The sequence below is a fragment of the Schistocerca americana genome, chromosome 11 (genome assembly GCF_021461395.2).
Source record: "Schistocerca americana isolate TAMUIC-IGC-003095 chromosome 11, iqSchAmer2.1, whole genome shotgun sequence".
Taxonomy (NCBI): domain Eukaryota; kingdom Metazoa; phylum Arthropoda; class Insecta; order Orthoptera; family Acrididae; genus Schistocerca; species Schistocerca americana.
In genome coordinates this window covers 75840726-75984904 of record NC_060129.1, presented here as the reverse complement: position 1 = coordinate 75984904, position 144179 = coordinate 75840726, and the positions used below count along the sequence as shown (strand labels likewise).

The 144179-nt window shown below is 40.5% G+C and overlaps 3 protein-coding genes across 5 annotated transcripts; 2 read left to right on the top strand and 1 right to left on the bottom strand.

Annotated features, from left to right (window-relative positions):
- The first annotated feature begins 16704 nt into the window (after window positions 1-16704).
- On the top strand, window positions 16705-65659 carry LOC124553808 (putative nuclease HARBI1). The gene is made up of 6 exons (XM_047127791.1): window positions 16705-16794; window positions 16889-16969; window positions 17072-17134; window positions 17242-18325; window positions 56499-56822; window positions 65021-65659. The coding sequence occupies exons 2-5, from the start codon at window positions 16898-16900 to the stop codon at window positions 56777-56779; spliced, it is 1500 nt and encodes a 499-aa protein (XP_046983747.1). The 5' UTR covers window positions 16705-16794; window positions 16889-16897; the 3' UTR covers window positions 56780-56822; window positions 65021-65659.
- A 31614-nt stretch (window positions 65660-97273) lies between these two features.
- Window positions 97274-98598, bottom strand: LOC124553983. Of its 2 annotated transcripts, none has more exons than XM_047128007.1 (2): window positions 98347-98598; window positions 97274-98263 (listed from the first exon to the last, which is right to left on the bottom strand). In XM_047128007.1, the coding sequence occupies exons 1-2, from the start codon at window positions 98395-98397 to the stop codon at window positions 97409-97411; spliced, it is 906 nt and encodes a 301-aa protein (XP_046983963.1). In that variant the 5' UTR covers window positions 98398-98598; the 3' UTR covers window positions 97274-97408. The 2 variants fall into 2 exon arrangements, with proteins under 2 accessions (XP_046983963.1, XP_046983964.1); XM_047128008.1 differs by having other exon boundaries at window positions 97291-98242.
- A 111-nt stretch (window positions 98599-98709) lies between these two features.
- Window positions 98710-134201, top strand: LOC124553891. 2 transcript variants are annotated; one of them, XM_047127908.1, is made up of 3 exons: window positions 98710-100025; window positions 112210-112385; window positions 133856-134201. In XM_047127908.1, the coding sequence occupies exon 1, from the start codon at window positions 98796-98798 to the stop codon at window positions 99777-99779; it is 984 nt and encodes a 327-aa protein (XP_046983864.1). In that variant the 5' UTR covers window positions 98710-98795; the 3' UTR covers window positions 99780-100025; window positions 112210-112385; window positions 133856-134201. The 2 variants fall into 2 exon arrangements, with proteins under 2 accessions (XP_046983864.1, XP_046983863.1); XM_047127907.1 differs by lacking the exon at window positions 112210-112385 and adding an exon at window positions 106687-106786.
- The last annotated feature ends 9978 nt before the right edge of the window (window positions 134202-144179 follow it).

The window sequence follows — 144179 nt, the reverse complement described above, 5'->3', positions numbered from 1 at the left end:
CAGTGCAGGCCAGTCCGTTACAGGAATGTTATTCAGAATGAGCTTTTCACTCTGCAGCGGAGCGTGCGCTGATATGAAACTTCCTGGCAGATTAAAACTGTATGCCGGACCGAGACTCGAACTCGGGACCTTTGCCTTTTTCGGGCAAGCGCTCTACCATCTGAGCTACCCAACCACGACTCACGCCCCTTCCTCACAGCTTTACTTCTGCCAGTACCTCGTCTCCTACCTTCCAACTTTGCAGAAGCTTTCCTGCTAAGCTTTTACAACTGGTACTCCTTTCTTTCAGGACTTTCTTTGGACTGTTGAAGACTGGAAACATGCTGATTGTCGGACGAGTCTCGTTTCAAGTTGTACCTAGCGAATGGAGATGTATTGGTATAGAGACAACGTCAGGAATCAATAGACCCTGCACATCAGCAGGGGACTGCTCAAGCTGGTGGAGGCCTGATACGTCTAGATACAACTCCAGCAGGTGACACATACGTAAACATCCTGTCTGATCAGCTGTATCCACTCATGTCCATTGTGCATTCTAACGGACTTCGGCAATTCCAGCAGGACAATGCGACGTCTCACACGTCCAGAATTGCTACAGAATGCCTCCAAGAACACTCCTGAGTTTAAGCAGTTCCGTTGGCCACCAAACTCTCCAGATACGAACATACTGACCATACCTGGGATGCCTCGCGACGTGCTGTTCAGAAGAGATCTCCAACTCCTCGTACTCTTAAGGATTTATGGACAGGCCTGCAGGGTTTATGGTGTCAGTTCCCTCCAGCACTACTTCAACCCTTAGTCGAGACCATGTCACGTCGTGTTGCAGCACTTTCGCTTGCTCACAGGCGCCCTACACGATATTAGGCTGTTTGTTTGACTCTTCATTGTAGAAATGTTAATGTCGGAACACTCCATCCAAAGTTTACTCTTGGAGGTAGTGAGGCGCGAAGCACTTGTGGCCCAGTAAACCGTGCGAAATGAAAAAAAAAAAGGAAACACCAAATTTTGTAGACGATCGGAGAAGCTGACAGAATAGATGTCGCATACAACTCGCTCGCTTACTTCAGAAAAAAAGAAAGAAATTAGGCGACCAAGTAGCGAATTGCAAAATGCATCATGAAGGGCAGTAAACAATTTCACAAGTGTATGTCACATGCATAGAACGGAAAAGATCATTACTGTTTTGCTTTGTATGTTGAGTCAGAAATCTACTGTAATACTTGACCATCCCACGGGAACAGAGATTTTTCAGAATATAAAGTAACCTAAGTGTTAATTCACAGTATGGGATACCTCCATTCCAAACTTCCTTCAACTCCGTTGAGCCACTCCTGCCTGAAGGAGTAACAAACATACTAACTCGACGAAGGAAGAAAATAAGCAATTTTGTAGTAAGGTGCCTCGCAGATTTTATGATACGAGGTGGTTATGATTAAACTTTCCCCATTTAACACGTTATAACACGGAATCTGATTACTTTAGGAGTGCCAGACTTGGTAGCACAAATGTCAAGGAAATGTGTACTGTTGTAACAGCATAATGACAAGAAAATTATTATTATTATTATTGTTATTATTATTATGTAATTCTTCTTAGTGGTAATATGCAAGAAAAGATTTCACAAGCAGCTGTAAAAAGTGTTGAAATTATTCCTTAAGTTTTCAAGAATCTGCATGTTAAATGGTCACATTTTTGTGTATTAGAAAGAAACATGTGCCTGTAAAAGAAATTGTGTCCAATTTTCAGATACAAATTCAACAACAAAAACACTGTATAACATTTCCTCTAACATTTCAGTGCTATAAAACAGAGTGTTTGAGATCACGCAAACTTGAAATCGTAGAAACTCAAATCTAAAAGGAAACAAAAGTCAGGCTTCCACAAGCATGAATAACCTACATGCGCAATCTTCCACTATTGCTCTCGCATGCAAGTTAGTTTTTCCACATGTCAGAGGTGGAAACACTGCTTATGGGACTCTCAAGATGGGAATCAGTGAAGTTATTCACATGCAAGTTCCACAGCTTTTAGCTGAAGAGCTTATACTAATGTTACAGAAAGAACAGAATCACAAATATAGGGCGTGGATATGAGTATCTCCTAGGAATCGTTTGGAAGCATCCAGTATACTAATTAAGGAGCTATATTCCTTCAAACATCATTTCCGAATGCTATTGTCGTTGCTGAATCAAATCTATTTTTATATTCCCTGTCTACAATACTATGGTATTTACAAGACACTGGAGGTACTTCAGAAGGAAAGACCCCGATCATCAGTTACGTTTTTTATCTTTAGAGTTAATCATGACTGTCACTGCCCATTTGCGGTATATATAACATTTCCTTTGCCAATAGGTACTTAATTTTGTAGCCAAACTTTGCAATACTATGCATAGCAATGATAGCACCATCACTGTTGTATGTACATAGATTTTAATATGGATTGAGAGTAGCTTTGAATCTCTAAAGCCACAAATAAACTTTCATCTCACGGTAATATTTACACTCAATGACTATAGCAAAAATTATTATCAATATACTGAAATAAAAAATTCATTTACAATATCGACTGTTCTGCAGTAATGTGAATTTCAGCAAGTCCACACTCAATTTCGTCACTTCAAGCAATGTTGTGTTACTTTATTATAAATAAGTGATTACAAGGAATATCTGAATGAGACTCGTATTGCATGCTTTAAGAATATTTTCCCATCCTACAAAGTATTTATTTACATAGTTGAAGACTAAGCCAATTATATGAGGGCTGTTCAACAAAGAATGTTCGTGATTTTTTTTACAACGTACCTTTACTCATCCTCATAATTTTTATGGTCCTTCTCAAAGTATTTTCCCATGAATGCTGTGCACTTGTCCCACCGTTTCTGCCAGTCTTCAAATACATGCTGGAAACCATTTCTCGAGAGCTCATTCAAAATCGCCCCTGCAGCCTTCATCAGTGTTTCTGATGATTGATAATGCCTCCCACGAAGGCGTTTCTTCATGTTATGGAATAGAAAAAAGTCACACGGCGTTAAATCCTGACTATAGGGAGAGTGAGGGATGCACTTCACGTTGATCTCTGCAAGATATTCAGCAACAACATGGGCAATATGCGGCCGCGCATTATCGTGGCGCAGCATCCAGTCTGCTTCACGAAATGTGGTCTATTGCACCTGATATGGACTTGCAATGTTTTCAGTACATCCCTGTAGTATTTTCCAGTTACTGATATGTGTGCAGGTACAACATGCAGATAAACCATTCCAACAATATCGAAGAATGAGATGACCATAACTTTCCCAGCAGAAGCAACCACTTTTGCTTTTTTGGGGGTAGATGATGAAGGAGATTTCCACACTGAGCTTTCTGTGTGCTCTCAGGATCAAAATGATGTAGCCAATTTTCATCAGCAGTGATTAAATTTGAAAGAAACTCCGGATCTTCCTCTAACATCAACTTTATCTGTCGACCTGCACGCGAATGTTTTTTGTTCAGGAATCGACAGTCTCGGAACCCATTGCACACGAACACCTGTCGTGTGTAATTTTTCTGTCACCGACGTGTCGGTGACACCCAATGAAGTTTTGAGTATTTCAGAAAGTGATCTTAAAGGCAATTCGTCGATCCTCTCTCACAATGACAGCAGCAGTATTGATGTTTTCTTCTGTAAGAGCAGTAACTGGAGCACCGGGTCCACCTTCCTTTGAAATTGATTGTCTCCCCTCTTTAAACATTTTAAACCACCCTCAAGCTGTGCTGTGGGGAAGACCAGACTCTCCATAGGCCTCCTGTAACATCGTATAGGCTTCAACTGGAGATTTGTTGAGACGAAAGCAAAATTTCATATCCACATATTGTTCCCCGCGTGGTACCTCCGTTGCAGCAGTAGGCGATACTGAACATGTCTGACCTTACCTGCCTGAAACCAGGAGCCCCAACAATGAAACTACTACGGCGTGTTTGTTGCACACTAAGCTGACAGAATACCATAAGATGAAATTTTAGTGCGGGAAATTATGACCATAAAAAATTTTGATCATTCTTTATTGAACAGCCCTCGTATTGGCATGATGCTAAAGTTTCAAGTACACCAACAGGTGACTCAAGATCTCTGCTGCCGAATGTATCACAACATAATTAAAGCAGATGCACCTAGCAGCAGTTACTGAAGCTTATGCGCGATGGTGGGGGAAGCGCCATCGTGTGAGAAAGTTAACTGCCTTGTAACTTACTGGTATGTGCAACAATCCATGACAGTGTGCAAGTAGATTACTTCTGCATGTAAACTGACATATTTCAGTAATGAAATTTCAGGTATACATTTGCAAAGGTAACATACAGGGTGGCACACGAAATGTGTTACTATTGTGTTTTTGAATATAAACTTTATTGTCAGTACAATCTGAAAGGAACATATACTACAATGAAGAGCCGTCCATGGAGGTTTGTTCTATCTAATCACATGCTCAATATGTCCACCATTTCATTCCCTAACTTCCTTCAAACGAACACTGAAGTTAGTGATTACCCTACAGCACATGTCTTCCGTAATTTCACTGCAAGCTTGAAGAATAAGTCTTCTGAGCTCCATTAAATCACGTGGACGTTTCGGGAAATTTTTTTCCTTTAGGTACCCCCAAAGAAAAAAGTCACATGGGTTGAGGTCTGGACTACTGGGGGACCAATTTTGTCCGTCATTGAAGCGACCTGGAAACCTGAGTGAAATGATCCGCATCTCGAAATGCTCGTGTAAAAACTCCAACACAGTGTTTGCAGTATGTGGCCTTGCATGAACCACTGCGCGTTGAGGGGCAAGGCAGTAGCAAGAAGCTGTGGAATGAAGCTATTGCGAAGCATGCTCAAATGACGCTCACTGTTCACAGTTTCTTCAAAGAAAAAGGGTCCAATAAGTCGATGACTGAAAATGCTGCCCACACTGTAATCCTCGGAGTATAATGTTGTCGTTCATGAAGCACTTCTGGGTTTTCAGTGGCCCAAAAGCGTGCATTTTGTTTGTTAACCACACCGTCTAAATGAAAATACGCCTCCTCTGAAAACCAAACGTTGTTGAGAGTTTCTTCCCTATCCTCCGCCCACTGAGCAAACAGCATCTCGTATGGATACATATGGAGGTCACTTTTAAGAATGCGTTGAACAGAGCGTCTGGATATCCTCAGTTGCACTGCTGCCTTTCTACACGATTTCCCGCGACTTCTCTGTACAGCAACTCTTACTGCTTCAATATTCTCCGGCGAACAAACAGGCTTAGGCCGAGGTCGCTTCGCTTCCAATACTGTTCCTTCCTGTACAAATTTATCGTACAACCTGTGGTGGTCTTCTTGCAAGGGACCCATCGTGTGTTAAACTGTTGTTGGAAACGCCTCTGAGTCACAACAAGGCTTTTCGTTTCATGAAAAAGTAACACAATTGCCGATCGTTGCTGTGTTGTCAGTCTTCCATTGTCAGCCATTGCTGCTTACTTGTCTCCTAGCGGCAGTATCGTGAATTACACGTCATTTCGTAACTCATTTGTTTTTCCAAGCTCTGCTGGTACTGCTGTAGAGATCCCAGCAGGATATCTAATGTGCGTCATAAATTGTGAAAGAAACAATTGGTAACACATTTCGTACGCCACCCTGTATTTAAATGATGAACATTGGAAGATTAGGGCTTCAAGTAAGCATGAGAAAAGCCATTCCAAATATGAAATGCTGGTAGATTAATAACTGGTGTAATCGCTAGAATATTGAATATAGGCATGCAAAAGTGCATGCAATGTGTTGAACAGGTGTCAGATGTCAGTGTGTGGGGATTTCAGCCCTGTTTCACTTGTTCAGTCAACACAGGGACTATTAATGTTGTCTGTGTATGACGTTAGAGTTGTGGTCTGATGCTGACCCATATGTGTTCGATTGGAGACAGATTTGGTGATCGAGGAGAGCATATTGGGTTACAACAATGGTTTGTAGGTGAGCATTATCATATTGGGAACAGCCCGAGAATACTGTTCATGAATGGCGGCACAACAGTCGAATTACGTTTGACGTACAAATTTGCAGTCACTGTGTGTGGGACAACCATGGCAGTACTCCTTCTGTCATAAGAAATCGCACCCCAGACCATGACCCTAGGTGTAGCTCCAGTGTGTCTAGCACACAAACAAGCTGGTTGTAGACCCTCAACTGACCTCCCCCTAAAAAAATACATGACCATCAATGGCACTGAGACAGAACCAGCTTTCATCAGAAAACACAACAGACCTCCACCGTGCCCTCCAATGAGCTGACACTGCTGAAGTCGCAAATGGCGGTGGTTTGGGGTCAGTGAAATGCACGCTACAGGGCGTCTCACTCTGAGCTGTCCTTGAAGTGACCGATTAGTAACTGTTGTTTGTGTTACTGTGGTGCCAACTGCTGCTCATACTATTGCTGCAAATGCAGTACGGTGCGCCACAGCCATACGCCGAACACAACAGTCTTCGCTCTCAATGGTGCCATGTGGCCATCTGGAGCTGTCTTCTTGCAACCGTACATTGCTGCCGGCTGCCATGTACAATGGCTACTTTTCTGCCAAGTGTTCCTGCAGTATTGCAGAAGTGGCATGGAGATTCTTGTAGCTCTATTACAGGACCCCATTCAAACTCAGCCAGGTGCTGATAACGGCGTCTTTATCGCCTTAAAGGCATTCTTGACTAACAACAACTCACCATGTCCAACCTCAAAGGTAAATAACAGCCTGTGTTTAAACCAAGTCTGCATTCGTCCTTATAGTGGTGCTACTAGCGTCACTCTTATGTAGAGTCTTTCAGATGTAGGAAGACGCCTACTATCTTAATGTCACACAACTCCTTCTTAGTGTTCCAACTTTTTTCTGTTAGTATATTAAAGAAGGCATCTACAAAAGATACTGTTTGCAAAACATTTGACTGTCCCAGTTTAGAATATTGCCTAAATGTGTGTGACCCATAGCAAATATTACTAACGTTATAAGGGGTTCACCACCCTGATGGAGCAAATCTAATCTCAATGTATTGCTCACTTGCTAGAACGACAATTGACAGGCGCTGCATGAGACATAAAATATCTTTGCCAACGTCAAAAGAGAGCTGCAATAGAGTCACAGGTCAGAGCAGTCTCTGCCGCAGTTGCAGTCACTCGCTGCTACAGTATAGTTGTAGTCTGTCGCTGGTACAGTGCAGTTTATAGTTACAAGTTGTTAAAGTCAGAGTGCACAACAAATTGTAAAATTTTATTATATGGGACACTAGTGTAACCTTCCTGTATAAATAAAAAATATAAAATAATGAAATTTGGATAATTAAGTTCTGATGTAAAGGACACAAAAGAAAAATTCGGAGTAGGAATTAAAATACATGGACAAGAAATAAAAACTTTGAGGTTCACTAATGACATTTTAATTCTGTCAGAGACAGCAAAGGACCTGGAAGAGCAGCTGAACGGAATGGACAGTGTCTTGTAAGGAGAATATAAGACAAACATCAACAAAAGCAAAACGAGGATAATGGAATGTAGTCGAATTAAATCGGGTGATGCTGAGGGAATTAGATTAGGAAATGAGATGCTTAAAGTAGTAAATGAGTTTTGCTATTTGGGGAGCAAAATAACTGATGATGGTCGAAGTAGAGAGGATATAAAATGTAGACTGGCAATGGCAAGGAAAGCGTTTCTGAAGAAGAGAAATTTGTTAACATCGAGTATAGATTTAAGTGTCAGGAAGTCGTTTCTGAAAGTATTTGTAAGGAATGTGGCCATGTATGGAAGTGAAACGTGGACGATAAATAGTTTGGACAAGAAGAGAATAGAAGCTTTCGAAATGTGGTGCTACAGAAGAATGCTGAAGATTAGATGGATAGATCACATAACTAATGAGGAGGTATTGAATAGAATTAGGAAGAGGAGAAACTTGTGGCACGCCTTGACTACAAGAAGGGATCAGTTGGTAGGACATATTCTGAGGCATCAAGGGATCACCAATTTAGTATTGGAAGGCAGCATGGAGGGTAAAAATCGTAGAGGGAGAGTAAGAGATGAATATACTAAGCAGATTCAAAAGCAAGTAGGTTGCAGTAGGTACTCGGAGATGAAGAAGCTTGCACAGGGTAGAGTAGCATGGAGAGCTGCATCAAAACAGTCTCTGGACTGAAGACCACAACAACAACAAGTTCTGATGTATGAAAACTGATAAATGTTAACACATGAAAAACTGATAAATTTTGATGTAAGCAGCGCTATGACATGGCATTGTGAAATCAATCTCAATCTGTCCATGAGAAATAAACTGAAAAATTCTTACCTCGTGATGGTGTCGCCAAATAATACTGTCTATATATCTGCTCGTAAATGGCGCAGCTTAATGCAATGCTGGCCTATCTACTAATACTGGATAACATATGTCTGAGATCTAAATTCCTAGACAAACTGACGTTAGTTAGTGACACAGCTGCACAGCAGGTCGTCTGATTACTAAAGAGCACATAACTATGATCTGACAAAAATTGTGGAATATTTTAAATTAGATGATTGACTGGATCGGAACTGGCAATGAGCTATGGGAAAATTATTATTTTATATTTGACTGGTAAAAACAATTGTATTCTGAAAAAATTTACGCTATTGATAAAGATCTACAATCCATTACATAGGAAAATTGAATATAGTACAAATCTGGGTCAACTGGTGCTGACAAATCACAAAATAAAAGATTGAAACAAATTCATATTAACATGTCGGACAAGTGACTTAACTACACGCATGCCAATAAAATTTACCTTACAATTTACCTTACAATAGATGGTTGACTTAATTAGACTGTTGATTTTTCATTATAGTAACAATTATTCATTTGTTCATCATCATCAATTGTTATTCAGTTCCATATAATAAAATTTTACAATTTGTTATGCACTGTGACTTTAACAACTACTAACTATAAACTACACTGTACCTGCAACAGGCTACAACTACACTGTAGCAGCGAGCGACTGCAACTGCGGCTCTATTGCAGCTCTCTTTTGACAGAGGCAAAGATATTTTATGTGTCAGGCAGCGCCTGTGAATTTTCATTCTAGCAACTGAGCAATACATAGATATTTCATTTCTTCCAGCAGGGTGGTGAACCTCTTACAACGTATACCTAGAACTGCCGTATGTGTGTTCGCAGGGTTTATGTGTTGTGGAAGAGCGTCACAAAAATGTTGAAAAACATGTATTATCAAGCGCTTGAAGAGAGACTCCAGTTATTCTGCGAAAGCCTATTTAGCTTCAAGAATCAGTATTAAGTGAAGAATCTAGCGATATTCTTCAGCCTTGCATTTATAACTCCCATGCAAACAACGAAGACACGATTAGACGAAGTACTACATGCGCAAGGGCATTTAAGGAGTCATTCTTCCCACTCCTTACATGAATGAAATGGAAAGAAATACGTGGAACCACAGGAAGTACCCTCTGCCAAGAAAATTAAAGTCATTAGCATCGACAAAAGATAATGTTATGCATCTGGTGGAATAGAGACGGTGAGGTGTGCTACGAATTGCTTCCCCGAGGTGGAACGATTACTGTAGACATTGTCAACAACTTAGTCGTCTTGCAGACACAGTCTGAGAACAACGACCAGAAAGGCAGCGTGAAGCGATGTTACTCTGTCATAACGCCTGTCCACAATCTGCTAGACTGACAAAAAACGCTCTACAGAAGTTGGTTTGGGAAGTCATTCCACACACACCTTATTCATCTGAACTAGCGCTCTCAGATTTTCACCTTTTCCGCTCACTATCGAACAGCCTTCAAGGAACTTCCTTTGCCGATGAAATTGCGCTCTGAACATGGCTCAACAAGTTCTTCACCTCAAAACCACGTATAGCAGACTGTTGTAAATAGTGAAGTAGTCTATATTATTGGTAAATAAAGTCTCTGTTAAGTGTATCTGTCCCGTTCATTAAACTTATGGTAAAAAGCTACGAACTTAAGCACCAACCCAACAGTTCGTTTCCTCATTAACTGTTATATTCATTCTTTCGCATAACATTTCACACATGCTTTTTCAAGTACAAATCAAAACATAAGCAGTGTAACTCTTATTATCGTATGTTTTCAAAGAGTTTCTCCCTGGATATTAACTCAAACCAAGTAGAAAACGGTATGGCACAAATGGCGCCCATCAAGACATCTAAGTGCTCTAAGACAGTCAGCAACGTACCATGACTCAAAATAACGTTATTATGATTTCCGTCTTTTAGATTACTTATCAAATTCAGCTTGTATAATATTTCCAGATGATGTATATTTGTGAAAAAAGTTTTAATAGTACTATCTGATAAGAAAGGTTACAAAATTTCCAAATATCAAAGTTGGAAACTTACTGTTATGTTGTAGTATCGATTATACATCGATAGAAAAATAAATAAAAATGCAGATAGAAATGTACACTTTGTCCACATTTAAAACATAAAAGTAAAAAAAAATTAAAAACTAATTTGGAATTGTTTGGAGAGCGTTTGGTGTTGATTATTTGCATTTAATTTTCGTAGTGTAAACTCAAAGTATCAGAGTATATCGATATGCAGACAGAAAATTAGATATGGAGAAAACGTCATGGAGATAAAAAAAAAAAGAAGATAGTCGTCATTATGCCACAAGGTTGAAGCCGACGTCCGCCATCTTACGTAACCCAAAAACATTGGTTTCAACGCATTTGTACTTCCATGGTTCACTGCAGTGATACTTCCCCTGTGACATCACTCTGATGTGTCCATGCCCAATTTCGATCATTTGGGACATTTCTGACTTTCGTGGTCATATCGAAAATACCATATGCTGCTTTGATTTTGTGGAGACGTAGTAGTTTCACCAAAAACACTAGCTTGCGTCGTTTACGCGTGTACTAATCGATCCTAGCGTGCTCTATAGTTCGCATTACGTTCGTAAGTTGAGCCAGCCAAGCAATATTTTCTTCTGTATACGTGAATTATACTTGCGCTGTTTACTTTTATTATAGTGGTTTTATCTCTGTCACTTGGCGTTAGATTTCCTATCGATTCCCACGCAGCTCTGTTTCGTTGACATGTCAATAACCGTTCACTTTGTTGACATGTGCAAGATACTACAGCATGCATTGCTTCTTTCCTTATTGCACATTTTATGGGCTAACAAAGAACGCGTAGGTAATTTTTTTGCAAATGTGAACATTAAAAATGTTGCTGATACGAGTTGAAAGCTGAAAAGGTGATGAACAAGAAGCAGTACCAGTAAGCCAACACATATTGGTTTCGGAGATCAGCTTCATTTGCTACCGATACAAATACAGCTGTTGTGCACGAGACAGAAATAATGAACAACAAGCAATCGTAAACAGTAGTCTGTTAATGTTTTGGGCTGTTTAAAATGACGGCAGGCCCTGCCCACTTAGGTTTCAAAATAATGTGTAGTGTACGTCTGTAGCGCCATAACCCTTCTTTTTTTTACCTCCATGCAAAACCTACACTCAGCAATTAGAAAACTCTATGAACGTCCACGGATATGAAACAATTCACATCTGGCCAGAATTTAAGTGGTATTGTATCATTCGTTAATTGAGCAGAAGTTCTGATAGGACTGGATTCATCGTAAGGCCACCGTAATAAACTAATATGCTGCCACCAGAATGGTCCTGCTACCTTTGATATGCCCTTTACATCTTCATCCGATCTTAGAACTAACTTATCGAGTGTAATGTGGACCATAGTGCAATTTGTTGTTTCTTACATAAATAAAAATAAAATCTAGTACCGTAATGAGTTTCAATACAGGGACCTCCAGGTTCGTAGGATTAGCACTTAATGGACAGAATCACAATGCACTGAAAAAGTACATCGAGTTAACATAATGAGACTTTTATTTATTATTAGGGATGGGTTATTGTAACTATTCGTAATACATTGGCAGGTTCTCACTTTCACAGAAAGAAAAAGCAGCATTCGCTTCCAAAATAGCAATGAACGTACCAGATGAAAACATAATAAGCTACTGCCTTAATACATCTGCAGTCTAATATCACTATACGTAGCGAGCCTACACAGGATCTCTAACGATGCCATATCAACAGAGAGCTCTATCGCTGCTTTCAGTAGTCCAGGATGCCCATTCCCACCGGAGCTGAACCTCATAAGGGGTCTGCACACATTCAATACTTATTGACAATATTACTTTGTCAAACCTTCAGTACACTGAAGCGGAATCACACCATCAATGTTACTGACGAAAATTTTCAGTTTGTAATATGGCTTTTGCAAGGTTAAAATTTCGAACACCCAAAAGAAAGAGTGTGCTGCAATTACAGTACATATAACTTGCAAGCAACAGAAAACAACGAAAAGGAGGAAGTGGGTCCAAGAGTGGCTGAAAAAAAAGGAGAGAATGGTCACATGTTAATTTAGGGAAATTCCATGTCAAACCGCTTCATTTCAGAATATTTTCCTGCTCGACTGTCAAGGATTTAAATTAAGTTTTATGTGAACATTCTCCCATGCCCCCAATGAACACTGGTAAAGTTTAACGTTCATCAAAGCAATCCTGGCCTAGATATAGTCACTTGTTTGACTCCATGCGCGACTTTGAAGTGAGAATTTCTGACAATCTTGTGCTGTTATATCTCGGGCAATATTTCGTTGAAAGAAGTTAAATTTGCCTATCTTGTACAGCTTCATGCGTTCTCTTAATAATAATAATGACGAGAATTTTCAACCCATATTCAGCCAGAAAATTTTAAGATAAAATCATCCAAAAAAATCGACTCAGTTTGGCTTCTTATATCTCGTCAATTACAGGCATGATAAACATGAAACTTTGGACACGATTTATAAACATGGATTTTCAGTATAACATATCATTTGTTTTCTACAAAGTCAGTGCAAACATTATTTTTTCGTAAAAATTACAACAATAGACCACATTAAATTTGCTTTTTGAAAATCTGTTTTCCATTATTGATTTCAAAATAATCACAGTTGGAAAGAGCATGTTTTAAGGCATTCAGAAAATCACATTCGATTTTCCAATGTTTGTCTTCAATAACTGAATATGACAGACGAATTTGAGGAAATGTACCACAGCAATAGGCTAAGTTACAGCAACCTGTTTGTGTTTCCTTGCATGAAATTTTTATTTTTTAAAACTAAGTTCCGTTCATCCATGGTGACATTGGCACTACCAGTCAAGAACATAAACTGTCAACCCCATTACCCATCACCTGAGCAATGCCAGCCATGGGTGGGTTTCTTCACTCAGGTTCACAAGCCTGTGGTTTGGTTTATTAATTTAACTTCCAAAGCCTTGTGGTGGTATCTGTCTGCTTACAAAGCCATTTGCAAAGTACCTGATCTCAAATCTATAACAGTATCTTGCATAGGCACCAAGCAAAAAGTAATATCAATTTTAATTTTCAACTTCTTAGCATTGCAACATTATTGTGACATCAATACAACAATAGCTTTGTAAGCATTTAGGGACTTGTAACCTAAATTAAGAAATCAATTTACAGGTTTGCTAACCTGGATGAAGTAACCCACCCATGGCCAGTATTGCACATCTAACAGGTGTGACCCCTATGGCGGTTCATGTTCTGCAACAGTAGTGTCAATGTCACCATGGAACAGTGCACTATAGTAAGATATTACTTGTCAGTTTAATAACAAAAAACAAATGCAACAAAACATAGACAGCAGGTTGTTGCAATGTAGTCTGCTGCAGTGGTACATTCTCTCAGATTTGCCTGTCATTTTCAGGTATTGTTAATGCAAGTTGGAAAATCAAATGTGATTTTATGAATGCATGAATAAGTGCCCTTTCCAACTGTGATTAGTTTGAAATCAATTATGGAAAACAGATTTTCTAAAAGGAAGTTGAAAGTAATCTATTTCTGTAAGTCTTATAAAAATAATTAACTTTCATATGATTTTTTAGCAGTTTAGAAAGCAATACATAAATGATATTTTATATTGGAAAACCTTATGTTCATAATTATTGTTTCCAAAGTTTCATGTTTATCATGCCTGACATCAACGAGATATACAAACCCATAGTTAAAACTTTGTAGATTATTGGAAAATAGTAGATGAATGAAAGTTTGTATTCCACATCCTTGAGCTACTGACCTATTGTGTACTAAGTTTCATGTTCAGCAAGCAGTTACTCTCCAATGTATAACAATCAAAAGTTTGCATTCATTTTGTACCGCGATTATCGCTCCCAATTTTGATTGAAATTATGTAGCATTGTTAACATGCGTTGGAAAATCAAATACAATTTTTTAGAGGTTAAAACCATGGCATTTCTAACGAGCCCCATTTGGAGAGTTTTGTAAAACATGGTTTTTTGCAAAATCAGGTCGAAAAACCTGCAGTTTTTATTTTTTTTACAAAATTTTCAATTTTGCACTTCATTTATTTAGTACTGGAAAATGGTACATAAATGAAACTTTGTGTCTGAATACTTGATGTCGTTAGGTTACTGCATGCCAACTTTCAAGTTCGTCATGCATTTAGTACCCAAGTTATAAGGAGAAAAACTCTGACATTTTTCCAGGTGAGAAGTTTTTCTGGCGATTTTGTCTACAATTTACTGGCTGAATATGGTTTGTAAAATTCTTTTCATTATTGTTCTTAAGAGAACGCATAAAGCTCTACAAGATGACCAAATTTAATTGTTTTCAACAAAATATCACCCGAGATCAACAGTCTCCAGAAATTCACACTCGCTTTGCGAGAAGTGCGCATGAAGTCAAACAAGTGACTACATCTCGGCCATTATTGCTTTGACGAATGTTGAACTTTACCAGTGTTCATTGGGGACATGGACAACTGTTCATATAAAATTTTATCACAATCCACTACATTCAAGCAGGGAGGACTAGGCAAGTTGATATGGAATGACTTTACTGATTGAAATCATAACCATGCACCTGAAAGATATCATAAATTTCCATTGAGTACAAGGCATAAATGTTGATATGGGATAAAACATTACATTAATGATAGAGACAGTCGCAGTCGGCGAGAGGCGGGTTGCAACTTTGAGGTTCCTGGCGACAGGCAGGTCATACAAATGCTCGAAGTTTAGCTCTGTAATATCACCGAACACAGTTAGTAAAATTCTATGGAAACCTGTGAAGTAAGAATATCTGCCTGCCAAGGACATGTTCAGGCAGTTATCGTAAAACTTATTTTGTGTTTGTGGTAATTTGGTGAAATTGACTACATTTCGCAGACCTCTTACTAGCCGTTGCAGATATATAACTTATTTTTCGAAGTGGAAACGTTTTCCTAACTGCTATGTGATTCACCAACCTGCACTATATTTTCAGATTTATAACGTAAGCAACGCCTTAGAGAATCCTCTGTTGGCCACCTTGAAGTGGTATGTACTCGTACAATGTTAACCATTTCATAGATCTATTAAAATTGTTTTGTATTAAAAGCCTGCTTGAAAAATTTAATCTGAGGTATGATATGCACAAAGGCGGATTGAAAACATAAACAGTGGACACTAGCAGCTTGTGGCTGGTTCATGAAGTTGTGTGAACATCTGAATGGAGTATAATGTCAAACTGCCAATACTTGACCTCACTCGTTCAGTATGTTTTGACAATACTGGGAGTGTTTTGAGGTTCATGAGTTCAGCTCGTCAGAATTTCCATATTTTTAGTGCTCTCAGACGGACAATATACCGCAGAAGTAAGGCTGTGAGGACAGGACTCAAGTCGTACTCGGGTAGGTCAGATGGTAGAGCACTTGCCCGCGAAAGGCAAAGGCGGGTTCGAGTCTCGGTCCATCACACAGTTTTAATCTGCCAGGAAATGTCATATCAGCGCACTCTCCGCTGCAGAGTGAAAACCTCATTCTGGAAATATACCGACGGTTTGACAATGTTGTTGAACAAGTGAGGGCCCCTTAACGTTTATTCCAGTAGAGATTCGGGGCGGTTTTACGATCTTGCACAGATCGGAAGTTGTTTTTGGGCAGCGAATTCTCCCCATGATCGTCCCAGTCGTTTCTGAGCGGCCGAAAGCTGTGCACATTTAATTCTACAGTATGGCAGTAACCAATTGTGGTTTCCAAGTGTCATATAGGTACCTCTTCAAGGAGCTAGGCATTTTAATCGCTCAGCACGACACCAGGAGATATATTCGCTAATGAAATTCGTCATAAATAATTCCTCACAATTTAAGAAAAACAGTGATGTCCATATATCCTACGCAAGAGGAAAAACGACCTTTATTAACCATAGCTAAAGGTGTTAGTGGCTCAGAAAGGATTTTGACCATTTGCCCAGTAACATAAAATGTCTGACAGGTAGCGAAGCAAGCTTTAAATATATGGGTAATTTAAAATAATTTCTCCTGGAGAACTACAATTATTCCATTGACGAATTTCTACTTAAAAGCTAGTAGCCAGTAAAGAAAAAAGGTATAGTTTCATGAACAGAACTGAAAATAATAATATGTTCACAAATGTTAACACTAATCATTTATAAATATCCTGTAAACTGTCTCGTTCCACATCATTTCGATAAAAGAATCGTTCAAATAATCTATGAAACACGGAAGAAAAATCTTCCAGTGTCTAAATAAATTTGTTCCAAAGATCAACGGCTGCGCATGTGCATAACTTTGTCGAACTTCGTTGGTTTGTTTACACTGTGCACTCTATCTGTTAGCCTTGTTGAAATTGGAAGCAACTTTGTTTTGGTTTCGGTTTTTTTCCTGTTTCTTGCTTTTTTTTGGTGCAAAATCAGTTGTAAGGTAAGCATCTTTGTGATACTATGAAATCACTTTTACTTGAAGTAGAGCAAAGCAACTTGAACTTTCAGTAATGTGAAATTTACGATTTTTCCAGCCCCTCAAAATGATGTTTGTTTGGGATTGGGATTGTAACTATCCTTCCAGTGACGATGATTTTGAAGAAAATTTGCTTCAGGTAAGCTAAGCGTTTCACTTATTCCCGTGAAATCACTTTTGATACTGCAAAGTAGCTGGACATTGTGTAATATACGATATTTACGGATGAAATTTATTCCAGATGCTCAGCGATTCTGATTACTCTGTTTCCAGTGATGACGAATTTGAAGAAACGCCAGTTCAGGTAACGTAAGCATTTTATACATGCGTATGAAATCATTTTTACTTGGAGTAGTGCAAAGTGACCGGAATTGTGTGTAAAATGCTATTTACGAATGCGATTCATTCCAGATGTCCAGTGGGTCGGGTTATATTCCTTCCAGTCATAATCAGTCTGAAGCAACATTAGTTCAGAGGACAGAGAGAGAGAAGGAAGACGATGATTTCAGTCAGTCTAAAGGAACATTAGCTCAGAATAGTAAGAGACAGAAGGAAGAAGATTTTCTCGTTCAGTCTGAAGCAACGTCAGTTCAGAGGAGTAAAAGACAGAAGAAAGATGATTATTTCGATCTCGTGGTGCCGCAGTATAGTGATGCCGTGTTTTTGGAACATTTCCGTGTGCGACGCCACATTGCAGAGTACATTGCAGAAAAGTACAGAAATTCTGCCTATTACAACCATCAAGCGGGTGGGAATGGAAAACTGATCCCCTTACAACAAATCCTAATTTTTTTATGGTTTGCTGGACATGAAACAGACACATTCAGAAATGTGTCAGAGAGATTCAGCATCTCTGCTAGTACTCTGTGCAACATTGTGAAAAGGGTGTCACACTTCATTAGCAATGAATACGTTGGTGTAATAAAGTGGCCGTCCGCTGCAGAAAAAGCAGGCATAGAATCGTACTTCCGGACTAACGGTTTGCCAGGTGTGATTGGCGCCATCGGCGGCACTCATATTAAGATTGATAAACCTCAAAGCGATCCCTATTCATATTTGAACACGAAACGTTTTTATTCTATTCAATTGCAGATCGTTTCCGACCACGAGCTACGTATAAGGGACATTTTCGTGGGTTATCCGGGGTCAGTCGATGACGAGACAGTGTTCAGAAAATCACCATTGTTTAAAAAGCTCGGAGAAATTTGCAGCGAGTTATGTATTGTGGGAGACGTCGCATACCCATGCCTTAAGCATTTGCTGACTCCGTACAGAAACACCGGGCATTTAACCAGACAGCAAAATGATTTCAATCTTGTACTTTCGAGAAGTACGAGTGTTGTTGAACATTGTTTCCGTGTATTAAAGGAGCGTTTTAAGCAGTTGTTTTATATTAAGTTAAGGAACATTGAAGACATAGTTCATTTTATTCGAGCTTGCTGCATACTGCACAATATCGCCTTGAAAGACACCTTTGTATTTGAAGGAAACGAAGGTAAATATAACAGTTTTATACTTGTAATATTGCTTGTATTTTAACATTTTTTCACAACAGGCTTTACCAAAAGTGTCACGTTTTGGAGATGTCTTTATTTATTTAATTGGGCAGCTTTGGATGTGATTAAGTGCATATTTGTGATGTCAGTTTTACAAAATAATAATCATATGCGCTGTTTAATTATCACAGATTTTTAAATACAAAAAAACCATACAAAAGTATACATTTGGGATGTACTGTATATTCTACCTATACATAGTTGATTCAGTTATACTATACATAGATACACACACATTGAATCTGCTAACATTCTGCCTATACACGTTTTAATTCTGTGACATTGTATACCTAATTCAATTCTTTGCATTTAGCATGAATTCATTGACTGAATAGAAGGGACTTTCTACAAGAAATATTTATATTGTTTTTGAGAGTTTGTCTTCCAAACTGATACTTCAATTGTCAAGCAGTAAACAGGTGAACAGTTTTTTTTATTTATTTTATTGCCAATTAAGCACTGCTTCTTTTGCACTTAACTGTGTTGTGTTGAACTTTATACAGTTTCTGGTACCAAAGATAAGTATGAAATGTTTGAAGAGATTTTTTCTTATTTTCCAAGCAGAGAGTTTTGTGTGTTCTATTTGTAGAAAGAATTTTAAATTTTTTGAGTAGTGGCTTCCACCTGTCTGTTCTTCTTGCATGAGCCATTGCTTTGATTGCTACTTTTTTGTAGTTCAAAGATTTTAATTGCATCACTCGATTGACTCTATATATCTATGCCAAGTGTCATAAGTGCATTAAAATATGAGAAGTACACTATTTGCATAGCATCATTTGCTACTAGTGGCAGAGAACAAACATGGCAGAACTTTGTTAGCAATGTGGTCTTCCCACAGTGAACAAGTTAACCTAGGGTAAAAGGTATTGAACCCCCTTGCATTTTTCTGTATGGTGTGGATGTAAACATTAGGCCTCACTACTGGTCAATTTGTTACCACAACCAGATTGTTTACTTTCACATTTGGTGGCTTTACCAACTCATAATTATATTATCACCTTACGACCTAACCTAGACCTCGGGCAGTGCTTCAGATCAAGCTGTCACCACAAAGCAAGATTTTAGGGAAGGGGGGGAGGTCTAATACATAGCTCTAACCATGGTGAGCCCTAAGAATTTTGTGTTTGGAACTGCAATTATATCCAATGCCTGCAATTGTGAAGATTCCTCTAATTTTCTTGTGTTATTGTTTTTCTTTAATTTTCTCATTATTGAGAATTAGCCTATTGGTTTCATCTACATCTAAATCGTACTCTGCCAACCACTTAATGTTGTGTGGTGGAGGGTACTTTCAGTACACCATCCAATACCTCCAACCCTGTTCCTTTCGCAAATAGTGTGTGGGAAGAATGATTATTGGAAAGCCTCTGTATTGACTCTAATTTTTCGAGTTTTCTCCTCATGGTCAATACGCGAGATGTATGTGGGGGTGCAGTAATATTTTGTCCGACTTCTCCTGAAAAGTACTGCCCCGAAATTTCAGTAGTAAATCTCTTCATGATGCACAATGCCTCTCTTGTAACGTCTGCCAGCGGAGTTTGTTTAGCGTCTCTGTAACGCTCTCTCGCTAGCTAAACGATCCTGTGACGAAACGTGCCACTCTTCGTTGGATCTCTTCTATCTCCTCTATCAGTCCTCCCTGATACGGATCCCAGATAGGTGAACAATACTCAAGAATCGGGTAAACAAGCACATTACAAGCCACTTCTTTCATGGATGAGTTACATTTCCTTAAGATTCTTCTGATGACTCTGGGTTTGGCGTTGGCTTTTCCCACTATCAGTTTTTACGGCAGACATTGTCTCCAGCTCTTTGTCATCAATAGTGTAGCTGTACAGTAATGGATTTCTTTTCCTGTGCATGCCCAATATGTTACATTTATTTGTGCTAAGGGTTAACTGCCAGGGCATACACCATTCATCAATTCTCTGCAGGTCATTCTGCAAATTCTTACTATCTTTTGGCGTTGCTACTTTGGTATAGACAACTACATCATCTGCGAATAGCCGTAAAGAGCATTCGACTCTTTCTAATAGATCATTTACATATACTGTAAACAGCAGCCCTGTCACACTTCCCTGTGGTACTCCAGATATTACCTTTACATCTGTCGATTTAGTTCCATTGAGAGTGATGGGTTGAGTTCTATCTGCAGGAAAGTCTTCAATCCAATTGCGAGTCTGCTCTGATATTCCATAAGCTCGTATTTTTTTCATTAAACGGCAATGCGGGACGGTATCAAATGCCTCAAAGAACACGGCATCAACCTGAGCACAGTTGTCCACTGCGCTGTGGATCTCATTTATGAACAGAGCAAGCTGAGTATCGCAGGATTTTCCAAAAGCATTATAATTCTTGAACATAAGCAACTGAGTCATATGCTGAATCATGAGTTTGCTTTTGTCGATGATCATACCAGTAGTATCATCTGCATAAAAGAATAATTTCAATTTGTGTTTAGACATGAGTCGTTTATGTATAACAGGACCAGCAGAGGTCCTAATAGGGTCAATCCAAATGAAGTGGTCCAATAAAAATTAAGTTGGTTGCTTGACCATTTTTAAATATTTTAATTTTTTTGTGTGATTGCCATATAATTGAGAAGTTAAAAACAGTTTTTAAAATAATTTATCTTGGACCTTTACTGGATGGTGGCCATTTTTATTAGTAGGCGCGTGACGATTTTTCAGTCTGGAGACATTAGTGAAAATTTGAATCTCTGCACTGGGTTAAGTTACAGCATTGCAATTGACATGATTGATTTTAGAAAAGTGTCCTCTACAACAGTGTCTATTACACAAAATACCCTACATTCAAAAGTAACCGGTCAAAATGACCTCCAAAGTTTGGTATCCAAGTTTTCAAAAATCCAGATTTTAGGTCCAAAAATAACAAAGAAGGGGTGATTTATGAGAGTCTATTTTATTCCTATAGTTAGATATCGTACACTACTAGCCCCAAATAGAGCAAGAGCACTTACAAATGTTTCCTTAATTTTTTATGAATTTGGTCTGTGGTTCATCTTTGTAGGCTGGCTTTACTTACTTCTTGTTTTGTTGTACCTCATACTCCATCACATGCATTTTTACCATGGCAAGATGCAAAAAAGTGTCATTCAGCCTCCGACCCAAAGTCTGCTTTGTGGTTGCACAGATTTGAAAAATTCTTTTTGTTCTTATACTGACTACCACTTCCATCTGAAAACTATATCAGCTTCTCAACCTTGGAAAAATTTTCTTTTATGTAATTTATTACATACTTTTGAAAAACATGTACAGCCAAAGTGCTGTGCTCCAAGTAGTCGCTTAGAATGCAAATTGAAGAACTGCAAACTTCATCTTTCTCATTTTTAAAGTAGAGAATAAATGTATGCACTGTTGCCTGGTCATTGACCCAGTGGTATCTTTGTATTGCATCCTGAATCACAAATGTAAAATTTTCTGCAAAATAAGCTAGCACTATGCATTCAATTTCTCTGAAGTTGTGCTTTTTGTCCTTCAAAAACTTACTTTGGATTTTCGAAACATAGTGGTGACTTTTGAGTTTTTGTAAGTTATCAGTTAAAGATTCCATGTACTCGAGATGAGATGTAACAACTGTTATCATTTCTGCCCAGTCAGTGTCACAGACCATTAAATCTAGTAACTCTTTGTAGATAAGATCACTGAGTTTTGCACCCGCAATCATTTGTTCAACATTTTGATGATATAAGCAAACACATACAGAGTGTGTCCCTGAGGATACAGCCAAAATACACCACTTAGGGTGGAGGTCACAAAATTTTGATCTTCCAATTTTGCATTCAGGATGAGAATTTTGGAAAGCTACATAAAGTTCATTTAAATCTGACGGCAGTAGTCATTTCCATTTATAACAACTCTTTTTCTATCTTTGCAACCTGGGCACATTCTATTGCTTTCATCATCTTCAAAAAACTACTGGATCTTTTTAATTGTCTTTTCATTTATACCTACTCCTTTCTTCTTTCATGAAACTGGAAGAATGCATTGCTCTTTCATTAATTTTTGGGTTAGTTTAACCAAATGATGAGAAATGTTGAAGTCATGAACTATTTTTTCTCAACCATGAGTCAGTGAGCAAACTTAAAATTTTAACTTTTCCCTTTAGATGTCACTGAATATTTAATTTTTAATTTCTTTATTAAGCTCAAATATTCAGTGTCAGATGATGCTGGTGATAGGTTTTCTTCTTCTTTAGAAGTAATGTTGGTCTCTGTATTATTAAAGCATGATTTTCAAATTTTGGCTGAAATTTGTTGTACTTTATTTTCAATAGCTGCTTTCCTTTTTCTGATAATTTTATTGCTTTCGAAGCGGGAGACACGTCTTAACTTAGAACAAGTAAAATCCAGTGTGCTAACAGCTTCCTCATTAGGAATATAAATGTCATTAACAAGGTTACATTATTCTGGTTCTGGATTCACAACAGGTATTTTTGAATAACAATTTGGGCACAGAGAATTTCCAGGAATCACATTAAATTTCACTTGGGAAGCTGTTTCACCCTTACATAACAAGGACAAATGTTCCAAATTTTATTTTCCTTACACCTTTAGTAATAGGCTTTTTATAAACTTTAAGTGGATAACAGCACTTTCTTCCAAAAATGTGGTTGTACTTCAGAGTATATTTCTTCTCATGAAACTCACACACTGATGTTACAGAAGAACTTACTCGAAATTTAAACAAAGTTTGGCTAACTTCATGAAAGTTATTGACATGTTTCAGGCTTTTTTTTTTAAAACTGTTTTGTGACATACTTCACTTGCTATCTGTCCAACAGAGAACTGTTCAGCCATGTTAGTGCATTCCAGTTAATCTCTCAAAATTACAAATTACACACAGAACAAAGCAAAAAAACACATTCTACACTCTCGATGAAGTATGTACATCCACTCTAACAGAATGCCATACCCAGCAATAATGTACTTCGTTATTGACAATAAACCTAAAATAGAAATGGGCATTTTTATTACCATAGAACAAAAGCGAAAGCTTCTATTGTTTAATATTGCATTATTAAAAATAAATAAACTAAATGAATATTGGGTGATAGTGTTAACTAAATATATGTCACAATTAAATTTTATTACAATGAAACAGTAAACCGTTTAAATAGGCAACAGCCATAAGATCAGTTGTAAAGTAATGTGAATTATTTCCTTATTTTCAAAAATTCATATCTTTGTTCACAGTCGGGTATCAGTGTTGAAATTTTTACAGTACATTGCTATCACATAGTTGTACAAACTGTGCAAAAATCATATTTTTATATTCAGTCTCACCTGAGATAACTAACCCCAAACTTTACAAAATATGAAAATTGGCAAATTTCAAAAATTTATAATAAAAGAATAAGGAAACATTTGTAAATGTTCTTGCTCTGTATGAGGCTAGTAGTGTATGATATCTAACCATAGGGAAAAAATAGACTCTGATAAATCACTCCTTGTTTGTTATTTTTGGGCCTAAAAAGTGGATTTTTGAAAATTTGGATACCAAACTTTGGAGGTAATTTTTACCGGTTCTTTTTGAATGTAGGGTATTTTGTGTAATAGTCAATGTTGTAGAGGATACTCTTCTAAAAACAATCATGTCAATTGCAATGTTGTAACTTAACCCAGTGCAGAGTGAGTCACATTTTCGCTAATGTCTCCAGACTGAAAAATCGTCAAGGACCTACAAATAAAAATGGCTACCGTCCAGTAAAGGTGCAAGATAAATAATTTTAAAAAAACTGTTTTGAACTTCTCAATTATAGGGCAATTGCACATAAAAAAATTAAAATATTTAAAAATGGTCAAGCAACCATCACTGGACCACTTTATATGGATTGACCCAATATGATAACCTGTGGTACACTGTGACTTACTTGTTGAAATTCCATTAAATATTGCTTTTGTGTTTGGTTGTATTTATAATGCTTGTTTTCTGTTTTGCAGGTATGATACAAAGAAAAATTCCTCTAATCTCATAGTAGTCAAGTTTCCTTGTACTGGGTGGCCCAAAAAGGATGGTCGGATTTGAACTGCGTAGTACCATTGAAAGGTGAGGAGGGGGGACCACTGCCGGCCGTCTGCAAGTCGGCCATTACACCCAGTTTGCCACGAGATGGCGCAGTGGACGGTCGAGCATCGTGTTTTTGCTGTGGAACAGTTTTTCAGAAATGATGAATCGTTTATTACTGTGCAACGATTTTTTCGACAACGTTTTGGTGTAGCGCGTGATGGACCCATTCCAGATCGCAGATCCATATCACGTTGGGTGACTGCATTCCGGACAACAGGGTCTGTCAAAAGTGGTAAATCTACAGGGTGTACACGTATGGCAGTTACTCCACAGAACATTGATGATGTTAGAGCGTCAGTGCTGCAAAGCCCGCGTCGTTCCACTAGGCGTCGTGCTCAAACTTTAGGCCTCAGCCGTAGTTCGTTGCAGCGTATTTTAAGCCGTGAGTTACAGTTTCACCCATACAAAATTATGATCACGCAAAAGCTGTATGATCGTGATTTTGAGCAGCGAAGACGATTTTGTGAATCAATGCTTGACATTTTGTACTCTAATAATGATGTTGTGCTTCTTATGTCAGATGAAGCCCATTTCCATTTAGACGGCTATGTCAATAAACAAAACTGCAGGTATTGGGCAGCAGATAATCCCAGAGAATTGCACCAAAAGCCTCTTCATAGTGCTAAGGTAACAGTCTGGTGTGGAATTTCAAGATTGGGGATTGTTGGTCCTTATTTTTTTGAGGAGAACAACGCTACAGTCACAGTGAACTCGAAACGTTACGTTAACATGCTACGTAGCTTTTTGGTGCCGAAACTGCGAGAGTTACATGTAAATCGAGATCGAATTTGGTTTCAACAGGACGGGGCCACGGCCCACACAGCCAATGACTCCATGTGTGTTTTAAGGCGGATTTTCCCCCACCACATCATCTCGCGTTTTGGAGATGTCCACTGGCCCGCGATATCACCTGACCTCTCAGCCTGTGATTTTTTTCTTTGGGGATACCTAAAGTCAAAAGTCTACGTAAAGAAGCCCCGAAACTTAATTGATCTGAAGGAGGCAATCAGTGCGGAAATTATGGCAATTCAAGAAGAAACAGTAGTGAAAGTGATGGAAAATTTCGAGGAAAGACTTGTGGAATGCATCACCGAGGAAGGACACCATCTTCCGGAAGTCATTTTCCGTACATGATTTTTTGTGGTTAGTTCTTGTAATTGGGTGCCTGGGAGCATGTAGTTACGTAATTGAATAAAATTAATTTGTAAAACTGATGGAGTTATAGTTATTTAAAATGTGACCATCCTTTTTGGGCCACCCTGTATTAAAATGTCTTGGTCAGCTTGATAGTAAGCTTTTATGTCCCAGAAAGTATTAAGAGGATTTTGGCCTCTATCTAATCCTACCGAAGTTATATTTGTACATTCAGATGCAGCTGAAACTGTTGATTTTCCTTTCTGGAATCCGAACTGTCTACCATTTATGATACCATTTCTTTCAATATATGACATAAACCTGATGTATATTAGTTTTTCAAGAACTTTTGAGAGAAGGGTAGCAGACTAACAGGTCTGTAGTTGAGAGAGAAAATTTGATTTTCATTTCTTATTATTTATTTGCACAGTGACAAGATTCTAGTTATTTTCATTTTTCGGGTATGGCCCAAGCACACATCTGATTCCAGGATCCAAGACATTCTGTGTGATGGCATGAATTTACATAGTAAATGATGTAAGAGGCATCTTATTAAATGTTAACCATGGTTGTCTTGGGTAACCTTTGAAGATCAGAAACTATGGTATTTCTTTTACCAAATCTGTCATGCTGTAAGAGGGTGTGGTTTGGGTGTAATCTGACACTCTGCTTAAATTGTCGATAGAGATAGTAGTAAAAAAATTATTCCGCTCCCCCGTCCAGATATTTGGCTGCTGCTTTATGTATTTTGCACGATTTCCAAGGTTAAGATTAGGCAGGATTTAAGAACACATGTTAAATTGTTGTTGTGAGTGAAACTATTAGTGATTATAATTTGTCATGTTATTTCTTAATATGATTTGGCTGTTTTTGTAATGTGGTAAGTTTCTTCAGGGTGAGATAAACCAGAAACCTAAATGCATAGTTCAAATGATTGTGAATGAAACAAGCAGTAATGTTATTTATAATTTGGGATTTTACAAAAATTTGACTGCTTTTCTTTTTTCCTTCTTACAATACCCTCTCTCCCCCTCCCCTCCACCCACCTCCCACCCCTCCCATGAATGTGACATCATGGAGGGTCTGCTGCAATCGATTGTTCTTACAAGGGTTGTGTTCTTGCTATGAGTGGCTCACTCTTATGGTAGATGTTTCTTTTTGTACAGTGGTTTTGTAGTAATAGCCCTGTTGAATGTGGTCGCGACTTTGCTATTCATTGGTTATTTATCAGGTTTCGGTTTTTGATGTGTTAATTTTCATTTATCATGTGATTCCAATTGTTTAAAGGTACATGTAGTAGGTTGGTGCATAAGTTCATGGTATTTTTCCATAAATTTAATAAGCACAGCACGTAACAGAGAATGTAGTCATTAATAGTATAGTATTCTCCTTCACTATGTACAACAGTCCAGCAATGCTAGGATAACTCTTCATTTCTGCAACTGTAGAAATCACATGGTTTTGTGGAGAAGAACTCGCCAAACCGTGTTCGGAAAGCATTCTCAATCAGAAAGGAAGCTCCTTGAAGGTTGTTCGATGGAAAGCGGAAAAGGTGAAAATCTGAGGACGCAAGATCAGGTGAATAAGGAGGGTGCAGAATGATGTCCTGTATAGTTTTTTTGTCAGTCTAGCAGAAAGTGGGCTGACATTATCGTGGAGTAGCATCACGTCATGCCGTCTTTCTGGTTGTTGTTGACAATAAATGTCATCAGCAGTGATGGTTAAACCTTGCAGAAGTAATTCTTTGTGAGTTAATTGATGATGAGTTAGCAGAGATGCACATATGACAATCCGCTGATTTTTGTGATTTTGGCTTAACAGCATGTGGTACCCATACACCCAATTGTTGAATCTTCCCCATTGCATGCAAATGTCGCGTGATGCTGGAATGATCACAGCTCACAATATTTGTCAGTTCTCGAGTACACTGACCATTCATTTTGCTACGTAGGTCAACCAAAATATATTACTCAAATTTTGTGGTTTTTTTTTTTCATGTGTGTCATTTCTCAGCCATACAGTTGTTGTTTGGGGGTTGTCTGGTATTCCTGTCTTCATTTTCAGAGCAGTATAGGCCCACTGTAAGGATGATTCCATTTGTGTGTTTTCTTACATTTTCTTGTAGTTCATTCTTGAGAAATTTTTGTGTGCTATTTTTCGATTGTCATTGTTTTGTGCAGGTGTGTCTTTATTGCTGTCTTCATTTGAACTGTATAGGTCCAGTGAAAAGTTCGATTCTAATTGCTTGTATTTTGCATTTTTTGTTAGGTATTCCGGAACAACCCCCTCAAGAACCAAGGACCTTGCTGTTGGTGGGGTGGTTTGCTTGTCTCAGCAATACCGATAGCCGTGCCATAGGGTCTCTGTTGACAGGCCACATGAAAGTGTGGTTCATGAAGAGGGACGACAGCCTTTACAGTAGTTGCAGGAGTAACAGTCTGGATGAGTGAAGGATCTGGCCTTGTAACATCAGCCAGAATGCCTGGTATTGTGAATGGCTGAAAGCTGGAGAAAACTACAGCCATAATTTTTTCCGAGGCATGCAACTCTATTGTATGGTTAAATGACGACGGCATCTTCTTGGGTAAAATAGTCCCCCATTTGGAACTCCGCGTGGGGCTACTCACAAGGATGTCGTCATCAGGAGAAAGAAAATTGACATTCTACGGACTGGAGTGTAGAATGTTAGATCTCTTACTCAGACAGGTAGGTTAGAAAATTTAAAAAGAGAAATGGATGAGTTGAATTTAGATGCAATAGCAATTAGTGAAGTTCAGTGGTAGGAGGAGGAACAGGACTTCTGGTCAGACGAATACAAGGTTGTAAATACAAAATCAGATAGGGTTAATGCAGGAGTAGGGCTAATAACAAATAAGAAAATAGGAATGCGTGTAAGATACTGTGAATAGCTAGTGAAAGCATTATTGTAGCCAAGATTGACACGAAGCCCACACCCACAACAATAGTTCAAGTTCATAAGCTAATTAGCTCTCCAGATGATGTAGAAATTGGAGAAATGTATGAAATAAAAGAAATTCTTCAGATACTTAAGAGAGAAAAATTTATTTGTGGTGGGCAATTGAAATTTGATAGTAAAAGGAAGAGAGAGAAAAATAGTAGGGAGACTGGAGGAAAGGAATGAAAGAGGAGGCCACGTGGCAGAATACTGCAGAGAGCATAATTTAATCATCCCTAGCACTTCGGTTAAGAATCATGAAAGAAGGTTGTATATGTGGAAGGGACCTGGAAGCTTTCAGGTGGATTATGTAACGGTAAGACAGGGGTTTTGAAACCAGATTTGGATAAGTTGAAAGAAGCAGAAGTTGTCGAGAGTTTCAGAGGGAGCATTATATGATGATTGACTTGAAGAGGGGAAAGGCATGCAGTAGAAGGTGAATGGGGTAGCTTTGAGAGATGAAATAGTGAAGGCAGCAGAGGCTCAAATCAATAGAAAACCTTGGATATCAAAGGAGAATTTGAATTTAATTGGTGAAATGAGAAAATATAAAAATAAAGCAGGTGGAAGGGAATATAATAAATAAGTTTATTGCAGCCAAATAGCCATACAGATTCAAAGTACAATGATGATGGTAAAAGAAATTAGAAATTTTACATATTGTGGTTTGCATAGTCATTGACCGTGTCCTTTTGGTACAGAGCTCTATATGGTAACCATTGCATATTTGATGACACAGTTTACACTCACACATTTCATTTGTTTCACGGTATGACGTGTTGTTGCAAATACGGTGGTGGAAACCATGGACTGCCATTCTGGTGATCACGTGTCTCATCTCGAAGTTTTCCTTTGTCCATGTTCAGTCAATCGTGGTGCCCGTGCTGTAAAATTCTGGAGGTATGGCTTCCCTTTTTTCCTTCAGAGTTTTAAATTGAGTTTCCAAAGCGCTGCTGTTGGGTAGCATCAGGTGTCCCCTTAGGTCTTTAGTGAGGAAGGGTTCCCTCGCCAGTAAGTATACGAGTCTGGATCGTGTTGTTTTGGGAGACTCCTGTTGCTTTCTTTATATAGGTAGCCTTCATTCTTTCTAGTGTTGTTAGGTTTTTCACTGTAAGATGTGGTCCAATAATTTCTGCGCCATATGTCAGTATTGGGAAGATTTTGGCTCTGGATAGTGCCATTGCTGTCTCTAGGCTAAGAAATCTAATGTATTGTATTTCATGGACTGCCGTTATTGCTTGCATTGCTTTCTCTGTGACATGCTTTGTGAAACATTTTGCAGTTGTTTATATTGTGACTCCTAAGACACTTGAAGTCCAGTACAATCTCCAGTTTTCTCTCCCGTATGAAGATCTCAACTGATGCAGGTGCTCTTCCTCCATTTATGCGTATTCCCATTTCTGTTTTCGCCACATTTATTTTGAACCTGTGCTCGACACGCCAATCTTCCATATCGTTTGTGGCTTCTTGTAACTTTGCATTGTCCTTTACGCCTATTGCAATATCGTCTGCACGTATGCATATGAGACTGCACTCTCCCTTTGGGGTATTCTTACAATTTCTTCCACTGCAAGGGTAAATAACAGAGGACTCAGTGGATCTCCATGTACTACTCTGTTTAATTGGAGAATCGGTTGTGACAGGGTGGTGATGTCCGATACTCTCATTTCATTCCATCACAGTATTGCACTTATGATTTGTATCCATATGTTGTTTTCTCCTGAGTTTTCCTCTAGTTTTTTGCTCATTTATTTTCTGTTAAGAAAGTCAAAGGCTTTTGTGAAATCTATGAAAACTACATAGAATTTTTCTCTGGCTTCTAGAGCTTCTTATACTCTCTTGAGCAGGAGTTCTATTGCATTCAGAGTTGACCTTCCCTTCCTGAACCCCATTTGGCTTTCAAGGTGGTGTTTGTTGATTGTATGCATTATTCTTTCTATTATTATTATTTTTGTGAACACTTTGAAAGATAAGTTTTCTAGGGCTGTACCTCTGTATTTGCTAGGGTCCTTGAGGTCTCCTTTTCCTTTGTAAAGCACTTTTACTATTGACTGTCTCCACTGTTCTGGAATGTAGGCTGTTTCTATGTACTTGTATAGTTTTGTACTTACTGGCATTAGTATTTGGGGCAGAGTCTTTTAAATATTCGCTATAAAGTCTGTCAGGGCCTGCAGCTGTTTTGTTCTTGGTGCTGTTAATGGGATCTCTGATCTCTTCTGTGGCCAATGAGATCCATTCCACAGTTGTTTGTGGCATTGTATCCTCCCTGACCACGTGGTCTAGTGGTAGCGTCTTTGATTCATAATCAAAACGTCTTCGGTCCCGGGTTCGATCCCCACCACTGCCTAAATTTTGATAAATAATCAGCATTGGCGCCCGAAGACTTCCGGCGTAAGAAGTCAGCCTCATTCTGCCAACGGCCTTGTCAAAGAGGGTAGAGGAGCGAATAGAGGTTCAGGGCACTCTCTTGTCCTAGGGGTGGGAAATTGCCCCTAAAGGTGGAAGAATCAGCAATGATCAACGACATGAGGATGCAGAAGGCAGTGGAAACCACTGTATTAAAGACACATAACGTGTATCCTCAGGACATGTGGCCTGTAATTGAAGAAGTGTCATGATGATCTCTCCATTGGCAAAAGATTCCAGAATAGTCCCCCATTCGGATCTCCGGGAGGGGACTGCCAAGGGGGAGGTTACCATGAGAAAAAGGTTGAATAACCAACGAAAGGATAACGTTCTACGTGTCGGGGCGTGGAATGTCAGAAGCTTGAACGTGGTAGGGAAACTAGAAAATCTGAAAAGGGAAATGCAAAGGCTCATTTTAGATATGGTAGGGATAAGTGAAGTGAAGTGGAAGGAAGACAAGGATTTCTGGTCAGATGAGTATCGGGTAATATCAACAGCAGCAGAAAATGGTATAACAGGTGTAGGATTCGTTACGAATAGGAAGGTAGGGCAGAGGGTGTGTTACTGTGAAAAGTTAGTGACCGGGTTGTTCTAATCAGAATCGACAACAGACCAACACCGACAACGATAGTTCAGGTATACATGCCGACGTCGCAGGCTGAAGATGAACAGATAGAGAAAGTGTATGAGGGTATTGAAAGGGTAATGGAGTATGTACAGGGGGACGAAAATCTAATAGTCATGGGCGACTGGAATGCAGTTGTAGGGGAAGGAGTAGAAGAAAAGGTTACAGAAGAATATGGGCTTGGGACAAGGAATGAAAGAGGAGAAAGACTAATTGAGTTCTGTAACAAGTTTCAGCTAGTAATAGCGAATTCCCTGTTCAAGAATCACAAGAGGAGGAGGTATACTTGGAAAAGGCCAGGAGATACGGGAAGATTTCAATTAGATTACATCATGGTCAGACAGAGATTCTGAAATCAGATACTGGACTGTAAGGCATACCCAGGAGCAGATATAGACTCAGATCACAATATAGTAGTGATGAAGAGTAGGCTGAAGTTCAAGACATTAGTCAGGAAGAATCAATACGCAAAGAAGTGGGATACGGAAGTACTAAGGAATGATGAGATACGTTTGAAGTTCTCTAACGCTATAGATACAGCAATAAGGAATAGCGCAGTAGGCAGTACAGTTGAACAGGAATGGACATCTCTAAAATGGGCCATCACAGAAGTTGGGAAGGAAAACATAGGTACAAAGAAGGTAGCTGTGAAGAAACCATGGGTAACAGAAGAAATACTTCAGTTGATTGATGAAAGGAGGAAGTACAAACATGTTCCGGGAAAATCAGGAATACAGAAATACAAGTCGCTGAGGAATGAAATAAATAGGTAGTGCAGGGAACCTAAGACGAAATGGCTGCAGGAAAAATGTGAAGACATGGAAAAAGATATGATTGTCGGAAGGACAGACTCGGCATACAGGAAAGTCAAAACAATGGTGGTAACATTAAGAATGCAACGTGAATTCTACTGTTAAATGCAGAGAAGAGAGCAGATAGGTGGAAAGAATACATTGAAAGCCTCTATGAGGGTGAAGATTTGTCTGATGTGATAGAAGAAGAAACAGGAGTCGATTTAGAAGAGATAGGGGATCCAGTATTAGAATCGGAATTTAAAAGAGCTTTGGAGGACTTATGGCCAAATAAGGCAGAAGGGATAGATAACATTCCATCAGAATTTCTAAAATCATTGGGGGAAGTGGCAACAAAACGACTATTCACGTTGGTGTGTAGAATATATGAGTCTGGCGACATACCATCTGACTTTCGGAAAAGCATCATCCACACAATTCCGAAGACGGCAAGAGCTGACAAGTGCGAGAATTATCGCACAATCAGCTTAACAGCTCATGCATTGAAGCTGCTTACAAGAATAATATACAGAAGAATGGAAAAGAAAATTGAGAATGCACTAGGTGACGATCAGTTTGGCTTTAGGAAAAGTAAAGGGACGAGAGAGGCAATTCTGACGTTACAGCTAATAATGGAAGCAAGGCTAAAGAAAAATCAAGACACTTTCGTAGGATTTGTTGAGCTGGAAAAAGTGTTCGACAATATAAAATCGTGCAAGCTATTCGAGATTCTGAAAAAAGTAGGGGTAAGCTATAGGGAGAGATGGGTCATATACAATATGTACAAGAACCAAGAGGGAATAATAAGAGTGGACGATCAAGAACGAAGTGCTCGTATTAAGAAGGGTGTAAGACAAGGCTGTAGCCTTTCGCCCCTACTCTTCAATCTGTACATTGAGGAAGCAGTGATGGAAATAAAAGAAAGGCTCAGGAGTGGAATTAAAATACAAGGTGATAGGATATCAATGATACGATTTGTTGATGACATTGCTATTCTGAGTGAAAGTGAAGAAGAATTAAATGATCTGCTGAACGGAATGAACAGTCTAATGAGTACACAGTATGGTTTGAGAGTAAATCGGGGAAAGACAAAGGTAATGAGAAGTAGTAGAAATGAGAACAGCGAGAATCTTAACATCAGGATTGATGGTCACGAAGTCAATGAAATTAAGTAATTCTGCTACCTAGGCAGTAAAATAACCAATGATGGACGGAGCAAGGAGGACATCAAAAGCAGACTCGCTATGGCAAAAAAGGCATTTCTGGCCAAGAGAAGTCTATTAATATCAAATACTGGCCTTAATTTGAGGAAGAAATTTCTGAGGATGTACGTCTGGAGTACAGCATTGTATGGTAGTGAAACAAGGACTGTGGGAAAACCGGAACAGAAGAGAATCGAAGCATTTGAGATGTGGTGCTATAGACGAATGTTGAAAATTAGGTAGACTGATAAGGTAAGGAATGAGGAGGTTCTATGCAGAATCGGAGAGGAAAGGAATATGTGGAAAACACTGATAAGGAGAAGGGACAGGATGATAGGACATCTGCTAAGACATGAGGGAATGACTTCCATGGTACTAGAGGGAGCTGTAGAGGGCAAAAACTGTAGAGGAAGACAGAGATTGGAATAGGTCAAGCAAATAATTGAGGACGTAGGTTGCAAGTGCTACTCAGAGATGAAGAGGTTAGCACAGGAACGGAATTCGTGGCGGGCCGCATCAAGCCATTCAGTAGACTGATATAAAAAAAAAAAAAATAAAATCGTTTCTGCCCTCTGGTCTCCCTTTTAGTCCTTCCTTGTTCAGTATGTTGTCGAAGTGCATCTCCCTTATTTTTGTATGGACGTAATGTGTTTCAGCTCATTTTCTGGTGGGGCGTGGCACAATATATGGGTCTTTTGAGGCTTCCTCCACTAGTTTCTTTCTTTCTCTTGCTTGTAATGTTCTCTTCTTTTGCTTTAGATTTTTCTAATAGATATTTAGTTTGTCGGCATAAGTCCTGAGGAGGATAGAGTTTTTTGCGCAGTGTTAGTTGATGTAGGCTTTCTAGTGCATCTTTTCCTAGACTGTAACACTCTGTGTCCAACCATTTTTTCACTCTTCTTTTGTACCTGGCATTGGCGGCTTGTGTTAGTTCTCCTATCGCTTCTGTGGCTTCCTCTAGTCACGAATTGTGTCATAGCACTTCGATTTGTTTTATATCATTGGATTTTGCTTCCATTTTCCCGAAGTCTATTGTTCTCGAAAGTGCTTCTTCATCTTTTTCTTGCACTTTTTGCCGTGCTCCTTGGATGTTTATTTCCAGAGGGATATGTTTCCGAAGTGGTGTGTAGGCTGCAGTTCAGGGAAGCGGCATATTACCTCTTATGAATGCAATGTCTATTGTACCTTCGCCATTGTGGCAAATACGAGGTTTGATTGGAAAGTTTTAAGAATGGGCTTGTAATTGTACAATGGTGGTACTTACATGCTACTTTGATTCGTCTCCTTCAAAATAGTCCTGTTCTGACGGAACACACCGACTCCAATGGTGTTTCCACTTTTGGAAACATTCCTGGAAATGCTTTCCCTGAAATGTGTTAAGGATGCTCTCCGTATTTGCCTGGGTGTCTTCAATCGAGTCAAATCGGTTCCCTTTCAGTGAAAATTTTAGTTTAGGAAACAGCTAGAAGTACGCAGGGGCCAAATCAGGGGAATATGGCGGTTGTGGAAGCACAGGAATTTTGAATTTGGTGAAAAATTCAATGATGGAGAAGCACGATGAGCTGAAGCATTGTCACGGTGTAGCACCCAACTCCCGTATTTCCACAATGCAGGCCTTTTCTTCCACACCTTTTCACCCAAATGCTCAAGGACACATTTGTACTATTCCTGCTTAATTTTCTGTCCACCAGGGGTAAATTCATGATGCACAATACCAGCAGAACAGGGGGGGAGGGGAGGGGGGAAAGGAAACACCTACATTGTCTTCACCTTTGACGTACTTTGCTGTGCTTTTTTCAGTTGTGGTGAACCTGTCGTCTTCCACTGTGAGAACTGCACTTTGGTTGGTGGATCATATCCATATACCCATGATTTGTCACCTGTAATTACCCTATTTAACAAATCTGGGTCATTTTTAGTCCCATTAATCAGTTCTTGGCACACTTCAAGTCGGTATTGTCTCTGGTAACTTGACAACACTTTTGGAAAGAATTTTGCGGACACTCAATGCATATTCAGGTCTTCAGTTAAAATTGACTGAACTGCATAGAAACTTAAATTAAGTTCATGAGCCATCTCCCTAATTGTAAGTCTATGATCAGAGCGTACTAAGTCACAAACTTTCACAACACTTTCATTCATTTTTGAGGTGGAAGGACAGCCGGACTGTGGCTCATGTTCAAATGATTCACGGCCATTTTTAAATGTGTTGAACCAGACAAAAACATTTGACTGGCTCATACAGTTACCTCCAAAAGCTGTTTTTAAGTCTCAGAAGCTGATTTCCCAGTTTTAGAACAAAATTTCACACAAAGTCATTGCTCTGTTTATACATCTATTTTCACGCAGACAGAATCCGGCAACAATCTCTAACAGACCCGCACTCAGCTAGCTGCCACAATGAACTGAATAAAGGAAACACAGTTTCCTGTCAGAGGACGTTCAAGGACAAGGCAATGACTTACTCCCCACCCTCCGTGTACGTGCCCGCCAAACCAGTAAGCAGTAGCGGATCCATTCATAAAACTTTCCAATTACACCTCATATAAATAGCTGTGTTGGGATTGTTTAATAGGATAAAGCCTTCTTCCTGTGACTTTTCTACTATTACTTTTGCTTTGTAGTTTTTTATATCCATTCTGCAGTTTAAGTCTCCAGCAATAATTAGTGGTTTATAATGTTTACTGTGAGTGATCAGCTGGCCTATTTCATGTATTATGTCAATGGCTGTTTTGTTCGGTTGGAAGTATCCTGATATTATTGTAATGTGTTTCATTTTTGTCAGAGGTTTATGTTCCTGTTGGATAGTTTCAATTATTGATGTTAATTCCGGTTTTATGAGGACTGTTTTTCCTCCACAGAGTCTTCCTCTGTCGCCTTGTTTTGCATGGAGATGAGTGCAGTATAATTCTGGGTTTTGCCAGGTGTTCGGTTAAAAATGTTTCTGTTAGGACTGCTGTGTCATACCCCTGTATAAAGTGTCTTGGAGCTGTGTTCATTGCTCTTTTTAGACCTTCTATTTTCCACAGGAGGATCTTTAAGGTACCTTCTGCTCCTGCTTCTTTGCATATTTTTTTTGGGTGGCTTTCTGCTGTCTTATAGAAGTGGCACCCCTCCATTTTCTCAAAAAAAAAATAAAATAAAATAAAAACAGGGAAAATGAAAGTGTCTGACAGTGATTCCTGTTGGCCAGAATATCTCACGAAATAAGTGTCAAACGAAAAAACTACAAAGAACGAAACTTGTCTAGCTTGAAGGGGGAAACCAGATGGCGCTATGGTTGGCCCACTAGATGGCGCTGCCATAGGTCAAACGGATATCAACTGCGTTTTTTAAATAGGAACGCCCATTTTTATTACATATTCATGTAGTACGTAAAGAAACATGAATGTTTTAGTTGGACCACTTTTTTCACTTTGTGATAGATGGCGCTGTAATAGTCACAAACGTATGGCTCACAATTTTAGACCGAGCGAAGTGGCGCAGTGGTCAGTACACTGGACTCGCATTCGAGAGGACGATGGTTCAATCACGTGTCCGGCCGTCCTGATTTAGGTTTTCCGTGATTTCCCTAAATCGCTTCAGACAAATGCTGGGATGGTTCCTTTGAAAGGGCACGGCTGACTTCCTTCCCCATCTTTCCCTAATCCGATGAGACCGATGACCTCGCTGTTTGGTCTCTTCCCCCAAATCAACCCAACCCCCTCACAATTTTAGATGAACAGTCGGTAACAGGTAGGTTTTTTAAATTAAAATACAGAACGTAGGTACGTTTGAACATTTTATTTCGGTTGTTCCAATGTGATACATGTGCCTTTGTGAACTTATCATTTCTGAGAATGCATATGTAACGATATTCCTCTCAACAGCGAGTAGTTTGCCTTCTGTAATGTTCACACATGCATTGTCAATGCACTGATGCATGTTGTCAGGCGTTGTCGGTGGATCACGATAGCAAATATCCTTCAGCTTTCCCCACAAAAAGAAATCCTGGGACTTCAGATACAGTGAACGTGCAGGCCAAGGTACGGTGCTTCGACAACCAATCCACCTGTCATAAAATATGCTATTCAATACTGCTTCAACCGCACGCGAGCTATGTGCCGGACAGCCATCATGTTGGAAGTACATCGCCAGTCTGTCGTGCAGTGAAACATCTTGTAGTAACATCGGTAGAACATTACGTAGGAAATCAGCATACATTGCACCATTTAGACTGCCATCGATAAAATGGGGCCCCATAATGCCGCACCATACATTAACCTGCCAAGGTCGCCGATGTTCCACTTGTCGCAGCCATCGTGGATTTTCTGTTGCCCAATGGTGCATATTATGCCGGTTTACATTACCGTTGTTGGTGAATGACGCTTCGTCGCTAAATAGAACGCGTGCAAAAAATCTGTCATCGTCCCGTAATTTCTCTTGTGCCCAGTGGCAGAACTGTACATGACGTTCAAAGTCGTCGCCATGCAATTCCTGGTGCATAGCAATATGGTATGGGTGCAATCGATGTTGATGTAGCATTCTCAACACCGATGTTTTTGAGATTCCCGATTCTCGCACAATTTGTCTGCTACCGTTGTGCGTATCAGCCGCCACAGCAGCTAAAACACCTACTTGGGCATCATCATTTGTTTCAGGTCTTGGTTGACGTTTCACACGTGGCTGAACACTTCCTGTTTCCTTAAATAACGTAACTATCCGGCGAACGGCCCGGACACTTGGATGATGTCGTCCAGGATACCGAGCAGCATACATATCACACGCCCATTGGGCATTTGGATCACAATAGCCATACATCAACACGATATCGACCTTTTCCGCAATTGGTAAACAGTCCATTTTAACACGGGTAATGCATCGCAAAGCAAATACCGTCCGCACTGGCGTAATGTTACGTGATACCACGTACTTACACGTTTGTGACTATTACAGCGCCATCTATCACAAAGCGAAAAAAGTGGTCCAATTAAAACATTCATATTTTTTTACGTACTACACAAATATGTAATAAAAAATGGATGTTCCTATTTAAAAGAAAACGCAGTTGATATCCGTTTGACCTATGGCAGTGCCATCTAGTGGGCCAACCATTGCGCCATCTGGTTCCTCCTTCAAGCTAGACAAGTTTTGTTCTTTGTAGTTTTTTCGCTTGATACTTATTTTGTGATATATATATATATATATATATATTGCTGCCAGTTACTATTATATATATATCTTTGATATACTAATATACTGTTCGCGTGTTAGGCAGCTGGGTCCCCGCGTGCTGCTCTAGATTTACAAGTGTCGCAGGGCGCTCATGATACTTATCAGTCTGAAAGCTAGCAAGTTTTCTTTCTTGTTGTGCGCCTATCGACAACTCGATGCGTCAGCTTTTCGATGAGTGGTCTCCTTTAATCCTAAAGGATTTACTCACTAGGGGAAAGCTAGATACCGACTACAGAAAAATTACTCCTTTGGAGAAAAGAGAAGCAGTTGTATGAATATCAAAAGCTCAGATGGAAAACCAGTCATAAACAAAGAAGGGAAAGGTGGAAGAAATATACATATGGAGGGTTTGTACAGATGTCCTTGAAGGCAATATTATAGAAGTGGAAGGGGACGTAGATGAAGATGAGATGGGAGATATGATACTGAGAGAAAAATTTGACAGAGCACTGTAAGCTCTAAGTCAAAACGAGGCCCCGAGAATAGACGACGTTTTATCAGAACTACTTATAGCTTTGGGAGAGCCAGTCATGACAAAACTCTTCCATATGGTGTGCGAGATGAATGAGACAGTTGAAATACCCTTAGGTTTCAAGGAGAACATAAGAATTCCAATTCCAAAGAACACAATTGCTGACAAGTATGAACATTACTGAACTATCAGTTTAACAAGTCACAGTTGCAAAGTGTTGCACAGATTCTTTACAGAAGAATGAAAAAACTGGTAAAAGACGAGCTTGGAGGAGATTGGTCCAGATTCTGGAGAAATGTAGGCACAGGTGAGGCAGTTTGGACCCTACGACTTCCTTAGAGCATAGGTTAAGGAAAGGCAAACCTACATTTACAGCATTTGTAGACTTGAAACTCTGAAGGTAGCAGGAGTAAAATACAGGGACCGGACAGCTGTTGACAACTTGTACAGAAATCAGATGGCAGTTATAAGAGTCAAGGGCCATGTAAGGGAAGCAGTGGTTGAGAGGGAGTGATACAGGTTTGTAGCCTATCCCTGATGTTTTCAGTCTGTGCATTGAGGAAGCAGTAAAGAATACCAAAGAAAAAATTGCCAGTGACATTGTTATCCCATCAGTGGCAGCAAAAGACTTGAAGAGCAATTGAAAAGAGCATGTTACAAGAACATCAACAGAAGGAATACAAGGACAACTGAATGTAGTTGAATTAAATAAGGTGATGCTGAGGAAATTAGATTAGGAAAAGACACACTTAAAGTAGTAGATGAGTATTGCTGGACTGTGAAATCACTGATGATGGTCGAAGTAGAGAGGATATAAAATGTAGACTGGCAGTGGGAAGAAACGCATTTCTGGAGAAGAGAAATGTACTGAATAGAGTTGTGAAGCAAAGAAATTTGTTGGACACCTGACTGGAAGAAGAGATCGATTGGTAGGACACATTCTGAGACTTCAGGGTACATCTACATCTACACCTGACAGTGTGTGGCAGAGGGTACCTTGAGTACATCTATCGGTTCTCCCTTCTATTCCTGTCTCGTATTGTTCATGGAAAAAAGATTTTCGGAATGCCTCTGTGTGGGCTCTAATCTCTCTCATTTTAGGCAGGAGCAATATACTGCTTGACTCCTTGGTGAAGATATGTTCTCGAAACTTCAAAAAAAGCCTGTACTGAGCTACTGAGCGTCTCTCTCGCAGAGTCTTACACTGGAGTTTATGTATCATCTCTGTGACGCTTTCGCGATTACTAAATGATCCTCTAATGAAGCGCACTGCTCTCCGTTGGATCTTCTCTATCTCTTCTATCAACCCTATCTGGTACGGATCCCACACCGGTGAGCAGTTTTCAAGCAGTGGACGAACAAGTGTACTGTAACCTACTTCCTTTGTTTTCGGACTGCATCTCCTTAGGTTTCTTCCAATGAATCTGTCTGCCATCTCCTTTAGCTACGATTAATTTTATATGGTCATTCCATTTTAAATCACTCCTAATGCCTACTTCCACATAATTTATGGAATTAAGTGCTTCCAGTTGCTGACCTGCTATATTGTAGCTAAATGATTAAGGATCTTTCTTTCTATGTATTTGCAGCACATTACACTTGTCCACATTGAGATTCAATTGCCATTCCTTGCACCATGCGTCATTTTGTTGCAGATCCTCCTGCATTTCAGTACAATTTTCCATTGTTACAACCTCTCGGTATGCTACAGCATCATCCGCAAAAAGCCTCAGTGAACTTCCGATGTTATACACAAGGCCATTTATATATATTGTGAATAGCAATGGTCTTTTTCTAAACCCGTGCTGATTGCTACAGAGTAAACTTCTAGTCTCCAGAAAAGTCATTATACTCGAACATAATACGTGTTCCAAAAGTCTACAACTGATTGACGTTAGAGATATAGGTCGACATCCCTTTTTGAAAATGGGGGTGACCTGAGCCCTTTTCCAATCCTTTGGAACGCTACGCTCTTCTAGAGACCTACGGTACACCGTTGCAAGAAGGGGGGCAAGTTCCTTCGCATACTCTGTGTAAAATCGAACTGGTATCCCATTGGGTCCAGCGGCCTTTCCTCTTTTGAGTATTTTAATGGTTTTTCTATCTCTCTGTCATCTATTTCGATATCTACCATTTTGTCATTTGTGCAACAATCTAGAGAAGGAACTACAGTGCAGTCTTCCTCTGTGAAACAGCTTTGGAAAAAGACATTTAGTATTTTGGCCTTTAGTCTGTCATCCTCTGTTTAAGAACCATTTTGGTCACAGTGTGTTTGGACATTTTGATTTGATCCACCTACTGCTTTGATATAAGACCAAAATTTCTTAGGATTTTCTGCCACGTCAGTAGACAGAAGTTTACTTTCGAATTCGTTGAACACCTCTCGCATAGCCCTCCTCACACTACATTTCGCTTTGTGTAATTTTTGTTTGTATGCAAGGCTTTGGCTATGTTTATGTTTGCTGTGAACTTCCCTTTGTTCCGTAGCAGTTTTCTAACTCTGTTGTTGTACCACGGTGGCTCTTTTCCATCTCTTATGATCTTGCTTGGCACATACTCATCTAACACATATTGTGCGATGGTTTTGAACCTTGTCCACTCATCCACAGCACTATCTGCACTTGAGATAAAACTTTTGTTTCGAGCCATCAAGTACACTGAAATCTGCTTTTTGTCACTTTTGCTAAACAGAAAAATTTTCCTACCTTTTTTAATATTTCTATTTGCGGCTGAAATAATCGATGCAGTAAACTCTTTATGATCCCTGGTTCCCTCTTCTGCATTAACTGTTTCAAATAGTTCGGGTCTGTTTGTCACCAGAAAGTCTAATATGTTATCGCCATGAGTCGGTTCTCTGTTTAACTGCTGAAGGTAGTTTTCAGATAATGCACTTAAAAAAATTTCATTGGAATCTTTGTCCCTGCCACTTGTTATAAACGTTGCTCCCAGTCTATATCTGGTAAATTAAAATCTCCACCCAAAACTATAACATGACCGGGAAATCTACTCGAAATATTTTCCAAATTTACCTTCTGGTGTTCTGCCACAATAGCTGCTGAGCGAGTGGGCCTATAGAGACAGCCAATTACCATGTCTGAGCCTGCTTTAACCGTGACCTTTACCCACATTATTTCACATTTCAGATCTCCATCAATTTCCTTCGATAATATCGCACTTTTTATTGCTTTAAACATGCCTCTTCCTTCACTGCCCAGCCTGTCTGAGGTATACATTCCAATGTGAGTTTAGAATTTCATTGCTGTTTACATCTGATTTCAGACAACTTTCCGTCCCTTGTTCTATGTAGGAATTGTGACCGTTTATTAATGAGAGCAGTTCTGGGGCCTTTCTGTAGACGCTCCTGCAGCTTACTATTACCACATTAATATTGTCATTATTCCCTGTTGTGTTTTGCCTACTACTACCTTGTCGTGTCTCAGGAGGCGTCTTGTCGGGTCTATGGAGGGAATTCTCTAACCTAAAAAACCCACATGTGCACTCCACATGTACTCCGCCACCCTTGTAGCCGCTTCTTGCGTGTAGTGCATTTCTGATCTATTCAGGGGGGACCCTACATTTCTCCACCTGATAGCAGAGGTCGAGAAATTTGCACCCCCAGATCTCCGCAGAATCGTGTGAGCCTCTGGTTTAAGCCTTCCACTCGGCGCCAAACCAGAGGAGCGCGATCGGTTTTGGGAACGACACTACAAATAGTTAGCTCAGATTCCACCCTGTGAGCGAGGCTTTCTGCCTGTACAAACTGAGGATGACCTCTGAACCCAGACGGCAGGAGACATTGGTGCCGACACGAGCAACAATTTGCAATCGGGTGCACCCAGTGCTCTCTATCGCCGCCGGCAGGGCCTCCTCCACATCTCGGATTAGACCCCCCTGCAAGCAGACAGAGTGAACACTTGCCTTCTCCCCCGACCTTTCCGCTATTTCCCTAAGGGGCTCCATCACCCGCCTAAAGTTGGAGCTCCTAATCACTAATAAACCCCTCCCCCCGTGTGCCTGCTCGGACCTGGCTGAAGGAGCGGCCTCATGTCCACTCACAGGCAGAGCGGGCGATGCCACACGGCCAGCCTCCACATTGACCCTCCCTCGTGAACGCCGCTGAACCCGCCACTCCCCTTGGGGAGAGGTTGGCCCAACCGCGCCCGGTACCCGTGAAGATATCTCGACAACTGGGACAGTGGGTGAAGCATGTAACACCTGGGGTGTACCATGTGACGCACCAGACTCCCCACTGCCACTACACTCCGAGGCAGCAGCCTGAAGACGGCTGACTGCCGCCATCAGCACGTTCGGTTGTTCGCGAACAGTGGCCAGCTCCTCCTGCGTCCGTACACAGCAGTCGCACATCCTATCCATCCTAAGAAATCAACAATTTACTGTAGAGATTTAAGTAATCAACTTTTAACTAGACTGCTAATTCACTAAAGGCAGCTGATAGCTGACTAAACTTTGGTTACTAGACACTTCTTGTTGGAAACAATGAAAATAAACACTAACTGTCTCTGGACTGTATTCAAAACAAACACGAAATCTATGAAACACTATTAGTAGCACTCGAAAATTAAAGCTTCCAAAGAACAAAAACATACGGAAAAAGAAGTGACAAGTAAGAAAAACACAGTTAATACTTAAATTTACGAAGCTTGCTGCACAGGAGATGTGAAGCAGACTGCAGTTACGATGAGACTGGCACTATCATTAATTTAGTACTGGAGGGAAGTGCTGGTGGGGGTAAAAATCATAGATGGAGATCAAGAGATAAATGCAGTAAGCAGATTCAGAAGGATGTGGGTTGCAGTAGTTATTCGGAGATGATGAGGCTCGTACCTACAGAAGCATGGAGAATTGCATTAAACCATTCGTCAGACTGAAGACCACAACAACAATATTCTGGAAGGATTTCTGACTGTTAGTTTTTCAGTGATTTTGTTGTATTGTAGGGGGATCTGGTTCCACAGTCTTTGTTTGGCCTACGTGGGTCAATGGAATTATTCAATTCCAATTTTGTATTTTTGTGATATTTTAATTTGGTTTATTTTAGAGCAATTAATGTGCGTGATTTTTTTAGGTCTTTTGGTTCCTCTAGAACGGTCTTAGCTTTATTAGCTTTTTTTTCCCTTTTTTTGTACATTGTATTCATCCACAGTTGTCGCATTAATTTCATTTTATTACTTGACTGAAATATTTCACATGTTTTCTATGTTTATTTTCGACTCCTAACAACCCTACCACAACAAAGGTCAAAATTTTAATAACGATTGTGGTGTTGCTCATGCTGCTAAATACTGCATTTTCGGGCAACAACAGTCATATTATGTGGCAGGTGTCATTAGAGCACAGTTAATAAAGTCATTTCATGTAATAATCAAAAAACTAGGCACTCATCTTTTTGTGTTTCCCACGCTGATCTCGTTGTAAAATCATGGCTCAATCGTTCAAAATCTAGGTGGTTATGATTCCAAGCTCGGATGCAAAGAGGCCTAGGTATTATCCTGCTATATTCAAGAGTTATGTAGTTGCGCTTCACAAACCATCCTTGAAGATTACACTTTTGCTGGACAATGGTGATGTAAAAAAATAATCAGCACTCCGAAATTAAGTTACACTTCCTTTTAATTGCTTTTATTGCAATATCACATAAACACAAAACATCACTTCACAATACAAAACATACTTGAAAACATCTCTCTCACAGTTTATAAGCCAACTATAATATGCGTCTTTCCAACATGACGTCCAAGACTTGACCTTTTTCGAGGTCCGACTCTCTAACAACTTAACTAACTAACTAACTAACTAACTAATAATCACTTACGCACCCAAAAATCAGAGCTACAAGTACGTCAAAGATCATAGTAGCAAAAGAAAGAATACACATAAGAATAATATTATTGCAATATAAACATATCAATGTATCACAAATGAAATCAAATCTGAATGTTGTCTCAGAAATATGTTAAGTAGTTAACAGAAACACAGTAGAATATTACTGGTATCGAGAGGTTCAGACGAGGTGCCGTAATGGTTACGTAATTCAAGTACCATTACAAACCGTAATGATCTATCTTGTGGCCTGTTATTAAATGTTACCTACGGTTGTCTTAGTAACCAGGTTTGCCACAAGTTCTGGAAATCAGGGAATATCAGAGAATTTCAAATGTGTCAGGGTAATTTGAAAAAACACTGGAAAAATCTTGTTTTTGTCTCAGTAGATGAAATGGTTTGTTTACTGAGGTGCCACGCATCGTCGCTGGCAGGGGGCAGCTGAGTACGCGCGCCGCTTCTGTACTCCCTCATTATTACTGCCCCTCCACTTCCTATCACTTCCCTCAGCTTGCAGGGCTGCCACCACATCTTGTCGCTAGTCGAGCAGCTGCCGACGAGAGGCAGTGAGGCGTGACAAGTGGTTTGTTTGGATTTGATTCTCGGATATTTTCGATGCAGTGGCTGGAGACGACGGTCACGGGGCCACAGGTTGTCTGAGTGATCGTATGAATGTGTGTGCTCTCAGTTTCTGACAAAGGCTAGGGCCGAAAATGTAGCTGTGAGAGTGTGATTATCTTTTCTACGTGCCTGTTCGTGGCCCAGCGATCATCTTTATGGTGCTACCTATCCACATTAGTATCGATTCTGAGAGTATTTGCGCAAGTTATCTGTTGCACGGATTGATCACCACGGTGTCATTTCATCGACATGCTGTCTGTAACACACGAATAGCTGGCCAGACGAGTGGAATCCTGTGATGGGTCAAAACAGCTGGCCATTTTTGCAGATATCTGTAAAGGATCGGGCCTGGCGACCTGAAGCCCGTCATTTCCCGCTAATGTGCAGGCCCTGCCCGCCGGATCTAGTCTCACTTGTCTGTTCACAGGCTGGATCTGTTTGTGTGTGGCATAATGTGGCGAATTTTCGTGTTTTATCCGTGGACCCGGGACCGAGGTGCTCCTCGGCAGGCCAGAATCCACGGGCGATGGATTTCAGGAATGTTGACTCTCTCACTGCAAGTACATTGTACAGTGCAGTGTTTCACAGACATTTTATTTATTGCATTACATTTTGGCACTCCAAAAGTAATTTATATATTAGAAAGTATGGACGATAAGAAGAAGAAAATTGTGGCAGTCACTGGCAGTTTGTATGCCATGTACTCATATACAGGGTGTCCCAACTATCTTGTCCTCCCAAAATATCTCTGGAACAATAACAGCTATTGGAAAACGACTTTCATCGGTATCAATGTAGGGCTGGGGCCCATGAATGCACATATTTGGAAACATTCTAAAACGAAAGCATATGTGTTTTTTAACACAAACTTGTTTTTTTTTTAATGGACCTCCTATATTTTTTCTTCAGCAATCCATAGCATGACAAAGCACATACACAATGGTGTTGGTTGCATTGCAATATTCCCATTACATCCCGAGATATTAAGACGTGAAGTTGACGCTTGAAGCACCCGTCATGCGCTGCTAGCGCGCATCCTGAGGCTCAGGCGTGAACCCCATGCTGCCCGTAATCGCGCAGCAGACCATATTATTCGTTTCGGACCTCTTGATAAGTATGGAAGTGTGATTACGCATGTCAATCACATCGCGATTACGGGCAGCATGGGGTTCGCGCCTGAGCCTCAGGACATGCGCTAGCAGCGCATGTCGGGTGTTTCAAGCGTCAACTTCGCGTCTTAATATCTCGGGATGTAATGGGAATATTGCGATGCAACCACCGCCATTGTGTATGTGCTTTGTCATGCTATGGATTGCTGAAGAAAAAATATAGGAGGTCCATTTTAAAAAAAACATAAGTTTGTGTTAAAAAACACATATGCTTTTGTTTTAGAATGTTTCCAAATATGTACATTCATGGGCCCCAGCCCTACATTGATACCGGTGAAAGTCATTTTCCAATAGCTGTTATTGTTCCAGAGATATTTTGGGTGGACAAGATAGCTGGGACACCCTGTATTTCTCGAAAGAAAAGCCACACAATACCTGTAAAATAATAGACTTAGCACAGTGGTAATAAACAACAATAACAAATATAGTAAAACAAACATTTTATTGGTGGTCACCTATAGTGGTGGTTTACGCAATTCTTCCCTGCCTTATACACTTCTTTCAAGAGGCCTACTTTTTTCTGAGGATGTTTCTGAAATCGGTGAAGGTATTTTAAATCTGTCTTGTGACTCCAAGAAAATATGCAATTTTGTTACCAGATGTGTTTCGTTTTATTGAAATAAAATAACAACAGTAGTCTCGTTCATTACAAAAGATTTTGATGTTAGTACTCACGATTTTTGCTCACGTGGGGGAGAAATGTAGAAGTTTTTTTGTCAACTTATGTCTTCACTTACCCTTGAGACCTCAAAATCTGTCAGGGAAAAATGCTAAAACTTGTCTGGAAATCATAGAAATATCTGGGAATTGCACTTTGGGAAACTTGTGGCAACCTGTTTACTCAATATATGACATGCTTAAGACCAGACGCATAGATTCGGACCTTGTTCTATTCCGTTAGGTTCGTTGGCCAACATCCTTTTGCCTTTTTTTTTCCTGTCGTTTCGCCAGCACAAATGGTGAAAATCAGAAAAATTGGCCGTAGAACTTGGGAATGAAGCCAACAGGCAAATTGTCATCAAGTGGCCACAAAAGCGTTAACAATTTTGTATCTTTGGAAATCTAGTTTCTTTTAGACACGGATTAACTATGTGGTGAAGCGGTTTGGCTCTATCATTGTCGTTAAAAAGTTTGTTTGAAATCCCGTTAGTGTCAGTGACAGTTTTATCATCTAATTTCCTTATCACTTTATTATCTCCTCCTCTGTTCATATATAAATAACACGAGTTGATGGAGGATTCTTGCTTAATTTTAGGCTGCCGTAGGGCTTGCAGAGGATCACTTTTGTTGTTTTGCGTAATTCTTCGGCATATGTATGTAAAGTATTTGTTGAAAGTGTTTCCAATAGCTACAGGATCTTTGATTACTCTATTGTTTACTTTGAGCTCTGGGCTTTTTCTAATATTGTGCGATGATTTCCTTGTTTCTCTGTTAATTATATTCCGTGTGTTCCTGACTTTGTTCAATGCCTGAGCAATGTTGTTTCGCTCAAACTGCCCCCCTCCGCCCCTGATTTTAGTTTCGTATTGTAAATATTCTTATAATATGTATAATATTCTTCAAAGTGGTCAAGCCTGTGTGGATCCTTGCTAATACTGTAAAGCTGTTTCAGATTTTTACAGGGTACAAGTAGACTCTCCATCAACTGTGGCTCATGTCGTCCCCCTTTCTGCCCCTTTTTCTCTTCACTGTCCTCATTTTAGTTGGTAGCCACTCTTCTGTAGCTAATCTTATATTTATTATTTATATTATCAGAAAGGTACAATTCTGTCCAGTGTTTTCCTTTTTTTAAAACTTTGTCTTAGATATGCTAATGTGTCTGTAAGAAAAATAGTAGCATAGTAGCATTGGTAACAAGTATTTACCTTCACAGCACTTTTGTAATTATAATTTGTGAGTTGTGATCTGATAGACTCATTTTGTTTGTCAGGCTTGTGTTCCTATTGGATTCAACATTTGTAATTATAAAATTAATGACAGGACAGTGTACTCTTGCTTATTCTCATAAAAAAACTTTGAACAATATTTTGAAAACCACATGTTGTAATTAATATGTCCAGCTCTTCTTTGAATATTGTGTGTGAGGATTTAAACGTCAAGTCCCTACATAAAATTAGTTTATTCTTCCAGAAGTATGATAGTTCACTGTCCACGATTTGTCCAGGGGTACAAGGAATGTCACCATTTTGTTTTTTAATAAACCCTTTACTGCCAAGACAAACTCAAAGCAACATACGCTACTGTGGAAAACTCAGTGGAGAATTTTTATAGGCCTAACTCAGTACATGCTCAACATGTCCACCATTTCAATTCCTAACTTCCTTCATACAAATACCAGTGTTAGCAATTACCCTACGGCACATCTTCCATGATTTCGATGTGACCTTGAAGAATAAGGTATCTGTGCTCCATTAGATGTGGACGTTTTGAGAAAATTATTTCCTTTAGGTATCCCCAAAGAAAGAAGTCACACAGGTTGAGGTCTGTACTGTTGAGGGCCAAAATTGTCTGTCATTGAAATGACCTGGAAATCTCAGCGAAATGACCCTCATCTCGAAATGCTCGTGTAAGAAATCTGACACAGTGTTTGCAGTATGTGGCTTGCTTCATCTTGCAAGAACCATTGTATGTTGAAGGGCAATGCAGTAACAAGAAGCTGTGGAAAGAAATTATTGCAGATCATGCTCAAATATCACGACTGGTTCACAGTTTCTTCAGAGAAAAAAGATCCAATAAGTCTGTGATTAGAAATTGCGACCACCCAAATCCCCGGAGCAGAATGTTGTCGTTCGCAAAGCATTTGTGCTTTTGCGAAGCATATGTGGATTTCTGGTAGCCCAAACACATACATTTTGTTTGTTAACCACACCGTCCAAATGAAAATGTGCCTCATTTGGAAACCAAATGTTCTTGAGAGTTTGTTCCCTATCATCCACCCACCAGGAAAACACTAGTTTCAACTGCCTGTGTTCTGCAGTGAGATTCGGAGCAGAGTTCATCTTCTTTGGGTACACCCAGAGGTCATTTTTAAAAATCTGTTGAACGGAGCGTCTAGAATTGCACTGGTGCCTTTCTGCACTATTTGCAGAGCAATTTGTACTACTTGAATATTCTCTGGTGAACAAACAGGATTTCTATATTGATCACTCCTTTACAAATTGATTGTGCAGCCTGTGAATGATTCTCGTGCAAGGGGCCCACCGTGTGTTAAATTTCTGTCGAAACCGTTTCCGAGTTACAACAGGACTTTTCATTTCGTCATAAAGGAACACAATCGCCAATTGCTGTGGCATTGTTAGTTGACTGTGTTGTAATCACTGGGCTCCTAGTGATGGTATCATGAATTTGACGTCATTTCGTAACGCTTACAAATCATGTATGAAACAAATGGTGACACATTTTGTGCCCCATCCTCTTTGATTCTACTGAAGTTACCACAAGGTGTCCTCTATACAGATGTTGAAACACAGTTAAATCTTGTGGCTCAATTTTCACACCACTGCATTCAGAGTGCATTCCTAGAGTATAACAGTCCATGGGAATTGCAGTTATTGGACATTTTATCTCATCCCTTACAAATATCAACTGCCTCCATTTTTTTCAACTGTTTTCTGCAAAAGTGTGATATTTATTTGTACTTATCAGTAGTAATACACTTAATTTCATATCTCCGAGCCAATGCTCTGTTATTCAGAGAACAGTAGGTCTTAATCCTGTTCTCATGTTTCCTATGGCTACCTGCAAGTACAAAAGTTCATTTTTTATGGACTGTCTGTTTTCATATATTAGTACAAGTGCATCTGATGAAGCTTTTATCCCCCCTTGTACTTATTTTACTGATTGTTTCCTATAACCCTTTAGTAAAAAAATCATGGAAGGGGGATGGAACTGTCATTTCTCTCGTCCCAAGTAGACAAACTTTTGATGAGGTTTCCAATGCCGACTGCTTCACTTTTTGCACACCATCAACTTGTACTGCAAGTTATCATGGTGTGAAGATATTTTCTGCAGTCTTGGTAATATTTTTGTTATCTAGGCGTTCGCTTGTGTCAACCTAAGTCACAAGATTAGCGGATGATGTAGTAGTCTACATCTACATTTATACTCCGCAAGCCACCCAACGGTGTGTGGCGGAGGGCACTTTACATGCCACTGTCATTACCTCCCATTTCTGTTCCAGTCGCGTATGGTTCGCGGGAAGAACAACTGTCTGAAAGCCTCCGTGCGCGCTTGAATCTCTCTAATTTTACATTCGTGATCTCCTCGGGAGGTATAAGTAGGGGGAAGCAATATATTCGATACCTCATCCAGAAATGCACCCTCTCGAAACCTGGCGAGCAAGCTACACCGCGATGCAGAGCGCCTCTCTTGCAGAGTCTGCCACTTGAGTTTGCTAAACATCTCCGTAACGCTATCACGGTTACCAAATAACCCTGTGACGAAATTAGTATAGGTCGAACAAATGTTCTGTAACCCACCTCCTTTGTTGATGGACTACATTTTTTAAGGACTCTCCCAATGAATCTCAACCTGGTACCCGCCTTACCAACAATTAATTTTATATGATCATTCCACTTCAAATTGTTCCGTACGCATACTCCCAGATATTTTACAGAAGTAACTGCTACCAGTGTTTGTTCCGTTATCATATAATCATACAATATAGGATCCTTCTTTCAGCTATCAGACATTTGCTCAGTTTGTTTATATGTGGTGTATTCAGTATGAAATCTGCAATCAATACTGTTTATGTCCGTAATTTCAGTGTTTCTGAAATGATAGCAAATGCTAGGTGAAATATTACTTGCAACTGTTACTTCCTTGTTTACACTGGACCGTGCTCGGAAATCGTACCTGTATGGCATAGCTGGGCAGTGTTAATCAAAGAGTTAACTCTGCTAATGATTAATCCATTACTAAAAAGCTCGGATTCATTAAATGTTAAAGCATTACTTCACAGGCGATTTATTGAAAGTTTAAATTAATCGTTAACTCATAATTATATACTTTGTTGTGGGTGTAGTAAAATGAGCAATCAATATTAAATCACAGGAGAATCAGATAGTATTTGATATAAGATGCGTATGTTAAAGTTTTCATCCATGGGGAGCTTAGTCTAGGAGGCAAAAATTAGTGTCTTTGCCCACAGAAAAAAATCGTTAGACTGAAGCACTAGAGGGTGCAGAGGTATTATATCTAATAAATAAATTTACTAAAACCTGTTCCCCAAGAAATATCGCACTGTTGTGCGAGTGTCTTGATCTTATGTCCAGACACATTTTGACTAAAAAAGATGTCTTACCACTAGATTAGATTGAGTGACAGATTTAAAGATGCTGTGACTTACCAAACGGGAAAGCGCTGGTCGATAGACACAATAAAAAACACACAAACATGCCCACAAATATCAAGCTTTCCCAACCCATGGTTGCTTCATCAGGAAAGAGGGAAAGATGAAAGGATGTGGGTTTTAAGGGAGAAGGTAAGGAGTCATTCCAATCCGGGGAGCGGAAAGACTTACCTTAGGGGGTTGGCAGGCCTGGGAAACCAAGAAATCTTCCTCTAAGCGACCCATAGATAGGTTGGTGTACGAGGGGGCCATCCTTGTGCCCATGGCTGTTCCCTTTAATTGTTGGTATGTCTGACCTTCAAAAGTGAAGAAGTTGTGAGTTAGGATGAAGCTGGCTAAGGTAATGAGGACAGAGGTTTTTAGGTAGGGTGGCAGGAGATCGGTGTGAAAGAAAGTGCTCCACCACAGCAAGGCCCTGGACGTGCGGGATATTTGTGTATAGGGAAGTGGCATCAATGGTTACAAGGATGGTTTACGGGGGTACCAGATTGGGTAAGGATTCCAGGCATTTGAGAAAGTGGTTGGTGTCTTTCTTGGTTACCCAGGCCTGCCAACCCAAAGTTTGGTACAGATTTATTGATGACATCTTCATGATCTGGACTCACAGTGAAGAACAACTCCAGAATTTCCTCTCCAACCTCCTTTGGTTCCATCAGATTCACCTGGTCCTACTCCAAATCCCATGCCACTTTCCTCAACGTTGACCTCCATCTGTCCAATGGCCAGCTTCACACATCCGTTCACATCAAACCCACCAACAAGTGACAGTACCTCCATTATGACAGCTGCCACCCATTCCATATCAAACGGCCCCTTCCCTACAGCTTAGGTCTTCGTGGCAAACGAATCTGCTCCAAACCCGAATCCCTGAACCATTACACCAACAACCTGAAAACAGCTTTTGCATCCTGCAACTACCCTCCCGACCTGGTACAGAAGGAAATAACCAGAGCCACTCCCTCATCCCCTCAAACCCAGAACCTCCCACAGAAGAACCCCAAAAGTGCCCCACTTGTGACAGGATACTTTTTGGGACTGGATCAGATTCTGAATGTGGCTCTCCAGCAGGGATACGACTTCATCAGATCCTGCCCTGAAATGAGATCCATCCTTCACGAAACCCTCCCCAATCCACCAAGAGTGTCTTTCCGCCGTCCACCTAACCTTCGTAACCTCTCTGTTTATCCCTATGAAATCTCCAAACCACCTTCCCTACCCTCTGGCTCCTACCCTTGTAACCGCCGCCGGTGTAAAACCTGTCCTGTGCACCCTCCCACCACCACCTACTCCAGTCCTGTAACCCGGAAGGTGTACACGATCAAAGGCAGAGCCACATGTGAAAGCACCCACGTGATTTACCAACTGACCTGCCTACACTGTGATGCATTCTATGTGGGAATGACCAGCAACAAACTGTCCATTCGCATGAACGAACACAGGCAGACAGTGTTTGTTGGTAATGAGGATCACCCTGTGGCTAAACATGCCTTGGTGCACGGCCAGCACATCTTGGCACTGTGTTACACCGTCCTGGTTATCTGGATACATCCCACTGACACCAACCTGTCAGAACTCCAGAGATGGGAACTTGCCCTTCAATATATCCTCTCTTCTCGTTACCCACCATGCCTCAACGCCCCTCGTACATCACATGTCACTCAACAACATCTTTGCCTCTGTACTTCCGCCTCGACTGACATCTCTGCCCAAACTCTTTGCCTTTACATCTGTCTGTTTGTGTCTGTATATGTGCGGATGGATATGTGTGTGTGTGCGCGCGCGAGTGTATACCTGTCCCTTTTTCCCCCTAAGGTAAGTCTTTCCGCTCCCGGGATTGGAATGACTCCTTACCCTCTCCCTTAAAACCCACATCCTTTCGTCTTTCCCTCTCCTTCCCTCTTTCCTGACGAAGCAACCTTGGGTTGCGAAAGCTTGAAACTTGTGTGTGTGTTTGTGTTTGTTATTGTCTCTATCAACATACCAAGCTTTCGTTTGGTAAGTTACAGCATCTTTGTTTTTAGATATATTTTTCCCACGTGGAATGTTTCCCTCTATTGTATTCATATCATTTTTATTTAAATTAATACAATCAGCAGATCTGCTAGTTTCTCTATTTCTGATAGAGGAGCACACAGCTCGACAGACCTGATTACTTTTAACCTTGGCAGCTGGTTTATTGGTTCAGCGAGTCCTCGTTCGTGGCTGTCTGGCAATATTGTTGTTTTGTTGTTGCTATTAACTGCTTTTATTCAGCATTGCTTCGACATTTCTTCACATCACCATTTTGTAGATTTACTTTCGTCTCTGCTCCATCCCAAAACTTGAAATCTGTAAGTTTGGATAACCAGTACAGTTCTTCAGCTTTTCCTGATAATCACTTTCCTGTGGACTTCACAGATTTTTCCACTACTTTTCTTTCACTGTGTCTAATATGTAGTACACACTTTCACTAATTTCAGTTTGCACAGTCTTGGTTACATATCAGAATTCGGTCGTATTTTATTTTTAAGTTTTCGTTTTGTTTTATAAGAACTGTAGTAATTTTGTCTTTCTTGTCTATACCTGACATACGCCCTTCAGCACATTCTTCGCATATCCAGCATTTAGTTTTTGGATGAAATTTCTCTTTAAATTTAGTGAAGTCACTCCTTTCGCCACTGCTTGCTTACAAAAACATAAATTGTCTATAGCTTCAGTATTCATATAAAAGTTGTTTGTAGAGATGTGCTTTCACCTGGATCGTAATTTATGTTTCTCATTTTGTTGTACATCCTCCTTTCTTCACGTGTTTTTCCCCACAGATGAGATGCAAGTTGACATAATAGATATCAAATTTGTTGGACATCTTATGCTTTTACATATTAATTTCACTATTATTTACAGAGCTTTCTCTAGTTTGGTATTTGTTTGGACTGCAAATTTTTAACAGATACTATAATATTTATTACATAATAGTTATTGTTAGAATTTCTTCTTCTTCCTCCTTTTTTTCCGTTCTTGTTGTTTATGAATGACCTTGTACAATATTAATAGTAAACACAGAATTTTCGCAAACAATGCAGTTATCCACAACAAATTACATTCTGAATGAAGCTGTACAAATATTTAGTCAGACTTTGATAAGATTTCAAAGTGGTGCGATGATTGCAACTTGCTTTAGATGTTCAAAAATGTAAAATTGTGCACTTAATGAAACAAAACACATGGTATTCTGTGAATATAATATTATTAAGTCACAGTTGGAATCTGTAAACTTGTACAAATACTTGTGTGCAACACTTATTAGGAACATGAAGTGGAACAATCACATAGGCAGAGTTGTAGGTAAGGCAGGTAGCAGACTTTGTATTATTAGTAAAATACTAGGGAAATGCCATCAGTCTACAAAGAAGATTGTTAACAAATCAGTCGGGTGACTCATCCTAGAATATTGCTCAAGGGTGTGGGCCTCGCACCAAATAGGACAGATGGGGGATATTGAAAGTATATAGAGAAGAGCAGCACAAATGGTGACAGGTTTGTTTTGACGCGCAGGAGAGTGTCACAGGTGTTGAAAGAATTGACTTGACAGACAGAAACTGTCCTGAGAAAGTCTGCTAACAGAGTTTCAAGAACTGGTTTTAAATTATGACTCCAGGAATATACTACTACCCCCCCCCCCCCCCCCCCACACACACACACACACATATATCACTTCCGTAAGGATTGTGAGTGTTACAGTAGATTAATTATAGCTTGCACAAAAGCATTTAAACTACCATTTTTCTCACGCTCCTTATGTGAATGGAATGAGGAAAAGCCCAAATTACCAATACAGTGGCATGTACCCTCTGCTATGCACTTCACAGTGGTTTGCAGAGTACAGATGTAGGCGTAGATCATCGTTTCGATCTCTTACTATAGTGCAGAATTTGTCGGAAATTGTTCTGACATCTGTGTGGACATGTCACCTGTGTTGTGGTTGGCTGACAGTCATCATATAGATTTAAGTGTTTCTGAAACTCATGCCTAATTTGTAGTTTTCATATTTATACCTGCATATTATGAAAATAGGCATACATTAAAGATCACTCCAAAATGTTAAATGTTTAGCATGTTTTGCTGTTTTAAGTGTTGGGAAAGGACAAGTCAGCATCTAAACACAATACCTATTATTCATTTATAGAGTTCACTTATATAAGCTTAATATACAAATGCTTTTGGAAATCTTTAGTAATGTTTAATTATCTCTCTCACACATAGGTGAACACGATAAAGACGCTACAGGAGAAGAAGAATCGGCTGACCTCGATATCCGACACGACGAATTAGGGGCGGAAAAGAGGGACACGATTGCTGCACAGTTGCTAATATCGTACGAAGAAGAATCGGATGACCTCGACATCGGAGATGATAAACTGGGGCTGGAAAACAGGGACAGGATTGCCACGCAGTTGCTAATTCGAGCTGAAGGAGAGGCAGTTGTCCCTGATGATGGAGGGCTGGAAGAGAGAGATACGATTGCTGCACAATTGCTATTGTAAAAGCAGTCCCAGATACCCCATCACCACCCACACATTAGAAAATGTAAGTAAAACTGCTGTTGGACCAAATTACAAACATTCTGGTTGGTGGTAGCTATAGTTCGTACAACTTTTGAGACTATGCTATTTGTTCTTATGCTGTCTGTTTTTAATATTAAATAACAAGAATGATAAATGATACTTTGAATAGCAAAGCTGTCTGTATCCTCAAGACCCCTTTGAGTTGAGCTCTTCCTGCCGCTTATCTCCTCCTCACTACCTTTATCTCCTCTACTTGCTGTCTGTCCATCTCCTACTTCCCCTCTGTCTGTCCACCTCCCCCATCTTTGCTACCCATCTGCTCTTCCCTTTCTCCGTTCATTTCTTCCTCACCGTCTCTCCATCCACCTCCTCTCTCCATCCACCTCCTCATCCTCCTCCACTCTCCCCCAGTCCATCTCCTCCTTCTCCTCCCTCCACCTCTGTTGATCTCTTCCCTTTTCTCATCCATTTCCCCCCCCCTCCTCACTCATTTCTGTGTCTGTGTCCTCATTCCCGTCACTGTCTGTCCATCTCTCCCATCCCCCTGCCTGTCTCCAAGTTATCACTCCTCCCCGGTCTGTCTCCAAGTTATCACTCCCACCCCAATTGGAGGATGCTGGTTCTTGTTGTTGTTGTTGTTGTTGTTGTGGTCTTCAGTCCTGAGACTGGTTTGATGCAGCTCTCCATGCTACTCTATCCTGTGCAAGCTTCTTCATCTCCCAGTACATACTGCAGCCTACATCCTTCTGAATTTGCTTGGTGTATTCATCTCTTGGTGTATTCATCTCTTGGTCTAACTCGACGATTTTTACCCTCCACGCTGCACTCTAATACTAAATTGGTGATCCCTTGATGTCTCAGAACATGTCCTACCAACCGATCCCTTCTTCTAGTCTAGTTGTGCCACAAACTTCTCTTCTCCCCAATCCTATTCAATACCTCATTAGTTATATGATCTACCTATCTAATCTTCAGCATTCTTCTCTAGCACCACATTTCGAAAGCTTCTATTCTCTTCTTATCCAAACCATTTATCGTCTAAGTTTCACCTCCATACATGGCTAAACTCCATACAAATACTTTCAGAACCGACTTCCTGACGCTTAAATCTATACTCGATGTTAACAAATTCCTCTTCTTCAAAAACGCTTTCCTTGCCATTGACAGTCTACATTTTATATCCTCTCTACTTCGACCATCATCAGTTATTTTGCTCCCCAAATAGCAAAACTCCTTTACTAGTTTAAGCGTCTCATTTCCTAATCTAATTCCCTCAGCACCACTCGACTTAATTCGACTACATTCCATTATCCTCGTTTTGCTTTTGTTGATGTTCATCTTATATCCTCCTTTCAGGATACTATCCATTCCATTCGACTGCTATTCCAAGTCCTTTGCTGTCTCTGACAGAATTACAATGTCATCGGCAAACCTCAAAGTTTTTATTTCTTCTCCATGGATTTGAATACCTGCTCCAAATTTTTCTTTTATTTCCTTCACTGCTTGCTCAATATACAGATTGAATAACATCGGGGAGAGGCTACAACCCTGTCTCACTCCCTTCCCAACCACTACTTCCCTTTCGTGTCCCTCGACTCTTATAACTGCCATCTGGTTTCTGTACAAATTGTAAATAGCCTTTTGCTCCCAGTATTTTACCCCTGTCACCTTTAGAATTTGAAAGAGAGTATTCCAGTCAACATTGTCAAAAGCTTTCTCCAAGTCTACAAATGCTAGAAACCTAGGTTTGCCTTTCTGTAGCCTATCTTCTAAGGTAAGTCATAGCGTCAGTATTGCCTCAGGTGTTCAATATTTCTACGGAATCCAAACTGATCTTCCCCGGGGTCGGCTTCTACTAGTTTTTCCATTCGTCTGTAAAGAATTCGCGTTAGTATTTTGTAGCCGTGACTTATTAAACTGATAGTTTGGTAATTTTCACATCTGTCAACATCTTTGACAGTGTTGACTGGAATACTTTCTTTCAAATTCTAAAGGTGGCTGGTTCTTATCCCCATGTTATTTCAGTCTAGATCCAAGTTTGGTTGATATCGATCCAAGGGTTTAGGAGGAGTTTTTTTACCCTTGACTTGGCTAGAGTATGCACATGTCAAAATATATTTTAACATATTTGGCACACGTTTCATTTATATCCTTAGTGAATTACATCCTACAGTTTCATTTTCTCACATCTCAATCTCTGTGACAGCATGTCTCCTGGACTGTGTGCCACATTATGATATAATTTTGTTTTTGCATTCAGTGTCGTACAATTTTTTACAAGTAGAGTTAACAGCAGAGATGTAATACATATGAACTCGTGCATTTCAGTGTATTTTCGACATTGTATCTCCTGAAATATGTGCCGCGAAATGATATAATTTTGCATGTACGTTGTGTAAGTGTGGTAAGTGTGAATACTGCTTGCAAAATGGATCATTGACACAGTTAATAGAAAAAAAGTAATAAACTAAAAAATCACACCTGGTGCAGCAGCTGAGGTGCCGTAGTTGGCGGTTATGTGTGCAGGAGGTCTGCTTGCTTGTGTGAATGATTGGTGTGCGTTTCTCTTTTTTCAATGAAGTCTGAGGCCGAAAGCTTATCTGTAAGACTCTTGTAATTGTGCCCATCTGCAACTTAGTGTGTTATCTTTACGGTAAATAGTAATCTATCTTCTCGCGGTATCGTATATTCCAATCTCATCTTCGTTTATTTCCTCACAACTTTCTATAATGTTACTTTCAAGTTCATTTCTCTTATATAGCGCTTCTATACAGGGTGTTTGCTTTAACTTGGAACAACTAAGTATCTTAAAAATATCCATTGTATGAAAAAAGTTGGAGAAGAAAAGTTAATATTTTCAAAGGGGACACCTGTTTGTACTAAAGCTGGCCATCCCCTACCCACCACCGATCCTACCCCCTTGGGGGGGGGGGGGGGTCATCTTTTTATTTTCAGATTTGAATCCCCCATTTCTACTGTAGATTGGGATTATACACCAAAACATATCTGGGATTTACCAAAGACATTTTTTCCGTTCATGGTAGTTGGCACTGTAATTGACAAAATTTTCTCTCTCTCTCTCTCTCTCTCTCTCTCTCTCTCTCTCCCCCTCCCCCCCTCTCCCTCTCCCCCCTCTCTCCCTCTCTCCATCCCTCTCCCCCAACCCCCTCTCTCTTCTCCCCCCCTCCTCCCCTGATTAGTACTGACTTGTTTGATTGTCAAGAAAAGATTTTGTCCTAAATAGCTGTTGTTATTGTTATGAATATAATAGAGGGAAACATTCCACGCGGGAAAAATATATTTAAAAACAAAGATGATGTGACTTACCATGCGAAAGCGCTGGCAGGTCGATAGAAACACATAACAATTGTCTGACGAAGAAATAATGACGTTAAAACCTGTGGGAAGTGGCTAAAAATGATCAATGATGTGTAAAAAAACGGAAATGGAAATAAAGCGAAAGTTATTAGAATTAGCCGAAATGGTTGTTTAATAGGTGAAAGAAACTTGTTTGTGAACTAGAAACGGTGGATTTTATAGCGGCGGTAGTGTTGAAAGCGGGGAAAAAATTTTTTTTTTTTTTGTTATGGTTTCTGCATTTCGAAATCTTTTCTGTCGTCTTATTTTCTCTTTCTGTTTTTGCCAGTAGGTTCACTTTGTATTCACCTTCTCCTTTTTACCGTAATTTACTATACAATTTTATCCCGCCTATATATACTCAATAATACGTAACCCACTTCCAAACCATAACCAAAAAAAAATTTTTTTTTTCCGCTTTCAACACTACCGCTGCTAAAAAATCCACCATTTCTAGTTCACAAACAGTTCCTTTCAACTATTAAACAACCATTTCGGCTAGTTCTAATAACTTTCGCTTTATTTCCATTTCTGTTTTTTTACACATCATTGATCATTTTTAGCCACTTCCCACAGGTTTTAACGTCATTATTTCTTCGTCAGACAATTGTTTGTGTTTCTATCGACCTGCCAGCGCTTTCGTATGGTAAGTCACATCATCTTTGTTTTTAAATATGTTATTGTTAAATATTTAATTTAGTTTTGCAAATTTGGTTGTACAGTAAAACTTTTCCATCCAGACATTTAAGTCTGGCATATAAGCTACATTTAATATAATGTAGCTCTCTGTTTCCTTCAGTGCCCCCACACCATCACAAGACTTGATTTTAGTGAGTCCCCCTTGAATCTCACCATTAAGGTGACTGTTTACAGCCCATTCTTACTTCCAACCGTCATAAATCTCACACCAATTACAGCACCATCTACCACGAATAGAAAAAATTGTTTCAGATAAACCTAAGGTCTTTTTTGATGCATTCCCTCAGGTTTGAGGCAGCTAGCTGAATTGCTGATTCAGAGGCTCAAACAGTTCTGTTACTGTGTAGGCTGCAGATTCCTTGACTTGTGCTGTTGGGTGGTGGGGTATTGGGTTCAACTCAGGAACTCAGGGGTTCCCTACACACAATAAGTGGCTACACAGATAGCAGGGGCTGTGTGGAATGGACCAGGTTAGAGGGTCTTAGGAAAGAACAAAAAGGGTTTCAGTATCAAAGAGTCCAGGTCAAACACAATATGCAGGTTGATTTAGGGACCATAGGTACTATAGTAGTAAATTGTCATAGCTGTGTTGGGAAACACAGAAGCACAAATTGTTATATGTACTGAAAGCTGGCAAAACCAAAGATAAGTTCAGGCAAAATTTTTAAAAAAGAACCTGATTGTGTTCGGAAAGGTCAGATTAAATACAGTTTGTGGTAGTGTGTTTGTTGCTGTTAGAAGTAGTTTGTCTTGTATCAAAATTGAAGTAGATAATACCTGTGTGTTAATAAGGGTAGAGGTTATACTTGACAACTAGTATAAATTAATAGTTAGTTCCTTTTACTGACCTCCCGGCTCGCATCGTACAGTTGCTGAACAGTTAAAAGAAGACTTCAGTTTCCTTTCAAATTGGCACCACACTCATACAATTACACTTGGTGAAAATACATGTTTAAATTTGGTGGTGAGCATAAAACATCACCTGAAATTGTACCAAGTGCTTCTCCAAAAATCAGTTTGAACAGTTATCTCAGGTGCCCATACAGTGTAAATGGTTGCAAAAACATACTGGACCTCTTAGCAACAAATAAACCTGAGCAAATAGGGAGCATTATGATATATAGGGGGATTAGTGACCAGAAGAATGTTGTAGCTAGACTGAATACCACAGTCCCCAAGCCCACCAAAAATAAATACAGAATATAAAATGACAAAATATGTCTATTTACAAAAAAAGCAGATAAAAATTTGCTTGACACGTCCCTACTACCTAAGTGTAGACCAGATGTGGCACAAATTCAAAGAGATAGTATTGACAACAGTCGAAAGATTTATACCAAGTAAATTTATAATAGATGGAACTGACCTCCCACAGTACACAAAACAGGTCAGAACATCATTGCAGAAGCAATGAAGAAAGCGTGCGTAATTTAAAAGAGCACAAAATCCCCAAGATAGGCATAGTTTTACAGAAGCTCAAAATTTAGTGTGAACTTCAATGAAAGATGTGTGTAATAAGGTTCACAATGAGACTTTGTCTTAAAATGTGACTGAAAGTCCAAAGCGATTTTGGTTGTGTGTGAAGTACACCAGTGGCAAGAGACAATCGATACCTTCAACAGTGAAATAGCAAAGGTAATGTTACAGGTGACAGTGCCAAAAAAGTGGAGTTGTTAAATACAGTTTTCTGACATTCCTTCAGTAAAGACAACACATTAGGTATTCCAGAATTTCAATCAAGAACTGCTACCATCGTGAATAACTTAGAAGTAGATATCTTTGGTGTAGCAAAGCACCTTAAATCATTTAATAAAGGCAAGTCCTCTGGTCCAGATTGTAGACCAGTTAGAATATTTTCAGAGTATGCTGATATAATATCCATGTTCTTTAGTGAAGGAATGTCAGAAAACTGTATTTAACAACTCCACTTTTGTGGCAGTGTCATTGGTAACATTACCTTTGCTATTTCATTGGTGAAGGTATCAATTGTCTCTTGCCGCTGATGCACTTCACATACGACCAAAATCACTTTGGACTTCCTGTCACATGTTGAGACAAGATCTCATTGTGGACCCTATTAAAAGCATCTTTCATTGAAGTTCACGCTAAATATCGAGCTTCTGTAAAACTGTGCCTATATATAACCTCGCACCCAACAATACACCCGTACCTAAAGACTAGAGGTTTGCAACGGTCACACCAATACTCGAGAAAGGAAGTGTTAGTATACCACTGAAATTAATTTGAGGTAGGATTTTGGGACATAAACTGTGTTCAAACTTTGTGAATTACCTCAAGGAAAATGATGTGTTGACACACAGCCAACATGGATTCAGAAAATATCATTCTTGTGAAATCCAACTACGTCTTTATTCTCATGAAGTAATGATTGCTATCAACAGGGGATGTCAAATTGATTCCATATGTTTATATTTCCCAAAGGCTTTGGATACTGTTCCTCACAAATGGCTCATCATCAAGTTGCGTACCTATGGAGCATCGTCTCAGTTGTGCGACTGGATTCACGGTTTCCTGTTCGAATGATCACAGTTTGTAGTAATAGACGGAAAGTTATCGAGTGGAACAGAAGTAATAGCTGGCATTTCTCAAGGAAATTTGATTGCCCTTCTGCAGTTCCTAATTTATATAAAAGATTTATCATAAAATCTGAGCAGCCATGTTAAATTGTTTGCAGATGATTAAAGGCATCAGAAGATCAAAACCAATTACAAAATTATTTAGACATGGTACTCTATGGTGTGAAAAGAGGTGATTGACCATAAATAATGAAAAGTGTGAGTTCATCCACATGAGTGTGAAAACGAACCCATTAAGTTTCAGTAACATGACAAATTACACAAATCTAAAGGCTGTCAATTCAACTAATATGTAGGAATTACAATTACAAACAACTTAAATTGGAATGATTACATAAATAATGTTGCTGGGAGGGCAAATCAAAGCGTGGCAGCTCATTTTGTATTAGTGTGGAATCAGGGAAAGTGTGTCCAAAACCTACATAGGAAGAAATAATCATTGTAATAAAATAAGAAAAATCAGGGCTTACACAGGAATATTTAAATGCTCGTTTCTTCCATACACTGTTAGTATGTGTAATGGTAGAGAAATACTGTGAAAGTTTTTCGATGAACCATCTGCCAGGCTCTTTAAATGTGAATTGCAGAGTGGTCATGTGGATGTAGATGTAGATGAAGGATCTGAATCTGCAACAAAAAGGTGACTTCCATTTGAAAATAAAAAGTTGATCTCCCACCCCCGTGTAGGAGGTGGCCAGTTTTATCACACAAACATTTGAAAATATTAACTATCACCAAGAACATTTTTTTTTTTTCATATTATGTGTATTTTTCAAGATATTTAGTTGTTTAAAGTTAAAAACCACCCTTTATATTCCTTCCATCTTCTGGTTTTCCCTGCTGCCATTGTAAGTAAAATTGAAAGGGTAAATAGGGAATTGAAAAATAAAAACTCCACTGGTATTGGTGAAATACCTGTCAAAATTCTTGAGTGTCCTATAAATGTAATATGGGTCATGTATCGCTGCAACTCCAACTGTTCCAGATAGAGTTCAGTATGCCGTCATTAAACATCAGTAGATAAGGGGTGATAAAGTGAAAGTAGCTAATTATGATCTAATTTCTCATCTGAAATGAGTCTCAAAAATTCTAGAAAACTTTTTCTTGGATTGCTAGTGAAACTGCCTTAACAACCACAATTCACTGAACAAAAACTAATTTCAATATTTCCTTAAAAATGGGTTTTATTTAAAATATTTATACTACTGTTATCGGACAAATCTAGGTCACACTTGTACAGTAAGGATTATGAAAACAGAAGTTGTAAAAGAATTTTGCTATTTCATGTGCCTACTGTGTGGTGTCTGAATTAGGTAATTAAAAGGAGAAGGAAGAAAAGAAAAGAAATACTAGTTGTTTTAGGAGTGTTGTCAGAACAAGTGAAGGTAATCCATCTAACTGTGTTTGATAATAACTTGTGGTCAGTAATATATGCCTGCATTTTTTTATTTTTCGTTGTCCTTATCTGTATATAAATGAATTTCAATTTTCTTCTGCACTTGTAATTATATTGTATGACAGATGTTCCTTTTTCTGTTTGTAATGATGGGTTTTTCTTGATTTCCAGGCCCAGAAAGATTATACTCCGATAACGGTATCTCTCTCCAGAATGCATTTAGTTACATCAGCTGCCCTGTATAAGTTTGATAAAATGGAACTGAACTGTGATATGTAAAACTACAAGTTTGCAGGACATTTTTCGTGTTGCCACTAGGTCTGTGGTTTAAAAAAATATTCACAAAGACGAGTGTTTAGCTCCTTGGTGTCAAGCTCTGCAAAGTTGTGACATCATATTATTTAGACACTGAATATTGTCAGTGCCAAACTTAAAAGTATTACTGAAGAAGCGAGGAAGTAGTATCCTGTGTACCTGTTTGTGACCAGAAAAGTGTCTGTGTCTAAAACTAAGTACCTGCATATCTAGTCTTTCATCTGTTAGGACTGAAACAAAAATTTTGTTTTTTGCTTTCAGTTAGAGGAACTAATTACAACTTTAATTTGCTGCTCTTAATTTCTGAGCAGTCATGTCAGTGTTAAAAATGTATTGCAGTTACGAAGGAGAAGTGTTTTAAACTTTTCGTTTGTAGTAGAAACTGTTCAAGACTGATACTGTAGCTTTTTATGAACTTCATAGTGTTCATATTGAAAGAAGGATGTACCTTATTACAGTTCTTTTTTTCTGTAAACACCTGCATTTATGAGCAGTGTAGTGTGTCTAAAACTAAGTACGTGTGTATGTAGTTTTTCACCTGTTAGAAGTGAAATTAAAAGTTTTTCTTTTACATTGAGGTACAGGAACTCATTACAAACTTGATTTGTTGTTGTTAATTTCTGAGCATTCCTCTCCCTTTCTCCCCCCCCCCCCCCCAAATTACTAAACAGAACTGTTTGTAAACTGTTCACATGTGGAAGAAGCTGCAAGACTGATAATGAAGCTTTTAATGATGGGAAATGAAATTCATTGTCTCTGCTTCAGTTGCCACTTTTATACACTGTTAGATCTGTGCTCTGGACAAATGTTTGCAAAGGTTGGAGTATTTAGCTTGTTAGTGTAAAGCTCTGCAAAGTTGTAAAATTATGTCATTTAGACTCTGAGTTAATTTAAAGGTATTACAGAAAAAGCATGGAAGCACTAACCTGCTTGTATGCAATAAAGTATGTATCCAGAACAAGGTACCTGTATATCTAGTCTTTTCTCTGTTAGAAGTGACATGAAAATTTTAATTTTTTACATTGAGTTACAGGAACTCATTACAGCCTTGACTAGCTGCTCTTAATTTCAGAGCAGTGATGTCAATGTTAAAAATGTTTTGATATAACTAAACAGAAGTATTTGTAAATCCTTCATTTGTAGAAGAAGCTGTAAGATGGAGAATTAAGTTTTTTTTATTAGAAATAAAATGTTGTGTCTCTGTTTTGTATGATTCAGATTTAAAGAATGATTTACTTTATTGTAAAGCTATTTTTTCTGTAAACAGTTTAAAATACTAGCCTCAGTTGTTATAGAACCACTGGAAAGTAAAGAGCAAATAACATAGCTTCTTATATTTAGCCGAGGTACATTAATGATGATTTTTTCTTTGTGCAAATTATGCTGGCTAAAGAATACTCTGCTGCAAGCATCATGATAAAAAACAAAACCCCAGAATACCTGATTTTTGTGTGATATTTGTATCTGTTGTACAGTTTTTCCCCTATTTTATAAGGAATGTGTTACGACTACTTAGTTATCACTGTTATATCTAAGCAGAAATAATTTCAAGATTTATAAGTTACAAGTCCTGCACATTGCCATCATATGACATGTCACGTGTGTAGGGGCTACATATTACTTACCAAGAGAGATAGCACAGTGGTTAGCACTGTGTTTGGCCATCCAGATATAGCTCTCCTGTTGATTTCCCTAAATGGCTGCAGCCAAATGCCAGGATGGTTCCTTTGAAGGGACACGGCTGATTTCCTTCCCCATCCTTGACACCGTCTGACTGAGCTTGTGCTCCGTCTCTAGTGACCTCAATGTCAGCGGGACGTTACAGTCAATCTTCCTTCCTGCCTACATTTTACTTAGGATCCAGTTTGAGAAGTTGTCTACACATTTAATGCTTCATAAAAGTATGTTACTTCATTTTTTTTATTTTTAAGAGGAAGCGAACGAATGCTCAGTTACTGCATGAAGGCAATGGTGATATGATAGCAGCAGTTAGTGCATTCGATTAACGAGAACCTGTCTGTAGATTGGCTACACCACATCATCTCCTGTGCTTAGCCAACTGTTGCAGAACCAATTTTATGTATTTTAGACAATCATCAAAGTCACATTAGTCTTGCTTGCTATCTCTTTTGTCACCAGAATGGAATAATATTGTTATACCTTCCACCATATACATTGTACGCAATAATTGGACCTGACATATTTTGGACCTCTCAAGGCTTCATACAATGGAGGATACGACTCGTAAATGGCTTCGAATGTAGACCGTCGAATTACACAGTACGAAGTTGTTGAACTTATCATGGAAGCCTGCAGTGACATCAGCAATATAGAGAAAGCAGCAAACGGTTTCCGGGCAGCTAGTATTTAGCCAGTGGATAACAACTAAATTTGAGGAACATTTCACAGATGTGACGTCACTGACACACGATGCACTGGTAACATTGACATGAAATGAGCAAAGAGCAGTGACACGCGACACGCTGAGAGGCCTAGTGTTGACAGAGGCCAGTAACCCGTGTAGCTGTTTCGGGCAGATCAGTTCCTCATGAAGATATTGTTAAGCCTAATATTCCCAAACTACTACATGTGTAATATAAAGAAAATGCCAGAAAACAACATTCAGTTATAATAACCAGTTCTCCTTCGAAAGATATTTTCAAAGAGAAAGGGGAAAGAAAAAACAAAGAAGATAGAAGAAAGTGAAAAGGACTTATGTTCCACTAAATGTAGGAAAGGTGTGAATAACCTTTCATTACAATGAAGGTTGAAGAAAAGGACATACCAAGCAAGAAGAAAAAGGTCGGGAATGATCTGAAGTGGAGAATGAGTGTTATTGCCTAATTTGTGGAGAAAAGTGTGAAGATAGTCCCACAGAAGACTGTATAAAATGCTACTAATGTAATTTATAGTCCAATGAAAACTGCACGAGTGGTGAAAGTACATCGAGAGGATTTATCTGTGACTTGTGTGACAATTAGACTGTGTCTTCTTCTTGTTCTTCCTCTTTTTTTAAAAAAATATTTGATTTAGTACTGAAAATTTATCTACATTGATTATGCAGAGATTGATTTGTTTAAGAAAAGTTTCAGCAAGAAGTAGTATTTGTTAACTTTTATCAGGTTTTATTTTATTTCAGCTCTCTCTTAAATGTTCACAATTACCCAACTCTCCCCTAACTTAACTTGTGCAATCCCGAGTGGGAAGGCACAACCAGTTAGACTGTATGTCACCTGTACTGCTATTTATGGACCCGTGGCCAATCCGATAAACTTTTACGGTTTTTTGGTTCCACGAGGACAGAAATTCAGCTAACTTTACAGCTGACATTCAGTTTACAATAAAAACGAATTTTCTTTTGCAGCCTACTGCACTCTGCTGAAAGAAACCAAGTTTAATGTAATTAGCAGGCATGCCAAACACTATAATATCTAAAGAGGTGGCAGAGCAGAACTTTATCGAACACTTTCTGGAAGTCGAGGATCATAGCATCGGTCTGGGATGTGAAATGACATGTGTCATTGCTAGCCGTTATGTAAACATTGTCCTGTCTTTTACATTGGAATTACTAACACCGAGTTGTCTGTATACTGGCAACGCATAATATTCTGTTGTAGACCATGCTCTACAACATGATAGTTGTGATCTTGGTTCTTGTTTCACCACAGGTACCATCTGGGTTCTACACTGACACCATATTCTTAGAACTCCGCAGGTGGGAAATCCTTAGTTCTCGTCATCCGCCTGGCCTTAATTTATGTGGTCTGACCATTTCTTCTCAGTAGCTACTCATTTCTTCACTACCTTTTTCGTTTTCTATATCTTTTATTTTCTGACCTGCCTATTTCTCCCCCCACCTCACCTGTCTGCACATACAATCCACTTAGCTTCCTGGTCTTAATTAACTGATGATAATTGTGGTGATTATGTATTTAAAGGGATTAAACTACTGGGTCATCAGTCTCTCCGTTTTATGAGAGAAACATGTTTAAAAAAAAAAAAAAAGGAAGTGGGGACTTCACTGCTGCAACTACATAAGCAAATCAGTTTGTACCATGATAGGTAAAAGAAAATTGAGATAGCCAAGGCAGCATTGTGGACAAGATGGTCTAAAGGTTTGACAAGGTGGGGAGGGGGGAAGAAAGTATCCTGTAGTTATGGGGGTACCTGCCGCAGGGGGAGGCAGGCTCCCCCCCCCCCCCCCCCCCCCCCCCCCGCAAACAACCACCCCTAACACTGAATGCGGAGGAGTTAGTGTAAAATCTGATCTAATAATAAAAAATATATATAATTAAAAGGAAAAATTAGGATTGGTAATTGTCCTTTCGCTTGCAATGAAAAGAGAATATTGGTACAGCATATTATTATGAAATGTTCTGCATGTATGAAATTGTGCTATTGTTCATTCACTTTACCTTGCATCCTTTCATTTTCTGTGTTCATCACTATATATATACCGTCTGACAGGTATTTAGTTGCTCCTCCAATTTCTGCTCATTGTCTTCTCATGTCAATGATTTTCATATCATCTATAATCTGCAAACCACTGTGAAGTGCATGGCAGAAGGTACATCCCAGTGTACCAGTTATTAGAGATTTTCCACATTCCATACACTTCGGAGCACAGGAAAAATTATTGCTGAAGTGCCTCTGTGCATGCTCTAATTAATCAGTCTTATCCTCTTGATCCCTACGGGAGTGGTATGTAGAAGGTTGTGGTATGTTCCTGGAGTCATCATTTAAAGCTAGTTCTAGAAACACTGTCAGTAGACTTTATCAGGATAGGTTCCATCTATCTTCAAGAGTATGCCAGTTGAGTTGTTTCGACGTTGACACACTCCTGCAAGTCAAACGAACCTGTGATCATTCATGCTGCCCTTCTCTGTATATGTTCAATATTCTCTGCCAGTCCTATCTGCTGTGGTCCCACACACCACAGAAGTATTCTAGGGTGGGTTGCACTACTGATTTGTAACCTGCTGTTGACTGTTGGTGAACTTTCCTTACAATGTTGTCTGTGAATTTATTGAAGCACAATGCTGAACTATACTATCTATTCAAAACTATTTTTTTTTAATCTATTATAATACAATTCAGTCATTTGGTGTACATGTTTCTGATTCTGAGTTACATTGCTTTTGACAGTTCCAGTCTAATCAGACCTTGCCATGTCTCTTCCCTTCTAACAGTCATAAGCCTTTTGTATGTCTGTGAACACAAAATGTCATCATTCTCAAATTCCCATTTATTTTCTACTATCTGACTAGCTGTAAATATGGCAGCTATAGTTGCTGATCCAGGTCAAAAGCCTTGTTGTTTCCTTAATTGTGGTTCTATCTTGTTCCTGATACTATGTTTTCCAAAATTCTCATGCAGTGGCACTATCTCATTGTAGTTCTCACAGAGAACATTGTTACCCTTCTTAAAAATCGGTAAAATAATAGCCTATATCCAATTGCTAGGAATCTCTCCGAAGGGCAATACTATGCTCATTATTCTACACAGCCAACAAATACCAAAAGGTCTTGTGGCATTGATCATTTCGACTTTAATGTCATCTACTCCAGGAGCTTTACCATTCTTTCATTTCTAATACAGCCTTTTCTACATACAACATATGCACACCTTCACTTTCTATGAGAGTCATAAGAAAAGTCATGAGGAACCCCCTGCTAAAATTCAAATTCAAACACTGTAATAAAAATGACTGCAGGATTGTAATTTATAGACTTTGCACCACATGTTGCCATATTGTGACGTCATTAACATCTGTCATGCGACCACAGGCAGTACTTCCAAAATCGCGGACACAGATATTTTGTTTTGACAGCACACTGTCATTGAATTCCTTGTTAAAGAAAGCAAATCTGCTACAGAAATTCACCCCAGATTCCAATGTGCCTAGGGAGATGTCTGCATGGGTTTTAGGAGCATTAGGAGATGGGTGAAGCATTTCAAAGGTGTGGGAAAACAAGCATCTGAGATGAGCCTTGTTGCGGTCACTCGCCTCCACAGAATGCAACAAGGAAAGAGTGGGTGAGCTCATTAGAGAAGACAGGCATGTCACAGTGAATGAAATTGCTGCTAAATTTGCAGTAGGACATGGTGCAGTGGAAGAAATAATTCAAAACTTTTTATTGAAAACTTAGTGGCCATTGGGTCCCACATTTATTGACCAAAGACCACAAACTGCAGAGGACAACCATCAGGGAAAACCACCTTCAGAGATTTCAAAGTGAAGGTGGTGGTTTTCTGACGAGTATAGTCGCAGATGATGAAAGTTGTAAAGGAACAGATGCTGACATTACGAGAGTGTGGAGTCTCAATTTGCAGCATTGTCCCCCGAACGGAGTGTGGCCCTTTGGTTTCGAATCAAGTGGAAGGACTGAACCAGAGACTCAAAAGCTCTGTAACAATATACTGGGTGGTCCATTGATAGTGACCAGGCCAAATATCTCACGAAATAAGCATCAAACAAAAAACTATAAAGAACGAAACTCGTCTAGCTTGAAGGGGGAAACCAGATGGCGCTACGGTTTGTCCGCTAGATGGCGCTGCCATAAGTCAAACGGATATCGACTGCATTTTTTTAAAAAATAGGAACCCCCATTTTTCATTACATACTCGTGTAGTATGTCAATATGAATGTTTTAGTGGGATCACTTTTTTCGCTTTGTGACAGATGGCACTATAGTAGTCACAAACGTATAAGTATGTGGTATTATATATAAAAACAAAGATGAGGTGACTTACCGAACAAAAGCGCTGGCAGGTCGATAGACACACAAACAAACACAAACATACACACAAAATTCAAGCTTTCGCAACAAACTGTTGCCTCATCAGGAAAGAGGGAAGGAGAGGGGAAGACGAAAGGAAGTGGGTTTTAAGGGAGAGGGTAAGGAGTCATTCCAATCCCGGGGGCGGAAAGACTTACCTTAGGGGGAAAAAAGGACAGGTATACACACGCACATATCCATCCACACATACAGACACAAGCAGACATATTTAAAGACAAAGAGTTTGGGCAGAGATGTCAGTCGAGGCAGAAGTGTAGAGGCAAAGAAGTTGTTGAAAGACAGGTGAGGTATGAGTGGCGGCAACTTGAAATTAGCGGAGATTGAGGCCTGGCGGATGACGAGAAGAGAGGATATACTGAAGGGCAAGTTCCCATCTCCGGAGTTCGGATAGGTTGCTGTTGGTGGGAAGTATCCAGATAACCCGGACGGTGTAACACTGTGCCAAGATGTGCTGGCCGTGCACCAAGGCATGTTTAGCCACAGGGTGATCCTCATTACCAACAAACACTGTCTGCCTGTGTCCATTCATGCGAATGGACAGTTTGTTGCTGGTCATTCCCACATAGAATGCGTCACAGTGTAGACAGGTCAGTTGGTAAATCACGTGGGTGCTTTCACACGTGGCTCTGCCTTTGATCGTGTACACCTTCCGGGTTACAGGACTGGAGTAGGTAGTGGTAGGAGGGTGCATGGGACAGGTTTTGCATCGGGGGCGGTTACAAGGATAGGAGCCAGAGGGTAGGGAAGGTGGTTTGGGGATTTCATAGGGATGAACTAACAGGTTACGAAGGTTAAGTGGACGGCGGAAAGACACTCTTGGCGGAGTGGGGAGGATTTCATGAAGGATGGATCTCATTTCGGGGCAGGATTTGAGGAAGTCGTATCCCTGCTGGAGAGCCACATTCAGAGTCTGGTCCAGTCCCGGAAAGTATCCTGTCACAAGTGGGGCACTTTTGTGGTTCTTCTGTGGGGGATTCTGGGTTTGAGGGGACGAGGAAGTGGCTCTGGTTATTTGCTTCTGTACCAGGTCGGGAGGGTAGTTGCGGGATGCGAAAGCTGTTTTCAGGTTGTTGGTGTAATGATTCAGGGATTCCGGACTGGAGCAGATTCGTTTGCCACGAAGACCTAGGCTGTAGGGAAGGGACCGTTTGATGTGGAATGGGTGGCAGCTGTCATAATGGAGGTACTGTTGCTTGTTGGTGGGTTTGATGTGGACAGACGTGTGAAGTTGGCCATTGGACAGGTGGAGGTCAACGTCAAGGAAAGTGGCATGGGATTTGGAGTAGGACCAGGTGAAACTGATGGAGCCAAAGGAGTTGAGGTTGGAGAGGAAATTCTGGAGTTCTTCTTCACTGTGAGTCCAGATCATGAAGATGTCATCAATAAATCTGTACCAAACTTTGGGTTGGCAGACTTGGGTAACCAAGAAGGCTTCCTCTAAGCGACCCATGAATAGGTTGGCGTACGAGGGGGCCATCCTGGTACCCATGGCTGTTCCCTTTAATTGTTGGTATGTCTGGCCTTCAAAAGTGAAGAAGTTGTGGGTCAGGATGAAGCTGGCTAAGGTGATGAGGAAAGAGGTTTTAGGTAGGGTGGCAGGTGATCGGCGTGAAAGGAAATGCTCCATCGCAGCGAGGCCCTGGACGTGCGGAATATTTGTGTATAAGGACGTGGCATCAATGGTTACAAGGATGGTTTCCGGGGGTAACGTCAACCATGACCTGCAACAAATGATGATGCCCAAGTAGGTGTTTTAGCTGCTGTCGCAGCTAATCGGCACATCAGTTGCAGACAAATTGCACAAGAATTGGGAATCTCAAAAATGTCGGTGTTGAGAATGCTACATCAACATCGATTGCACCCCTACCATATTTCTGTGCACCAGGAATTGCATGACGACAAATTTGAATGTCCTGTACAGTTCTGCCACTGGGCACAAGAGAAATTACGAGACGACAGATTTTTTGCACTCATTCTATTTAGTGATGAAGCATCATTCACAAACAGCAGTAATGTAAACGGGCATAATATACACTATTGGGCAGCGGAAAATCCACGATGGCTACGACAAGTGGAACATTGGCAACCTTGGCGGGTTAATGTATGGTGCGGCATTATGGGAGGAAGGATAATCGGCCCCCATTTTATCGATGGCAATCTAAATGGTGCAATGTATGCTGATTTCCTACGTAATGTTCTACCGATGTTACTACAAGATGTTTCACTGCATGACAGAATGGCGATGTACTTCCAACGTGATGGATGTCCGGCACATAGCTCGCGTGTGGTTGAAGCGGTATTGAATAGCATATTTCATGACAGGTGGATTGCTTGTCGTAGCACCATACTATGGCCCGCACATGTCATTCATAGAGATTTTTTACAGTTTGTGCAGATCAGAGTTGTAACAGTCCTATGCTATTGGCAATGGGGGCCACAGATTTGTGCTTGTGCCTGCCGGGTGGAAGCATTTGCTCCGTGGGGCCACGAGTGAAGGGCACAGAGCACATGTGACATCCCTGACGTCAAAGAAATCATCATCAAAAAAAATAAAAAAATCTGATGTTCAGATTTTATTGGAAAAATTGTTCAGAGACGCTTGTGAGATGCATTCATGCAAACATCTAGGCAGAATTTTATTTATGCATAGTTGATCAGTTAGAAGAAGTTGGGATTGTATATTAGAGGAAATACTCTGAGTTCAACTTCTCTGGGAGTGTTATTCCACTAGACAAAACAAAAACAAAAAAAAAAATCTCTTTCAGCATCATCGACACTGCACGGGGAAGAAGCCGATTCACAGTTTGAGGGCACTGCATAGCAGGACCCTCGCAACATCGATATTGTATGGCAACCGACAGAAAATGTAAGAGAATTGTAAAACCCAGTAAAATACGAGAGCATGGAGAACACAGACAGGGACTGCAGATAGGTGGCACTAGGTGGGAGTGTTGAGTAGAGTGCCGAGATAGTGTGTGTACTTAGTGACAAACACTGTCTGGGTGGCACAGTGGTTAACTCAACTGCCAAGTAACCAGGAGACCCTGGGCTCAAATCTCAGATGCCATTTTATGTGTGGTGACTGGCATAGAATATTTCAAAAATTGAATTCTGAACGAACCACTGCTTAACAGTTGTCACAAATTTAAACACACTTCATCTCTGTCACTCCTTAACAACGTCCATTACAAACAAAGTATAAAATTTTATGTAAACTGAAGGTGGAAGGGGAAGAAAAAAAAGGAAAAAGAAGAAATTACTGATCTCAGCTGCATTGGGAGATTACGCGGAATTAGAGGCGGATACGAGTAATTGAATAAATATGTCTGCCTGTGTCTGTATGTGTGGATGGATATGTGTGTGTGTGTGTGTGTGAGTGTATACCTGTCCTTTTTTCCCCCTAAGGTAAGTCTTTCCGCTCCCGGGATTGGAATGACTCCTTACCCTCTCCCTTAAAACCCACATCCTTTCATCTTTCCCTCTCCTTCCCTCTTTCCTGATGAGGCAACCGTTGGTTGCGAAAGCTAGAATTTTGTGTGTATGTTTGTGTTTGTTTGTGTGTCTATCGACCTGCCAGCGCTTTCGTTCGGTAAGTCACCTCATCTTTATTTTTATATGAATAAATATATCTATATAAATAAAAATCAATTGCCACATGTATGAAAGATCATCACTTGAGAACGGCTCAACTGATTCGGCTGATTTTGTTATTGTTTTGTCAGGACAATGCTTGTGTGAAAGAAAATTTTTTGCAAAATGCACTGGAAAACTCAGACATTTAGATGATATTTTTGCATGAAAAACTGAATGAAAGAAATGTGATGGTCAGTTTGACAGTTCTGCTGGCCAACATTTTTATTAAAAAAATTTTGATACACAGTTTGACAGTTTTGTTGTTGCATGATGACATGTTTTCATAGCAACAATAAATTCCACATCGAATATTGATATTTTGTGAAAAAGACTACAATTGAAGGCGATATTTCAGTAGTGATCATATCTGTGGCGTGTTGTAAAGATTGAATTGATGTCAGTTTGTGGTAATTTGGTGTGTTACAAACATTCAGCTAATTTCAGTTCTTGGTTTACTTCTTTGGAAAAAATGCCACCAGTCAGGTGTCAAAATTGTTTTGTTTCAATTCACATGAATTCAAGAAAGGACTGAGTTGGATGAATCCCTTTGTGCCTAACTAGCTGACTGATGGACAATGCACAGCCTAAATCATTGGAGATATAGATGTGTTGGCTGAAGAGCCAACACAGTGTTACTATTGGAGGCAAAAATGCACACGTTTAGCTCACGCAGGCTGGCGTGAGGAGTGAAGGACTATACTGACGTGAGGTCTGGAACATGACAAGGAATTAGAATTCAGAAAGCGAACGTAATTAGTTTGATACTTAACTTTAATCCATTAATGATGAACATCGCTTTTGATGGTACATGATTCACAGTATTATCTGTTCAGATTATAGTAACTGAATATGGCGCCTTGCTAGGTCGTAGCAAATGACGTAGCTGAAGGTTATGCTAAACTCGCCTCTGCAAATGAGAGCACATGTAGACAGTGAACCATCGCTAGCGAAGTCGGCTGTACAACTGGGGCGAGTGCTAGGGAGTCTCTCTCGACTAGACCTGCCGTGTGGCGGCACTCGGTCTGCAATCACTGATAGTGGCGACACGCGGGTCCGACGTATACTAACGGACCGCGGCCGATTTAAAGGCTACCACCTAGCAAGTGTGGTGTCTGGTGGTGACACCACAATAGACATGTTACACAATCAACACTTTCTGTTAAAATTGCTGCAAGAAAAAACACCTAAGAAAACAGGAAAGTCGTGTTTATGCCGAACGTCAATCCCATCTGTCCGTAGATTGTAACTATTCTCACTGGTCCGGCAGCTGGAAAGGTCTCCCTCATACACTGTGTGTTAATGATATCAGCTGAATTACCCATTTATTTTGATTTCTATTTCCAATCAAGGTTCAATTTGCAAGAACAATAAATTAGGTCAGAGAGAGGGGGGAGGAAAAGCTGGACTGAGAAGATGGGAGGAAGTGCGTGTGTGTGGACGGAGAGATGAGGGAGGAGCAGATGGGTAGAGGGAGTGTGGGATAACAGACGTATACAGGGATGGAACGCAGTCGAATTAAGTCAGGCGATGCTGAGGATATTACGAGGGCAATTTTTTTTTTCAACCTCTGATAGGCTATAATAAAAGACAAGTTCATAGAAAACAACTACTTTATTACCAAAATTTTTGTACACTTATGGTTACTTTTCAACATAATCACCAAAAAGATTGAGACATTTATCATACCTGTGGACAAGCTTTGCAATACCCTCTTCAAAAAATGTTGCTGCCAATGATTTTAAATGAGCACTGACGTTGTTTTGAACATCTTCATTGGTTTGGGAGTGCTGCCCTCCGAGCCACGTCTTCAGTTCGGGGAAAAGGTGAAAGTCGCTAGGTGCCAGGACAGGACAGTACGGCGGATGATCAAAAATGTCCCACCGAAATTGTTCGAGGAGCCTCGGGTTGCGCCAGCAGTGTGTGGATGAGCACTGTCATCGATCGACACAATTCCTGAAGTCAGCATTCCTCTTTGTTTTGTAATAGGATGACCGGAGTGGGTGACTTGGTCAAGGTTGTAGGGCGTGGCTGGATAGTAGAAGGTGGCCATTTTTAGCAGTCTTCCTCTTTATTGTTGGTTCTCCCAATACATTTTCCGGTAGCTCAGCCCCACCGCTCGTGTCGTGGTGGAGACGAGCTGATGCATGCAGTCCGGCGCCAGCCTTGCGCAGGTGGTAGGAGGTTAGCAGCACAAGGTGCGGCCCAGCTCGCAGACGCGGCAGCTGATGACGATGCCGGGAGTCACCGATGCAGCAGCGGGCAATGCCCCCCCGCCAACAGCGTCACTGATGACGATGACGATGACGTGACAGTGGCTGAACACCCAGTCGGTCGAACCGAATGCCGGCACCCACCTCTGATGCCCTTAAATAGTGCAGACTGCTGCTGAATCCGCTGGTTACGCGACTGCGTGTTTATTAGAAGGTTCTCGATGAGTTGGCTAACGCAACTGTTCCACATGCGGCCTGTGCCTGCGTAATTCTGCTAATGCTGCGTTCTGATGGCTGCCGCGCACGTACACACATACCAAAGCTCGTTGCAAAACTGTGTCACCTGCATAATGCGCCGGCCAGCCTTCGTCCGCTGTGAGGCTGGCGCATTGCGCACTGAAACACACTAAATCACAATTTCGCACCGTATTTCCTAAAAATAATCCCTTGTCCTCTACAATTCCTCCCTCGTACGAAAAGGCTTCGTCCCCGAATCTAACAAAAACTCAAAACAACTACAGTTCACTTCACAAACACCACAAAGTGCGATTGAATCACTATTTACACTGTGTTCAGTCACTTCTATCCTCAGTCTAATCTTTGTCTGTAAACATTACTCATTGTTCTGCTGCAGTGCCTCACAACTGTTCAGTGATTTTGTCTGGACCCTTAGGTTAAAGGTTGGAAGGGGCAGGTTTTGGGCTACCTTCCTCTTGAGCTGATAGTACACTAATCCTACGACAAAGATAAAAATACAGGAGGCGGCGGTTGATGATCCAATAACAAAGTAAGTGTTGCTTATGCTCATTACAGTACTCATGCACTCGTTGAAAAAGATGTTCCGTAGTTATACGTCTATCCTGAGCTGCTAGCATCCGGTCCAATGAGGCGAGCAAAGTCGGGTCTAATGTGCTATTCAAAAGAGTGAGATTTTCCTTCGTGACAATTTGCATCGGTTGGTCAGGTACATAGATCAATGTCCGTGTTATGTTCATGATCGTAGGTCCAGTAATCACGGCTGGTAAACGGAAAGGTGGAGCTGAAATGTCACACTGTGTGTCATTAATTAACAGTCCCTGCCCCTGCAATTCTATTCTTTGCGTAATGACTGTGTTTTCCATTACTGAAAATACCCAATGTGGGCCCACTTGCTGAAAGAACTGCACCGTGCCTACTATAATTTCCTTAGAGCACTCCGTGCCTGGTTCTCGAGAGCGTAATAGAGAATACTCACAAGATTTGCAAACAGTGTGTAACAATGTCGCAGGGCAGATAGTAACTGGACCTGTTCGACAATGCAGAAAGTCTTGTGCAGTGAGGAACGCATGAGCTTGTCAGTTATGTGCTACTAACAGTATTTCCCGTATGGTTAATTGTACGAATTTCTACAAAATTTCCCACTTCACTGGATACGTACGCATGGTGTAACATTCAAATTTACAATCCTTACATGTTAATGGTATTATGATATGAATTCTCAGCAGGGTACCCGTCCGCGTACTGGTAACAGTGGCCATTTTGTAGTACAGAGACAAGTGTTTGTCTGTTAATGTCGTCAGTAGCTCCAGGGATGCGGGTAGTTCCGATTGAACTTTCCGTAATCCTTCCCGAAGTTGTTCCGAAGGTGACATTACCGGCTTTAGGTGTCCGCGCATTGCATGCAAAAGCTGATCGTAGTAGCTGATATTCGCCATGTGTGTCATTAAACCTTGACTTCTTAGCCACCATGGAATGAAGTTCATTAAATGTATCCTCTAATTTACAGATTTCGTCTTCAACTGCCCAAATATTACAGTCCACGCTTAAGGTCCATTGATGTCCGGACATAATTACGACCTCTTGTTGTGAGAACAACACAACACTTGATATTGGGCGTACCTTCAACGCTTCAGTTAAGCTGCAACAGCAAAACAGAATAACTATGCTGAGAGATAGTGCACACTTTCCCTCTTCAGCGCAACCCATGATGCTGGAACCGCTGGTCTTACCAGAACATCACAATTTCGCACTGTATTTCCTAAAAATAACCCCTTGTCCTCTACAGTTTGTTTTGAATGACTCTCCGCAAATGTTGAAAGTTTCACAATAAGCAGCTGCATTGATAGTGGTTCTGGGCTGCATAAACTCTACAAGCAGCACACCTTTTTGGTCCCAAAACATGGCAGCCATAACCTCCTTTCTTTTGTTGAATGATGTTTTTTTTTTTTTTTTTTTTTTTTTTTTTTTTTTTTTTTTTTTTTTTTTTGGGGGGGGGGGGGGGGGGTGTTGGATGCATCCATTGCTATGATTGTTGCTTTGTTTCCTTTCCAAAGTGTCATATTGGATCCAAGTTTCATCTACAGTAATAATTGGTTTCAAAATGTTTTCTCCTTCATCGTGATAATGGTCAAGAAAATTCAAAGCTGATGCCATTTGGTGACTTGTCAGCATCCGTCAACAGTTTTGAAACCTGACAAGCACAAATTTTGTTGTAGCCTAAATGTTCAGTAATGATACACAGTACGACAGATATTGAAACTTCCAGAATTTCCATAGACAAAGCAGTTACAGTGAACCTACAATTTTCTCTAGCGATTCTGTCAACTTGTTCAACGATGTTGGCTGTAATGACAGACTTGCGTCGTCTGCTCCTTCATCGTGCACGTTATTTTGGCCACCTTTAAGCTTTTGGCACGGTTCACACACAACACTATCAGTCACAAAGTTATCACCGTACACTCGGCTCATTCTCCAATGAATTTCTGCTGCAGTATTCCTTTCTGCTTGCACAAACCGAATTACACTTTGTTATTCACACTTGGCAGGAGTAACAATGACAGCAGCAATTTTTACGTGGCTGTAGTGCAATGCAGACCGATCCGTCGAGGTCGGCAATGGCAGAATGTGTAGTGTGAGAGTTGCACAGTAGCCTACAGCACATATCCACTTTCCGCCACTCACATAGCTTCTATACTAAGATATCAGAGGTTAAAAGAAAAAAAAATTGAACTCATAGATTAGGAAATGAGACACAAAGTAGTAGAAGGGTTTTGCTATTTGGGAAGAAAAAAACTGATGATGGTCGAAGTAGAGAGGATATAAAATGTAGACTGGCAATGGCAAGGAAAGCGTTTCTGAAGGAGAGAAATTTGTTAACATCGAGTATAGGTTTAAGAGTCAGGAAGTCGTTTCTGAAAGTATTTGTATGGAGTGTAGCCATGTATGGAAGTGAAACATGGACGATAAATAGTTTTGACAAGAAGAGAATAGAAGCTTTCGAAATGTGGTGCTACAGAAGAATCCTGAAGATTAGATGGGTAGATCATATAACTAATGAGGAGGTGTTGAATAGGATTGGGGAGAAGAGACATTTGTGGCACAACTTGACTAGAAGAAGGGATCGGTTGGTAGGACATGTTCTGAGGCATGAAGGGATCACCAATTTAGTATTGGAAGGCAGCGTGGAGGGTAAAAATCGTAAGGGACACCAAGAGATGAATACACTAAACAGATTCAGAAGGATGTAGGTTGCAGTAGGTACTGGAAGATGAAGAAGCTTGCACAGGATAGAGTAGCATGGAGAGCTGTATCAAACCAGTCTCTGGAGTGAAGACCACAACAACTACAGGGAGCACAGGGAGGGTGATGGACAGATTGGGGGGGAGGGCAGGGGGAGGAAGGAGGATAAGATGGACAAAGAGAGGGGGAGGAGGAGAGGAATTGAGAGAGGCGGGGGGGGGGGGGGGTGGCAAGAAGGAGATTAAAACGTATATCCAATTCCAATACATATTTAACAACTTCAAAGCAATGATGGATTCACTAGTCTGTAATGTAAGTATTATAAGCATTAGGAGGCACTTACATGAACCATTTACAGGGTGGCGCACGAAATGCGTTACCAATTGTTTCTTTCACAATTTACGACACACATTAGATATCCCGCTGGGATCACTACAGCAGTATCAGCAGAGCTTGGAAAAACAAATGAGTTACGAAATGACGTGTAATTCACGATACTGCCACTAGGAGACTAGTAAGCAGCAATGGCTGACAATGGAAGACTGACGAAACAGCAACGATCGGCAATTGTGTTACTTTTCCATGAAACGAAAAGCCTTGTTTTGAGTCAGAAGCGTTTTTGACAACAGTTTAACACACGATGGGTCACTTGCAAGAAGACCATCCACAGATTGTACGATAAATTTGTACAGGAAGGAACAGTATTGGAAGCGAAGCGACCTCGGCCTAAGCTCGTTTGTTCGCTGGAGAATATTGAAGTGGTATGACTTGCTGTACAGAGAAGTCCCGGGAAATCGTGTAGAAAGGCAGCAGTGCAACTAGGAATATCCAGACGCTGCGTTCAACGCATTCTTAAAAGTGACCTCCATATGTACACATACAAGATGACCTGTGCACAGAAGCTCACTGAAGAACACAAGCAGCAGAGGCTGTTGTTTGCTCAGTGGGCGGAGGATAGGGAAGAAACTCTCAACAACGTATGGTTTTCAGATGAGGCGCATTTTCATTTAGACGGTGTGGTTAACAAACAAAATGTACGCTTTTGGGCCACTGAAAACCCACAAGTGCTTCATGAACGACAACATTATGCTCTGAGGACTACAGTGCAGGCAGCAATTTCCAGTCACGGACTTATTGGACCCTTTTTCTTTGAAGAAACTGTGATTAGCGAGCGTCATTTGAGCATGCTTTGCAATAGCTTCATTCCACAGCTTCTTGCTACTGCCTTGCCCTTCAACACGAAGTGGTCCGTGTAAGATGGAGCAAGGCCACTACTGCAAACACTGTGTTGGAGTTTTCACACGAGCATTTCGATATGTGGATCATTTCACTCAGTTTTCCAGGTCACTTCAATGAAGGACAAAATTGGCCCCCCAATAGTCCAGACCTCAATCCATGTGACTTTTTTCTTTGGGGGTACCTAAAGGAAAAAATTTTCCTGAAACGTCCACATGATTTAATGGAGCTCAGAAGACTTATTCTTCAAGCTTGCAGTGAAATTACGGAAGATGTGTGCCGTAGGGTAATCACTAACTTCAGTGTTCGTTTGAAGGAAGTTGGGAAATGAAATGGTGGACATATTGAGCATGTGCTGAGTTAGAACAAATCTCCATGGACAGCTCTTCATTGTAATATATGTTCCTTTCAGATTGTATTGACAATAAAGTTTATATTAAAAAACGAAATGGTAACACATTTCGTGCGCCACCCCGTAGTATTCATCTTGACAAGTATCTATAACATTGTCGAAAATATATAGTAGATTAAGAATATGGAGAGGATGAAAAAGAAGTTCAAATACATTGTTCAAAGAATAAGATAAACAAACATATTTCTATCAAAGCAGAGTAGGTGAAACAGTTATTGGCAGAAGGTATCACATGAAGTGAAGCGTTCAATAATGGTTAATAGTTCACACTTTAGGCACAATATCAGCACAGAACTGTTTAGAAGTGTGACTATTAATGTAAGACCCGACCTGAAGAAGGTGGGAATGTATACAAGGAAATGATTACCAGAGTCAAACATAGAAGGAGTAACACCTTCTACTGATGAGAATACACGCAGGGTAAGATACTTCTACAGGAACTGAAGTGTACCTGAAGGCAACATGCTAGGAAGATAAAGAGTAAGTGGACCTATGGAAGAATGACTTACACCTTAGGTCATGAGGATTGGTGAAAGGAAGAGTCCGTTTCACTTTCAAGAAGGGATACTTGTAAAGGGATACTGTCATCTCAGATGGAAATGTAGTTGAGAAGTATCTGCCCATAGAATGAGGTGTAAACGTGCACAGGAAGTGTGCTTTGTTAAAGAAGCATTCTCAGAAATAGAGTACTGTGGTATTGACCTGGCTGATTATACTTCATAAATTTGAGTATGTTTCTACCACAGTTTAAGGATGTGAGTATCTGAGATTGGGAATAGGTAAACAGAGTGTTGATACCAATGTCAGAAGTAATTCCTTGGGTAAATGAATTAAATGAAATAATTTAATATGCAAATAAGCATAACATAGGTACCTGTGCCAAGACCTGAAGTAAAGAGATTACGAGAGTAAACTGGTGTCACCTTTGTGCACCAAATAAAACAAGATATTTGGTTAAATGTAATGTTTTGAGAAACCTACAAAAATGTTTGTGTATAATGGAATATCCATAGTGAAGTGGAGACCATTGGTAATATGACCAGTAGATGAATGCTACAGTATAATTCCTGCATTAAAATGTCCAAATTACGGGGAAGAGTTGAAATTATCCCTGTGATAAACACAGACTACAGTGAAAGAAACTATATGCAATTCCCACAAAGTCCTGAACTAAAAATAGCTTTTGTGTTTAGCAAACTTATGACACGAAGTAGTTGGTGAAATACAAATTGAACTGAATGATACATTACACAAGTCCCAGAGGGACATGAACTGCAAAGAGTATTAGTATTTTGTAAAGTTATAACACTACATAATTGTTCAAAAAATGATGTTTATTGCAAGTGCATTATACCTTGAACAATTAAGTATGTGGGGGAATATGTGATGTAACATATTACCAGTAGAACGAGATGTTGCACATTCTCAATCTCCACTGGCCGACAAAAGATGTTCGTAGATTAAGGTACTTTGTAAGTAGGAAGCACCCCACTTTCTGGAGGTTTTTGATGGTCTACACAGATGACAGTTGTACCAATCCTTTGTTATCGATGATGACGACTGCAGACTAGGACTTCTACATGCCGTGTGGAGTCGTTTGCTCCACGGGGTTGCAAGTTAACACCATGGAGAGCACGTGACCTATCGCCGAAAAGACAATTGATGTTCAGATTTTATTGAAAAAATTGTTCAGTCTCTTCTGTGAGACACACTCGTGCAAAAATCTAGCTGGAATTTTATGCCTACATAGTCGATCAATCAGAAGAATTTAGGATTGTATGTTACAGGAAATACATTGAGTTCAACTTCTCTGGATGTATTATTCCACTAGACAGAACAAAATTCTCTTTCAGCACCATCGACACTGTGAATCGAAGTCCACAGGGAAGAAGCCTGTACATGGCTGAGGGCAATGCATAGCAGGACCTTCGCAGCATCGATATTGTATGATGTAAGAGAAATGAAAACCAGTAAAATATGAGAGCTGCAGATCGACTACTGGACTTTTTTAATGCCCCATTCCTATTACCTCCAGTAGGATAATTAAGGATGAAACATTCCAAAAGCTGATCAGGAATTATGCTATTAACCATTACTACATCTGCTCAGTTGTGCAATTCCCAATGGGTTCCCAGAAACAGTTAATAATTTTGAAGCCTTGAAATAAAGTTTTTAACTTGGCAATAACAATCTAATGGCTGGCACACAAGTGTACAGTTTGGCTTCTACTATGAAAGTCGGTTGACCCTTGTCATCTATAAACAGGCTATCATACACAACAAAGTTAGTTTGTCCATCCCAGGAACACAGTATCTGACAAAACTTGTTACCAGCAACATATGGTGTTAAAATTTTCTCATGATACTTTTGTAAACTGAATTCTTCTATTTCCCAGATTTGGAGCATCTGAAATACACATTTTTTAAAGTGTCAAAGAATGGAAAATCCAGGATGGAAGGTAACAATATTATGAAAAGGAAAGTTGCTACTTACCATACAGCGGAGATGCTGAGTCCCAGATAGGCACACACACACACACACACACACACACACACACACACACACACACACACACACACACACACACACACACACACAAAAAAAAAAAAAAAAATGTTACAAATAAAGCTTTGGTGTAGTAAGGTCTTCGTCAAAATTAGATAACAAACATTATATATAAAAACAAAGATGAGGTGACTTACCGAACAAAAGCGCTGGCAGGTCGATAGACACACAAACAAACACAAACATACACACAAAATTCAAGCTTTCGCAACAAACTGTTGCCTCATCAGGAAAGAGGGAAGGAGAGGGGAAGACGAAAGGAAGTGGGTTTTAAGGGAGAGGGTAAGGAGTCATTCCAATCCCGGGAGCGGAAAGACTTACCTTTTTTTCGTCTTCCCCTCTCCTTCCCTCTTTCCTGATGAGGCAACAGTTTGTTGCGAAAGCTTGAATTTTGTGTGTATGTTTGTGTTTGTTTGTGTGTCTATCGACCTGCCAGCGCTTTTGTTCGGTAAGTCACCTCATCTTTGTTTTTATATATAATTTTTCCCACGTGGAATGTTTCCTTCCATTATATTTAGATAACAAACACACGCACACACACTCTTGCAAGCAAAACTCACACGCACATGACTGCAGTCTCAGACAACTGAGGCCACACTGCAAGCAGCAGCACCAGTGCATGATGGGAGTGGAGAATGGGTGGGGGTAAGGAGGAGGCTGGGGCAGGGAGGGGGAGGGATAGTGGGTAGGGGTGGTGGAATATGACATGCTGCTTGGGAGCACACAGGGATAAGGTGGAGCTATGTGCCATCGGGAGGTTAGACGGATGGCAGCAGAGAGGTGGGAGGAGAGAATAATGGTAAAGGAGCGAAGTAAAAGGACTGGGTGCAATGGAAGTGTATTTTTGCAAATTCGGTGTATTTCTGCCAATTTTTTGGACGTAATTCTACTTTCATGGGAAGGATCCATATGGCACAAGCTGTGAAACAGTCTTTGAAATGAAGGGTGTCACATTTGGCAGCGTGCTCAGCAACAAGATGGTCCACTTTTTTCTTGGCCGCAGTTTGTCTTTGGCCATTTGTGCAGACATCAGCTTGTTGATTGTTATGCCTACATAGAATGCAGCACAGTGGTTGCAGCTTAGCTTGTAAATCACACGACTCGTTTCGCAAGTAGCCCTGCCTTTGATGGTATGATGATGTTTGTGACAGTACTGGAGTAGGTGGTGGTGGGAGGAGGTATGGAAGGGCTCTAAGCACTGTGGGACTTAACATCTGAGGTCATGAGTCCCCTTAACTCAGAACTACTTAAACCTAACTAACCTAAGGACATCACATACATCCATGCCCATGGCAGGATTCGAACCTGTGACTGTAGCAGCAGTGCAGTTCCTGACTGAAGTGCCTACAACTACTCTACCACAGTGGCTGGCATATGGAAGGGGCTTCTTGGTATGGAATGGGTGGCAGCTGTCAAAGTGGAGGTATTGCTGGTGGTTAGTAGGTTTGATATGGACAGAGATACTGATGCAGTCATCTTTGAGGTGGAGGTCAACATCTAGGAAGGTGGCTTAATGGGTTGAGTAGGACCAGGTGAAGAAAACGGGGGAGAAGTTCAGGTTCTGGAGGAATGTGGATACGGTGTCCTCATCCCTGATACAGACTGCAAAGATGTTATCATTGAGTCTGAACTGGGTGAGGGGTTCTGATTCTGGGTGTTTAGGAAGGATTCCTCTAGATCTTTGCGATCTGGATCGAGGGTGAGGACACCCTATCCACATTCCCCCAGAACCTCAACACCTTCTCCCCCATTTGCTTCACCCGGTCCTACTCAACAAGCCACCTTCCTAGATGTTGACCTCCACCTCAGAGATGCCTACATCAGTATCTCTGTCCATATCAAACCTACCAACCACCACCAATACCTCCACTTTGACGGCTGCCACCCATTCCATACCAAGAAGTACCTTCTGTACAGCCTAGCCACCCGTGGTCATCGCATCTCCAGTGATGAGTGGTCCCTCTCAAAATATACCGAGGGCCTCACTGAATCCCTCACAGGCCGCAATTATCCTTCCAACCTTGTACAACAACAAATCTCTCGTGCCTTATCTTTCCAGTCTCCCACCACCTCCCACAGGCCCACCATCCGGCCAAGGAGGAGCATTCCCCTCGTAACTAACTACCACCCAGGACTGGAGCAACCGAGTTACATTCTCCACGAGGGTTTCAACTACCTCCCATCATGCCCTGAAATTAGAAATGTCCCACCCCTCCCACAGTGGTATTCCACCGTCCACCAAACCTACACAATATACACAAGTGGCCATTAAAATTGCTACACCAAGAAGAAATGTAGATGATAAACGGGTATTCACTGGACATATATATTATACTGGAACTCACATGTGATTACATTTTCACGCAATTTGGGTGCATAGATCCTGAGAAATCAGTACCCGGAACCACCACCTCTGGCCGTAATAACGGCCTTGATACGCCTGGGCATTGAGTCAAACAGGGCTCGGATGGCATGTACAGGTACAGCTGCCCATGCAGCTTCAACATGATACCACAGTTCTTCACGAGTAGTGACTGGCGTATTGTGACGAGCCAGTTGCTCGGCCACCATAGACCACACATTTTCAACCGGTGGGAGATCTGGAGAGTGTGGTGGCCAAGGCAGCAGTCGAACATTTTCTGTATCCAGAAAGGCCCGTACAGGACCTGTAACATATGGTCGTGCATTATCCTGTTGAAATGTAAGGTTTCGCAAGAATCGAATTAAGGGTAGAGCCACGGGTCGTAACACATCTGAAATGTAAAGCCCACTGTTCAAAATGCCATCAATGCGAACAAGAGGTGACTGAGGCATGTAACTAATGGAATCCCATACCATAACACCGGGTGACACACCAGTATGGCGATGACAAATACACGCTTCCAATGTGCATTCACCACGATATCGCCAAACACGGATGTGACCATCATAATGCTGTAAACAGAACCTGGATTCATCCGAAAAAAAGACGTTTTGCAATTCGTGCACCCAGGTTCGTCGTCGACTACACCACCGCAGGCACTCCTGTCTGTGATGCAGCGTCAAGGGTAACCGCAGCCACGGTCTCCAAGATGATAGTCCGTGCTGCTGCAAACGTCGTCGGACTGTTCATGCAGATGGTCGTTGTCTTGCAGACGTCCCCCATCTGTTGATTCAGGGATCGAGAGGTGGCTGCATGATCCGTTACAGCCGTGCGGATAAGATGCCTGTCATCTCGACTGCTAGTGATACGAGGCCATTGGGATCCAGCACGGTATTTCGTATTACCCTCCTGAACCCACCAATTCCATATTCTGCTAAAAGTCATTGGATCTTGACCAACGCGAGCAGCAATGTCGCGATACGATAAACCGGAATCGCGCTAACCTACAATCCAACCTTTATCAAAGTCGGAAACGTGATGGTACGCATTTCTCCTCCTTACACGACGCATCACAACAATGTTTCACCAGGCAACACCGGTCAACTGCTGTTTGTGTATGAGAAATCGGTTGGAAACTTTCCTCGTGTCAGCACATTGTAGGTGCCGTCACCAGTGCCAACCTTGTGTGAATGCTCTGAAAAGCTAATCATTTGTATATCACAGCATCTTCTTCCTGTCGGTTAAATTTAGCGTGTGTAGCACATCATCTTCATGATGTAGCAATTTTAATGGCCAGTAATGTACTTGTCCATCCTACACAAACCCCGCTCCAAACCCCTTACCTCACGGCTCATACCCCTGTAATAGACCTGGATGCAAGACCTGTCCCATACATCCTCCCACCACCACCTACTCCACTCCGGTAACAAACCTCATCTGTCCCATCAAAGACAGGGCTACTTGTGAAACAAGTCATGTGATCTACAACAAGCTAAGCTGCAACCACTGTACCGCATTCTATGTGGGCACGACAACCAACTGTCTGTCTGCATGAATGGCCACCGACAAACTGCGACCGAGAAACTAGTGGACCACCCTGTTGCTGAGCACGCTGCCAGACATGACATCCTTCATTTCAATGACTGCTTTACAGCCTGTGGCATATGGATTGTTCCCACCATACCAGCTTTTCTGAACTACACAGGTGGGAACTTTCCCTAGAAGACATCCTATGTTCCCATGACCCTCCTGGCCTGTTCAATTTCCAGCTGGGCCGGAGATTTTCTCTGCTCAGGGACTGATTGTCGTGTTGTCCTTATCGTCATCATTTCATCCCCATCGACATGCAAGTCACCGAAGTGGTGTCAACTCGAAAGACTTGCACCAGGCGAACGGTCTCCCTGACGGGAGGCCCTAGCCACACCACATTTACATTTACCCTCCTGGTCTGAACCTTTGTTAGTCACAGTCTTCACCCATCCAGCCCCTCCCCTTTTCCCATTCCAGCACTACATAGCCCTCATTCCAGCATAACACCCAGTCTTTTTATTTATCTCCTTTTCCACTAATCCCCCCCCCCCTGCCCTCTGTCTAACCTGCAGCACTTCACTGCCAGCCACTCCTACCCTACTATCCCTCCCCCTCCTGCCCCAGCCTGCTCCTTACCCCCACCAAGTCACCACCCCCTTCATGCACTGGTGCTGCTGCTCGTAGTGTGGTTTCAGCTCTGAGACTGTAGACGTGTGTGTGAGAGTTGTGTGTGTCATCTATTTTCGACAAAGACCTTACTGGCTGAAAGCTTTATTTGTGACAGTCTTTTTGTGGTGCTTATCTGCGACTCAGCACCTCCGCTATATGGTGAGTAACATTGTTTAATGAGGTGGTTAAATCACTGATCTATTCTACACCCCAAGGATCATATTAATTATTAGTTTCATATAAGCAGAGGAAACATTTAGGCAACCATTTTTTATGCACTGTGACGGAGTATCATGCTGTGTAGAAATGCATTATTGTATGTACACTACCACATGCGAGAAGGATTAGTTCTTCTCCCGTATGCGATAACGTACATCAAATGCTCACCTTGTCAATAGTCTTGCTCAGAATTGTTTTCAAGTGTAAATACCGAATCACATTTATAGTATGTTTTTACTTGTCACAGAGTTTCATATCAAACATTGCTACTTGCCACGTAGCTAACAGAATTTTTCAATTCCTGAATCTAGATATTCAGACGATTTGTGGAAATGGTGACTAATGAGGCACTTATATAACATATTTTGAAGTGGCAGGGATTCCCAATTTCTTGCAGTATGTTAGATGAGAACTTGTCAACATCTCATTACCAGAGTCTATACCTCTTCTGAACTCTGGACAAGGAGGCAAAGTTTACATGAAAATTATTGTTGTGTCTTTTATTGTCTCTGTGTATATTACCGTTGATTATTTCAACATCTATAATGAGCTGCCCCCATATTGAGCTGCCCAGTATTTCCTTTATGCAGCCTGTGCCCATTTCTTCAGACACCCACGTTACATTGCACATTATCCTTAAATACTAATAATAATAATAATAATCTGCCTGTGTCACACAGTATACATAAATTAGTTTAGTGCACACTGCTTTGCTTGCATAGGCTATATGATCTGCACAGATTTTTTGTCTTTCTATACTCAATTGTTTTTGCTCATAAATCACATCATTAATTAAATTTTTCATGCTAATTAAGACCACAGAAGCATAGTATTTTCCAAATGTACTTCTGATCAAAAAGCAATTCTAGTAACTGGAGTCACAGGTTTTAGTTAATGCTGCCTTCTGAGTTCTTCTGGTTCCGTAGAAACTTTCATCCTCAAACACACGTTTCTTTAGAAGCCACATACAAATTTTTGTAGACTTAGCTTTAAAAATGTTTTTAAATAATGAAATATTTTCATAAAAATTTTCATCCTCATGTCACCCCCTTTGGGGTCAAATTTCCTTATACCATTAACATGTTATATCTGTTAAGGCAGTCTAAAACAGGTAAACAAGACGAACAACTAAGAATTTTTTATTTCTAACAGATAAGACAAGCACAAATGTTCATAGATTTGGCTGGAAAAATGATTTCATAATGAAATATTTTTATAAACAGTTCATCTCCTATTTCACCCATTAGGGGCTGAATCTGCAAAAACACTGAAACACGTATTTTTTATTTCTAACTGAGAAGACAAATACAAATTTTAATAGACATAGGTTTACAAACGTTTTAGTAGTTATTTAATAATGATTTATTAAAAAAAACTTTCACCCACCTAGGATTAAATTAACATAAATTCTGAAACACATATTTCTTTATTCCTGATTAAGAAGCCATACATCAATTTTTGTACTTCTAGCTTCAAAATTGCCTTAATAGTGACATTTCTTCACAAAGCCTTCCCTCCCCTATTTCACCCCCTCATGGACGAAATATCAAAGAATCCCTTCTTAAATGATGCCTGCAATATAAGATGAACCCCCTCTGCAAATTTCAAGTCTATATCCTTATTGGTTTGGGCTGGGCTATGATGAGTCAGTGAGTGAGTCAGTCAGTTGGGATACATGTACAAATACATACACAGGTGTTGGACAAAAATATAGAAACAACACAAGAATATAAAAGCAAATGCTAGCCAAGCCTGCAAGTTGCACTGTGGTATCTGACCATGTACGTCACCTGTGCAATGTCATCATCATGTTGCAAGTGCCAGTCGTGGTCAGAAAACATTTCTCTATAGTTGTGAGCACTTATGTCAGAGCTAAGTGAATTCAAATGTGCACAAATTGTGCGTATTCGTACGGTGGATGCTCCTGTAACTGAGGGGGCCAAAGCGTTTCGTGTTTCAAGAGGCACCGTATCGAGGATTTGTTCAGCATACGAGGTCTTTCAAAAAATTCTGGGACTTTGTCCACAAAATTTTTCTATGCTTGGCTTTTACCTATTGTGCATGACCTCCTTTGAAATACTCTCCTCCACAATTGATATACTGCTCCGAACTCTGTTTCCACTTCCGGAGGCAGTCTCGGTACACGTCTTGCTGGAGCGCACAAAGCACCGTCTGCAAATGTTCTTTTATCTCATCTACTGTCGCAAATCTTCATCATTTCAAACGAGTACTCAACTTTGGAAATAAAAAATAGTTCACAGGCGACAGGCCTTGAGAGTACAGAGGACAAGGCAGCACAGTGATTTCATTTTTTGTGCAATAGTCACGCACCAACAGGGGTGAATCTGTGTGAGTACTATCGTGATGCAAGAGCAGTGAATTGTCTCACCACATTTCAGGCCATTTCCTTCTCACAATTTCTCACAGGTGTTGCAACATATCCCAATAGTACTTCCTTGCAGTTTATCCCTGTGGCACTAATTCATGATGAACTGCTGCTTCAAAAAAACTATCAGCATCGCTTTGACATTTGACCTGACCTGAAGAGCTTTCTTTGGTCTCGGAGAATCTTTCCCGACCCATTGCTAAGACTGACCCTCTGCCTCAACATCGTAACTGTGGACACACATCTCATCACCAGTTACGATTCTCTTACGGAACATCTCATTCTCCTTTGCGTGATCCAAAAGCTCTTCACAGAATGCGAGGCAAAGGTCTTTCTGGTCTTCACTCATGAGAGCACCAAAACCAAAGATGCCAAAACAGCTTTCCAAAGGGCCCCAAAAAAGGCCTTTATCAAGACCATCACTAGTGACAACTTCCTGCAATATTGCAGGCTTATCTGTAAATAAAGAAATTTTATTATCTGACATGAGCAAACAAAACAACTGCGATATTTTAGTGTTACAAGAAACACACAGAGCACCAACTAGCCATAGACCAAAAATACAGGGCATGAAATTAGTTCTCGAGAGACCACACGAAAGGTACGGAAGTGCTATATTTGAGAAACTGAACTTAGACGTATGCTCCTGTGCTTTGACCTGCGAAGAAAATATTGAAATTTTGACTATTGAGCTACATTTTTTGCACTGTAACATCCTTGTACAAACCACCCAGTGCGAGGTTCAAATTTACGGAGCCTGGAAATTTCCATTCAAAAAACATTAAAGGTGTACTAGGAGATTTTAACTGTCACGGTCTTGCATGGGACTATAAAGAGACAAATGAGGATGGCGAAATGCTGGAGATCTGGGCAGAAAAGGTTAAACTGAAATTGATACATGACCCAAAGTTGCCTGCATCATTTAACAGCGGAAGATGGAAATGAGGATATAATCCAGATAACATCTTTGTCTCCGAGAAGGTATCCCTGCAAACTGTAAAGCAAATCGAGGACCCAATTCCGAGATCGCAACACAGAGCAATAACTTGCTGCATTATGGCAGTAATCAAATCAGATGTAATGCCTTTCAAGAGACGCTTCAAGTTCAAAAAAGCTCATTGGGAACTCTTCACAGAGGACCTTGATAAGGAGATCTTGGAAATTAAACCAGAAGTACAATCATATGAAACTTTTATAGACCTTGTCAAGAAAATCTCTCGACGGCGCATACCCGGAGGGTGCCGCACTCAGTATATTGGTGGACTCAATGGTAGCAGCATGGAAGCTCTGAAAAAGAACTTTACAATAAGGACCCCTTCTCAGAGGAAACGATCCAGGAAGGTGATGTACTGATGTCTGGTATCTCCGAAGCGAGAAAGGAAAAGTGGTGCAACCTCCTACAAGAGACAGACATGAAGCACAGCAGTAGGAAGGCATGGAAACTGGTCAAAAGTCTCAGCAACGACCCAACAGAACCATAACCAAATTACAGTGAAGTTACACCTGATCAGATAGTTCACCAACTGCTCAGGAACGGAAAAACTAAAAGGAAGATCAGGAATGGCAAAATAAAAAGAAAATTGAACGAGGAGATTAGCTTCCTAGCTTGCCTGTTCTTCATTCAGGAGCTACAAGACGCCATCAATGATTTGAAAAACAATAACGTCGCTGGCCTCGACGATCTGAGATCTGAGCAAATTAAACATTTTGGACTGAAAGTACAAGTATGGATCCTAGAACTAATGAATAACTGTATTATAACAATGCAAAGTCCTAAACTGTGGAGGAAAGCTCACGTTGTTGTGCTACTAAAACCAGGGAAAGACCCAGCTGAAGCTAAAAATTTCCAGCCTGTCTCCTGAGGATATAGCGGAGACCACGATAAACAGTACGAACCAAAAAAATGAAATAAAATAATCTTTAAGACTGACAAATCAACGAACTATTAATACAGTTCTCGCAGAGAGAGCATTTTGTTTCTGTTACACAAGAAAGAAATACTTCAGAAACAACAAAAATATGACATCGAATTAACGCTGTACAGAGACAGCATTCAAAATACGCAGTCAGAAGTAACGGGCAGCGACGAGCTAAAACTACACTCTGGGCTTTCGAATTTTTTTTTTTTTACTAACCTACGTTAATCCGCTCTCTCGGCTTTAAACCGATTTCTTACCAATAACCACAGTTGACTTGAGACACCGCCACTTAAGGCGACACTCATAACTTTATGCTGTAGTCCCAAGGTAACAACACGATCCCAATTCTCAGAGACACAACCAGGAGTACATATGATGCCATATCACGGTTTCTAGCGAAAAATATCTAACATGAATTGAACTTTACTAAAGAACTTAATTAACAAATTTTTAGCAATCAACTGTGTTTTGTTGTTTGATTACAATAATTTTGATCTGAAAACACGAATGTTTGCCCTAAACAGTATGTATGACGAAGGAAAAAAAAGTTACCTTGTTATGTGTGTCAGTGCATTTGTTTGTGATGGCTAAAAAGTTTGTAAGCTAGAAGCCAATAAAAATAAAAATAATAATAATAATAATTAAAAATAAAAGAAAGGACCAATGCCTGGAAAAACTTCAATAGTCACAAAACATCAGAAAAATGGCAACAATTTCTAGTAATCCGAAAACAAGCATCGAAAACTATTCGGAGGGAAAAAAGAAAGTATGACAAACGGCGACTAGATGAGATAGAACAAGAGTTTAAGAAGAACAACACCAGGAATTTTTATAAGACGTTTAAAGAACATATTGCAGGATACCAGCCACCCAATCTCTGCTTCAAGAAACCGGATGGTTCACTAGCAACTAACACGAAGAATAACTGCCAAATCATCGCAGACTATTTCAACAAACTTCTCAACTGCGAAATACCTACAGAGGATATTCACTACGAGATGTCTACACCAAATCCTGACACTAAACCGCCAACCATCAACGAAATAGTAGAAATTATCAAGACACTGAAAAACAATAGAGCCCCAGGAGAAGATGGAATTGTTGCAGAACTATGGAAACTAAATGATGAAAGATTAACAGGAAAAATTCACAAAATCATATTAAACATTTGGGAAACCGAACAGATCCCTTCTGAATGGAAATGCGCACTCATCCATCCACTCCACAAAAAAGGGGACAACCAAATAATTACAGGGGCATCTCACTCGTACCAGTCACATATAAAATCCTATCAAAAGTTCTCATGAATAGATTAGAAGAACAAGCTGACCCACAAATAGGAGAATACCAGGCTGGTTTTCGCAAGGGACGATCATGCATAGAGCAGATCTGGAATCTGAAAATGATTCTCCAGATGAGGAACACCCGAAACACAGTGGCCACTTTTGTAGATTTTAAAAAGGCCTACGACCCAATAGACAGAGTAGCGCTCTGCAAGACGCTGGAAGAATTCAGCATTGACAGAAAGACAAGAGCAATCATTCGGGAAACATTAACTGACACAGTCTCCAAGGTTAAATTTATGGGGGATATCTCGGAACCATTTGAAATCCAAACTGGAGTGCAACAGGGTGACGGACTTTCACCATTACTCTTTAATATCATTCTTGAAAAAGTCATCAGGACATGGGATAAAGAAGTCAAAGGAATCCAAATTGGCATTAGAAAAGATAATAGATTCAATGTGAAGTGTTTAGCTTTTGCGGATGACCTTGCAATCCTTACAAATAATATAAAAGAAGCCACTATCGCCATAGAGAAGTTACACGAAATTGCACAAAGAACTGGCTTGCAAATCTCATTTGAGAAAACCCAGTACATAGAAAGAGTGCCACAAGACAAATTGCCTATTGTGACAACCCATGGGAAAATCGTACAAGTACCACATTATAAGTACCTGGGAGAAATCATCCAGCCATCAGGGATCAACCTAAAGGCCAATGAGGAAAGAATAAAAAAAAACTACAGAAAGCATGTAAACTCACGTGGAACTATTATAACAATTATAACTATTATAACAAAAAGTCCATATCCATTAACGCAAAATTGAGGCACTACAACAGTCATACTTCCGGAGGCACTGAATGCATCTGAAACAACACAAATAGGTGGGCAAACTAAAATCAAAGAAATAGAGAAACAAGAAAGGAAAATTCCAAGGACAATTTTTGGCCCGATACAAGAGCGAGGAATATGGAAGAAGAGACCAACATCAGAATTATATAAATACACAGACAAGATTACAGATACAATAAGGAAAAGAAGAAAGCAGTTCTGCAGACATATCCACAGGATGAATGAAACAGAATTTCAAAGCGAATTCTTAAAGTCATCAACTAAGGCAGGGGAAAAACAAAATGGATAAAAGAAGTTGAAGAGGACCTCAGATAAGCACACATAACAGTAAACGATGCAGAAAATAAAACTGAATTCAGGAAAATCATCAAAAAACATAAATTTGACACCACAACACATAAGAGACCAGGATGCAAATGGACAGCGGAGCGAAAGAAACAACACAGTGAACACATCAAGAAAATTTGGGCTCAGAAAAAACATAAACAATCATCATAAAGGAATTCAAGTTCAAACGCTCTCTTAAATGGGAATAATAGAAAATAATAATAATAATTTAAAAAAGGTAACGACAGTCTTGCAAACAGTGACGAAAACATTGTACAAACAAATTGACAGGTATTGCTATAATTTAAGTAGTAATTAGAAACAACAGCATGGCACAAAACTTTATTCGGGGTTATAAACTCTACGGACTGCTTCCAAAAATTTTATAAATAAATCGTTTTCATCACTCCACCTCCTCCTCCACATGTACTCGAACATATGAGAATCAAAACCGTCCTTGCACTTATTCGTTCCACGAAAATAACGCTTGATCGAGGACCATGTCCCTTCAACATTCTTTGTGTCCTCTCTATCTTTGAAGTTCATTTTGTGTTTTACAGATAAGCTGATGAACAGTTCATCGGATAAGCAGTCATATGATCGGAAACAATCGGAAATGACAGTTGTTCCCGGCAGCACATATTTTTTAAGTACATTTAAAAACACACGTTTCGTTGTTTTCGGAACAACTTGGAAGAAACATTTGTTGCTTCCTCTCTCAATCCCGCCGTACACCCATCCGCCGGTAACAGGTTTAACCCTTCCAAACTTTCGAATCGCCAACTTTGCTTCGACAATTTCAACAACTGATCCCACTCCCCCAAGCACGTCACCATTATCTATACAATCCTTAACACAAACTTCACGGCAAAAACTGCGCCAGTCGACAACAGTGTGCTTCGACAAATGTAACTCTTCACCAATGAAAGCGCCACTACACTTCTTCACCCATAAATACGTTATTTTTAAAATGTCTCCTATCGTCAGCCTGCTTCCCGCAAACCAACTTTTCTGTCGTATGCTGTAGCGGCAAACATGGGATATTTCACTGCAACACCACTGGACACCATCATTTCGGTCACTTCTCTGTATCAGCCTCATGGGCCGAGAACATTTTTTACAAAGCCGTTCTTTGGCAATCAACCCTCGTTGTATACACCATCTTATAACACCATCCTGCAAATTAAAACAACTGGACTCGAGAATACGAAAGAACATAAAACACATATTTTCCTACAAACATACTATAAAACAAATCAGTGAGAAAATGAATAACCTACCACAAAATTCATAATAATAAGATTACTAAAAGTTATTCTGACGCCCTCCATCTCGAAAACAAACGTAAACAATACATAACCACCCTCACGAAATTGCCAAGATTAGCACGCAGACACCGTAAGTGCACTATAACGTTTTTTAGTACTTTTGTACAATTGTCACTACTTTTACGATTGTCTCCATGTGGTTGTCCTTTATTCTTAACTTCGTTTATAACATCTCACGTTCGAGTGTCGGTAGACGTCTGAAAGAAATACGTGTTATTAGGGGAGTAGGGGCGGGTAGTTGTTCAGAGTGTTTAGATTACAGAGGGTAGTGGGCGAGTTTCAGTTTCAGCTGAGTTTTAACGTCTTTGACTCTTTGGTATCCCGGTTAGCGTGAGAATTGTTGGGTTACGTAGTTTGCGTAAACACAGCAGAATATCATATTTTTGTGGCGTTTTGTTGTGATGGATGTTTTATGTGAAAGTGTTCCTAACGAGGACGACTGTGGTACAAGATACTCCTCGTCCTCTAGTGAAGATGACGAACGTATGGACCAAGGCGTTGCGATGACTTACATGACTCTTGATTCAATTTTAAATGATAATTCGCGAATGTTTGAATTTCTGAGAAGTTTTGGTGTGCTTGCGAACAAATACGTATGTGCTACGTGTCGGAAGCCTATGTCCTGTGTGAAGGTTGGAACGAATAGATGTGGCGATGGGCTTATGTGGCGTTGCGCGAAAGACAAAGTGTGGAGGTCAGTTCGTAAGGGTACTTGGTTCGAAAAGTCGAAGATTAAGCTTAAAAGTATAGTTCTGTTGACATACTGTTTTTGTATGCGTAAATCTGTGCAATCCACGTGTCGCATCACAGGCTTGAGTGACAAAACGGTTGTCGATTGGTTTTTGTCATGTAGAGAAATTTGTTCAGCTTTGATGAAGAAGAGGGGAAAAATCGGGGGGCCAGGTGTTGTGGTTGAATTTGGCGAGTCATCTTTTGGAAGTAACAAGTATGATAAGGGAAGGTGGGTGGCAGAAGTTTGGGTTTGGGGAGCAGTCGTTTGTGGGAAGGACCATGGTGAATTGGTTTTGAATGTGGTTGAGAAGAGGGATGCTAGGACTTTACAGTGGTTCATTGAAGAGCATGTTGAAAATGGTACTGTTATATATTCAGATAAATGGGACAGTTATGAGGATGCAGAGGAGTTTGACCTTCAGTCGTTTGCAGCAGATCACAACTACCAGTTCCGGAATAAAGTGACTGGTACAATGGAGAGATATTGGAAAGAAGTTAAGAGAGTTCTCAAGGGAGGCAAGAGACGGCGCAGTGGTTTGCAGAGTCATTTGGATGAGTACATTTGGAGGGAAAGTGTGTTTGTGCATGGGTGTGCATTTCATTCGTTCATGCAGAGTGTTGGAGCCCTATATGTTCCACGTGTAGAGGATTAAGATGTGGATTTGCTGTTTGGGTTTGGTTGCAGGAGAGGAGTGTGGGGGGAGGGGCTGGAGAGGGATATTTGGTTTTTGTGTACGTTGTTATTTATCAACCATGTGTGTGGAGCATCTGGCTGTAGAATTGTGAGTTGGTCGACCTGAAACCTTGTCATTGTGGAGACATTTTTATGATGCCTACTTTTCTTTCACTTTCTCAGTTTACCATGCGACACACAAATGAAGCTTGCTGTTATCTTTGTGGTGAGTAATATTCTGGTGTTTTCCCTTCAGTTTATATTAGTTTTATGTTATTATATATCCAGCTTTCTTGTTGCACTGCATTATGTAACAAGTATAGACAGTTTCACTGTACACACTGCCAATAATCATGAATCAACTGGTTTCTGGAAAAGAGGGCTGCTCTTCTGTTTTAGAGTGCTGCTGTTTATAAATATAAGTATATATAAGTATATCTAAAAACAAAGATGATGTGACTTACCAAACGAAAGCGCTGGCAGGTTGATAACACACAAACAAACACAAACATACACACAAAATTCAAGCTTTCGCAACCGACGGTTGCTTCGTCAGGAAAGAGGGAAGGAGAGGGAAAGACTAAAGGATATATATATATATATATATATATATATATATATAATAGAGGGAAACATTCCACGTGGGAAAAATATATCTAAAAAGAAAGATGATGAAACTTACCAAACAAAAGCGCTGGCAGGTCGATAGACACACAAGCAAACACAAACATACACACAAAATTCAAGCTTTCGCAACAAACTGTTGCCTCATCAGGAAAGAGGGAAGGAGAGGGGAAGACGAAAGGAAGTGGGTTTTAAGGGAGAGGGTAAGGAGTCATTCCAATCCCGGGAGCGGAAAGACTTACCTTAGGGGGAAAAAAGGACAGGTATACACTCGCACACACACACATATCCATCCACACATACACAGACACAAGCAGACATTTGTAAAGGCAAAGAGTTTGGGCAGAGATGTCAGTCGGGGCGGATGTACAGAGGCAAAGATGAAGTTGAAAGACAGGTGAGGTATGAGCGGCGGCAAATAGAAGTTAGAAATTAGCGGAGATTGAGGCCTGGCGGATAGCGAGAAGAAAGGATATGCTGAAGGGCAAGTTCCCATCTCCGGAGTTCTGACAGGTTGGTGTTAGTGGGAAGTATCCAGATAACCCGGACGGTGTAACACTGTGCCAAGATGTGCTGGCCGTGCACCAAGGCATGTTTAGCCACAGGGTGATCCTCATTACCAACAAACACTGTCTGCCTGTGTCCATTCATGCGAATGGACAGTTTGTTGCTGGTCATTCCCACATAGAACGCTTCACAGTGTAGGCAGGTCAGTTGGTAAATCACGTGGGTGCTTTCACACGTGGCTCTGCCTTTGATCGTGTACACCTTCCGGGTTACAGGACTGGAATAGGTGGTGGTGGGAGGGTGCATGGGACAGGTTTTACACCGGGGGCGGTTACAGGGGTAGGAGCCAGAGGGTAGGGAAGGTGGTTTGGGGATTTCATAGGGATGAACTAAGAGGTTGCGAAGGTTAGGTGGACGGCGGAAAGACACTCTTGGTGGAGTGGGGAGGATTTCATGAAGGATGGATCTCATTTCAGGGCAGGATTTGAGGAAGTCGTATCCCTGCTGGAGAGCCACATTCAGAATCTGATCCAGTCCCGGAAAGTATCCTGTCACAAGTGGGGCACTTTTGGGGTTCTTCTGTGGAAGGTTCCACATCCTCATCTCCTCAAACCCGGAACCTTCCACAGAAGAACCCCAAAAGTGCCCCACTTGTGACAGGATACTTTCCGGGACTGGATCAGATTCTGAATGTGGCTCTCCAGCAGGGATACGACTTCCTCAAATCCTGCCCTGAAATGAGATCCATCCTTCATGAAATGCTCCCCACTCCACCAAGAGTGTCTTTCCGCCGTCCACCTAACCTTCGCAACCTCTTAGTTCATCCCTATGAAATCCCCAAACCACCTTCCCTACCCTCTGGCTCCTACCCCTGTAACCGCCCCCGGTGTAAAACCTGTCCCATGCACCCTCCCACCACCACCTATTCCAGTCCTGTAACCCGGAAGGTGTACACGATCAAAGGCAGAGCCACGTGTGAAAGCACCCACGTGATTTACCAACTGACCTGCCTACACTGTGAAGCGTTCTATGTGGGAATGACCAGCAACAAACTGTCCATTCGCATGAATGGACACAGGCAGACAGTGTTTGTTGGTAATGAGGATCACCCTGTGGCTAAACATGCCTTGGTGCACGGCCAGCACATCTTGGCACAGTGTTACACCGTCCGGGTTATCTGGATACTTCCCACTAACACCAACCTGTCAGAACTCCGGAGATGGGAACTTGCCCTTCAGCATATCCTTTCTTCTCGCTATCCGCCAGGCCTCAATCTCCGCTAATTTCTAATTTCTATTTGCCGCCGCTCATACCTCACCTGTCTTTCAACTTCATCTTTGCCTCTGTACATCCGCCCCGACTGACATCTCTGCCCAAACTCTTTGCCTTTACAAATGTCTGCTTGTGTCTGTGTATGTGTGGATGGATATGTGTGTGTGTGCGAGTGTATACCTGTCCTTTTTTCCCCCTAAGGTAAGTCTTTCCGCTCCCGGGATTGGAATGACTCCTTACCCTCTCCCTTAAAACCCACTTCCTTTCGTCTTCCCCTCTCCTTCCCTCTTTCCTGATGAGGCAACAGTTTGTTGCGAAAGCTTGAATTTTGTGTGTATGTTTGTGTTTGCTTGTGTGTCTATCGACCTGCCAGCGCTTTTGTTTGGTAAGTTTCATCATCTTTCTTTTTAGATATATATATATATATATATATATAGACACACACACAGAAGCAGACATATTAAAAGGCAAAGAGTATATATAAGTATATATATTTCTTAGATTTACACAGCCACAGTTTTTGGTTTTATGAGATGTACCTTAAAATAATTAGTACCCTAACTACTCTTTATCAGTGCCCTAGTTCTATTATGTTATTGGGTTAAGTGGAGTCAAATCTTCATGTAATATAGCGTTATGTTAATCTTCAGTTGTGCGGAGGTGCTTCTTTGTGCTCATGTCTTTTAATATCGTTCACTACCGTTTGGGCTATAAAAATTCTGTTATTTTATAGCATGAGGTGTAATGAAGGTCATGCTGCTGCTGTTTTGCTTTAGTGAGTTTGTCATGGCCAGAATTTACTCCTCCCTCCTAATTGTTCTAGTCAGAGACTGATATGTAGAATACCCTAAGATCTAGATTACATTGCATGTGAAGTAGTGTAGTCAGTGAAAGTGTTGCAACAGTCTTCTTCCTCCCCCCCCCCCCCCTCCCCCTTCGTGAATCCTGTAGCCATATTTATAACCTCAGTTAAAACCCCATTTTTGGCATTGTGGCCTGATACTTTCAAGTTTTTAATATGTTTGAAGTTTTTAATAACAATAACATCCTATATCCTGATAGTTGATAGTTAATACACAAGATTTATGATGTCATAGTCATCATATAATTTGATAGTGTCACTGGTTAAAGCTCATGTATTGCACCTTATTCTTCACTATTTTCATTTGGGCTGGATATTTTTTTGTTTGTATGTAATTAGTCTAAATAAATACTATTACTGTTTTTGTGGGGGAGGGGAAATAGTATATTTTAGAAAACTGTGTTACGGTCTTGTCATGACTTATATTTAAAAAATCATTGTTACGAACGCTAATTGCGAATCACATAATGACACAAAATTGTAAGTGTTCTATATTTTATCCCTCTATTCCCACATTTCTCAAGAGCTTGTATTTTTTCCCCTGCTGTATTTAAGGGCATTCTAGTTAAAACTTCCATTATACAGGCCTTTTGTCTTTTTTAAAATGCAGATGGCTATGTATTTGGCTTTGAAGAAGTCTGTGTTAATTTACAGAATACATTGACTGGAGGGATAACTTGATATAATCAGTACATAGGCCTTTATGTATTTTCACGCAGCTTTTGGCAAAATTTAAAGTTGTGATTCCATCCGTCTGCTTTGATCTGTGATTTCATCAAGATGGCAGACACATGTATTTCAAGCACATACTACATGGCAACCATGACGCCGCTCATTATACCTATGGACAGTTGTAAATAGTATGCGAAATATTGAACATCATCAATAGAATGAAACTAATGGGACAACCACTGGAAGCAGGGGGTTTGAGTGGAGGCAAACTAAATATAGTAAGAATAATGACCCTATTCCAAAACAAATACTAACACAAAAATGAAGCATACCAAATTGTCAATATTCCACACAATGCAAAAGTGAAAATCATTGGTTTTGTAAATTTCGCTTGGCACACACAGTTCAAACGAAGACCATTCATCAGTAACCAACAGTCCGCCCCCGGTAGCTGAGTGGTCAACGTGATGGAGTGTCAGTCCTAAGGGCCCGAGTTCAATTCCCGGCTGGTCGGAGATTTTCTCCGCTCAGGGACTGGGTGTTGTGTTGTCCTAATCATCATCATTTCATCCCCATCGACGCGCAAGTCGCCGAAGTGGCGTCAAATCGAAAGACTTACAGCCGGCGAACGGTCTACACGACGGGAGGCCCTCGTCACACGCCATTTGGTTTGAGTAACCAAAGTAACCTCGAAAACCTGGTATCCCAAATTTCATTTTGATCTATATAGCTCATATAAAGTGCCCGATACCATCAACCGACACACAACTCCAAAACAGATACCACAAATTTTACTTGCTAAAACAAATCCTGCTTCACTTACCCAACTAGTCTAAACCAAAGTCCACTGTAGGCCTACAGCAAACTAAAACTCACTCTCATAAGTATTCTAGCCAGTGACGGTAAACAGATACCTGCAGTACCTGCCAACCGTAGTCCAACGCAATTACCAAACACTAAGAAGAAAAAACCAGAAATTCCTAAAAACTTGCATCATTACCAATTTAAATATACACAAACAACCATATACAGAAACATACACAACTTACACATTACAATAAAAAAAACAAATAAAATCACATTGCACAAGCAGTCTCCTATTCACAAATTTATGTCATATCCATGATTGACAAAAAAATAAAAATATAAACACTCTGACAATAAGAAACACACTGCACTAATACGAGGGCAGTTCAATAAGTAATGCAACACATTTTTTTTCTCGGCCAATTTTGGTTGAAAAAACCGGAAATTTCTTGTGGAATATTTTCAAACATTCCCGCTTCGTCTCGTATAGTTTCATTGACTTCCGACAGGTGCCAGCGCTGTACGGAGCTGTTAAAATGGTGTCTGTAACGGATGTGCGTTGCAAACAACGGGCAGTGATCGAGTTCCTTTTGGCGGAAAACCAGGGCATCTCAGATATTCATAGGCGCTTGCAGAATGTCTACGGTGATCTGGCAGTGAACAAAAGCACGGTGAGTCGTTGGGCAAAGCATGTGTCATCGTCGCCGCAAGGTCAAGCAAGACTGTCTGATCTCCCGCGTGCGGGCCGGCCGTGCACAGCTGTGACTCCTGCAATGGCGGAGCGTACGAACACACTCGTTCGAGATGATCGACGGATCACCATCAAACATCTCAGTGCTCAACTTGACATCTCTGTTGGTAGTGCTGTCACAATTGTTCACCAGTTGGGATATTGAAAGGTTTGTTCCCGCTGGGTCCCTCGTTGTCTAACCGAACACCATAAAGAGCAAAGGAGAACCATCTGTGCGGAATTGCTTGCTCGTCATGTGGCTGAGGGTGACAATTTCTTGTCAAAGATTGTTACAGGCGATGAAACATGGGTTCATCACTTCGAACCTGAAACAAAACGGCAGTCAATGGAGTGGCGCCACACCCACTCCCCTACCAAGAAAAAGTTTAAAGCCATACCGTCAGCCGGTAAAGTCACGGTTACAGTCTTCTGGGACGCTGAAGGGGTTATTCCCCGTGGTCAAACGATCAACTCTGAAGTGTATTGTGCTACTCTTCAGAAATTGAAGAAACGACTTCAGCGTGTTCATAGGCACAAAAATCTGAACGAACTTCTCCTTCTTCATGACAACGCAAGACCTCACACAAGTCTTCGCACCCGAGAGGAGCTCACAAAACTTCAGTGGACCGTTCTTCCTCATGCACCCTACAGCCCCGATCTCGCACCGTCGGATTTCCATATGTTTGGCCCAATGAAGGACGCAATCCGTGGGAGGCACTACGCGGATGATTAAGAAGTTATTGATGCAGTACGATGTCGGCTCCGACATCGACCATTGGAATGGTACCGTGCAGGCATACAGCCCTCATTTCAAGGTGGCGTAAGGCCGTAGCATTGAATGGAGATTACGTTGAAAAATAGTGTTGTGTAGCTAAAAGATTGGGGAATAACCTGGTGTATTTCAATGCTGAATAAAACAACCCCTGTTTCAGAAAAAAAATGTGTTGCATTACTTATTGAACTGCCCTCGTAATTCCAAACACAAACATGAATTCAACAGCTACAATACACAAAATCAAAGTAACTCACTAGCGAACCAGCACAAACTCTTTCGGCAACAACCTGACACACTCGGCTCAGAATGTCAGATATCTCACTAACATACCAAACAAACTTCAGAACATCAACATCCACTGCAAGAGATTGCCACCAAATAGAACAATACATTGTCCACTAACACGACCAGACTCAAGTGATGTCGCGCCACACAACACAGTTACATCACTGGTGAAAGCAGACAGATGGAACTGCATCATTCAGTTGACTGTAGCCTTTAATTCTAGGACACTAGTGCAGTTTTTAGTACATAAAATGAGTTTCTTAGACACAGTATGGATGTAATGTACAGCACTTGTATTAAAAAATCATCAGAAACTAGTGTGTTATGACCTTGAATTAATTTATATGTTGCAGATCAGTGATATTCAGTTTTAACTGAAACTATGGACAACACATAGTGCCACCTGATGAGGAATGTGTTAAGCATTCTAATAAGAGCCTAGATTTGAATATGGTATGTCATTTTTCAGTTAGTGTGCTTGCAACAATGAAGTAAATTACATGCAGAATTTGATGAATTTGGGTGACTGGGCCCATTGAATGATATCAGCGTAAATTCCAGGAATAGCTGTACTGTAGCTAAGAATAACACAATTCGTCAGAATATTATTACGTAGATAGTGTCTGGGACGGTTGTGTTTGTATGGTTCAGTAGCAGATTGCAGATATTTTGTTTATAATTGATTATTTGTCTATTGTAAGTAGTGGCTTTGTTTGTATTATTTATTAGACCTGTATAGATCTAGTGGAGACGGAGATCCATTGAAGGAAATAATGTTTTGGATTGTGTTATATACTAGAGTTGTATATATTTCTTTCAATTTTTTTTTTATCAGGTGGGTTGAGGTTGTGATTAGCATGAAGAGCAAAGATGTTTACGGTCACTTTTATCATAAACATTTGCGATTTTTGATGTGGTGGTTAGGATGGTAGCTAATAGCTCAGCTTACATTGCAATGACTGAAATAAATGGCCACCAACTTCAAATACAAAGTACAGGAAATCAATAACGAGCATTGTGATTGGCTACCCTCATCCAATTCATTGTGTACACTTTCCATCATTTATCACATGAATAGTTACCAAAAGCAGCATTAAAGGGAAAGACATGGCAATGTGAGTGAATATCTACATGTATACTGTGCTGTTCACAATTAAGTCACTGGCAGAGGGTTCATCGAATCACGTGTAAGCTCTTTCTCTTCTGTTTCACTTTCGAATAGCGCACAGAAAAAAATGAATACTTAAATCTGTCATGCGAGCTTTCATTTATTTTATTTTATTATGATCATCATTTCTCCATGTGAAGGTGAATGCCAACAAAATATGTTCTTACTGTGAGGTGAAAGTTGTTTTAATGACTCCCCCCCAATTCATGTATCATTTCCGTAGCACTCTCTCCCGTTTTGGGCTAATACAAAACAAGCTGCCCTTCTTTGAACTTTTCCAATATTCACCATCAATCCTATCTGTTGCAGACTGCACACTGCACAGCATTACTCCAGCAATAATAACTTTTACAAGTTAGGCGACAGACTGGTCAGTTGCATAGCTGGAGGTCTATATTAGTTTGGAAGCTTGATACTTTCAGTTTTTGTTATTTTCTGTTGTTTGCATGGAGAGTCTTGCAGTGATTGATTGAAACCTTAGATACTGCTTGGCCAGTTTGCAGTCAGACTGTTACTTATCAGCCTAGCCTAAAGTCGAGAGGATGTTAACATCACTGACAGCAGTGTTGTTGCCAGCTGCAGGTGAAAACAATGGCCAGCTAAAGAGCAGTAACAAACCAAAGCATTACAATACAGTTGTACAGTAATGCTGGTTGTAAAATGACTGTGTGGACAATTTGGCCTATTTTACACCATATTTTAGTTCTACATGACGGTGCTTTGCTGAGTGTATTTACATGTTTTGATGACACCATTACAACTTTATCACATTAGGACATTGTGTAGAACAGATCTGAAGATGGTCATTACTGACTGAAACTGGTCATTGTCGAAGGACTTTATATTGTGATCTAAGACTGGAATAAAAAAAACACTTGGCGTTACCATAGAGACATTGTCAAAAATGAGTTACACGATTAGTTGAGGTAGACATGCAAAGCCACTGTGTCCAGACCATTGCAATCATCAGGGACATTCTCATGCCAGCTCGACTACAGACCTCAAACTACTCCATAGATCAATATTTGACCACAACTAAGATTTCATACTTATGTTATTTGTCTCCCCCAAATCGCAACTGAAGTGGCACCTTTCAGTGTAACCTAGGTCATGGGCAACGTTACAGATCAGTTTGTCACTATAATGTACATTCCAAAAATAATATAGACACAGAACAACATTTTCAGTGTTTCTGTTTTCAATCTGTGTGTGTGTGTGTGTGTGTGTGTGTGTGTGTGTGTGTGACATCATTAAATCACTGGTTAAAGCTGAAATTCGGTATCAGTAGCTTCAGCTGACCCTCCTGAAGGGTGAGGGGGAGATGGAGGGGGGGAGTAAACTCAGTATTAAATTGTGTGCTTGTGTGTGTATTTGTCCCTGAAAACTAATTGTTCTTCTCAGAAGTTTCAGTTTTATTGCGTATAACACAGTATCTTGAGGTTGCTCAAAATCTTTATGTACCGTTTCAGAGTTCTTGCCACTTTAGCAAAATAAAATAAAAAAATCTGTGTTTCAGAGAGATCTATAAAATGAAACTGTGAGTTTTCAGAATATGCATTTAGAAATATGAAATCCGTCTGCTATAGTACATTTTTTTCAGAAACATAAGTCAAGATGGCGACTGCTCAATTTGCTTCTGTCAGCCAATCACAGTACAAGATGTGATCTAGACAGCCAATGGTAGTGAACGTCGGGTGAAGCTACAGAGCTGACTGTCATCACGACCAGGTTTTTTTTCGAGGGACAAAGCTAAATATTTGTGACAAGGACAAATACAGGGTGATTCGAAAAGAATACCACAACTTTAAAAATGTGTATTTAATGAAAGAAACATAATATAACCTTCTGTTATACATCATTACAAAGAGTATTTAAAAAGGTTTTTTTTTCACTCAAAAACAAGTTCAGAGATGTTCAATATGGCCCCCTCCAGACACACGAGCAATATCAACCCGATACTCCAACTCGTTCCACACTCTCTGTAGCATATCAGGCGTAACAGTTTGGATAGCTGCTGTTATTTCTTGTTTCAAATCATCAATGGTGGCTGGGAGAGGTGGCAGAAACACCATATCCTTAACATACCCCCATAAGAAAAAATCGCAGGGGGTAAGATCAGGGCTTCTTGGAGGCCAGTGATGAAGTGCTCTGTCACGGGCTGCCTGGCAGCCAATCCATCGCCTCGGGTAGTTGACGTTCAGGTTTCATAACTAACCTTTTTCGTAGGACTCTCCATACAGTTGATTGTGGAATTTGCAGCTCTCTGCTAGCTCTGCGAGTCGATTTTCCTGGGCTGCGAACAAATGCTTGCTGGATGCGTGCTACATTTTCATCACTCGTTCTCGGCCGTCCAGAACTTTTCCCTTTGCATAAACACCCATTCTCTGTAAACTGTTTATACCAACGTTTAATACACCACCTATCAGGAGGTTTAACACCATACTTCGTTCGAAATGCACGCTGAACAACTGTCGTCGATTCACTTCTGCCGTACTCAATAACACAAAAAGCTTTCTGTTGAGCGGTCGCCATCTTAGCATCAACTGACGCTGACGCCTAGTCAACAGTGCCTCAAGCGAACAAATGTACAACTAAATGAAACTTTATAGCTCTCTTAATTCACCGACAGGTAGTGCTTAGCTCTGCCTTTTGTCGTTGCAGAGTTTTAAATTCCTAAAGTTGTGGTATTCATTTTGAATCACCCTGTATATGTGTATGCTATAATTGGCTAACAAGATCACTATTCTTGTACTGTGATAGGTTGGCAGAAACATATCAAGCAGTCACCATCTTCAATTCAGTGGCTGTGAAGCTAAAATACGGTATTTGGTGGTTTTCACATTTATAGTTGCATATGCAATTCCAGTGAAACACTACTTTAAAGATCTCTCCAAAACGAGTTGTTTTTGGTATGGTATGTTGTGCTAAAATGGAAGGAGGTGTGGTAACGATAGATAAAAATATTGCTTGTATTTGTTGTTATTTAAATTCTTGTTATTTCTCCCACTGTCAAAACATATCTTTGCATCAGTAGCTATAAAAATCTGCTGTTCCACAATTGTAACTACCCACAATTACTCACAATAAATTTGTACAGTGGTCCTGTTTGTCGTATCATTAGTGATATGTAGTACTCTTCTTCCTACTGCTTCGTGTTGAATTGACGATTGTTCCTCAGTGGCTTGGATGGTGGTAGTTGTAATATAAAAACACTAATATTTAGTGTCATTGTTGTTACATTATTATCTTAACTGAATTCTCTATTAAAAAGGAATGGCAGACCACTCACACCCCATGATGACAGTTACTCACCTACGATAGGATAGGTGGGTCTGTTGATAAAACTTGAGAAGGGGTTATCCACAGTATAACTGTGAAGTTTACATTCGAATGCTTGTGAGTGATTGTGGGAAGTTATGACAGCTGAACCGAGTTGGCGGAACACGTTTTCCTTTTATTTGAATGAGAAACACTAAGTATTGGGTGGTTATAATTAAACTTTCCCTATTTAAAATGTTACTGTACAAGTACCAAACTTGGTAGCATTAGTGTCAAAGACATGGGAAAGAGAAATAATGCAGAATAAATTCAATTGAAACACTTTTAATGTTCTGCTACAGTACATCATAACATTACATGCCGGTACCATTACTGCCACAAAAGTGGCTCGATATGGCACCCATCAGTGTCCAGAAGAGTCAGAAAGCGCAGGACTGCATTCTGCACAGCAGAACGAAGCATGTCCGTAGGTATGCTGGCTACCTCTTCAGATCAGCATATGTGTGAATGTTCCCCTGGTAAAACCTGTCATTCAGGTAGCCCCACAACCAGAAATCACAGGGAGTGACATCAGGTGGTCGTGCCGGCCAAGCATTTGGAAACGATCGGCTGATAATTCGATTGTTTCGAAATGTGTTGTGGAGAAGCAGATGAACTTCACGAGCGATGTGGGGTGAGGCCCCATCTTGCATGAAAACTGTTGAGTTCAATGCATCTCTGTGCTGTAGGGTCGGTATGACATGCTGGCAAATCAAACCCTGGCCAGTCACTTTGCACGTTTTTGGTCCTTGAGCTATAACCTGTTCAAAAAAGAATGGAACAATGACGAACTTAACCGTGATGCCACACCATACAGTGACACATTCACCACTCAGAGGAACTTCATGCAAAGTGACCTGAGGTGAAGATACCCGCGCTCGACATTTCTGTGTGTTCACCTCACCCATCAGAGAAAAATCTGCTTTGTCTGTCCACAGCTCGGTCCAGAGTCAGCCCTTGTCGGCTTCAATTCTTGTGAGAAATTGGAGAGTGAAGTCAACACGTCGTTGTGGGTCCTGTGATGCAAACTGCTGTATGATCTGGATCTTGTACAGATACCATTTGAGCGTGGTTCTGTACAATGGACCACGGGATGTTCAATTGCTGTGACACAGCACGTGCACTGCCTGACAGTTGGGAATAGCATGTAGCGTAGTCTGCCATAGCAGCAGCAATTTCATCAACCACCTGCGGTGCAACCGGTCATCGGCCTCTTCCCGGAACGACGCGAGTCGATTCAAACTTCTTCATCGTGCTCTGCACAGCAGGCGGAGAAAGAGGACCCTTCCGTAATCCTTTCAGCCAGTGATATTATTGAGGTGCAGCTGTAGCATTACTGTTGTATTGATAATAGAACTTCACCAATAATGCTCTGCTCCTTTTGTCCTAGCTCACATGGATAAGTCAAGTGCACCACGGCTGGTCAGGTGTGAGAGACTGCGAATCACAGTGACTGATCACGGCACCTAGTAGCCGTAGTTGGAACTGGACAGTGACGCTGTGACACGTGGAAATCGTGCACCTCATACTCTGGACATTATTGCTACCAAGTTTGGTACTGACAAGGTAATTAGCTTCTGTGTTATAACGTGTTAAATTGGGAAGGTTTAATTATAACCATTCGGTATTTAACATAACAACGGCCTTAATGTACTAAATGCTAGTGTGTGATCAAACTGGGGAAAAAATAAAGACAGAAAGAAACAGTACTCTGGATACAAATAAGCAGAAAATAATAGAAAATGAAACTATCAGCTTCCAAGTTAACATAGAGCTGAGGTTATGATATAGATCAGGCATTCAGAAATATTTCTAGACAGATGGTGGAGAAGGCTAGGCAGGAATGGCTGCAGGACAAATGCAAGGTTATAGGACATGCATGACCAGGGGAAATGTGGATGCCATTTGTAGGAAAATTAAAGGGGCTTTAGGAGAAGTAGCCGTATCATTACCAAGACCTCACATGCAAACCTGTATTAAGTAAAGAATGGAGAAATGGAAGGAATGTAGAGAGGGTCTGTATAGGATGTCACAGAAATGTTGCAACAAACTTCAAGGGAGGTGGGGACACATCATAAATATTGAGGATTGCGTAACATCCCGCAACCACAATTATTGTACGCTACTAAGTAGTGTTGTACATCAGAATATTTGGAGGGGGTCGTGAGGATTTCCTCATTCGAACGCTAGCCTGCATTCGAGGAGCAGGGGATGGCATACCAGCAGTGAGCTTGCAGACACGCACTGCACGTACGCAGTAGCCAAGTGCAATGGACGAGCCATCAGATGCATTTACCGAGAATGCTTCCCGTACAGACGTCAGTGTTTTTGCACGTCTGCATCAAAATTTGTGCAAGTGCGGGTCATTAAGAACTGGCAGGGCTTGTGACAGCAGCCCACGATTGATGCATTTGGTCATTAGGGAAGAAGGTGTGCTAGATGCCGTTGAGACTGATCCGAGTGCCAGCGTGTGTGCTGTCGCCTCAAACTTAAGAATGCCCCGTAGCAATGTCGAACTTGTTTTGAAAACAGACTCCTTACATGCCTTTCCTCTCCAAAGGGTGTAGTTATTGCTGTGCGGTGACCATCCTGTATGCGTGCATTCGTTTCTGCAACAGAGTGGCTGAGAAGTGCACTTCCCAGCTTATATGTTGTTCACTAATGAAGTCACATTCAGTACGGATAGTGGTGGTGTTATATTTTGGTCTTCAGTCCAGAGACTGGTTTGATGCAGCTCTCCATACTACTCAATCCTGTGCAAACTTCATCTCCCAGTACCTACTGCAACCTACATCCTTCTGAATCTGCTTAGTATATTCATCTCTACATCTACACGATTACTCTGCAATTCACATTTAAGTGCTTGGCAGAGGGTTCATCGAACCACAATCGTACTATCTCTCTGCCATTCCACTCCCGAACAGCGCGCGGGAAAAACGAACCCCTAAACCTTTCTGTTCGAGCTCTGATTTCTCTTATTTTATTTTGATGATCATTCCTACCTATGTAGGTTGGGCTCAACAAAATATTTTCGCTTTCGGAAGAGAAAGTTGATGACTGAAATTTTGTAAATAGATCTCGCTGCGACGAAAAATGTCTTTGCTTTAATGACTTCCATCCCAACTCGCGTATCATATCTGCCACACTCTCTCCCCTATTACATGATAATACAAAATGAGCTGCCCATTTTTGCACCCTTTCGATGTCCTCTGTCAATCCCGGCTGGTAAGGATCCCACACCATGCAGCGATATTCTGACAGAGGACGAACGAGTGTAGTGTAAGCTGTCTCTTTAGTGGACTTGTTGCATCTTCTAAGTGTCCTGCCAATGAAACGCAACCTTTGGCTCGCCTTCCCCACAATATTATCTATGTGGTCTTTCCAACTGAAGTTGTTCGTAATTTTAACACCCAGGTACTTAGTTGAATCGACAGCCTTGAGAATTGCACTATTTATCGAGTAATCGAATTCCAACGGGTTTCTTTAGGAACTCGTGTGGATCACCTCACTCTTTTCATTATTTAGCGTCAACTGCCACCTGCCACACCATACAGCAATCTTTTCTAAATCGCTTTGCAACTGATACTGGTCTTCGGATGACCTTACTAGACGGTAAATTACAGTATCATCTGCGAACAACCTAAGAGAACTGCTCAGATTGTCACCCAGGTCATTTATATAGATCAGGAACAGCAGAGGTCCCAGGACGCTTCCCTGGGGAACACCTGATATCGCTTCAGTTTTACTCGATGATTTGCCGTCTATTACTAGGAACTGCGACCTTCCTGACAGGAAATAACGAATCCAGTCGCACAACTGAGACGATACCCCATAGGCCCGCAGTTTGATTAGAAGTCGCTTGTGAGGAACGGTGTCAAAAGCTTTCCGGAAACCTAGAAATACGGAATTAACTTGAGATCCCCTGTCAATAGCGGCCATTACTTCGTTCGAATAAAGAGATAGCGGCCATTACTGTGTGCGAATAAAGAGCTAGCTGCATTGCACAAGATTTTTACCCTCCACGCTGCCTTCCAATACTAAATTAGTGATCCCTTGATGCCTCAGAACATGTCCTACCAACCGATCCCTTCTTCTAGTCAAGTTGTACCACAAATTTCTCTTCTCCCCAATTCTATTCAATACCTCCTCATTAGTTATGTGGTCTACCCATCTAATCTTCAGCATTCTTCTCTAGCACCACATTTCAAAAGCTTCTATTCTGTTCTTGTCTAAACTATTTATCATCCACGTTTCACTTCCATACATGGCTACACTCCATACGAATACTTTCAGAAACGACTTCCTTACACTTAAATCTATACTCGATGTTAACAAATTTCTCTTCTTCAGAAACACTTTCCTTGCCATTGCCATTCTACATTTTATGTATGTGGATGGTGTATTCAATCAAAAAATGTGAACATTTGTGGGCACCAGAAAACTCTCACAGTGTGCGGCAACATGTGGCACGGCGTCACTTCACTGTTAGTGTGTGGGCATATTTGGTCGGTGGCTGCTTAGTCAGGGTGTTCCTTTTATCATCTTGCCTGACTACTGGGGATTTTCAGACCTTACTGGAACATGTCTTTCCCAGCACGCTCGAAGATGCTCGAGCAAATGTGTGGTGCAGTTGTTGTTGTTGTGGTCTTCAGTCCTGAGACTGGTTTGATGCAGCTCTCCATGCTACTCTATCCTGTGCAAGCTTTTTCATCTCCCAGTACCTACTGCAACCTACATCCTTCTGAATCTGCTTAGTGTATTCATCTCTTGGTCTCCCTCTACGATTTTTACCCTCCATGCTGCCCTCCAATACTAAACTGGTGATCCCTTGATGCCTCAGAACATGTCCTACCAACCGATCCCTTCTTCTGGTCAAGTTGTGCCACAAACTTCTCTTCTCCCCAATCCTATTCAATACTTCGTCATTAGTGGTGCAGTATACGGTTCTAATACGATGGGGCACACGGCTCATTTTGGACTGGCTGTCTGTAGGTGATCGAATTGGTCATTCCCAAGTCAACGGATTGGGGGTGATTAACCATTCACCAGATTTATCGAGCCTCGATTTATTTGGGAGCTATGAAATCTCCCACATATCGCAATCCTGTGGTGTCCGAAATGAATCTCGTGGCACGAATTGTCTGCATGGCTGTTACAATCAAAGAAACTCCCAATGTGTTCGAGCATGTTCAACAGTCAGTGCTCCGTCTATGTCAGGGATGAGTAACATCTGATGGAGCAAACTTGGAGCTATTGTTGTACCATTAGAGCTGCATTCTTGTCGTATGCTACATGTTGTCATTATGTGCAATAAATGTTTCGTATGAATCTGTCTCGTTTCCTTTCCAACCATTGACCTCTGCTACCACTAACCACTGTCATTTGCAACCGTGGGTTGCAACCTTAAGCAGGACATAGGCTTCCGACGTGTAGCACATACGTATCGATTCGTGTACTCTGTCAGTACTACTGACAGCCTCGGGAGAGCCAGTGATAACACAACTCTTCCATCAGGTGTGTAAGATGCACGAAACAGGCAAAATACCCTCAGACTTAAAGAAGAGTGTAATAATTCCAATTCCAAAGAAGGCAGGTGGTGACGGGTGTGAATGTTATCGAATCGTAGCTTAATAAATTGTGGTTGCAAAATACTGACACAAATTATTGACAGAGAATGGAAAATCTACTATTGAAACAACCATGGCAGGATTTATTGCCTGTTTGTAAGGGACACGAAAATGAAGCCCGAAATCTCGCATACGAGGTGTGTGCCCCAAGGCCGGAGAGGAGTGGAAGGTAGGTCCGAGCGGTCAAAAAGCTGGGAGAGACGAGAGTAACCGAACTTCACTCGCTCGTGCTCCTCAGCCTGCCTGCAGGCCTCACGTGACCGATTCCTTTCCCGTGATTGGCTACGCCAGGCACAGTTCGTCGTCTCACGCCATCGGTGAAGCTCTGTCGTGGCGTTACCTCGTCAGCACGAGTTCACCCTTCTATCACGTGAACAGAGCGTGAAGTAACATACACCTGCTGTGCTACGGGGTGATTGGTACGGTTGAAAATGAACACACTGCGATTGCAGTGTGGGCATTTTTATTGCTCTGAGATGATCGTTTTCACCAGTCTTATCCTGCTGTCATAAGATTTTATGGAACTTGCAATAAAATTGCCCTGTACCATTACACGAAGTCAAAGCGTAAAAGGCACTCTCCACAAATGTGTCTGGACAAAAATCACATTGATAAAATGCACGCAGTTGGTAAAATGAACACAGACAATAAAAAACAAACAGTTAAAATCCTTGCATCATCCCCACATGCTGGTGTAGAATATTTCTATCAAGCTTACAACAGCTGTGTGGCAGGCTTGTGAGAATCATGTGCACAACTTGCATGCATGGACAATACAAGGATTTTAACTGTGTATTTTTATCATCTGTGTGCATTTTTCCATCTGTGTGTATTTCATGAAATGGATTTTTGTCAAGACATATGAGGGAGTACCAGAAAAAAAGGTGGGTTTATTTTTTAAAAGCTATAATTTTTCAAATTGTTTACAAAACGACCTTATCCCCTCCAAAATACTTGCCATTATAGCTAATACATTTGTCCCAGTGGTGCATCCACTGTTTAAAACATTTTTTGCAGTCATCTTTAGAAATGGCTGACAGCTCCTCCCTCTTTTTTTTTTCTTTCTTCCTCCCCACAACTTCTTCAAAGTTATCAAATCCATGTCCTTTTATGCCCCTTTTTACGCACAGAAATAAGAAAAACTCGCACGGAGCCAGATCAGGCGAGTAAGGTGCTTGGGGCAATGCAACCGTTCCATTTTTAACCGAAAACTGTCTTAACAGATATGGCTCTGGGTGCAGATGCGTTGTCATGGTGGAAGAACCAGTCTCTGGTCTGCCACAAATTTGGTCTTTTTTGACAAATGCTGTTGCACATCTTCTTAAAACTTCCAAATAAAAGGTTTGATTGACGGTCTGACCTGGGTGAACAGAATGAATGACGCCCTTCGCATCAAAAAACCAAATTGGTATTGTTTTGATGTTTGACTGACTTGATGACTTTTTTTGGATGGGGTTGACGATGACTTCTTCCATTGGCTTGACTGTTGCTTTGTTTCTGGGTCGTAACCATAGCACAGTGACTCATCACCTTTGAGCAAAAACCTGGATCAGTTTTAAGCTGCTGTTTCAAACCGTGACACATTTTAACTCGATGTTCCTTTTTATTGTCAGTGAGAACCTTAAGAACAAACTCGGCACCAGTGCTTTTCATTCCCAAATCTTTCGTGAAAATTCGCTGCACTGTGCTCCAAGATAACACACTAATCTCTGACAGTTGATCGATTGTGGTCTGTGAGCACAAGCTTTTGAATTTTTTCAATATTTTTGTTGATTGGGACAGTTGATGGACATCTAGAGTGAACTTTGTCAGACATGTCACAATCTTTAAATTGAGCAAACCGCATGTATGCTTTATTTTTTCCCCGTGGCGTCATCTTGGTAAGCTGTTTTCAACATTAAAACAGTTTCAGCAGCGTTTTTACTGAGTAGAAAACAAAAATTTCACAGCCACATGTAGTTCTCTTAAACTTGCCATAGTGAAAAACAAAACAAGAACAAAACACCTCTAGCAAAAACAATCATCGCAGATGAACAGAACAAGCCAGGTCAACAACACAGGCGGCACTGAACTGGCAACGAGTTGCGCTATACACGCCTGCCCACGGCAATGTTACTCCGGTTTTTGTTTTTTTTAACTCCCTTGTGTATACGTGGGAAGTGCTGTTTGTGCTTTGACTCCGTGTAATGTAACAAGGTAACTTTATAGCAATCACATAAGATCATATAATGGCAGCATGAAACTGTTGAAAACAGTCAGCAATAAATTTGTATCCGTTGCAATTGCTAGTGTGTTCATCTTAGAGTGTGAACTGGCTGGCATACGGCTCATATCTGATGTCACCCAGCCCAGCCCCTGCTACGGCGTAGGAGAAACTTAATGAGCTACCTGTGAATGAAAATTGAAAGATATAAATTACTTTGTGCCTTGTCTGCATGCCCAACTTATACACCTGTATGGGAATATACATAAAGGATGTATGAGTGCATGTTGTAGACACATGGTTGACAACATATGGAACTTTGGGTCTGGCGGAAGGCATGATCAAATAGCTTAATGATAAGGCAATCGCTCATGAGAAGAGGGACATCTGGGTTTGAGTCCGTGCTGGCACAAATTTTTGTTATTGTCATTCTGTTATGCAGCTCACAGTTGTCCATATCCGCAACTGTGAATACATTTGATATACTAACAGAAATACCTGCAAGCAGCAAAAGTAGAAAATGAACTAACAAGGAGTGGTCCCCAATGGTAGGATCGACATTTTGAAACTGTCTGCAAGGTGATGTACACTATGTGATCAAAAGTATCCAAACACCCCCCAAAAAAATACATTTTTCATATTAGGTGCATTGTGCTGCCACCTACTGATAACGCCGACAGTTGACGAAGTTAGTAATGTTTAATAGGCAGACATCTAACCAGACCATCACACAGGAATTCCAAACTGCATCAGGATCCACTGCAAGTACTGTGACAGTTAGACGGGAGGTGAGAAAATTTGGATTTCACGATCGAGCAACTGCTCGTAAGTCACAAATCACGCCGGTAAATGCCAAACGACGCCTCACTTGGTGTAAGGAGCGTAAACATTAGATGACTGGACAGTGGAAAAACATTGTGTGGAGTGATTAATCACAGTACACAATGTGGAAATCCGCTGGCAGGGTGTGGGTATGGTGAATGCCCAGTGAACTTCATCTGCCAGCGTGTGTAGGAGCCGACAGTAAAATTCGGAGGCCGTGGTGTTATGGTGTGGTTGCGTTTTTGATACAGGGGGCTGCCCTCTTTGTTGTTTTGCATGGTACTATCGCAGCACAGGCCTGCATTGATGTTTTAAGCACCTTCTTGCTTCCCACTCTTGAAGAGCAATTCAGGATGGCACTTACATCTTTCAATACAGTCGAGCACCTGTTCATAATGCACGGCCTGTGGCAAAGTGGTTACATGACTGTAACATCCCTATAATGCACAGAGTCCTGACCTGAGTCCTATAGAACACCTTTGGGATGTTTTGGAATGCCAACTTCATGCCAAGCCTCACCAACCGACATTGATTCCTCTCCTCAGTGCAGCACTCCATGAAGAATGGGCTGGCATTCCCCAAGAAACCTTCCAGTACCTGATTGAACGTATGCCTGCAAGAGTAGAAGCTGTCATCAAGGATAAGGATGGGCCAACACCATACTGAATTGCAGCATTACCTCATGGAAGGCGCCACGAACTTGTAAATCATTTTCAGCCAGGTGTTCGTATTCTTTTGATCACATAGTGTATGTACCCAGTAGTACAACTCATAGTGGGAGGGACCTTCCATGGCATACAGTCACTGTAAAGAAACTTCTAAAGAAAAGGAGACCACTGCATAATAGATGTAAAACAAAGCATTGGCCTATAGATAGAGAGATGCTGAATGAAACGTGTTTGGCTGTCAAGGAACGATATGTGAAGCCTTTAGTGACTACTGTAGCAGAATATGGTCAAATGATTTTTCACAGAACCCAAAGAAATTCTGGTTGTATGTAAAGGCTGTTAGTTTCACCAAAGTAAGATTTCCTGTCACTCATGGACAAGACAGGAACAGAAATTGAGGGTAGCAAAGCAAAAGCAGAAATACTTAATTCTGTTTTCAAATGTTCCTTTACAAAGGAAAACACAAGAGTATTGCTTTAATTTTATCCTCCCATCATGGAAAGTGAGTGAAGTAGATATTAGTGTCAGTCATGTTGAGAAACAACTGAAATAATTAAAATTGAACACAGCTACACGGCGTATTATCTATCGTAGATCCGTTGGACAAAAAGCTGTGCCCAGTAGTTGGAAAAGGCATGGGTCACACCTGTTTACAAGAAGGATAGTAGAAGTGTTCAACAAAACTGCTATCCAATATCCTCTATACCAGTTTGTTATAGAATCTTATGACATATTGTGATTTCAGACATAATAAACGGAATGACCTCCTCCATTCCAACCCACACGGGTTTCGAAAACACCGATCATATGAAACCCGACTTGAAATTTTCTCACGTGACATACTGAAACCTTTGGATCGAGGCAGTCTGTAGATGCCGTATTTTTTGATTTCCAAAAGCATTTGACTCAGTACCACACCCCCACCTACTGTCAAAAGTACGATTGTATGGAGCATCAAGTGACATTTGTGTCTGGGTTGAGGACTTTTTGGTAAGGAGGCCACAGCATGTTATCTGGGATGGAGAGTCAGCGTCAGATGTAGAAGTAACTTCAGTTGTGCCCCAGGGAAGTGTGTTGCGATCCTTGTTGTTCATTTTTTATATTAATAACCATGCAGACAGTATTGATAGCAACCTCAGACTTTTTGCAAGTGATGCAGTTATCTGTAATGAAGTACTGTCTGAAAGAGGCTACATAAATATCAGTCAGATCTTGATAAGATTTCAGGGTAGTGCAAAGATTGGCAACTTGCTGTAAATGTTCAAAAGTGTAAAATTGTGCACTACACAAAACGAAAAAATGTGGAATCCTATGACTGTAATATCAATGACTCACAGTCGGAATTGGCCAACTCGTACAAATACCTGGATGTAACACATAGTAGGGATATGAAATGGAATGACCACATAGGTTCAGTTGTGTCTAAAGCAGGTGGTAGACTTTGATGATACTGGGGAAGTGCAGTGAGTCTACGAAGAAGATTGCTTACAAATCACTTGTGCGACCAGTTCTAAAATATTGCCCAGGTGTGTGGGCATGTATCATATAGGACTAAAAGGCAATACTAAACATATTCAGAGAAGGGTGGCACGAATGGTCACAGGTTTGCTTGAGCCGTGGGATGGCATCAGAGAGGTGCTGAAGGAACTGAACTGGCAGATTCTTGAAGGTAAACAGGAACTATCATGAGAGAGTCTACTTGCAAAGTTTCAAGAACCGGTTTTACATGATGACTCTTGGAATATACTACAACCCCCTACTTATCGCTCCCGTAGGGATCGTGAGGACAAGACTAGAATAACTACAGCACACAGAGAGGCATTCAGACAATCAGTCTTCTCACGTTCCATACATGAATCAAACAGGAAGAAACTAATGACTGATACAATGGGATGTACCCTCTGCCACACAGTTCACTGTGGTCTGCAGACTATAGAGGTAGATGTCAGTGGACAACAAGTTTGGGGGAGGGGGGGGGGGGGACTATGAGAGAGAATTATAAATTAACAGTTTCAAATTTTTTCCTTTCCTTGTCCTATGAAACCTTGTTTGTTTACAAATTTTGTGATACGTCAATAGGAAGTACCCTGTGAATTTTTCTGAGTGAGTTTGTGAGTATTGAAATGTGTAATGTAAATAGCTGCATATTTTGATTGTATTGATGTAGAGGCTTAAATTTTACACAGTTCTAAGACACCATAGACCATAGTATGCGACATAAATTTCAACTCGGTAACTGTATCTGTACATGAGAAAGAGCATACTTATCAGTTTGACAGACATATACATGACAAACTAATCCTATGATAGCTATGTTTTTACTGATTTAGATATGAACTGTGAAAGCACACAGAAAAAAATAAAAAAGATCTTGTGGACTGTGTTATTTGAGGAATTGGAGGCAACAATTGCTATCGTAAATGACAGAGGTGCTGTTTGTGCTAAAGATATTTCCTCAGATGACCTTTGGTTTCATTTGTGGGAACTTAATTTCGTCAGTGATAAAATAACAAGACACAGATTCTGTGAACCTGCTAGACTCCTCCCCTTTGATGAGGAGTCATCCCGACCTTCGTGCATCCCTGCTGATAATTTTGCTCTTAGTTCTGAAATATAGAACGAGTTCATGAAAAATTGCACCTTCTGTTACCACCTTTCTTACAGTACTAGAATTAATGAACAATTACTTCTGCACAAGACAAAGTGCAGGCTAACCAAATTGATGCCAAACAAACCTGACAAAAGTAGATTCAAGTTTCGCATACTTGCACGCAGACTTGGCATCGGAGTACATTTGCGATGCCCTCCCATACCTCGTTGAGGAGGAAGGCTGACCAGACAATGGGCCATTGGGAGAGTACATTGTTTTTACTTCATGGAACCATTTTTGCATGAAGGCAGGAATGCAACAGTGGGGAGCTTCCTCACATCCTTCCAGTGTTTAAAGAAACTGGAACAGAAGATGACATTGTTGGCAGAACAATGAACAAGATTAGCCAAGAAGTCCTCCAACTGCCTGAAGAACACACGCACACACACACGGTGCATGTAGTATCAGTGACTGTGCTGTCCGTGTGTACGAGGGCTATGCTGAAAATTTTTAGCAGCCCGTAAACCGTAAGGCGGAGGACAATGGGGTTGTTTTCATTCGAAAGAGCGATGTTTTTCGACCTTGGGACGTGCGCGCGCAGCCCCTGGCTGGCGGTAGTCCCCCCCCCACAGCGTGGTAAGAAAGCACAGGCAGTGCTGAGTCAGAGACGGTGCAGGATGGAGCTGTCGCACCACGACTTTCACACCATGATATTTTACGATTGTAAAAAGAGTTTAAGTGCCGAAGAATGCCATTCTTCTTTGCTGCGTATTTTTGGTGAAGCTTCCCCTTCTAGGGCCACAGTTGGAAATTGGTTTTGGGAGTTTTCGAGGGGTCGGCGGTCCATTGAAGATGAACCTCGTCCCAGTCGGCCGGCAACAGCTGTGACTCCTGAAAACATTGATGCTGTGAGGAAAATGATCAAAGGAGATCCACATCTTACTTTTTGCGACATTAAAGGGACCCTAAATATTGGATCGACAGCAGCACAGACCATCGTTCATAGTCACTTAGACCTTACTAAGAGATGTGCCCATTGGGTGCCACATTCCCTGACAGAAAACTAAAAGGAGTCGAGAGTGGACTGGTGTCGTTTCATGCTCAAAAAATTCAATGGAGGGAAGTTCCAAGACACCTACAAATCGTTACAGGTGACGGAGCATGGGTCTACCGTTATGACCCCGAAACGAAGAGACAGTCTTCTGTGTGGTGCTTTCAAGGGAGGAACCACTCACAAAAGTTCGACGAAGTCAGAGCTCTGGAAAAAAGGTGGTGGCAACATTTTTCACAAAGATCGGGCATCTCACCTCTGTGACCTCGGACACACGCCGTACAGTCGATGCCGAATGGTAGGTGAACGATTGTCTTCCAAAAGTCATCGCCACATGGAAGTCACAGCATCCAAAGTCCAAGAGTGGGCTGCATCACGACAGTGCATCTGCGCACAGGGCTGCCAGAACGGTGGACTTTCTGGAGAAGGAAAACGTGCGAGTGTTACCCCATCCCCCCTATTCACCTGACCTGGCACCCTGTGACTTCTTTCTGTTCCCTAAGACTGAGGAAATAATTTGAGGGCAGCGGTTTTCATCAGATGAAGAGGCCATTGCAGCGTACGAGAGTGCACTAAGTGTCACCCCAAAAGAAGCTTGGACTGACTCATTTTCTGGTTTCAGAGAACGGAAAAATTTATACGTGCTAATGGAGCGTATTTTGAAAAGTTGTAAACGTTTTTTTGCAAATAAATTTTTTTCACTTATTCTGCTAAAAACTCTTGGCACAGCCCTCGTAGTATGGGGAAGGCGCGCAATCTACCTGAGTTTTACTGAGGGCAGATTGTGCAGGCCCCGAGGAACGTGACAAGCATTTCAGAAACTGCACGACTTGTCGGGTGTTTTCAAGTAGTGCTGTGGTGACTGTCTTCAGCACGTGGTGAAACCAAAGTGAAACCACCTCCAGACGTCGAGGGTTTGGGCAGTCACCCCTCATTACAGATGTCAGATGTCGTAGGCTGTGCAGACTGGCAGAACGGGACAGGTGGTGGAACTGACATCAGACTTTAATGCTGTTCAGACTACAAGTATGTGTGAACACACAGTGCACTGAACACTCCAAATGGTGGGTCTCTGCAGTCAGTGACCCTTGCAAGTGCCAATGTTAACACCACAACATTGGCAAATACGATTGAAATCGGCACCGGATGTTGATGCGTGGCAGAGCATTGCACGGTCAGACGAATCCCGACACCTCCTTCACTGTGCCGACGGAAGGGTGCGAATCCGTCGTTTTGCAGGGGAATATCTCCTCGACACCTGTACTGCGGGACGGAGATACGCTGTCGGTGGCTCCATTATCCTCTGGCAAACATTCGCACGGGCATCCGTGGATCCGGTGGAGCTCGTGCGAGGAACTGTGACGGCCGAGGAGTATCGTACACCGGTCACTCCCCTTCGTGACAATCGTGTTTCCTGACAACAGTGGTATTTTTCAGGAAGACAATGTACTAAAAGGCCAGGAATGTGACGGGGCGGTTTGCAGATCACGGTGGTGAGTTCCAGTTGTGTCCCGGCTCCCCGACTCGCCGGATCTGAACGTGATCGAACACGTCCGGGATGTGATTGAACGTGGTGTCAGAGCTCGTCGCACCCCCTCCCTGGCATTTATGGAAATTAGTCGACTCGTGTGTGCAGATGTGGTGCCAACACCCTACAGCCACCTACCGAGGCCTCGTCGCTTCCGTGCTACGAAACTTCACTGCTGTTATCCGTGCCAAATGTGGACGTACCGGCTGTTGGGTAGTGGTCATAATGTTCAGGCTAATCAGTTTACAGTCCATCATCATCTCGGATAAGACATATAAACCAGAGGGGACCCTGGTAGATTACCAAGGAGAGAAGAATGAAAATGTCATTATTCTCTGCACGATACATCCAGAAGTAGCAGTGAGTGAAGAAGGAAAGAAGAATTCTGAAATGGTTATCTTCTCTAAAGGTACAAAGTATGGCATCAGTGTCATTGTTCCAAAGATTTGTAATTACTCAAGTAAGACTGTTTGCAAGAGGTGGCTGAACAGTTCGTTTACAATATCCTGTACGTTGCAACAGGAAAAGTGTGGATCACGTATGATCGAATAATCAAAAATAGCTTGAAGGGGAAGGCATTCAGTCTTCAGCTCGTGAATAGGAGCGGGATAACACCGAGAATGCCAATCACGAAGAAACTGATGTAGTGCTTGGTAAATAAAAAAGATGAAAGAATTGTCAGATTGGGAAGTGCACAGGAATAAGACCTATGGCTCTGGAAAATGTGCACAAAAAGTACCAGAAATCTCCTCAAAGGGTGAGCTCAGTGTTTAAGAACAAACAGTTGAGACGCGTGAAGAAATGCTAGAAACTCTGGGTATAGGTCACATTGCTGGGTAGACAAGCAACATTTTTGTATCTGGAACAATGATCTAAAAGTATTAGGACTTCAAGGTAAAACACCAATTGAAATGTGTATATGACATACATTGAGGTGATAAAAGTTATGGGATACCTCCTAACATCTTGTCAGACCACCTTTTGTCCTGCATAGTGCAGCAACTAGACATGGCACGAAGTCGAGAAGTTGTTGGAAGTCCCCTGCAGATATATTGAGCCATAATTGAGAAAGTGTTACCAGTGAATGATTTTGTGCACGAACTGACCTCTCAGCTATGTTCCGTAAAAATTTGATGGGATTCACGTCGGATGATCTGGGTGGCCAAGTCATTCGCTCGAATGGTCCAGAATGTTCTTCAAATCAGTTGTGAACAGTTGTGGCCCAATAACATGAAGCATTGTCATCCATAAAAATTCCATCACTGTCTGGGAATATAACACCCACGAATGGCTGCTAATTGTCTCCCAAGTAGCCGAACGTAACCATTTCCAGTCAATGACTGGTTCAGTTTGACCAGAGAACAGCCCACACCATTATGCAGCCACCACCAGCTTGCACAGTGCCTCGTTGACAACTTGTGTCCACAGCTTCGTGGCGTCTCTGCCACACTCAAACCCTACTATCAGCTTTTACCGACTGAAATTGGGACTCATTTGACCGGGCCACGGTTTCCCACTTGTATAGGAGCCATCCGATATGTTCACAAGCCCAGGAGAGGCACTGCAGATGATGATGGTCTGTTAGCAAAGGCACTCACTTCAGTCGTCTGCTGCCGTAGTCTGTTAACACCAAATTTCACTGCACTGTCGTAATGGATACGTTCGTCATTTCATTGATTTCTGTGGTTATTTTAAGCAGCATTGCTTGTCTGTTACCATTGACAACACTACGTAAAGGCTGGTGCTCTGTCATTAAGTGAAGTGCATTATTCACTGCATTGTCCATGGTGAGAGATAATGCCTGAAATGTGGTTTTCTTGCCACACACTTGATACTGTGGATCTCAGGATATTGAATTCCTAACAGTTTTTGGGATGTAATGTCCCATACGTCATGTGGCCGTAAACATTTTGGAAACCTTTTCACATGACTTACCTGAATACAAATGACAGTGACCTTTTATATCTTGTGTACGTGATACTACTGCCATTTGTATATGTGCAAATTGCTATCCCTTGATGTTTGTCACTGCAGTGTATAAATGAATGTAAAAAACATAGGTCTTACTTTAACCATTTTATTGATTGTTAATGTAGATCTTGTTGGTGTCATTTAACTCGTTCCCACTGTTTTAGTGTTACAAACAGCCACCGTTGGTTGCAGTTGTGCGCATTTTTTGAGATTAGCAACGGTTTAAACGACTGGTAAGCTAATTCGTACATTGACACATTTCCACAACATTGAAATTAATTAAAACACAAAATAGTAATAGAGGACTGAAGTTTTTAATTTATTGTTTTCATTGCATTGAAACAAATCCAACAATTCCTGCTGAAGAAGATACATCAACTTCCCCAAGTGTGAGGTATGTCTTGTAATGGAAGTGTTTTTCTTATTGAGTCAAAGAATCAATTTCACTTTTGTAAGATGACCTGGATCACCCATGTGTGATGTTTTTTTCCACTGAAGGCTTTACATAATTTTCTCAGCCGAGCTCCCATTCTTTTTTGTACATGCCCGACACATTAGAGCTTTTCTATCAATGTGTCCCCATATGGTCTGTCATTAACAATAGTAGTGTGTCCTTTACAGTCTCCATCACCAAGGTAGCCTACATCCTTCACACCACAACTGACCTCTGATCTTCTAAAAATGTTTGCAACTCCTTTCGTTTCCATGTTTCCACTCGGGCTGTCAAAGTTCTTTACACAAACATGGGTGCTGATAAACTTACTTTAACAACCCTGGCAGTGCTTTGTTAGACATTCATAATTTAGTATCTTACCAGTTTCAATAAATGAGACCTGCTGGTCAACAGTAAATGAAATAAGAGCCAATAAAACAAAGCTAAAAGGTAATATCAACATACAGATATCTAATAACAATATTGATGTCACCAATCCTCAAGAGATCAGTAACATTTTTAATGACTATTTCATAGATATCATAGAATCTTCAATTTATTCGTCATCTGCAGAGCTAGTTGGCATATAAACTTGTACTACTGTAAAGGGGTGGGCTTCGTGTCTATCTTGGCCACAATAATGCGTTCACTACGCTGTTTGTAGTAGATAAACTGACTAAACTAGAGGTTGTACAGAGTTTCAGGGAGAGCGTAAGGGAACAAATGGCAGGAACAGGGGAAAGAAATACAGTAGAAGAAGAATGGGTAGCTTTGAGGGATGAAGTAGTGAAGGCAGCAGAGGATCAAGTAGGTAAAAAGACGAGGGCTAGTAGAAATCCTCAGGTAACAGAAGAAATATTGAACTTAATTGATGAAAGGAGGAAATATAAAAATACAGTAAATGAAGCAGGCAAAAAGGAATACAAACGTCTCAAAAATGAGATCGGCAGGAAGTGCAAAATGGCTAAGCAGGCATGGCTAGAGGACAAATGTAAGGATGTAGAGGCTTATCTCACTAGGGGTAAGATAGATACTGCCTACAGGAAAATTAAAGAGACCTTTGGAGAAAAGAGAACTGTTTGTGTGAATATCAAGAGCTCAGATGGAAACCCAGTTCTAAGCAAAGAAGGGAAAGCAGAAAGATGGAAGGAGTATATAGAGGGTCTATACAAGGGCGATGTACTTGAGGACAATATTATGGAAATGGAAGAGGATGTAGATGAAGATGAAAAGGGAGATATGATACTGCGTGAAGAGTTTGACAGAGCACTGAAAGACCTGAGTCAAAACAAGGCCCCGGGAGTAGACAACATTCCATTAGAACTACTGATGGCCTTGGGAGAGCCAGTCCTGACAAAACTCTACCATCTGGTGAGCAAGATGTATGAGACAGGCGAAATACTCTCAGAATTCAAGAAGAATATAATAATTCCAATCCCAAAGAAAGCAGACGTTGACAGATGTGAAAATTACCGAACTATCAGTTTAATAAGTAACGGCTGCAAAATACTAACACGAATTTTTTACAGATGAATGGAAAAACTGGTAGAAGCCGGCCTCGGGGAAGATCAGTTTGGATTTCGTAGAAATATTGGAACACGTGAGGCAATACTGACCCTACGACTTATCTTAGAAGCTAGATTAAGGAAAGGCAAACCTACATTTCTAGCATTTGTGGGCTTAGAGAAAGCTTTTGACAATGTTGACTGGAATACTCTCTTTCAAATTCTGAAGGTGGCAGGGGTAAAATATAGGGAGCGAAAGGCTATTTACAATTTGTATAGAAACCAAATGGCAGTTATAAGAGTCGAGGGGCATGAAAGGGAAGCAGTGGTGGGGAAGGGAGTGAGACAGGGATGTAGCCTCTCCCCGATGTTATTCAATCTGTATATTTAGCAAGCAGTGAAGGAAACAAAAGAAAAATTCGGTGTAGGTATTAAAATCCGTGGAGAAGAAATAAAGACTTTGAGGTTTGCCGATGACATTGTAATTCTGTCAGAGACAGCAAAGGACTTGGAAGAGCAGCTGAACGGAATGGATAGTGTCTTGAAAGGAGGATATAAGATGAACATCAACAAAAGCAAAACAAGGATAATGGAATGGAGTCGAATTAACTTGTGTGATGCTGAGGGAATTAGATTAGGAAATGAGACAATGAAAGTAGTAAGGGAGTTTTGCTATTTGGGGAGCAAAATAACTGCTGATGGTCGAAGTAGAGAGGATATAAAATGTAGACTGGCAATGGCAAGGAAAGTATTTCTGAAGAAGAGAAATTTGTTAACATCGAATATAGATTTAAGTGTCAGGAAGTCGTTTCTGAAAGTATTTGTATGGAGTGTAGCCATGTATGGAAGTGAAACATGGACGATAAATAGTTTAGACAAGAAGAGAATAGAAGCTTTCGAAATGTGGTGCTACAGAAGAATGCTGAAGATTAGATGGGTAGATCACATAACTAATTAGGAGGTGTTGAATAGGATTGTGGAGAAGAGAAGTTTGTGGCACAACTTGACTAGGAGAAGGGATCGGTTGGTAGGACATGTTCTGAGGCATCAAGGGATCACCAATTTAGTATTGGAGGGCAGCGTGGAGGGTAAAAATCGTAGAGGGAGACCAAGAGATGAATACACTAAGCAGATTCAGAAGGATGTAGGTTGCAGTAGGTACTGGGAGATGAAGAAGCTTGCACAGGATAGAGTAGCATGGAGAACTGCATCAAACCAGTCTCAGGATTGAAGACCACAACAACAACAGCATAGAATCTGACTTTTGTACCACAGATAACGTACCTGTTGGAAGTCCTGCTGAAGACAGTTCAGAAGCTAATCAACTCCATGAACTTGAAATCAAGGATATTTTGCGGCTCATAAGAGAATGTAAAAACAAGAAATCCGCTGGCTGGGATGAAATTTCTCCATTTTTACTTAAACAGTGCGATAACAATCTAGCATATCCTTTGGTGTATCTAATAAATAGTGTATTAAAAGGAGAAGCGTTCCCTGACATACTAAATTATTAAACCTCTCTCCAAAAAGGTGATAAACAACAAGTAGAAAATTACAGACCGCTCACTTTAACTTCCGTATTCAGCAAGTTAATTGAAAAAATAATTCTGAAATATATGTTGGAGCATTATAATAAGCACAACATCCTGGGAGATTTTCAGCACGGTTTCAGAAGCAGTCGTAGCACCATGACTGCAACACTTCAATTTATGCTGAAAGCTCTTGACAAAATTGATGAAGGCATGCAAGTAGCTGGAATTTTTCTAGACCTATCAAAGGCTTTTGATAGGGTTGATCATAAGGTACTTCTGTCAAAACTGGCCAGAGATGACAAGTGGTAAACTATTGCACCTCATCACATCATATTTAAAAAACAGAAGACAGTGTACCTCAGTCTCGCACAATAATGGAGAAACATTAAAAAGTTATACATCAAGGGTTAGGAATATTAAATTTGGTGTGCCTCAGGGATCGATAATTGGTCCCTTCCTTTTTATATGTTACGTCAATGACTTCCCAAAGATTGTAAAAAATGATACCTTCATTACAATGTATGCAGATGACACTTCAGGCCTTTGTTTGAGAATTGATATTCTTAATCTCGGCATAGAGGTAAAAAAGTTTATAGATATTGCAAAGGAAAAGATTGAAAATGACCATCTAAAAGTCAACTTACAAAAAACAAATATGTTGGTTATTTGCAAACTTGTATCAATTCTCAAGATAGTAATATTTTAGGGGAAATCTGCAGTGAGTGTAAATTTCTAGGTATATGCATAGATAGTAAACTACTATGGACACAACAAATTGACAATGTATGTGCAAGGCTGTCATCTAGCCTATATGTTGTAAGAAAAATAAATCCATACGGCAATACCCAAACAATAAGGATGATGTATTTTGGTTTAATACATCCATTTCTAGCATATGGTCTCGCATTGTGGGGTGGGGCTTCCAAAACTCATGTAGACCGAGTATTTAAACTCCAGAAAAGAGCCTTGAGAATATTAGTCAAAAAAGATGCTAGAACATCATGTAAGTGATTGTTTATAGAATTTAAAATTCTGATTATCTATTCTATGTATATGTTTGAAACAATAGTATTGACTGTAGAAGATAAGAAATATACATGTCATAATGCAGAAATTCGTGATCACAATACTAGACAAGTACAAAATTACCATGTGATACACAGAAGACTGGAAAAAACAGCAAAGAGTCCATATATTAATGGAGCAAAATACTTCAATGCACTGCCAAATGAACTGAAGGCAATAACTGGAGAGACATTCAAAAAACATCTAAAACTGTGTCTCATTGAGCAGTGATTCTATAGACTACTGTAGAAACTAAAATCTAAAGTATTATTATGTCAAATAATTTGGACTACATCCTTAAGTAACTATTATAAAGTAAAATTAGATTGTATACTTTTGTATTGTACTACCAATTGCTATGCATGAAATTACATGTTTCACACAAATAAATTTACAAATTACAAATAGTTACTACCCCATTCAGAGAAGTATGACCTCTCTTCTGCCAAGCTCCATCAAATGCTGCTACAATGTCTGTATTGTCAGACAAGGCTACTGCTTCTTCTGCTGTTCACTAACACCACATAAAGCACTATGTATTAATTTATTGTATCTGTCAAATCTCAGGGGAAGTGGAAGCAATGCATAAGCAAGCTGAATATTTACACTGTAATGTCGACTATCAGTTACTGGCGATGTCATAGTATCACTGTGCATCTTACACGAGTTACAGGCAATCACTAACCGTCTTGAAAGACCCTTCCTTGCTGGAATGCCCTCAGAAAAGTCAATACTATCTTCAAAATTGCAGTACTTACATTTCACAACACTCTTCAAAAGTCTTGGCAGCATATTAAGGTTCACAATAACATTTCTGTTATTATTGCTGTTCACAATACTACTAGACTTGTTCTTATTACATCCAGAAAGCCAAAGTTTACGTCTAGAAGCACTGTCTGTAGACACAGTTTCTGAGGGCGACTTTTGAAGCAACTGATGTGTATTACTCGGTTGTGTTCGGAACTGGTTGCCGCGAAACTTTCGTTTGGGGCTAAATTTCTTTACTCTCAGCATTTGTAGCACAGGAAACACACACACACAGAAACAAAACAAAACACAATAACTACAAAACCACACGAGTATGAAATTCCGAAATCATATATTCTCAGATCTTTGTTTACATTCGAACCATACCCTTCTAGACATGCCTGTATTTTGGTTCCAGGAGTCAGTGCCTTCTAGAATACACCCGTGTTGACGATCCGTAACTAACGACGGAAAAACAAAATAATGCATCACGTATTCTGACGCACTTCAAACTGACAGATGGGCGTGCCCCCTGTGCAACATTACGTTCAACCTCAATTTTAGAACAAACAGAAAATAATGGCCATAAACTATACATTTTTGAAATCAGCATGAAATGCTCTTTTCTATATAACAAGAATTTTTTTTTCAAATTTTGGGTCATTTTCACAAGCATGTTCCCTTAAGTATGTACTACAGCCATATGAAAGGTGAGCAAAATGCTTTCCTCATTAGTAATGTGTTTCCATCAGAAGCAACATTAATTTGAGAAAACTGTAATATTTGAATTACAGAAGTGCATTTAGTTTTAAATACTGGATGTCACAAAAGGAAAGGCCAGTATTCAGGAAACATTATTCAAAGCATCTTCTATAGAGTGAAGCAAACCTCTTCTACTGAACAAGTGCTCGTAGCTATTAAGCTATGCAGCCTAGAGCCCAGACTTTTTTGCTTTGAATGATTGTCCCTGCTATATTGCATACTTTCACATGGGACACCCTGTGTTTGTATTGGCAGTAATCATTAATAATTTTGGCGTGCTAGGAAAAAGTTGCACTTTTACAAGTTTGTGGAATTCTTAACACAAATATGAGGAGTTATTGTGTGTGTCACTGAGGCACGAATCTGCACGGTAGCTTAATAGCATTGTTTTCATTAGAATATCTATGCCTCTTTCAAAAGAGAAATTGTTTTATGCTTGTCCCTCTCAAAATCAAATTTTTCCTTACTTTGTATTTCAACAGAAATTGTAAATTTCTTGCAATAACAGCCTGCTCATTTATGTTCATTTCAGAAACTCAGTGGGGTCCAGTCAGGTGTAATCTTGTGATTATATTCTGGAGGATTCCTTTTCCTGCAACTACCAAACACTTGGGTCCAGGAGCCAGTGAAAAAATAAAAGACTGAGGAGGGGCATGGGGTGCCTCTTCAAATCCATTGTGATGAGGCGGAGAAAAACCTTTTCTTCTGAAGAAAAGAAGCCTGGTGCTAGATAACGATTAAGGAAGATATTTTGAATAAATGTATTCTGAATTGCGAGGAACCCAAAGAACCCTTACAAATCAACATAAATACCCCAATAAAAACCAAACCTAACAAACTAGACCCTCCAACTTTCCAACAAGGAGAAGAAATTCTTGAAGAACAAAAAAATTATAAGGCGTGTGGAGAAGATCAGGTTTTTGTTGAAATGTGGAAATATGCAAGTGACACAGTCAAGACCTCCTTACACATGACTCTAACAAAAATTTGGGTAACAGAACAATTTCCCGAACATTGGACCACAGCTATCATCCACCCACTACACAAAAAGGGAGATAAGAGCAACCCAGATAACTACAGAGGAATCTCTCTCCTAGATTGCACATATAAAATTCTATCCAAGATCCTATATGAAAGAATCAAGGAGCAATTAGAACAGGAGTTAGGGGAATATCAGGGAGGTTTCAGACCATGGAGAAGCTGTGCAGAGCAGATAATTAGTTTAAAATTGATTATGGCATACTACAAGAAACGGAACAAACCTCTGGCAATAACATTTGTAGATTTTAAGAAGGCATATGACTGTCTCCACAGACCTTCAGTATTAAAAATTTTAAGAAATCTAGGACTCCATCCAAAACTAATTAAAATAATACAACTCACTCTAACCAACACCAAATCAAAAGTGAAGTTTAGAGGAGAAATTTCGGAACCATTCCTCATAAAAACAGGCTTAAGACAAGGTGACTGCCTATCACCATTACTTTTCAACTGTGCACTGGAATACATAATGAGAGAATGGTACAAGGACAATCCAAAGAGGATAAGAATTGGAAGTGCAAAAGATGATATTAGCTTAAACTGCTTGGGATTCGCTGATGATCTTGCTCTCCTAGCCAACACCGTTCAAGAAGCCAGGCAAGTGAAATCACTACAAGAAATAGCAGAGAAAGTAGGCCTTAGAATATCATTTGAAAAAACAGAGATTATGCTAACTGATCCACCACTTGCAAACAAAATTACAATAGGGGAACAGGAAATCAAAATTGTTGATAAATTTAAGTATTTAGGCGAAATAATAACATACAATCTAAATGAGAAGCCATCATGGCAAAATAGAATAAAAAAACTGAACTATGCAAATTACATTACCAAAACTACATACAACAAAAAAAGCCTATCTATAGATGCAAAATTAAAACACTATAAAACAGTTACACAACCAGAAATAATGTATGCAGCTGAAACTATCTTCAAAACAACTAATACAGCAGAAATTGACAGAATACTAAAAATAGAAAGGAGAATAATTAGGACATGTATAAATAAACAGTATAAAATAAATGGACATTGGAGAATAGCATCAAATGAAACAGTATATAAGAAAATAGAACCATTCATGAGCACAATCAGGAAGAAACGCATCTCATTCTTTGGACATCTGATGAGAACTCCAGAAAACAGAATTAGTAAAAAAATAATACAAAAATTGTGGAATAGCAAGAGCGACATTAAATGGATCACAGAAATTAAGGAAGATATAAAAGAACTTCAAATTACAGTAGATGACCTAAAAAACAAGACAGAGAAAACCAGAATACTGCAAGACCCGCAAACCAGACTACAAATGAAAATCAATAAAAGGAGTACAGGAAGAGTTGTCTCAGATGAAAAAAAAGAAAAAGAAAATATCTGAAAGAATGAAGAAATATTGGGCAGACAGAAGAGCAAAACATTTTTCATATAAGAATAGTCTCTAATAATTATATTACCTAAATATATTAAGTTATTGTCGAACCAAATTGTATCCATTTGTAACAACTTGTTTAGAACTTTGTATTTTTGGCTACAGTGGTCCAATGAAGGCCATAAAATAAATAATAATAATAAATTGATAAAATATACTAACCCATTTACCTTCCATTTTACTGTAATAAAGAACTGAAATAATAAAAAGAAAAAAGCCATTCTGTGTGATGTGTTGCCCACTCTCCCTTAAACTGGGGAGAAGAGATAAATCTTTACCACTGTTATGTTTTAATTTTTTTGTAATCAGAAACAGATGTGTCACTGTTATTTTGACCATTGGAAATCATTAGTGCAGCCATCTTATTACTAGAGGTTAGCTTAGCACCCACTGCTTTGCTCATCTAAACTGTATGATCTGCACAATTTTTCTTTTTTTAATGTTGTTCCCAAATTGCAACAAATTTTAAGCTTTTCAAGCTAATTAAGGGCATAGAAGTATCGTTTATCCCGAATGTACTTTGGACCAGAAGTCCAAGATTTTTGTCAATCATGCCTTTTGCTTTCTTGTTATGATATTTGCATAGAAACAGTCATCCACTAACAGCATTTCTTTATATCCATCCGAGAAATGAAATATGAATATTCATAGAATTAGCTTCAAATTTTTTTAATGTAACAAAATATTTCCTTAAACATTTCCATCCCCTCCTATTTCACCCCCTTAGGGGTTGAATTTCCAAAACTAGTGAACACACTTTTTTTTATTTCCAACAGTGAATCCAAATACAAATTTTCATAGGTTTGGCTTCAAATTTCCTTGCATAATGAAACATTAAAAAAAAAATCATCTCCTATTTCACACCTTAGGAATGTAATTTTGAACAATTCCTTTTTAAATGATGCCTATAGTATAAGATACACATCCTCTCCAAATTTTAAATTTCCGTCCTTGGTGTGTGGGACAGTCAGCAATGAGTCAGTGAATCATTATTTCCTATTTCACCCCCTTAGGGGCTGAATTTCCAAAACCAATAAGAGACATATTTTTTTCATTTCTAACCGAGAAGCCAAATATCAGTTTTCAATGATGTAGCTTTAAAAATTCTGAGACAATGAAATATTTTCATAAAACATTTCATCCCCTATTGAACCTCCTTAGGGTGTTGAGTTTCCAAAAACACTGAAACGTATTTTTTTTATATGTAACTGAGAAGTCAAAAACCAGTTCTCATAGATCTAGCTTTAAAAATACTTTGGTAGGTGTTTAATAATGATTTATTTTCGAAAAAGCTTTCACCCCCATGGTGGTAAAATTTCAGAAAATGGTGAAACACATATTTCTTTATTTCTGACCGACAAACGAAATACCAATTTTTATAGGTCTAGCTTGAAAATTGCTTTAATAACGACATGTTTTGAAAAACCTTCCTTCCCTCTTTCACCTTGTTAGTGGTCGCATTTTGAAAAATCCCTTCTTAAATTTTGCCTACAGTTTAAGATCAACACCCTCTACAAAATTCCAAGTTTCTCTCCTTAGCAGTTTGGGTTGAGCCATGACAAAACACTCACAAGGGAACCTCCCCATCGCATCCCCCTCAGATTTAGTTATAAGTTGGCACAGTGGATAGGTCTTGAAAAACTGAACACAGATCAATTGAGAAAACAGGAAGAAGTTGTGTCGAACTGTGAAAAAATAAGCAAAATATACAAACTGAGTACTTCATGGGAAGATATGCAACATCAAGGAGACTGGGAATGCGGGAGCGCTGTGGTCTCGTGGTAACGTGAGCAGCTGCGGAACGAAAGGTCCTTGGTTCAAATCTTCCATCGAGTGAAAAGTTTAATTTTTTTATTTTCAGTTTATGTGACAAACTCTTATGTTTTCATCACTTTTTTGGGAGTGATTATCACATCCACAAGAAAATCTAAATCAGGCAAGGTAGAAGAATCTTTTTACCCATTCGCCAAGCGTACAAGTTAGGTGGGTCGACAACATATTCCTGTCATGTGACGCACATGCCGTCACCAGTGTCATATAGAATATATCAGATCTGTTTTTCTGTGGAGGAATCGGTTGACCTGTGACCTTGCGATCAAATGTTTTCGGTTCCCATTGGAGAGGCACGTACTTTCGTCTACTAATCGCACGGTTTTGCGATGCGGTCGCAAAACACAGACACTAAACTTATTACAGTGAACAGAGACGTCAATGAACGAACGGACAGATAATAACTATGCAAAAATAAAGAAAGTAAAATTTTCACTCGAGGGAAGACTTGAACCAAGGACCTCTCATTCAGCAGCTGCTCACGGGACCACGGCGCTCCTGAGCATTTTGCCCATGATGTTGCCTATGTGGAGCACAGACTACTCAGTTTGTATATTTTGCTTATTTTTTTACAGTTCCACACAACTTCTTCCTGTTTTCTCAATTGATCTGTGTTCAGTTTATCAAGGCCTATCCACTGTGCCAACTTACAACTAAATCTGAGGGGGGTGCGATGGGGAGGTTCCCTTGTCAGTACAGTGCCTTTTATGTGTAGAGATGAAAGTAAATCTATGATATCAATTCATGTACCACGAGGAGACTGCAAGTACTGCAAACTGTGATTTTGGAGACAACTTGGAGAGTTGTGTCAGCCCAAATTCCAAGCAACCATCAAAGACAGAGGTATGTAAACAGGCAGAATACAGCACTGCAGTCGGCAATGCGTATATAAGACAGCAAATGTCTGATGAAGTTATTAGTTTGGTTACTGCTAGTACAATGGCAGGTTATCAAGATTTAAGTGAGTTTGAACGTGGTGTTATAGTCGGCACGCGAGCAATGGGACACAGCACATCAGAGATAGTGATGAAGTGAAGATTTTCCCTTACGGCCATTTCATGAGTGTACCGGGAATATCAGGAATTTCGTAAAACATCAAATCTCCGACATCGCTATGGCTGGAAAAAGATTTGCAAGAATTAGACCAGTGAGGACTGAAGAGAATCATTCAACATGACAGAAGTGCAACCCTTCTGCAAATTGCTGCAGATTATAGTGCTGAGCCATCAACAAGTGTCAGCGTGCAAAGCATTCAATGAAACATCATCGGTATGGGCTTTCGGAGCTGAAGGCCCGCTCATGTACCCTTGATGGCAGCACGACACAAACCTTCGTGCCTTGCCTGGGTCCACCAACACCAAAATTGGACAGTTGATGCTTGGAAACGTGGTGCCTCGTCTGATGAGTCTCGTTTCAAATTGTATCAAGCGGATGGACGTGTACATGTATGGAGATAACCTCATGAATCCATGGGCCCTGCATGCCAGCAGGGGACTGTTCAAGCTGGTGGAGGCAATGTAATGGTGTGAGGTGTGTATAGTTGGAGTGATATAGGGCTCCTATATGGCTGGATATGACTGTGACAGGTGACATGTACATAAGCATCCTGTCTGATCACCTGCATCCATTCGTGTCCATTGTGCATTCCGATGGAGTTGGGTAATTCCAGCAGGACAATGGGACACCGCACACATCCAGAATTGCTACAGAGTGGCTCCAGGAATACATTTGTGAGTTTAAACACTTCCACTGGCCACCAAACTCCCCAAACATATCCTTCTCCATTCATCCAGTAAAGTCTCACACAAATCGTAAACAACTTTCTCACTTTCTGGGATGCTGAATGGTTTTTCTGCCTCAAGACCAATTTCAAAATTGTAACAGTGTCCATTTTCAGATGAGTGTACTTTATATATTTTGAAACCAAATCTTGTCCTCTTTGAAGGGTTGTATTGTACGTATGACTATCTGCCCCTGAACTTCATCAGACTCTCATCAATACAAACATTTTTCCCAGGCTTGTACACGCTCTGAAATCTGTCAAGAAGGAGAGTAATAGCTGGTATAACCTTCCTCAGTTTGCCCTGCTGCATAACAGCAGAATCAGTAGAAAATGAAGATATGTCGAGATGGCTCTGAATCTCCAAAAAGGCACACTTTTACCAAAAATTGGGAGTCTGTATTATATTTCTCTTTGGCCAGTTATCTTGTACATAAGGTTTCTTTGTTTGGGCCTTCATTTCATCTACTGTCACAGGACAGGACTCACTGGAGTCAAAAACTGATGTTTTAGCTGCAAATAAATTTTCTTCCTCCACCACCAACTCCTAGAACTGTGGAGTCAAAAACTGATCGGTTACACGCAGTTCTGATGAGTTTTGGCCTAGGGATCTGTGAATAATAATGTCTGTCTCACCCTCAGTGCTGCCCTAAGTAATGTAAGGATTATTGCAAACATCATCCCATTTCCACTCATCAGTAATTGTCGACATACCTGTTGCCATCTCTGTTACAGCATCTCGGTTGTCTTCTTTGTTGACACGACCACTGTTGTTACTCACTTCTGATTCTGTGATTTCACTGTTTTCAGAATCTGTTTCACTATCAGTACCACTCAAATTACTTTCTTGAAGAAATTGAAGTATTCTTATGGCTCGGATTTCTTGTGGATCAGCCGCGTCGCGCAACTGAATTTACGAAACTATGTCAACTTTGCATCATAATATTTAGCTGCATTTGAGCATTTTTTGTCTGTTTAATGGTAAACACAGCTGCTGCCCTCTATTTACATACTGTTTGAACTAAAAATAGAACCATCAGTAATGCAGTACATGCCTAAGCACCACTCTTGAAGGCGACTCCACAGTGATGGCTCTCTGTAAATGCACACAAGTGCAATGTTGTGTATAGCCATTATTGTATGCCAATGGGTTAATGAGAAAAGTCCACTTAGATTGATCATTAATAAACAAGTTTTAATCATTGTTATAGTTTTCATTATCTTCATGTAAGTTATAATGTGGTATGTTTTACATCTGTATTCACACAATTTTCATTCCATTCTTGGAATTTGTTGTTGGTACATGTTTTATGATAAAGTGGTTTGTTGCTATGCGGCTCTGGTTCCTGCATTCTCTAGTCCCACTGTCATCTAGCATGGCGGGTGTGTTGTACTAGGTGTGATTGGAAAGTTTTAAGAATGGGCTTGTAATTGAACAACGGTGGTACTTACATGCTGCTGTGATGTATCTCCTTCAAAATAGTCCCCTTCTGACTGAACACACTGACTCCAATTGTGTTTCCACTTTTGGTAATAGTGCCGGAAATTTTTTTCCTGAAGTGTGTTAAGGATGTATTTGCCTGGATGTCTTCAGTTGGGTCAAATCGCTTCCCTTTCTGTGAAAATTTGAGTTTAGGAAACAGGTAGAAGTCCACAGGGGCCAAATCAGGAGAATATGGCAGTTGTGGAAGCACAGGAATTTTGGTCAAAAATTCAATGATGGAGAAGGCACGATGAGCCGGAGCACTGTCACGGTGCAGCACCCAACTCCCGTCATTCCACAGTGCAGGCCTTTTCATACACACCTTTTCACACAAACGCTCAAGGACACATTTCTAGTATTCCTGGCTAATTGTCTGTCCTCAAGGGGTAAATTCATTATGCACAATACCGGTAGAATCGAAAAAAAAAATCACCAACACTGTCTTCACCTTTGCCGTGCTTTTTTTGGTCGTGGTGAACCTGGAGTCTTCCACTGCGGAAATTGGGCTTTGGTTGGTGGATCATATCCATATACCCACAATTTGTCACCTGTAATTACCCTATTTAACAAAGCTGAGTCATTTTTAGTCCGATTAATCAGTTCGTAGCACACTTCAAGTCGGTATTGCCTCTGGTCATTTGGCAACGCTTTGGAATGAATTTTGCAGACACTCGACGCATGTTCAGATCTTCAGTTAAAATTGACTGAACTGCATAGAAACTTAAATTAAGTTCATCAGCAATCTCCCTAATTGTAAGTCTACGATCAGAGAGCACAAAGTCGTGAACTTTCACAACATTTTCATTTGTTTCTGAGGTAGAAGGATGGCCAGACCGTGGGTCATCTTCAAATGATTCGCGACCATTTTTAAATCTGTTGAACCGGACAAAAACATTTGACTGGCTCATACAATTATCTCCAAAAGCTGTTTTAATAGTTTGTAAGTCTCAGAAGGTGATTCGCCATTTTTAAAACAAAATTTCACACAAACTTGTTACTCAGTTTTTATGTCCATTTTCACACAGACAGAATCCGGCAACAAAATGTAACAGACACGCGCTCAACCAGCTGCCACAATGAACTGAATAAAGGGAACATAGTTTCCTGTCGGGGGCATGCAAGGACAAGACAATGGCTCATCTAGTGGCTAATAAAAAAGAAAAAGAGAAGAAAAGAAAAGGTTGAAAATGTGGGAAGAAATGGCGAATAAAAAGGGGTTTTAAAATCGTTATTGACTGTGAAAAAGGGAAAGAATGAAATGCAAATCGGACTATTACAGAAAAGCTATCTGACTTCGTGATTCGGAAAAGCTATTGTTGGGGTGGTCCTTGTGGCGTTTCTGAGCAAAAGTCAAACCAATTTCCACTACAAAAATTATTTGAAAGAGAACAGAGAATAACAAAATATGATTAACAGGGGGAAATGGCGTAGATAAGAGTACGTTCATTACCAAGTTAGTGTGTCCTGTCGTGCGGCGTTCAGGTCTTGTTCTCCAACAATCTCCTGCTTCATTTCTGCATGAAAAAGTCGTAGCTGCTCCAAAATCTTGCAGTAAATTTCATCGTCCAGGTATATGTGTCTGCACATCAATGTTTTTACGTCTTAATCAGACCAAGACTAACGAATAAGTTTTTACGTCTGAATCATACCAAGACTAGCGAATCAGTGAAGCTAAGCTTTTGCTCTCAAGAGACAATAGCGGCTAGAAAACAAAAAGAGTTACCATTTTTGTACCTTCATTTTCTTATAAATATTTTCTCTGCCGTCGAGCGCTCATACAGCTGCAACGGTATAATTTATATCTGAGGGAACGAGTGTAGCGCGGCAAAATTCAAAGTCCCGCTACACTCACTCCCCATCCTCCGTGTGCCTGCCCACCAAACCAGTAAGCAGTAGCGGATCCATTCTTAAAACTTTCCAATCACACCTCTTAGAACTCTATGTCTGTCTCCTCTTTCTTCCAGTCTGCAGTGTTAATCAGTTCAAGATGAACTCTATGAAATATGTCTCTTTCACGAGTTCACATGTGTAAATCTAGATGGCACTGCTTTCCCCACTCCTAGTATCCATTTTGCATAAGTTGTCTCGATTTTTTTGTTTTCTGTGCTTTTCATATTGCCAATCTGAAGTTTTGCCCTTGTGATCTCTGTTCCTTACATTATGACTGGGCCTGTGTTACTGCTGTTCTTGTCGACAGATAGGTTAAGTTTGGGATATTGTATGAAACTTTGATGGCTGCTGTTGCACTTTTCTGAATATGCATACCAAATGATGTTGGCATTGTCTGTGACGTGTGTCCGAGAGTTTATATTTCCCTACTGCACGGGTGTCCAAAATTAAAGCAACAAACTGGTATTTTCTCACCCTGCTTCTGATTCACAATATATGGTAATCATACAAACTGTCAACAAATGTCTGTACGAACATGTTCTGCAGAGAGGATGGCATTCTGGTGATTGGATGTCAGGGCACCCATCACACAGTATAGTGTTTGCCGGTCCCACATTCACATTCACTATGCACACAGACAAAGATGGTGCAGTTTGGTACAGAAATGAAATACCAATTTTTGTAGGTCTAGCTTGAAAATTGGCTTAATAACAATATGTTTTCAAAAACCTTCCATTCCGTCTTTCACCTTCTTAGAGGTCGCATTTTGAAAAATCACTTATTAAATGATGCCTACAGTATAAGATCAACACCCTCTACAAAATTCAAGTTTCCATCCCTAGCAGTTTGGATTGGGTGATGATGAGTCACTGAGTCAGTACATTGCCTTTTTTATATAGAGATGAAAGTAAATCTGTGATATCAATGGAAGTACCCCAAGGAGATTGCAAGTACCGCACACTATCATTTTAGAGACAACTTGGAGAGTTTTGTCAGCCCGAATTCGATGCAGCTGTCTCCACACAATCAATGTATGCTTCTATGTGTCCATTGTGAGCAACAGAACAAACCCTCCAGCACCATGGTGCAGTGACAAGCAGACCATGGGGGGGGGACACTTGAAATCGTACCTGGGTCTTTGGCTTTGGGTTCGCGTCATCGGTTATTATTAACCCATTGGTATACAATATTTTTTTTATTCACAATGTGACACAGCAGTACACTTATTTATCAGCAATTTTTCGTGTTTTTCTAGCAACATGCTATAAGCTGTATTAGAGCATTCTGTTTATTGTATTTGTCTATTACTCTGTGAAATACACTGAAGCGCCAAAGAAACTGGTATAGGCGTGTGTATCCAAATACAGAGATATTTAAACAGGCAGAATATGGCGCTGCAGTGAGCA

Coding starts and splice junctions, on each gene's coding strand:
- LOC124553808 (XM_047127791.1), top strand. CDS start 16,898: ATGATGTTTGTTTGGGATTGGGATTGTAACTATCCTTCCAGTGACGAT. Junction 16,970..17,071: donor TTGAAGAAAATTTGCTTCAG/GTAAGCTAAGCG, acceptor AATTTATTCCAG/ATGCTCAGCGATTCTGATTA. Junction 18,326..56,498: donor TGTATTTGAAGGAAACGAAG/GTAAATATAACA, acceptor TCTCACACATAG/GTGAACACGATAAAGACGCT.
- LOC124553983 (XM_047128007.1), bottom strand. CDS start 98,397: ATGGAGGGCGTCAGAATAACTTTTAGTAATCTTATTATTATGAATTTT. Junction 98,264..98,346: donor TTATTATTATGAATTTTGTG/GTAGGTTATTCA, acceptor CGTATTCTCGAG/TCCAGTTGTTTTAATTTGCA.
- LOC124553891 (XM_047127908.1), top strand. CDS start 98,796: ATGGATGTTTTATGTGAAAGTGTTCCTAACGAGGACGACTGTGGTACA.